General features: G+C 40.4%; 3 protein-coding genes across 3 annotated transcripts; 1 reads left to right on the top strand and 2 right to left on the bottom strand.

The window, feature by feature from the left end:
* Nucleotides 1-13,091: 13,091 nt before the first annotated feature.
* On the bottom strand, nucleotides 13,092-18,975 carry LOC147332874 (uncharacterized). Its single transcript, XM_086290725.1, has 5 exons — nucleotides 18,746-18,975; nucleotides 17,168-18,670; nucleotides 15,076-15,287; nucleotides 13,386-13,554; nucleotides 13,092-13,302 (listed from the first exon to the last, which is right to left on the bottom strand). The coding sequence occupies exons 2-5, from the start codon at nucleotides 17,622-17,624 to the stop codon at nucleotides 13,241-13,243; spliced, it is 900 nt and encodes a 299-aa protein (XP_086146851.1). The 5' UTR covers nucleotides 17,625-18,670; nucleotides 18,746-18,975; the 3' UTR covers nucleotides 13,092-13,240.
* Nucleotides 18,976-47,659: 28,684 nt separating this feature from the next.
* Nucleotides 47,660-65,789, bottom strand: usp31 (ubiquitin specific peptidase 31). Its single transcript, XM_086289656.1, has 16 exons — nucleotides 64,644-65,789; nucleotides 63,860-63,994; nucleotides 63,402-63,496; nucleotides 63,219-63,311; nucleotides 61,638-61,773; nucleotides 61,173-61,320; nucleotides 60,884-61,064; nucleotides 60,551-60,662; nucleotides 59,947-60,041; nucleotides 58,882-58,959; nucleotides 57,505-57,634; nucleotides 57,143-57,262; nucleotides 56,719-56,944; nucleotides 55,961-56,119; nucleotides 55,681-55,833; nucleotides 47,660-54,225 (listed from the first exon to the last, which is right to left on the bottom strand). Exons 1-16 carry the CDS (start codon nucleotides 65,166-65,168, stop codon nucleotides 52,739-52,741), a joined length of 3,873 nt encoding a protein of 1,290 aa, XP_086145782.1. The 5' UTR covers nucleotides 65,169-65,789; the 3' UTR covers nucleotides 47,660-52,738.
* A 6,364-nt stretch (nucleotides 65,790-72,153) lies between these two features.
* On the top strand, nucleotides 72,154-124,173 carry baiap3 (BAI1 associated protein 3). Its single transcript, XM_086289655.1, has 34 exons — nucleotides 72,154-72,300; nucleotides 82,950-83,095; nucleotides 95,412-95,499; nucleotides 97,142-97,225; nucleotides 97,418-97,525; nucleotides 98,042-98,101; nucleotides 101,128-101,194; nucleotides 101,456-101,669; nucleotides 101,937-101,981; nucleotides 104,352-104,429; nucleotides 105,049-105,154; nucleotides 106,881-106,988; nucleotides 107,076-107,168; nucleotides 107,470-107,573; nucleotides 107,663-107,780; nucleotides 107,960-108,084; nucleotides 108,872-108,962; nucleotides 110,619-110,675; nucleotides 110,781-110,878; nucleotides 111,043-111,094; nucleotides 111,222-111,373; nucleotides 111,470-111,593; nucleotides 112,425-112,565; nucleotides 112,711-112,806; nucleotides 113,071-113,286; nucleotides 113,418-113,486; nucleotides 113,572-113,651; nucleotides 116,579-116,687; nucleotides 117,130-117,201; nucleotides 118,229-118,312; nucleotides 118,524-118,644; nucleotides 118,717-118,840; nucleotides 118,925-119,130; nucleotides 119,382-124,173. The coding sequence occupies exons 2-34, from the start codon at nucleotides 82,959-82,961 to the stop codon at nucleotides 119,483-119,485; spliced, it is 3,531 nt and encodes a 1,176-aa protein (XP_086145781.1). The 5' UTR covers nucleotides 72,154-72,300; nucleotides 82,950-82,958; the 3' UTR covers nucleotides 119,486-124,173.
* Nucleotides 124,174-125,064: the final 891 nt, after the last annotated feature.

The following is a 125,064-nucleotide window of genomic DNA, read 5'->3' as shown; positions in this document are numbered from 1 at the left end:
TGTATATGGAAGTCCCGCAGGATCTTAGATCGATCATTCTCAACCACCCTATGAGGCGTCTCCGGCACAGATGTTCCTGTACACTATGCCGGCCACTTAGTTATGCCGTTCCACTGGTGGGACTTCTGGATGTCAGCCTCTTCCTCTATCTGCCGGTGGTACATACCATGCAAGGGCCACATTAACCACATAAATTTCACTCTGAAGCCAATCAGAGTGGTCATTAATGATTTCCACTGATGACTCCAAAATTCTCAGAAAAAAAGGAGAAAATGAATGAAAACAAAAGTCAATCTTCAAAAGTACTGATGAGCTTAAAGAGTCTGACTGTAGAGTCTGAGATAGCTCTTGGGTTTGTTTGTTTTTTTGCAGTTTCTCTAAGTACTGCACACTCTGGGCCTGGGCTGAATTTGGTGGGATGTCCACTCCTAGGGGCAAGATTAGGGCATTGTGTTATCACACAGCTGTATGTAATCAGAAAATATCTGAATCTAAAACTTTACAAATAAAAATTACACACACTTTTCATGACATCAGCTAAACTTAATAGAAACTACAAATGAAAATGCCTCACAGTGTCATTTTCAGTGATGTTTCACAGTAATGACACGGGATAGCTTCATCTTGAAAGTGTGGATCATATTAGAATATTCTATATTAGAATATAGAATATAGAATATATATATATATATATATACAAGGAAAACATCCTGGCTGAACCAATTTGCTGTACTAATTTTCAAACTAGTTCTTGCATATTTAGCATATGAAAAGCAGTAAATTCTTCTATAGGTGTTTCACTTTCATTGTTTAATCTCCTGATACAGGGCTTTAAATTCAGGAGTTCTATCTAGTCACACTTAGACTAATGTGCAAATGTGACAATGTGACCTTCCATATTAAGGAAATTAGATATTCACTTGCATTCCGACTGTGCTCCACCAGTACATGTCCGTCGGCCAACGGCAGTATTTAAACTGTCATTTGTGATATTCCCCATTAATTTTTGATTAACCTGCCAATGCTGTCTTCAGCTGCCTGCTACTTAGTGAGCCATCAGCAGACACACCAGTTTAGCAACAAGCTCAACTTTATCTCTGCTCAGTTAATTATAACTTTTCCCCAAGAATGCTTAGAGCTTGATGACATGGCGCTGAGGAAAAGCTCCCACATCATTGCCACCATATGATACCCAATGAATACTCTCATGTGTTATCAGTCCTAAATATGACTTTTTTCCCCGTGTGACTTCTATTAAAAGATAATAAACTTTTTTGGAAATATTCATGCTTCCTTAACCAAATGCAACAAATTGCACTGGGCCACATAGCTTTTCCACATTTATATTTTTGTTGTTGTTGCTTCTTTTTTTTCTTTTTTTTAAGACAACCTACGCCTTCAATGTCACAGATGTAGCTGCGGCGATCAAAGCACACAGTTCATTGATGTATATATTGTATTAACTCCTCATTATGAAGAAACAAAGGTTCACAAGCTGTCTGACTAACCTTTCTAACCTTCAAAGTAAATACCAAAGAAGCTCTTGTAAATGTCATGAACTTTGAAAGACTCCCAGGTAAAATACACCTCTGCTACTCATCAGAAATGTCTGGCCGTACACACTGAAATCCATTACCATGGAGTCCATTTATTTTCCTTTTTATTAAATAAAAATAAATAACGAAGCAGAATTCAAATATGTCTTTTACAGTCACCTCTTGTGGACTCTAAAGCTGCAGAGTGCTTTTGAAACTGCCATTATAAAAGTCTATTGAGCTTGTATTTCAACCTCGAAACTTCTCACACACTTCACAATCATCTGTGCGTGTGTGCCACTGTATTTTAGGTAAGACATCTAAAGAAAAACAGCTATTTATATTCTCTAGCTCATATACCCTGTCTAAAAATAAATAAATAAATAACAATAAAATGATTAAAAAATGTTAGAATATTTGTAGACTTGTTCTCTCTAGTGTGCCTTGTTTTATATTCAATTTCTTGACATTTCCACATGCAGTGGAAACTGATCTCCACCTTGTTTCTTGGTGGAATGTATAATTTCTCCCAAAAAGTCTTTTTTTTCATTTGGGGTATAGTGTGACAGTATTTATATGGATACATCTCCTTGTCCCCTTTAATGAGCCAAAGCCATGGAGGATAATGAGGATGTCCCTTTTCTCGATGGACAATGAGAAGAGCAGACTTTCTTTTAGATGATTTGAAACTTGGCAGCCAGAAACCCCTCTAGATGAAATCTCATTAAATACTAAAATGGCATACGCGGTAACCTCTACCTGCATCGATGCGCTGTTTGAATATGTCATCATTCCCCAAGGTATTTCCTAGAATATGTTCTATCACTGTGCATCTTCAAGTACTTCAAGCTTTTCCTCTAAATTAAAGGATGTACAAAACTGATTTATTTCCACTGCAGATGCATGTTAGGATTTTCTGAGGACGTTTCAAATGTCTCTGCAATTTCACCATGGTTGATGCGACTGACAAATTTTTGTGCCGCACTAATGAAATTCTTCCCATTAAGAGCACTACACATTCTTGGGAGAAAGAGGAGTAACATAGCCACACACGCACAACTGCTATATGTACATGCACACACCACTAACCAATGTAAAAACCTTTCCCCTCACCTCATTTCCTCTGGTCTGTTGAACATGTGCTGCTTGCCTTACCTTCAGAAAGGTCAAGTGCAGAACTGGTCTCCAGGCACACACTCAACTAATTAAGCAGTAGTGGTGGAAGATGCGTACCAGCTCCTAGGAGACCGCTGCAGTCGGTAGCCACCCTCGAGGCTACCGAATATATTGTTTCAAATGCAAGCACAGAAGGGATTTGCATTACACTGCTCTTGTGAAATATGAAAGACCACTACTATTATATATCAGGACAGAAATCAACTTTATGGTAACATTGAGAAAAAACCCAAAAACCAATGTCTGAATCACTCAGCTATTCCCATTTTTTAATGCAAATCATTAAAACATTACTTATTATTAAATACCATAAAACAAATGCAAGTATATATATATATATTATCTTAATTGTGATAGTATGAGAATGTAAATGCAAAATGCTTATTTGATTAAAAGATTTGGTCATTTATTTTTATCCATCAATGGCTTTATCATTGAAAGGAAATGTTCCTTAAAAAGAAAGAGAAAAAAACAAACAACCAAAAAGAAACTACCTCTACTGCATTCCAGCCAACAGCATTGCAGAAGTGTTCTTCTGGATGATATTTTTACTGGAAAAATAAGACAAAAATGCATATAGGTACTAGTTCAGTGCTGAATTTACATTCACCAGCTACTTTATCAGGAATGCCTGTGCTTCCAGGTAATAATCACACACATTTACAGTTTGCTAGGTTATTAGTATGTTATTAAATAGAAACAGGCAGGTCTGCATTTTGCTGGTCTGTTTCCTGCTTATTACACAGAAACTACCACAGTTAATTGAGTGGCAATAACTTCGAAATTACCACATTATTACAATATTGTTTCGGCCTTGTTACCCTACTATTACCACTTTATTACCGAGCTGTATTTCCACATTATAACCCCCAGTTCTTGGGCCCTCATTATCCAATTACATAAAATCAACTGTAACCACTGTTACCATGATATTACTTGGTTACTACTTTGATAAATGCATGGTAACAATTTAGAATATACCACATTATCAAATTGTGTTTCTTCCTTGTTAATCTACTATTACCACTTTATTACTGTGCTGTGATAGAAAGTGCTACCCAAATATCTAATAAGCCAATCACATGGCAGCAACTCAATACATCTAGAAATGCACATTTTTGAACCTTGAAGGAGATGGGATACAGTACCATACAACCACACCAGGTGTCAATCTCTGAGTTTGTGTCAGCTGGAGGAGACAAAGATAGAATCCTTGGTATCAATACTGTTAAAAATCGTAATTTGATCTTAATTCAAAATGGGGGAAATTCAAAATCTCTAAAGCATATTTGCCAAATACATTGAACCCCTCCCTTACAGAGATCTGGTAAACGGTCTTTTAGCAACAATCTGTACTTTAAGTCAGTATATAATGCAATATTTAAAATTTGCAAATAATCTGCTCAAAACTAAACTGCCATTTGTATTTATTTTTTAATTTTTTTGATAAAAACATTGAGAGAACACATGACAAACTGTTACAGAGGCGGCAGCTTTGGAAGACGAGCAACTATTCAGGGTTGTCAGAGGAATATGCTCTGCCCGCTGCTCTCCATTTAAAAGTGGGATCACAGACAAAGTCAGTTCAGTGTACAGGACTGTGCCCAAGGGACCTCCCAAAGGAGAAGCAGAGGTACGCAATGATAACAGACTGACTCTCCAGGATCCCTGATAAATGTAGTCTGGAACTAGTTAATTAAGACCTTTTTCAGCTATGTGAATGTGCCTGGCAGCATGTTCAAGATTGCTTAGCAAAAAAAAAGGAGCTCAGCCAAATGACCACCACTGACCCAAACTTCCACTACTCTTCTTCTTCTTACTAAATCCCAGAGCCCATCAGCCTCAGTTACAAGAAGCTCATAGTTTCGGAAAACTTTTTTAGACTGAGCAGGTGGTGAAAATGAATAAAATATCATTTTAAAAAAAACATAAACTTAACTCCCAGTAAAAAAAAAAAAAAAGAACATCTGAACTAGTAATCTCAATACTGTTACTGCTGGCCAATAATTTCTCACATACACCTAGTACAATAAATAATGACTGTGTGTAATATGCCATGTGCTTTGTGTTCATCAGAGATTGTATTCAAGTAATTTTAAGACATGCTAAAGACCAGATGATTTTTATTATGTCCTAATATATAATGTATGAATTGCATGATCATTTATATAGTGCCTTTTCTTTTTTCATACTTTTGGAATATGATAAAAGCATACCAAGCATAAACTTATGACCATCTGCGATAATATTGCGTTGGTTTTGCTGCCAAACACGCCTGACCAGTGGAGGCATGGACTCCACTAGACCCCTGAAGGTGTGTTGTGATATTTGGAACCAAGATGTTAGCAGTAGATTCTTTCAGTCCTGTAAGTTGTGAGGTTGGGTCTCCATGGGTCTCAGACTTGTTTGACCAGCATATCCCTTTAGATGCTCAATCAGACTGAGATCTTGGAAATTTGGAGGTCAAGTCAACACCTCAAACGTGTTGTTGTGCACCTCAAACCATTCCTGGATCACTTTAGCTTTGTGGCAGGGTACATTATCCTGCTGAAAGAGGTCACAGCCATTCCATGAAAGAGTCCACGTGGTCTGGTTTAGGTAGGTAGTACTTGCCAAAGACATGAAAAAAAAACCATGATTAATCAGACCAGGCAACCTTCTTCCATTGCTCCATAGTCCTGTTCTGATGCTCACTGTTGGAGCTTTAGGTGCTGGACAGGGGTGAGCATGGGTACCATAACTGGTCTGTGGCTGTGTAGCCCCATGCACAACAAACTGCTCTGGACTGTGCATTCAAATAATGTTCTCTGATAACCAGCATTAAATGTTTCTGCAATTTGAGCCACAGAAGCTCATCTGTTGGATCAGACCACAGGGGCCAGTCTGCAATCTCCATATGCATCAGTGAGCCTTGGCCACCCATGAGTCTGTTGCTGGACCACCGTTGTTCCATCCTTGTTAAATTTGTTTAAATCCTCATGCATGCCCATTTTTCCTGCTTCTAAAACAACAACTTTGAGGACAGCATTTTTACTTGCTCCTTTACATATCTCACCCACTATCAGGTGATCTATCAAACGCTCCCAACCACTTCTGCTCCCACTATGAGTACAATGCTTGCACAACTGTACACTATTTAAACTCTTAGTCTCTATACTACAATTACAAATTATAAGAATTATACTTGTGTTTGACTTGCGCCAACTGCATCCATGCGGATGCAGTTGGCGCACTTGCGACTCTTCCTGACACCTTGTGGTCAGCAGGGCCTACGGATGTGGGCCAGGCGACGTGTTCGCCCGTTTTATTCCAGCTGAAGTCTGAAACGCCAATTTGGAAACCACAGTATAGGCAAAAGAGAGAAGCTGAGGAGGGAATTGCAGAAACCATTGAGGGGCTATTGAAAGTAGGGGTGCTTGAGCCCTCTCAATCCTACTGGAATACTCCTATTTTGCCAGTAGAGAAGCATGGGACAGGAAAGTACAGAATGGCACATGACTTAAGAGCCATCAATGCCATTTTACGTACTGACACGGTGCCAGTCCCAAATCCATACACAGCATTGATGGCATTAACACCAGACCAGAAGTGGTTTACATGTATTGATCTAGCGAATGCATTTTTCTGTCTCCCATTGCATGAGTCTCTGAGGGACATTTTTTCATTCACATATGGGGGACAACAGTACAGATACACAAGGTTGCCACAAGGGTTTGCACTTTCCCCTGGCATTTTCAACCAAGTGTTGAAAGAAGCTTTATCGCCATGCCATCTCCCAGAGGGGTGTTCACTAGTGCAATATGTTGATGATTTGCTCATTGCAGCTCCGTCTGCTTCGGCATGCACGGCAGCTTCACTTACCATACTGAAGAGACTCGCTGAGTGCGGTTTCAAGGTCAGTAAAGAAAAGTTGCAGTTGGTCCGACCAGAAGTAACATTTCTGGGCCGTGTCATTGCTCACAAATCAGTGGGTCTGCTAAATACTCATCGTGATCAGATTTTGACACATCCAAGACCGCGTACGGTTAAGGAGTTGCTCTCATTCTTGGGGTTAACAGGATACAGCCGGCACTTCATTCCAAATTATGCAGGCAAAACAGCCCTGTTGAGGGATTTGGTAAAAACGGCAGGTGTCAGAAATCTTAAGGCTGAACTGCCATGGACATCGGCCACTGAGTCGGCGTTTATTGCATTAAAACAGGACTTATCCAGATCGGCTGATCTTGCTATCCCTAATTATGAACAACCCTTCTATCTTGATGTTTCTGAAACACACGGGATAGCTAATGGGGTGTTGTTTCAGAAAAAAGGGGGAGGAAGAGATGTACTTATGTACGTCAGCATCAGGCTGAATCCATTAGAGACAAGGCACCCAAGATGCACTCAGCATGCCATTGGGGTGTCAAAAATTATACAAAAGACAGCACATATAGTGAGGGACCATCCGTTGAAGGTGCTGACCACCCACAGTGTGGTGGCATATGTTAACTCACAAGCCTTCACCATGACACCTCTTACACAACAGAGAGTGTGTAAAGTTTTAGACGCTCCTAACTTGACCTTCACACATGAAGGAATTAACATGGCAGATTTAATGGAATCAGGAGGAGAACCTCATGACTGCGCAAAGAGAGCTGAAGTGGACGAGAAGATAAGAGAAGACTTGAAAGCAGAACCTCTGACAGGAGCTGAAGATTGGTTCACGGATGGATGCTGCTACAGGGATGACGAAGGATTAAAAGCAGGCTACGCGGTAGTTTGCAGAAAAGGGGCTGCATTTGAAGTGAAGGAGGCTGGAAGACTTGAAGGGCAGCAGTCAGCCCAAAGAGCAGAAGTAATTGCTCTAAGTCGAGCTTTGAGACTTGCAAAAGGAAAAAGAGTCAACATTTACACGGACTCAGCTTATGCCTTTGGAGCGGCTCATGTGGAGCTGGCCCAATGGAGAAGAGCAGGATTCAGGACAGCAGATAACGCATCAATCTGCCACAAAAAGGAAATGGAGGAACTTGAGCAGGCCTTGGGAGATCCAGAGGAGGTGAGCATCATAAAATGCAAAGGCCACTCCTCAGGGACCGGCCTGATGGCCAGAGGAAATCAGGAAGCCGATCGAGCTGCAAAAGAGGCAGCGGGTTATAAAGCATCACGACAGATGGTACAAATAACGGTGGAAGAAGAATTAGGAGTTAACATGCTAGAGGAAGCCAGGAAGGCCCAAGGGGAGGCCGCCCCAGAAGAGAAGGGGATCTGGAAGAGTCGAGGAGCCTGGGAAGAAGGAGGTCTCTGGCGAGGACCTGACGGTCGACCAGTGTTGACAGCCAACTTGGCAAAACAGAAGATTGCCGAAGCGCACGGCCTTGGACATGTAGGTGTCGCCCAGATGGGGAGACATCTGTGCCATTGGTGGCATCCCTTTTTGAAGGATATGATCAAGGAGAAGGCTAGGACGTGTCTGATCTGTGGGAGGCACAATCCGAAGCCAGTGATTAAACCAGAGGCAGGTAAGTTCCCCATTCCAGAAAGACCAGGTGAAGAGATTGTCATTGACTTCACTGACATGATTGATCCAGGCCCAGGAGGAGTTCGATATCTACTGGTAAGCGTAGATGGTTTGACGGGCTGGCCTGAGGCATGGCCTACCAAGAGGGAGGATGCAAAAAGTGTGATTAAGTGTTTAATCAATCATTACATCCCCCGGCATGGTTTCCCTAAGCGGATTAGGCCCGACAATGGGACTCATTTCAAAAACAAAGATTTGGCAGAGGTAGAACAGAAGCTGGGGTTGCAACATAGATTTGGCACGGTATATCACCCCCAGTCGCAGGGAAAGGTAGAAAGAATGAATCTAAACCTGAAGAATAAAATTGCTAAAATTTCTGCTCACACGGGGCTAAATTGGGTAGCGGCCCTGCCAATTGCATTGATGATAATAAGATGTTGTGTTAATCAATCCACAGGTTTCACACCATATGAGCTGTTGACAGGACGACAGTTTCCAGGTCCTTGGACAACAGTTCCGGCGGAAGAAAGTGTAAAAAGTAACAGAAAACATATTGAATGTTGGAAAGAATTAAAAGCTCTTGTGTCTAGTTTCACACAACAGGTTGGAGAAGGGGTGAAAGCGGAGGACAGGTCCATCCCCGATGCCAAGGCGGTGTGGCTGAAGGTCATTAAGCGAAAGTGGAGAGACCCGAGGTGGACCGGACCCTTCGAAGTAACTGCCCGAACCACCAGTGCTGTCCGTCTGAAGGGGAAAGGGGAGACCTGGTTCCATTGGTCTCAGTGTGCAGTCGCGGACGAGAGCTTGCTGGAGCTAGCCTCCACCCCATCGACGCAGGGGGGAACATAGAGGCAGAATAATCCTCTCTCCCCCTGTGCCACGGTCCTCCTCAGTAGTCTAACCTGAGTGAGGCGAAGAAAGAAGAGGAGCGTCACGCGCCAAGGAGGAATCCATTCCAGGCTCTTAAATAGGCTAGGGCTCTAGTCTAAAGTATTTGATAGTTTAAAGGAATCGTAATAGTTTTGTATGTTACTCGCATATTTTTATACTCATAACTTTATACTCTTCTTTTTGTAACTTTATCTTTTTAGTATAGAGTAAAAGTAAACGAGCCTGGGAACAGTCATCATGAAATTGTGGGAAAATTGGAGAATAACGGGGGTGTTGGGGTTAATAAGTGTTATAACGTGTTTCTTTGTTTTTTGGCAGACAGGTGAATTGCCCAGACACAGAGGTCTATCCGCTCCAGAGCCCGAACCGATCAAATCGTCGAAAAAAGTCAAGCGTGCGGTTGGTTCAGGTGGGGATGATGGGTGTCTCAAAGCCAGTGGCGGAGTCGAGTTTGGGTATGTTAATGGATCCACGACAGCGTTCACATTCGATTTGTGTGAGGTAATTAAATGCTCGGGTGACGGGAATAGCTGGAGAACATATAATGTGTGGGTTTGTTATCATCCAATGATGTGTTACCCTAAGTCGGTGTGGGGCCCATCATGGGATAGTGACATCTACACCTATGTAACGGATCAGTGGTGTTCTTGGCAGGATGTGGTCGCGTGGACAGGGGTAGGATGGCAGCCAACAGTGCCACCGGCCCTTGAAGGAATAGCTATTCAGAGAGATTATTCTGTTACAAATAACCCTATTACTCTTTCCCTAGGACCATGGAGTGAACTCCCTGAACCTGGGTTTGATGGAGGTGCGTTTTATTTAGTAGTAGGGGTAGATAAAGTAGGGACAGATCCATTCGGGTTAATTCGGGTGAATTTATTTAATCCCAGGTCTAAACCGCTGGGAAATGACTCAGCACTGAATCTCACGGTGCAAATGGATCCCTTAGAGACAGTTACTTACAAGGATTCAGAAGAGAAATGGTTTGTTGCCACTGATTATACTAGGTTAAAACCTCAGGAGTTGATAGAGCGTGCCACAGGTTTTGGAGATAGGAATCTTTGGTTAGATTGGGTGGCTCAAAATGCTAAGGAGCAGGAAGTGGTTGATTGTGTTGCTTGTGCTACCGCTCGACCTCATTTGTTTACTGAACCCGCTCCTCTGTATCCAGAGGATGAGTGGGGATATAATTGCATGCTGAGATTAACTAGAGAGGCGGTGGACACAGGTAACTGCACCACTTTGTCAGGTTTATATCCGCCAATTGATAAACGTACACAACCAGGTTCATTCACACCAAAACGAGATAATTATACATGTTTTGAGTTCTCTACAGACAGAGTGAGATTTAGGCTAGGAAGGATCGATCCAAGCTGGTGTCAGAGGACAATCACAGGTAGGACTACCAATGATGTAAGTGACCCAAGCACAATTATAGGCACCTGGGCGAGAGGTGGGCTATATTATTATTGTGGGGAGTATACCCTTTTGGTGCAGGTTCCCTTGGGGAGTGTGGGAACGTGTGCTCTGGTGCGCCTAGCTGCACCTTTGATGCTCATAGGCAGTAGGCTAGAGACAGTTCCACAGCAAGGCGCGGATGTGTCTACAGCCAGACGGAGGAGAGCCACAGGGGGTATCCACAGGTATGATCCAAGACGGGACTCGCCAACCTGGATAGACTCAATAGGAGTTCCCAGAGGAGTTCCAGATGAGTATAAGTTAGTTGATCAGATAGCGGCCGGGTTTGAAAGTGTGTTTTTGTGGGTGACTCCAAATAAAAACGTTGATCGCATTAATTATGTTCATTATAATGTGTTGAGACTCTCTAATCTCACCAGGGACGCGGTGGAAGGTCTTGCAGAACAATTAGGTCCGACGTCGTTAATGGGAATCCAAAATCGAATGGCGCTGGACATGTTATTGGCTGAGAAGGGAGGCGTCTGTGCGATGTTTGGGGATTTATGTTGCACCTTTATTCCCAACAATACAGCTCCGGACGGAACGGTCACGCGGGCGCTGGAGAATTTGAAAGCGTTATCTAGAACCATGCATGAGCAATCAGGCGTGAACTCGAGGCTGGGAGACTGGTTCACATCTGTTTTTGGGCAATATAAGGGATTGTTTATGTCTGCCATGTTTTCTCTTTTAGTTTTTCTAGGTTTATTGCTGATCGGGTGTTGTCTCATTCCTCTGGTGAGGCAGGTGTTGGGTAATCTGGTGAGCAGGGCCATAGCTTCTGGTTCAGCTGGGTCAGCTGGTCCGGAACATATGATGCCGTTGCGAGAAGCCGCTTGGACGGAGGAGTGACACAATATCTCTAAATGTTGGCCTTTTTTCTAAAGGCCAAAGAGGAGGAGTGTGATCAGGAGATATTTTATTTTGTATTCTCATAATCAGTTATCATTGATTAATCATTTACCATTGTTGAATCTGTTGACAGAATAATCTTTTAATTACATCTGTGTTACTCTGAGCAAATATTAATGCACACTGACTGTTTATTGAGGTTCTGTATCATTCTTGTTATCTGCTTAAGTTGTTGCACTTTAGTGCAGTCACACCGTTCAGACCCACCAGTCCTGTTGGGCCCAGGCCCGCCTGCGTTTAGTTCTGCACGTACGCCGGCCTGTAACCACATGCACGCACTTATGTAACACACGCACGTTCACCTACACACTTAGTAATAATAGGAGGGTCGTCTGAGGACAGTTTCTCTGATAGATACACTTTCACAAAATGCACAATGTAATACACACTTGTTTTTCTCTTAAGAGTAGCAGTTGATGTCTATATAAGGGAAAACTCTTTGATAGGCGGGGAATTGTTATCATTTGTGATCATTTCCAGTAAAGATCCAACTGTGATGTCATAATGGCAATATAAGGAGACGGGATGGTCCAGTTGACGAAGGATTGGATTGCAAATTGTCTTTCCCACACTGACTGCGCAAAGTGTGTAATAAAGGTCACTATTTTTTGACACCTACTTCAGCCTGGGCTTGCTTTCTTCTCTTCCCTAAATCGAACGAACCATAACACTGCATATTTGTGCTGCTTGTTCAGACATAATTATTAATGTAAGGTTGAGATTTATGAAGGCATCTCTAATGAAATGGAACTATAAAGCTGCCATGATTGTTTTCAGGGTATGAGCAAAATGCCATCAGTGTCATAAACATGGATGAGGACGTGCTCTGTTGATATAATGCCTCATTGACCCTTAATGTGTAGGCATTTTAGGGGGGGGAATGGGGAATCATTTTTGAATATAACTCTCTGTAATTGTGGAACTAATGGCCTTACTTTGGAGAACAGGAGACAATAATCAGAGCAAATGCAAAGCCACTGAGATTGCCTCTGTCTGCCTGGGATGAATTCTAGAGAGAAATTAGCTTAGATTGTAGCAAAGGTTTTTGCAATCACACTGGCTCTGCTTTAGCGTAATGTGACTTATTAAAGCATTTCCATTGTGTCATTACTTTCATGCTTTCAGAGAAAATGGGCTCATTCAGTCAGTTTCAGTCCAACTCCTTCTCTTATCTTTTACCGTCTCGCCTTTCAGCAACCCTCAACCCCCAACCCACATATTAAATATTTTAAGATATTTGCTGCTCACTCCAACCAGCTCTCTGCCCCGATTACTCTTCCTCATAGCCTTTGATTGTTTGACTGCGCAGTATATTTCTTTATGCAAAGGAGAATGGGCATCAATGTTTTTCACTGGTTTTAAGATTTTTTATTTTTTTAAGAGAGAGAGGCATCTATCTGGATTTCAAACTATTCTGCTTTTTATGTAGTTCAGTGTAAGGACATAAATGTGTGTGAATGTGTGTGTGAATGGGTGGATGACTGGATATGTAAAGCGCTTTGGGGTCCTTAGGGACTAGTAAAGCGCTATATAAATACAGGCCATTTACCATTTACCATAAATGTAGATGCTGAGACAAAGAGGAAATGTCAGGCGCAGTGGCCCGTGGACATGGGATGGACTCAAGCGCAGATTCAAAACCGGAGGCCAGGGGTGAGGTGTAACGAAAAGAGACTTTATTTTTACAATGCTCAGAGGCTAACAGAAAGTGCAGACTAGAATCAATGAACATAAACTAGATGTCTGAGGCGAGAGAAAAATACTGTGGTGAAAACTAGATGGCAGGGATAACTGGGTGCAGGTACTGGGCAGGGAAAACTGTGGCGGGCCCGGGCACTGAAACAGAGGACAGAGCAGTCAGGGGAATCCCACAGAGGGTTGCGAGTGAATCTAAAAAATAGTACACTGAGCTGTCTTACAAGCTTGCAGGTGGGGGTTGCGTGGAGGGGGGAGGCAGGAGAGGTCCAGGTGGGTGCTGCATGCAAGGCAGGGAGGCAGGCAGGAGAAAATGGCAGCTCCAAAACGGAGAGGGATTACCGGTGGCAGCAAACTGGTATCCAGGAGAGCTTGGTAGGTGGTTTTCAGAGGCTGACGAAAAAAACAGAGATACGGTTAATACACACGATTAGTCACCAAGGAACGGACGTGAGGCCGAGAACTGACTAAAGTTGGCAGATAATCTGGCGAAGACCAGTTGAGTGCGCCGGTCATAAATACTGCTGGTCCGATTGCCATCAGGTGAGGAACAACAAAGACTCCACCCAGTGGGGAGGAGCTGATGCTGTGGAAAACCACCCAGACCACGACACCACCCCCCCATCAAGGGTCGACCCCCGGCGACCGAGCCACCCGCGGCCCGCGTCGAGCCCCGTAAAAAGCAGAAAGCAAAGCAGGATCCAAAATCAAGGAACGAGACACCCAGGACCGCTCCTCAGGCCCATAACCCTCCCAGTCCACCAAGAACTGCTGGACCCGTCCCCGCCGACGGACGTCCAGAATGCGCCGGACCGCGAAGGCAGGATGCCCATCCACGAGCCGGGCGGGAGGAGGGGGAGCGGAAGGAGGGCACAACGGACTCACGACCACCGGCTTGACCTGGGAGACGTGGAAGGTCGGGTGAATGCGCAGCGAGGAAGGCAGCTTCAACCGCAGCGCAGAAGGGCTGAGGACCCGCTCCACCTCGAAGGGTCCAATGAAACGCGGGGCCAGCTTACGGGATGCCACCTTGAGGGGAACGTCCTTAGCAGACAACCACACTTTCTGCCCAGGGGAGTAGGCAGGGGCTGCCCTGCGGCGACGGTCCGCGTACAGGCACTGGCGAGCAACGGACCGGCACAACGACCGACGGGTCAACCTCCACGCCCGCTGACAACGTCGGAGATGGTGTTGGACCGAGGGAACCTCGAGGTCGGCCTCCTGGTCGGGGAAGAGAGGCGGCTGGTAACCTATGGAGGCCTCGAAAGGCGAGAGGCCAGTAGCAGAAGACGTAAGCGAATTGTGAGCGTATTCCGCCCACGGCAGCAACGAGGACCATGAGGCGGGGTTGGAGGCAGCGACACAACGGAGGGTGGCCTCCAGTTCCTGGTTGAGCCGTTCGGCCTGCCCATTCGTCTGTGGATGAAATCCTGAGCTCAAGCAGGGTTTAGCCCCGAGAGCGGTGCAGAACGACCTCCACACTCGCGAAATGAACTGAGGGCCCCTATCTGACACGATCTTGCAAGGTATGCCGTGGAGTCTGAAGACCTGCTCAGTCATAATCTTGGCTGTCTCCGTTGCAGTGGGGAGTTTGTTTAGGGCAATGAAGTGTGCAGCTTTGGAGAATCTATCCACCACAGTGAGAATCGTGGTTTTACCTGAGGAGACGGGAAGGCCAGTGACAAAATCCAACGCAATGTGAGACCAGGGGCGATGAGGTATAGTGAGGGGTCGTAAAAGTCCAGCTGGGCGTAGTGAGCTCGATTTGTTACGTGCGCAGACAGGACAGGCAGCTACATATTCTTTGACGTCTTTATCAATAGTCTCCCACCAGAAATACCTTTTAAGGAGTGAGCCTGTTCTCCCCCCACCCGGATGGCAAGAAAATTTGCCCTTGTGGACCCAATCGATCACCTTAGGGCGAGCCACGGTGGGGACATAGCGTCGGTTCGGAGGGCCCGTGCCGGGGTCTGGCTCAGTCTCCAGCGCACGGCGGATGTCCTCCTCCACGTCCCAGGCGACAGAACCGATCCTGACTCCTGCCGGCAAGATGGTGGGTGCATCAGACGGGTCACACACAGGGTCGAACTGGCGGGACAGAGCATCCGGCTTGGTGTTGCGGGTGCCTGGTCGGTAAGAGATGGAAAAGTTAAATCGAGTAAAGAATAGGGACCATCGAGCTTGGCGCGAGTTGAGCCTTTTGGCTGTGCGTAAATAGGTTAAGTTCTTATGGTCAGTCCAAATAGTGAATGGATGCTCTGCTCCCTCAAGTAAATGCCGCCATTCCTCCAGCGCTAGCTTTACAGCAAGCAACTCCCTGTCTCCAACGTCATAATTCCTCTCCGCAGGTGAGAGGCGGCGGGAGAAAAAGGCGCAGGGCTGAAGCTTAGCAGATGAACCTGAACGCTGGGACAACACCGCCCCAACCCCAACGCCTGACGCGTCTACTTCCACGACAAAAGGTTTACTATGATCGGGATGGATTAAGACCGGCGCAGAGGTAAACAGTTCTTTCAACCGGGAGAAGGCGGCGTCGGCCTCTGGACTCCAATGGTAAGGAAGCTTAGAGGAAGTTAGACGAGTTAGGGGAGCGGCTACTTGACTGTAATTCCTGATGAAGCGGCGGTAGAAGTTCGCGAAGCCCAAAAACCCTTGTAAGTGTTTTCGTGAGGTAGGTAGTGGCCACTCCGCTACTGCCTTCACTTTAGCCGGATCTGTCTTCACCTGCCCCCCTGCAAGAATGTAACCCAGGAATGACACAGATGGTGCATGGAATTCGCATTTCTCGGCTTTGACATATAATTTGTTCTCCAACAACCGCTGGAGTACGGCCCGGACATGGATTCTGTGTTCCTTGAGGTCCTTGGAAAAAATCAGGATGTCATCGAGGTAAACGAAGACAAAACGATCCAGAAAATCCCTAAGGACATCATTCACTAGGGTTTGGAAAACTGCAGGTGCATTAGTGAGGCCAAATGGCATGACTAAATACTCGAAATGTCCTAAGTGTGTGTTAAACGCAGTCTTCCACTCATCCCCCTCCCTGATTCTGACTAGGTGATATGCGTTCCTGAGATCCAGTTTGGTAAAAATGGTGGCCCCATGGAGGGGCTCAAAAGCGGAGCTGATGAGTGGTAATGGGTATTTGTTTTTAACTGTGATGTCATTAAGGGGCCGAAAGTCGATGCATGGACGGAGTGTGCCATCCTTCTTACCCATGAAGAAGAAGCCAGCACCCACGGGGGAAGTCGATGGTCTGATGAGTCCAGCCGCCAGTGAGTCTCCGATGTATTTTTCCATGGCAGCCCGTTCAGGGCGTGACAAGTTGTAGAGACGGCTGGAAGGTAACGTGGAGCCGGAAAACAAGGTAATGGCACAATCGTAAGGGCGATGGGGTGGTAGGGACAGTGCCTTATCTTTGTTAAAAACTTCTGATATGTCATGGTATTCGGGGGGAACCGCAGAGAGGTCAGGGGTGCAGTTCTCCTTGCTAGAGGGCTCAGTGGCCCCAGGTGGGGCAGCTGAGACGAGACAGTTGGCATGACAATATGGGCTCCAACTCACGACCCTCTGTCCCACCCAATCCAGGTGAGGATTATGATGTCTTAGCCATGGGAAACCTAAAATTATGGGCGTGTCAGGGGATTGTGAGGTGTAAAAGATCAGTGTTTCTCTGTGGTTGCCGGAAGTGATCAAGGTAACCGGTGCAGTGCGATGAGTAATGTAAGAAAAGACCTGATCGTTTAATGCCCTAACTGGAATAGACGGAGTTAACTCAAAAAGAGGGATCTGAAGCTGTTCAGCAAATCCCCTGTCGATCAAACTCTGCTCGGCCCCTGAATCAACCAGCGCTGATGAGACGTGGGCTCCCTGACCGAGTAAGAGTGTCACAGAAAGCAAAAATCGGGGCTTGGCGTTAACCCTGGTACCGCCCACCCATATCCCCGGACCTACCGGCGAGCGGTCTCTTTTCCCTTCTTAGGGCAGGAAGAAATCAAATGCTCACCGGAGCCACAATAAAAGCAAGAACGTGAACGGCGGCGCCTCTCTCTCTCCTCCACCGTCAGCTGGTAACGCCCGATCTGCATGGGTTCCGGTTCCGGTTCACCACCCCCGGTGCCAGCAATGGGAGTGGACGGCTGAACCGGAAGCGGTGGCGGGGGAGAAACGACCGGAGATGACCGCCGCAAGGACCGACGGGAACTGTAGTCCCTCTCCCACTCTCTCTCCCGCAACCTGCTGTCAATGCGAAGTGTGAGGGAAACCAACTCCTCAAAAGTAGCGGGCTCATCCCGGGAGGCCAGGTGGTCCTTCATCTCATCGTTGAGAGAGTGCAAATACACCCCATGCAGAGCCCGATCAGACCAGCCCGCCTCGGCGGCGGCGATGCGGAAATCGATTAGGAAGTCCGCAATGCTCCCCGTCCCTGGCGAAGATGCAACAGCCTCCGCGCCGAACTGCATTCAGAGGTCGGGTGAGCGAAAGTTTTCTTAAACTCTCTCAAAAAGTCATCATAATGACAAGTCGGTAACGGATGTCTAGCTAGATAAGCCTCTGCCCATGTAAGGGCGCGATCGCGCAGTTTCCCGACTAAATAAGAAATCCGCACAGTATCAGAAACAAACGAGCGGGGTGAGCGACCGAACGCTAGCTCGCACTGAAGGAGGAAACCGCTGCATCCCCCCCGGCCGCCAGAAAAGGGTTCCGGCTCCGGGGAGGCGGCATCGCGGAACATCGGCGTCTGCAGAGGCTCAGAATCCGCAGCGGGCTGAGGCGGCGGCGGCGCGGGTACCGGTGCCGACGTACTGGGAATGGGTTCGGGTTCAGGGGCAGTGGCTGACTGAAGGTTCTGAACCGCGGATTGCATCTTCTCTTGCTCGTCAGTGAGTGAGTTAACCTTCGCCAGGAGAAACTGGAGCGCGTCCTCGTGAGTACCAAGAATGGCGCCCTGTTTCGAGACGGCAGTCCGGATTTGATCCGCTGAGTCCATATACTGGCCAGATTATACTGTCAGGCGCAGTGGCCCGTGGACATGGGATGGACTCAAGCGCAGATTCAAAACCGGAGGCCAGGGGTGAGGTGTAACGAAAAGAGACTTTATTTTTACAATGCTCAGAGGCTAACAGAAAGTGCAGACTAGAATCAATGAACATAAACTAGATGTCTGAGGCGAGAGAAAAATACTGTGGTGAAAACTAGATGGCAGGGATAACTGGGTGCAGGTACTGGGCAGGGAAAACTGTGGCGGGCCCGGGCACTGAAACAGAGGACAGAGCAGTCAGGGGAATCCCACAGAGGGTTGCGAGTGAATCTAAAAAATAGTACACTGAGCTGTCTTACAAGCTTGCAGGTGGGGGTTGCGTGGAGGGGGGAGGCAGGAGAGGTCCAGGTGGGTGCTGCATGCAAGGCAGGGAGGCAGGCAGGAGAAAATGGCAGCTCCAAAACGGAGAGGGATTACCGGTGGCAGCAAACTGGTATCCAGGAGAGCTTGGTAGGTGGTTTTCAGAGGCTGACGAAAAAAACAGAGATACGGTTAATACACACGATTAGTCACCAAGGAACGGACGTGAGGCCGAGAACTGACTAAAGTTGGCAGATAATCTGGCGAAGACCAGTTGAGTGCGCCGGTCATAAATACTGCTGGTCCGATTGCCATCAGGTGAGGAACAACAAAGACTCCACCCAGTGGGGAGGAGCTGATGCTGTGGAAAACCACCCAGACCACGACAGGAAAGGAATAATAAAAAAATACAAGTTTAAAGCAAATTGAAGATTTAAAAAAAAAGGATAAGACAGACTTAAAAACAACTAAATGGTGAGAGAGAGAAAAACAAACTAAGGACACAGAAGAAAATAAATGGGTAAATATACCAAGGTAATTAGGAGCAGGTTTAAATAATCAGGGTATCACAGAGGCAGGGACAGGTCAAAGATGCAAAGAAAAACTAAGATGTACCAAAAAACACTGAAGACAACTAACAGACAAACAGGGTTATTTAAAATAGATCTAGAGACATAATGAATTAAAACCGCGCACATACAATGGTCATGACAAACAAAGTATTACACTCTGTGTCACATATTTAGGGACAAATTAAGGATTGTCTGATTGACAAACAGAACTCACTGAGGTCTGCACTACTGCTGCTTTGAAATTGGAAATCCAGACTTCCAAGTCCCAATTTGGAGAAGTCGCACATCTCCAACATCACCATCCAAGATGGCCGCAGTGCATGTAAACAGTAGACAAGCTTGAGCCTTCAGTTTTCAGACTTTCTTCTGCCCTCCCTTACTAATGCTCCAATAGGCCTGCACAGCTGGGGGCTTCCCATGATGCACTGAGCAGTTCTTCTTCATTCACATCTTTTCACTCTCTGCTTTCACTTTGGTTATACATCACTTTGCATTTAATTATTAGTTGTTATTAATCTCTGCGTCTCGTCCACATTGTCTTTCCCCTCAACCCCACCTGGTCGCAGCAGATGCCTCCCCTCCCCTGATCCTGGTTGTGCGGTTTCTTGCTGAGGTTCCTTCCTGTTAAAAGGGAGTTTTTCCTTCCCATCGTCGCCAAGCTCTTGCTTGGAGGGGTTAGTCTGATTGTTGTGGTTTTTTCTGTGTTATTGTAGGATCGTTATTTACAATTTAAAACACCTTAAGGTGATTGTCGCTGTGATTTGGTGCTATGTAAATGAAACTAATTTGAATTGAACTGAACTGAAAAAAGTCCAAAGTTCCAAGAAGGCTCTATACAGCATCTGTTAAAAAAAAAGAAGAGGCATTGTATTTCTAGTGACGCATGAATGGCTTCACCTTGCTAGGGAGCAAAACAAATCTGTATTTTTTCTTTTCTTTGCTATTCTTCTCAAAAGTGAACAATTTGGGAGTGACGTTACTCGCAGCTCCTACATCCGACTTCTGAGGTAAAAGAAACACAGCATTATAAACAGGATTTGAGAAAACGTAAGGTTACAAAGGTGTTTCACTTCTTACTGAGGTAAGAAGTGGTAACTTGCACAGCAGACCTACTCAGGAGCAGGTAATACTGTAGATAAGAGATCAAGGGGTATGAAATCACCACCTACAGAGCAATCAGTTCTCTGGAAAATAGTGTCCGTTCCTGGAAAAGCCGCTGGATGTCAGTGAGCAGGCAGTAAGTGAGTGTATACATTTGAAAGATATTCTACAGTTTTTGTCTTTCTCTGTTGAGCCTCAATCAACAAACAGAACTTTTAAGCAGCAACATTATTCATGCTTTTTTCCTGTTTAAAGCAATATTGTTCTATAAACCTTAATACAGTGACATCATCCTAAAACAAGGCACCCACATCTTTTAATTGCTGCCATTTTTATGTTTTCTTGGGTTGCAGATGAAAGAAAAAGGCCAAAACAGTTTACAGAAACTAATGAACATATTTAATTAATTTAATAGAATAGCAATTGTAATTATATTTCAGATATTACAGGTATGTTAAACTTGATTCATGGTATAAGCCCAGAAACATTACTCAGTGACAATAGCTAAAATTATTGTTTTTACACTTGGGTTACATAGAGAAAATGTGCTAATAGCAGGGCTAACGAGGAGCTGCAAGCCAGACATTTATTAATATTATTCATATTTTTATTATGAATTTGTAAAATACAGATATGAAAGAAGTATTGATCTTTTCATCAGAAATTTCTAACATTAAGCACACAACCTCAAAGATGACAAACTTGGCACAAACAGAAAGCTACAGCCATCCAAAGTAAGTTTATATCAATAGCAACTTTCAAACATTATGACTGCTTTGAACAACAGCTCACTAAGACACAAAAATACATCAAAGAAATGGTCACAGAGACCATTTAAAAAATATATAATTGATTTTAAGTGTAGTACGTAGATAAGGGCTAAAAAATAAAGAAAAGGAGAATTAAAATTAATTAAGCTATGGCACACAGAGACTTTTTCAATTAGAAGTGGTTGAAGTTATAGCGAGATGAGACTTTCTTCAGCTCATCATAGACAGATAACCTGAAGATTTAAGTATTTTGATCATTAAACAAGTCTGGTGCTTCTAAAGACTGAATATGATTAATGTGGATGTTTATGGTTTTATTAATTCATGCATCTAGGATTTTCTGCAATCCATTGCTTATTCCAGCACAGTTATTGATTTTATAGAAAGCATTTAAACTTTGGCAATATCCCCACGCTGAGAAAAATTTAGAACAGACCCAAAGAAGACACGGGTAGTGTGTGTTAATGCATGCCTCATTTTGGCATTTTTTTCAACACTACGTGCTAAGAGCTTAAAATGATATGTTAATGCACACTTAAAACAACAATCTTCTCTGCAAATGAGAGAAAATCACCCATTTAATGTCAGATTTCATCAGTTCTCCTCGTGTGGAAGTACAGTTATTTAAGTCTGAATGATTTCAAACACACCCTCGAAATCTTGAGAGAGAAGGTAAAGACATAACAAGGCTCATCTGTTCTCTCTGCCTGTGAAATGGGTGCAGCTTAATGGCTTGTAGCTGGCAGAGGCGCTTTACAGCTATATGCAAGCAACAAAGAATCAATGTGAAATGCATGACAAGTTACTCTACATGGGTTCGAAATGTATGAGGATTAATGTTTGCTGACATAACTGGGACTTTCAGTGAGCTCCACTGCAATTGTCAGCCTTTGTATTATAGTATCAAAGTTGTGTAAGACGATTCAGTTGAATAAAACATTGGTTGTACACAAAAAGACAGAAAAGCGTGGCAAGAATCTCCTCTATTAATGGCTGTACTATTTGGATAGTAACAGAAGGTGATGAAACAACTCTGAGATGAGAGTTCAATTTGTAATCATGAGTTTCAGGACCTTTTTCGACTCCCCAGCATGTAAATATTTAACAGAAAACAGAGCTTGTACTGAAGAGTTTTGTACTGGATTTTCTCTGAGACTGAAGCAGAGAATTTATTTATTTTATCATGTTTGCTCTGCAGTTGCTCTTATATAAATATTGTGTTATCTGTAAGTGTTGAGGAGTGACTTACCACAAAGTGTCAAGAACAAGTAAGTGCAGTTCTATTTGCTGCAGATTTTTTTTCTCTTTCTAGAAGTCGTGTTGGTGCTTTAACACAGCCAGAAATCAATGCTTGACTTTGAAGTGAATGTCTGTTTCTTTAAAACACGCCAACGCTTCCAAACGTCTTCAAGGAGCTCATGCTGAAGGTTTCCGAATGCATTTTTCTTTCTCTCAAAATGAATGACATGTGTGCTTCACTCAGCAGCAAGAACTGAAATAAATAAAAAAAATGATGACATATCAAAATTCAAGGACTATTCAAGTCTTAATACCAAAGTATGATTCCAGTAGTTAAAGCTAGAGTCAACTATGCTCCAAAAACTTTTTGATACAGTTTTTTCCCCACCTTAATAGAATTCATGGTTTTCACGTCACAGAAAGTTTCCAAAAAAGAGATAATTTGAGGGTGAGTTTCATGTTACTGACTAAATTTGAGCTATTTCTTTTTCTTGTTAGAGGATCATTTTACTGTATAATTCTGGCAGAATTAAAACTGAATAAAAAACACTGAATAAAGAAATTATATAACAGTTAGTGAACTTTGTAGTGCTATTTAATAATGAATTTGGTCATTAAAACTAATTTGTTATTTCTTATCATTTTTATGTCAACATCAAAAAAGTACTTCAATATGTTATGCACATCATGTTTGCAACAATACTTTCCCACTTAACTAACAGAACAGTGTGCATGTAGAGGGTACAGTTTCCGCTGAAGTTCATCATGGTGCACTTACAGAACTTAGAGAAGTAGAACTGGCAAGCATAAACTCAACTCTGTTTTATCACTAAGACAACTCAATGTTTTTTCCTCAAGCTAAAAACACATTAGAGCAAATAAAGGGGTATGATGTGGTTGAGGAGATATGATTCATGGGGCCAAGCAATCGCAGTGTGTCCTAATTGCTTGTTAAATGTTCTGAAAATGGATAGTGGCCTTTCAAAAACTCCAGAACTCTGTCATGCTTTCTTGCACTGAGGAGAGTTGAGCCTCTTTGCCAAATACTCCCAAGACAAAACGATATGTCAGAACCGTGGCCCCACATGGTCCATCATGTAAAGGTCACACATATTGCTGCACAGAGAGTCTGATGCGCATCCAAAGAGAGAGGCCATGTTAAGTCGACAGGAGATGCATTTCAACACAGAGCTGCAGTTTGGTACCGATTATCGCAAAATACTACGAATATTTCACGCTGTAATGCACTGTCCCGTCCAGCTTTTAAAGTGACTGCTGCTGCATTTTCCCCATTTAGTGACCGTGAGCTGGCTTGTCATTTTTCAGCACACCAAGTTTGATTTCAGTATAATGAGGTGCTATGAACTGAAATGCTGACATTGCACTGTTGACACATAATATGAAAAAGGGACACCAGACAAATCTTATGAAGCCTAGAAGGCACTATTTGATAAACAAACAAGAAAACTATTTTTTGCACAGTTTTTTTTAAACTATCCATCCATTCGCTTCCGCTTATCCTTTTCAGGGTCGCAGGGGGCACTGGAGCCTATCCCAGCTGTCATGGGGCGAGAGGCGGGGTACACCCTGGACAGGTCGCCAGTCTGTCGCAGGGCCAACACACAGGGACAGACAACCATTTGCACTCACATTCATTCGCACATTCACACCTAGTGACAATTTGGATTATCCAATTAACCTATCCCCACAAGCTGCATGTCTTTGGACGGTGGGAGGAAGCCGGAGTACCCGGAGGGAGAACATGCAAACATGGGGAGAACATGCAAACTCCACACAGAAAGACCCCGGCCTGATGGTGGAATTGAACTCAGGACCTTCTTGCTGTGCGGCAACAGTGCTAACCACTGTGCCACCGTGCTGCCTTTTTTTAAACTAATTTTTTTTTTAAAAACTAACTAATCAGCTCCAAGTTTGGATTCGTGATGCTTTCTACAGTTTAGGATTAGGGTTAGAGCTTTTCTTTTTGATAAAGCTTATAGTTAAAACTGGATCGGGTGACCCTGAACCATCCCTCAGTTATACTGCAGTAGGCTTAGGCTGCTGAGGGACTTCCCATGATTCACTCATCTCTTTATACAGTTTTGTGTTGTTTGTTTCTTTGTTTTTGTTTAAAATAAAGCCACATATTACAGTGCATTACATTACAGACATCACTATTATATTTAAGCAGTAAGTGTTCAACTTTGGCTGTAGCTCCCATAGTTCTCTCTCTGTTCCCTTTTCTTTCACCTCACCCCCAACCCATCACAGCAGATGCTTACCCCTCCCTGAGCCTGGTTCTGCCAGAGGTTTCTTGCTATTAAAGGGAGTTTTTTCTTTCCCAGGTGCTTGCTTACAGGCAGTCATCTGATTGTTGGGGTTTCTTTCTAATGTAGGGTAACATTATGATCATCTGCCTAATATTCTTCTGCTGCCAAAATAACTCTGACTGGCTTGAGGCATGGACTGAAGGTGCCCTGGGGTATCTGGCACCAAGATGGATCCTTTAAATCCTGTGAGATGCAAGGTGAGGCCTCCATGGATTTAACCTGTTTGTCCAGTAATGAATAAAAAGCACACTGTAAAAACAACCCGAATAGTTTAAACTAGTTTAAAATCCACTATCAATATGTGCAGCAATAAATGTGATATGTATCCAAAAATTTATGCACCTAACTGTATATATTATGCTGCATAACATGCTGCATTAGACTGATCAAGATAGTGTTTCTACTATGCCATCCTTGTATTATTCAGAATAGATAAGTGTGTGATAATGTACTGCAGAGGTTACGAAATGCCACTGAATCAGCAATGTTTGAAATCAGGAGCCTTCAGCCGTGCTGCCTTAAACTTCAAAGGGAATCAGCTCAGCACTGTAGTTTTTGATCATTGGAGACAATTGATCTTTAGTGTTAAAAGAATATTTATGCTTCAGGCTTCCCTCAGAAATTTTTCAGACAACCTGCCATGAAGCGTGTGATTGTAATATCAATGTCAAGAAAAATTCAAATCATTTCCTGATAGTACAGTAGTGTATATGTTCTGGGATTTTTCTGTTTTCCTGCAATTACTTAGAAATTTCATGTTCAGCAGCAGTCAGTTCCAGACAGTCTGAGGATTAAATCAGTTGGATGGATGCTTAGAGACGCTCATAGACACAGTTAGCGCTAAAAATGCAGTAAAGGTGATTGTTCTACACTACACTGTTAAGTGTAGGTTTGCATCTGTGGCAATTGCACTCATGCACTTAAAATACTTCTTTTTTCTTTTGTTTAATATATTTTTATGCTCTTTTGATCCAACCATTTTCTTCTGCTTATCCAGTGCATGATAGCGGTTGTGTCAGAGCCTATCTTAGTGTTCACAAGCAGGTCACAAAGCTAACATAGAGAGACAGACAATCATGCACACTCACCTATGGCCAATTTAGAATCACCAGTTAGCCTAACATGCATGTGATGTCTTTTCTCTTGCTGCTTGATCTAATATGTGCTTTGAGTGCTTAAGTAAAGTAGAACAGTGCTATGCAAGAACCAATCTATTTACCATTTGCCCGTCTACTGCAAACAAGAAGGGGCTCAGAACCAATCCCTGATGAAATCACACCCCCACTTTGAGTCCACCTGTTAGTCCTACTGCACATCCCACCACTGTCCACATATCATGCACCAGCCTCACATACATGTAGAACCACAGTCAGTACCCTGCCATATGCTTTCTCTAAATCCACAAAAACACTCCGACCTGCTCTGTACCTCTCCATCAACACGCTTAAAGCAAATACAACATCTCTAGTGCTCTTTCTCAGCATGAAGCCATACTGCAGCTTATTCTCACCTCTTTTTCAGCCTACCTTCAGCATCTGTTCCCATAGCTTCATGGTATGGCTCATCAACCTTATCCCTCTGTAGTTACTACAACTGTGCACATCACCTTTGTTCACGGAAATCAGTACAAGTACATCTATTCATTCCTCACACATCCTCTCTCTCCAAGACTGTGTTGAGCAATCTGGTTAAAACATCAACGGCATTTTCCCAAGACATCTCCATCCCTCCACAGGTTTGTCACCTGGACCAGCTGCCTTTCCACTCCTCATCCTCTTCATAGTTGCGTTTACATCCTCCTTACTAATCCTCTGCACTTTCATATTCACTATCTGTCCTCCTTTATCTCATTCAGAGCACTCCTTCCACCGTCTTTTCACTTGTTAGTACATTTTCACATCTATCTTTCATTCTTTAATCACCCTAACCTGCTGTGGGGCCTTTCCAGCTCAATCTCTTTACCTAGCCAACTGATATAAGTCATTTTCTTGTTTCTTAGTGTCCAGCCACCTCACTATATGTCTTTTCCTTTGCATTTGCCAGAATGGCAGTCAGTAGTTTGTAAAATCGCTGTTGGATTTAGGCCAGGTGAGCGTGTGGGCCAGTTAATACTATCAATTCCCTCATCCTCCAGGAACTGCCTGCATACTCTCACCACATGAGGCTGAGCATTGTTATGCAGCAGGAGAAACCCAGGACCCACTGGACCAGCGCAGGGCTTGACAATGGGTCCAAGGATTTCATCCCAAAACCTAATGGGAGTCAGGCCAGTTACCTAGCCTGTAGAGTTTTGTGTGTCCCTCCACTGATATTCCCTGACCCACCGTTAAACCAGTCATGCAAAATAATGTTAAAGGCAACATAATGTTCTCAATGTTCTCAGACCCTTTCACATCTGTCACAGGGTGAACCCTTGAAAAACAACGAGTGTTAGTAGTGAACCTGCTATTTCTGGTGTTCTGTGGCAAATGTCAGTCAGGCTCCATGGTGTCGGGCAGTGCACACAGACGCCACTAAGGAATGCCGTACCTTCAGGCCACCCTTATCAAATTTGGTTCTAATTGCTTAGTCAGAGACATTCACACCACTGTCTTGCTGGGGTTATTTTGTAAGCATCTGGCAGTGCTCATCCTATTCCTCCTTGGAAAAAGGAGCAGTTACCGGTCCCGCTGCTGGGTTAAAGACCTTTTAAATCCTTGTCCAGGTCTCCTAGAGTAGCTGCCTGTCTCTTGGAAATTTCTTTATGCTCTTGATGTTGGGTGATGCAGCAAATTTTCTGGCAATGGCACATATAGATGTGCCGTCCTTGAAGAGTTTAGGATGCTGCTGTAAAACAGTGACAAATGGCAAATCATGGCTGTAGTGATAAAAATATGTCTATAGGAGATATGATGATTGAAGCCTAGTGTTTAATAACCAATAGATTAGTACAGCTACATTGTATTCAGTAGCGGTTTTTGATACGGGGCGGCATCGTGGTGGGGGGCGGCATCACGGGCATCGGCAAAAATAAATAAATAAATAAATAAAAATTGCTCGTACTCATGCTGCCCCAACATCATGCCAGCGCATATTGGGAATGGTACAGGCACAGATCGGTTTTCTATCGCCCATTTGCTGGGAGTAAGGGCGCCCTCCGTTTGCAAGGTGCGCCTGCTGCTTGCGGCACAGGGAGGAGAGGGCGGGGCGGCGGGGGAGTCTCTGGCTGGCTGGAGCAGCATCTAATAACCAACTCGCAAAATAAAACAAGATCAAAACAAACCAACAAACACGAAAACACCAGACATTATGATACAGACTTATAATTTGCACCGATGTTTTTTCGCAATTCTATAAAGTGAGCGCGAGAGCCCTCGGTGCGCCTGCTCGCTGCTGAAGTCAAAGTAAACTTTATTGTCATCTCCGCTACATACAGTCAAGTATATAGAGAGACGAGACGACGAGGCTCCAGTTACAGCAGTGCAAGAAAACAAACAATAAATATAAGAAGAGTAAGAAAATAAATATAGACTTTAGGACTCGGGGTAAAGGGATCAATAACAATTTAAAATTTATAACTTACAGTTTGATGATTTAAAGTCTCACACACAACCCGTCAAAAAAAGGGGGGGCGGCTGCTTCCAAATAGAGAACATTTGATTCATAATATTGTCAATCCAATCCCATTATGTATTCATGATTTGAATCCTGGGTTGTGCGAAATCCCAGAAATAAACCCTAGACAAAGCAAATCTGTGAACTAAGGTGTAGGTCTATTAGGTTTTGTTGTGGTGATTCTCGGGTTGGGGGATTTGTGTTCATACTGGAGTGCAAAATTAAAACCAAAGAAAGATGGACAAGAAAAGTTCAAAGCCATCAGGTGCTCACTTTAGAAAAAAGAGAAAAGAAGAGAAGGAGGAACGAGCAAAAGACACATTGTGTTACAGATTTTAATATTAATTAGTCATTGTCAATTGTTGATTTGTCCTGTTCTCATTGTATGACAAATTATGATGGCTGTTTGGTAACTGTCTGCATACTCTCTCTCTCTTCATATGTGTGTGTTTATGTTTCTCTGGTGAAATTCAGTATGGTCCCGACAACAGTTTTATGTTAATGTACAATCCTTTATATGTTTTATGTGTGTGTGTGTGTGTGGGGGGGGGGGGGTTCGCCCAGGGCACCAAACAAGCTCGGACCGCCACTGATTGTAATGTATCAAACTGTTCATTTATATGTTCATTTATGTATTCATCTAAGAGCACCAGTTTACTGATATAGTATAAATCTCATTCACCAGTGTTTCAGACTGGGATGACCACAAACCCTTAAAGTCACACAGGTTCAACTTGGCAGCGAGATGGATTTTTTTCTGGAGCCTCAGGAAACCTGGCTGTTGTGCAAGAGCCTCGAGAAACATATCCGAAAAACAAACAAGCACTGGCATACTCCCTGGCAGTTTTATCATCAGTATTTAACATGTTCAGAAAATGGGACAGCCTGGAGTAATTGTGCATGCACTCCAAAGTCTTTACACCAAACCAACACTCCATTTGGTGTGAATGAAAAAGTCTCAAGTTGAATGAGAGTTTGAGCCAAACACTCTGGGTCCAAAGACACTGCCTTATAATTTAGCTTAATGAAGAAGAAGAAAAACATGCAAAAATGCATAACTAGGATTTTGGTCAAATAAGCTTTCTTAATGCACAAGTATAGAAATAAAGAGTCTGGTCTTGGTTAAACAAATATCTGGTAGGTGCAGATACACTGAAAGTGATCCTGAATATTTATGGCACACAAACTGTCCTAAAGGAACAATCACAAGCCTCTGCTGTAAGATTCAGATTGCAGCTCTGTAACTGCACACCAGCCACACACAAGCTGCTCATTTGCACTGGCTTCACACTTCTGATTGCACAAGTGGTGCGACTTGCAGCGCGCATGATGAATTTATCTGTTAGGTGTGTGTTTGGTAGATTTTTTTTTTTTCATTTTTTCAAACTGTATATCTTCACCTAAATCAGATGTTGAGAGGACAGAGAGTGCTGCAAGGGTGTGAATGAAGCACACGGGTCACTTTGTTTTGCACTGAGTGGCCCCACTGAGGTCAGGGATCAAAAAAGAGGCCTTGATACTGACAATTCCTCATGCTAGGCTTCCTGGCCCTATGCTAATTTACATACTAGGAATGGTTGGCTGACATTCTAACAAGTTTCCAAGCTGCAATCCGGAGAGCTTGTGTTTTTTCTCTGATTAAACATGAACGTGTATGTTATTGAATGGAAATCCATAAAACATATATTGTTTATTCTTCAGTGTAAATAGAAAGAGACTGTCATGTATAGAAATTCAGCATAAGAGGTCAGTTTCAGTGCAAAGAGATTAATATAGGCTTGTTTTAGCCACTGAAGGAGAAATCTGCTGATGCTAGTTGTAATAAATATTTCTTCTGTGTAACTATAATCCCTACTTTCAAACTACATTAATCATTATTTGAATTTATGATTTCTGGAGGCTAATGGTAATGATTGAGTTTAATTGACCAGCAAAATTAGCAACAGTGAAGCATCTCTGCTTTCATCTTCTTTTTATTCAAGTAATATTTTAAACTCCTCAGTTAGCCTCCCACTCATTCAGGTTTTTTTCCGAATTAGTACCTAGTAAATGGGCCATAAAAACTCCTTTATGTTCATTAGTGGAGATATTTTTCACCTTACAGATATAAGCTGGGGGGAAATGCTAAAGAAGCATCTTTTTTGAGTAACAACTCCATGCGATATTTTATTTTTATTTACATTTCAACACCTCTAAAGTACAAACTCCACACGGAAAGGCCACAGCCAGGTGGTGAAGTCAAACTCAGGACCTTCTTGCTGTGAGGCAAGCGTGCTTACCACCACACCACTGTGCTGCCCTCTACATGTATAGTCATGTTAAAAAGAACATTTTCCAGGCTCTATGCAGTCCTGTGAAAAAGTAGATCCTTACTGTTTACATAGAAATTAAGAGGCATAACACAATATTAAAACCTTCCAAGGAATGGACATTCCGGCAAATTTACCCCAAGATCAGACTAGAGAACGGGCAGGGAATTTCCAAAAACCCCAAGAACTACATCTCCAAATTTATAGAGCTCAGTAGTCAAGACTACATGTTTGAGTTCATGGTTGTACAATTTGAAAAACAGTGAATAAATATGACTTTGGAAGAGTTTTCAAGAGAAAGCGCCATCTCGCTAAAATTCAGTTCAATTTTATTTTATTTATGCAACGACAAATCACATCAACAGTTGCCTAAGGGGGCTTTATATTGTAAGGTAGACCCGACAATTATACATACAGAGAAAACCCAGCAATCATATGACCCCATATTAGCAAGCACTTTGGTGACAGTGGGAAGGAAAAACTCCCTTTTAACAATAAACCTCCAGCAGAACCAAGCTCAGGGAGGGGCGGCCATCTGTCGCGACCAGTTGGGGAGAGAGGAGGAAGACAAGACAGAAGACATGCTGTGGAAGAGAGACAGATATTAATAACAAGCAATGATTCAATGCAGAGAAATTTATTAACACACAGTGAGTGAGAAAGGTCCCTGAAGAAGAAATACTCAGTGCATCATGGGAATCCCCCAGCACCCCACACCTATTGCAGCATAATTAAGGGAGGATTCAGGGTCACCTGATCCAGACCTAATTATCTGTTTTAGCAAAAAGAGAAGTTAAGCCTAAAAAGTAGAGAGAGCGTCTGTGTCTGAATCCAAACTGGAAGCTTATTACACAGAAGATGGGCCTGAAAACTGAAGGCTCTGCCTCCCATTCTACTTTTATGTACTCTAGGAACAACAAGTAAGCCTGCAGCGCGAGAGCATAGTGGGGTGATGGGTTACAGCATAGCTTAGGTTTGCAAAGTTCTGAACATCTGAACAAACCACAAGACTTGTAGAACAATGGCCTTTGGACATATGAGACCAAAGTAGTGATGTTTGGCCATAGTGCACACCATCATATATACAGAAAACCAAACACAGCATATCAGCGCAAGCAACCCAAACCAGCTGTTCAGCAGAGCGGTGAAGGGGTGATGATTTGAGCAAGTTATGCAGCCACAGTACCTGAAATGAAACACCGGTGTAAAAAAGAGTGGCTCAAATTCCTGCATCGAATCCTATGAAAACCTTTCGTTTTTCGTATCAGCATAAATGAATCCATTTGAGTTGTTCCTTTAGTGTTTCTTGGTCATTGAAACTTTGAAATGACCAGAAGAAAAGTATTTTACTACATAATCTTTGACGCAAAAAATACTGAGAAGTAGGAAAGTTATGCCTGCACACAACAAATATAGCATTACTGCAGTTCTGATTATGAACGCAGTGTTTTCTTTTGGTATCTACAGCAAATTATTTGGAGGTTAACTTACATGGGTGCAGGCAGTAACAATAACACTTCATTATGTAGAAAGACCACGAGATATTTATTCTGTGTTATTTTTTGGCAAATCCCTGACAGGCACCATAGATTACCCCTTGCTGTCATGTCTCTTTTAGGGATACAGATGATTTGAAAACACTCTTTTCATCCATGGGATGTCTCGCTCTAGTGTTGCGTTAAAGAACAGCAAAAGTCTGGTAAATAACATGTCCAAGTGACACATTGTTCGTTGGCAGGAAGTGGAGTGAAGGCGGACAGGTCAGTGCCCTCAAAAACACTCAAGCGTATCCTGGCCTCAGCTCTGCCAGAGAGAAACTGAAAACAAACAAGAAAGGGCAAAACTGAGCCAAACAAGAAGTCTTATATATAAAGTATATTAGGTAGACTTATGTTGCCTTGTTATTGATTTTTCATATAGAGTTCATGTCTTATAAAATGATGAGTGCGGGGTATTGTACAGAAGATTCTTTTGAACTGATATGCCCGAGAGGAGAAGAATCGTGTCTTATATAATTTATCAGAAGTAAAACCCAACTTGTTTGATGTTCAGAAAGGCCTGCAGACAGACATTACACATTCTTGTAAAACACCAACTAATTGCTGAGGGTTCACAGGACTGGATAAAGTGTGCTAATTACTGTCAACTGTGATTGATAGATTGACGATCATTATCTTTAATGACTGTCATTTTCACTAAGGGCATCGGGTTATAGATAACATATTATCCACCTGCACAATAAAAAAGTGGCATTTTGACACAACTTGACCCAAATCATTGGAGTGCTTTGTCATTTGGCTTTCAAGTCCAATGCAATGAACAAAAATAATTTATGAAAACAAAAAAAAAGCAAAGAAACACTGAGACTGATTAAATATGACCCCCCCCCCCCCCCTAAAAAAAATAAAAAATAAAAATAAAAATAAAAAAACAAAAAAACAAAGAAAATACATGATGCATGAGGATCAGTGTGGATTCAGGGTTGGGAGATGCGCATGAGATTGGACGTAGTGGGTGAGCGCTGTGTGGTGCAGGAAAACAAAATCAAAAGAAGGATTACAGGATCCCTGCCCTGCCCACCAGGCACCTGAGACGTGGGCAGACAAAGAAAAGAACTGACAGCAAAGTCCAAGGGTCATCACAGTTTAACACGCGTCTGCTGCTGCTGCAGTGTACTCTTATAACAAGGTCAAAGACATATTTCAAACAATGACCTGATTTTTAAGTATCAGTTGGCTGCAAAATAGCTCTCATTATAAAGCGAACTCGCTTCACTTTAGAAAATTTACAGGAGCTCTAAGATTTTTTTCGTATTCATTATTGATTGTGATGATGTCCATCACTTTAATAAACCCACAGCCGTGTGAAATCGCATTTGTGTCTGCTCTTGCCTCATTCCAACTAGTCAGAAGGCAAATTATTGACACTAAATAAATAAATAAATAAATACATAGATACATTAAAAGAAAAAGAAAAAAAATCAAACCGCTTCTCCTGAACCAACACAGTCACAGGAGAGAAGCTTCTCCACTTTGAAATGATAAAAATACTCCTGGACTTCTGTTTGCAGATTGGAGAGAAGATCGATAACAATCAAGGCACTGATTAGAAGAAAAGAGCCTATCTTGTTTGGATTGCTCTACATCAGATTTTTGAAAGTATTCAGGCCTGTATGTTACCAGTGTCTAGACAAATAAAACCAGACATGTTGACTTTCTGTAGTGATAAGTAAAATAAAGTCTCTCTGCTTTTCCCATTATAGATAACAAAGGTTTTCACAATTTTAATCTTATAAAGGAAAACGCTGTCTTCATGTTTCCATTTGATAGCGATCTTTCATATTTTGCACTCTATAAATCTGTCATAGAGAGTATATGAGTAAAGCTATAGGTATCGCACACACTTACATGGCTTCTATAATGCACCAGACTGTAAGGATAAGCTCAACCATAGCTGCTGAGTGAGCAACAGTCTCAGTGATCCAGAGTGACTTTAAAGATGGCAGATCAGCCGAGAACTGCAGATGAGAGATGAAAGGGGGAGGGAGAATCAGAAAAGGAGGACTGGAGGAGAAACGGGAAGAGATAGAGTGGGGTGAGGAGTTAATATCTCCCAAACGACATATCCTGCATATCATCCAAGTGAAATAACAGCAAGTCCATCAATGCAAATATGCACAATTACAGCTACTTGATATTTTAGACACGTCACGGGGATTTTGAGCTTGAACCTCAGACTGTGGTTGGAATCTCAGTATAACCAGCTGCAGTCTTGCAAAAGGATCAGCCCAATAATCTTTGTAGTATTAAACAACACATTCATTAGTCTGCATTGTGAGGGAGGATGTGGCCTTACTGAGCAACTGATTCCCACTTTAAACACATACAAGTCCTTAAAAACGTCACAGAGAATTCTGGGTACTGTCCTGATCTGCATCTCTTAAGCTAATCGTCATATAGATACCTAATGGTAAATCCTACAGTACGTTGTGTCCTTTAACAGATTTAAATAAATAAACTGTTGCAATTAAACCCCTATACACAGCAGTGTGTCCTCTGAGCTCTGAGGTTTCACCTGTCAGTTGAGGTTATCTACATTTTGAAGATGGAGCTCATGTCCAGTTTCATTTGTGGGGTTATTACAAAACTGGAGCTGGCTCTGGGTGATTTTTCAGATGAAACACACAGAATGTTAACACTATTTTTAAACATTTGACATTTGAGTAACTTCCCTGAAGCCCCAAGTCGTATTTCATCTTTGTTAAGTTATGTGCAAACATAAATTAGATACTGCATTAGCATGTGCAGAACACATTAAACACCATGTCCTTTTCCATCTCAGTCCTTGGCTTATATTTCAAGTAAATATGGAGATGGGCGGTCACATATTTACAGTGTGACTCAGTATTCATTGCTTTAATTAGAAAATAACATCTGAAAAATTTAAAAATAACCAATAATTTTCTTTTCTAGTGAAAGCAAAAGTAATTATAGACACACACATTACAGCACATTTCTCCATTCAGCCATGTTTAAGTGTATCTGGGCATTGTCGTTACATACGATCATCACAGTATACCCATTTGTTGACTCTGCTGTTTTAGAAATCATAAAGAAGTAGCATTCAGTGCTAATACAAATGTATTTCTCTGTTTGAGGAAATGATATAATAAGACAATTGATGTATAACAAAGTATTAGCAATTTGATTTGATTTGATTTGATTGGAGCTGTGGAGTTAGATATCCTATCAAAATCAGCCACATGTATGTGTTGTCTCATTATAACCCAAACAGAGACGCTAAATCATTCCTGCAGCCTCTTAAGTTTTCCTGAAAACAACCACTTGTGTTCTTGAGACACAAGGTTCAACCTGACAGCAGACCAAACTCTGAACCTTTCATATAGCACCCTGTCCTGCCAATTCCTGTCCCTATATTAAGATTAATTACACAAGCGGCCAGTATGCTGAAATGGGAAATTATATGCCCCCAGGAACGGGGCCGTTAGATGCTCTGTCTCAGTTAGTAGAACAGCTTTTAGATTGCTCTTGCATATTCTTATGCTGAGCAAAGCAGGCATGGGATTGGCTGTCCTGGTCTATTCTATGGGTTTGATAATACCTGGCAGAGGCAGCTTGGGATATGATGACACTGATTAAAGAAACTTTTGCTCCATGCCAGGTGGGGGCTGGAGTCCCTTTGTTTTTCTAATCAGTTGTTAATCACAGTGAAACAATGCGGCTCTGTGTGTTCTGATCAGATTGTTGGTACAAATTTTTCCATTCAAACAGAATTTATAAATGTGTCCGGTAGCATTTTGAACCGTATTGTGGGAATGTCTTACCTGGAGGCAAAGAGGAAGTAGAAATAAATTAGGAACACAACTATTTAAAGTTAATACAGCACACCTGTTAGCATACGGTTACTCAAAAATTCAACATTTCCATGTTAAATTCCATTATCCATTCACGATTCATTTTTATAGCAAGCTGCCAAATGTAAGACCAAATCTGTAAAATGTGTCACTATGTTTACTGGTAAGCTAAATTTTTCAGTTATTTAATTTTGTTTTATTTTTGAAAAGCGCTGTCTGCTAAATTACTATGAAAAAGGTGAGAGTGAAACATGACAGTCAAACATGACAGTGAGGGCTAGACTGCTAAACAATCAGCTGGGAAGTGTGTACTGATTTGACTTTGGAATTGTAATAAAGTAGCAAATTGATGTTCATTAGCACCTGAAACCATTTAAATTATTTTGCTATTAATTAATTCAGGTTTTGTCAAGGATGTTTTTCTATATATTAGCACAGCTTCCCTAAAGAAAAAAGATTTCATGACATGTCACTTTCATGTTTGTTGTTTTGGTGTTTTTACTTTGAGATGTTGTAAATCTTGCATCACATTGCACAAGACCTGCTGCCCATTTTTTGAGTGCTTCAAAGTTCCAGTTATTATCTTTTAGCTGATGTTTTATTCAAACTAACACAAGTGGAATGACCGTCTTTCTACAAAACTGCTTTATGTTAAAAACTTTGCCTCATTGTTACTGCATATTTAGCTCAAAATTTGATGCACTGTGCCTCTGAAACTAGGATTATATGCGTAACATTTCTGTGTTTTTCTGAGTCAAAGCTGCACGCAGACAGTAGACTGATGACTATCACAGACTTTTCTTTGCAATCATTGCAGAAACAGCATCAAAGGCCCTTCATGTATTAGAGGAAAAGCTTTGACCAACTTGGACCAGCTCAACCACCCAATCCCCCACTGTGAACATTACCAAGGGAAAATTCATGCCGAGAGAACTGTAGGGGAGCAGAGGAAAGTGTAGCACCTGGCATGTTATGCAATGCAACCTCCTCATTGTTCATTGTGCAGCTCTGTGTGCTGTGATTTGCAGTCTGTGACACATTATGTCCATTATGTCCTGGACTGTGTTCGATCCTCTCACCAAGGATGGAAGCTGAGCTGGGCAGCTGGTGGCTGCTTCTAAACGATTTCACACATGACAGACTCTGTCAAAAATTTGAATAAATTCAGTTCTGAAGAACGACTTTGAAGAGAACGCTAATGACTAATGCAATGCTTTCAAGGCAAAAGGACAAAAGGGAATCCAAAATCTAAACACAACAGGCCCCAAAAGAGTGCACCTCTACTATTTTGTATCAGTTCATAAAACGAATATTTCAAGCTGCAGAGATGGTGTGTATGACACAGCACGCATGTGCTCAGTTTGTTCCCAATGTAAAGTTTTGGATTATCAAGGATGAAGGTCCAGAGTAGGGGTGGGTACTGTAAAATTATATCATGATATTTCAAGAAAACTTGCGATAGCAGTATTTCTGATGATACAGAAAAACTACTGAATGTTTTATCAATGCTTGCGGCTTGCAGGTAGCAGCATTCATACAGTAAGTGTAAGAAATGAAGAGCATTTCCCATTTTTCTTTTCCAGTGAGCTACTGTCATTGATGATACACTACCTAATTTGAAGTGTGAATCTATTGAAAAAGGTGCTAGCAGCAGCAACATTATAGTGCGATAGTAGTGACACAACATAAGTCAAATGTAAGCACAAAAGTAGCCTAGGTAGTGTTTTCTTTTGAAGTTCTAAGTAACAGTATAAAACAACTCAGTCACACTTTAGTTTAACATTAACTGAAGTAACTTAACCTTGTAACTCTTCTTCACATATTATTGTCACATAATATTGGGATATTGTATCTAGGGCCGAACTTTTTTAACCAGTTGCTTAAAGACCTGCTTTCCCATCTTTTTGTTCTTTGTGTCATATAGAGAGCAACTAGCAGGTACTCCACTGGGTAGTACTGGGTGGTGCAATTTATTTACATTTACATTGCACATCACCAGCTACTAGCATTCACTCCTTCATAACCTGGTAATACTAGACCAGTGGTGGTCAAGTGCTAAAACACATTTGCTGTTTCCAACTTGAACAGTTCCACAGTTTTCTTGCATATTTTGCAAAAGTACTGTGTTTTGCTGACGGTTGCTAAAGTAGCGCCCTTGTTCAGTAATAATTATGGTGGCTGAACACGTCTCTTGCTCGACATGCCTGGGCTTATTTCTGGTGCACTAGAGAACATAAACACATGATTATGTTATAGATGCTATTGTGATTATATTTTTTTTTATCACTTATATATCTTTTTTTACCATGTTTGGTTGTTAGTGCATGGGTTTACACAAAGTGTAAAAAAAAAATAGAGCTATTAGCTATTTGCCAATATTTGGATGAACATTCATTAATGGGCAACAAATAAATTTAAAGAGTAAAGAAGAGAGAGCTGTAAGGTCATATTACCTTAGTAAAGACCCATAAACTACACAATTTTAGGGAAATCTTTGTATGTTTCATGTATATGAAAGAAAAAATTATTTTAAATCACCAAATACAAAAACATAAATGTCCTCATATTTGATCACTGGTTTTTTCACTATATATTTTCCACTGTGCACAATATTGTAAATTAACTTTTACAAAAGCTTTTTTTAGTCACTGAAATATTAGACTGTGTGCACAACTTGTGCACCACTGTGTGGCCCATCACCTACAATGTTATACAAAAGGTATTCATTCAAAACTGAGATCAATACTGAGATTCATGACAGACACAACAGCCAGCGCAGACAGTCGGGGGCTTTGGAGGTACGCAGCAATAGCCAACTGTGTTTTTATCTCATTTCTGTGTTTTACTTTCTACATTTTTCTATACGTGTCTTCTGGCTTCCACTTCTTTATATGTATACATTTTCTTTGTTGTGACGATAGTTGTCTGGAAAACTGAGTTACCCATGTAAGCACTAAAGAGAGAAAAAATAAAAGGGGAATGGGGGGAAAAAGTAAGATTTGAACAGTGGTTTTTGAAGCTGGCAAAAAGTCTCTGCTGAGGACAAGAAGAGAATACTAAGGAGAATTGCTGGAGCAAGCAGTAAGGCAGTGAACAATAAGTATCCATCTATCCGTCCATTTTGCTCCACTTATTCAGCTAAGGGTTGTGGTTGGGTTGGAGCCTGTCCCAGCTGTTATAGAGCAGGAGGCAAAGTATGCACAATATCACTGATATATTCTGCAAATTAAGATTAGCAAACAACTGTCCTGTGTAAAAAGTGCAATAAATAAAAGAAAATACTGTTTTTAGTAAAATGTGGGTAACTGTAATTGTAGGGGCTAAGCCTACGCTTGAAGCCACTGAGGTGTTCATTGACGGGGGTGACGCGATGCCACTGGTATGCTTGAAATTATTAAACTTGATACAGTCCAATAACCCCAGCCTTACTCATCTTGTCCTTCCACGATTTAACATAGCAGCGCAGTGGTCACAAACTGTTTACCTCCTTCCAATCAACAACACACCTGCCGCTAATTACGCGTGTCTACCTTAAATACATTCAACACATCAAAAAGTGACTTCTAGCTGCATACATAGGGTATCAACCCAAAAATAGCTCCTACAGTAATAAGGAAATGCTAACACTGAATGGTGGCTGGAAGAGCATTCAAAACAGGCTTCAAGGGAAAGCTTGTGAAGATGAGAACAAGCACTTGAATAGTATAAGCTATAAAATTTCATACATATCATTTAATTGAAACCTGGCATTGATCACTTAGTAACCAGAACCAAAGCTGTGACTTAAGACATGAAGGTGGATGTCTTCTTCATTGGGCACTGGCACCTCCTTATGTTGTTCAGCTGACACACATTTGTTACCCATTTGAGAGTTACAGAACAATATTTGTGTCCTTCATAATCAATAGTATTTGGCAGGCAATGTTAATGTGGCAAATCTCACCAATACTGATGAGTCACAGTAATCAACAATGTAACCCAACTCCAACTCATTCCTCTGGCTTAAATAGCAGAGGCTGGGAAGAATTAAGAATAATGGCTTCACGTTAGCACCAGATAGAAGTATCAGTCATGTGAGGATAAATGATGCAGTCAAGGGAAAGTGAAAGTCTTCTGCTTCTTTGTAAGACCTGATAACTCTTTCCAAACATATCTCGTCCTTCACCGAGATGTCAGTGCGAACCCGATTCAGAGACAAAAGAATGCAATGATTAAATTCCTGCCTTCAGCCACGGGGAAACTCGACGCTCGAGAGGATAACGCAAGCCAAGGTCACCGCATTCACATTCCAAAACATGGTTTCTTAGGTCTGTTTGCTTGTTGTTGTTTCCTCTGAGCCCACAGAGAGGAAAGAATACCAGAGACAAATCAGTGGAAGAACTATCAACATGGTGGACTGTAATCTATTACAGTGACGTTCCCAAGGATCAAAAGCAATGAGCTGCTGACTGTTTAATAAACTGCAAGCTTACACTGCAGTATGGTCTTAACTATGATTCATTACTGTCACTGCATCTTCTATGAAAATAAAAGAGGCGCCTGAGGAGGCTGCTGGATTCCAGCCACACTAAATTGCTGTAAATTGCCTCTGCATTACATGTAAAGACTTTTTGTGGAGTTCATTTTTGCTCTGTTTTCTTTCCCGTTCCCTTTATTTTACCACCAATTAAAAATGCATGAAAGTAGGAGTTTTAAGATCCTCGTGAGTTGCCAGGGGGTTTTCAAGTTTACACACTCAAGGCACAGTTTGATGTTTTATTCATTAACGTGTTTCCTCACGTCATAATTATAGAGGTAGACTTAAGGAGCTTGCCTCAAAGTCAATGCTGACATTTCAGGGAGCAAACTGCAGTGACTCTTCTCCAGCACTTATGAGCTTCATCTGATCTTTTACATCAACAGCTAAATGAACTCATTCTGGCTGGAGACGATAAGAATATATTGAGTATATAAATCTGGAGAAAAAAGATCCCTTTTTATGGGAAAATTGAAAAAAATAGTCAAATCTGAAATTCTGTTTCATGCTATCCACTGAGAATCTGAAATTGTTGGTATCTATGTCTCAAGAATGTGCTGTTCTTGTGAGGCTGCAGCAAGTATTGCTTATTTGCATTTTAAATAACAAAATTTTAAAAAAAACAACAACAACAAAGGTAGTGCTTATCACCGAAGAAAGCCTGTTTGGGAACCCAGCCAGAAACTGGTGGGAAGTGAAGGAGAACGCTTGAAACACAGCATACACACATCAGCAGGAGCATGGGCTCTGGTTTAAGGTGCTGCTCTGGCTAAAGCCAACACTTGGCTGACTCATTACAGCACCATGAGTACACTCATTAGTCGGTTTCTGTGGGTGCTGAAAACAGCTTAAAAGTGCCTTAAATGGTCACCAAAATTTACTGTGTACTAAAGCACTCGAATTATTCTTCAGAGTATAGGGCAATCTATAATTCATTCAGCTGGGTTCATTGTTATTCTCACTGGTGAAAAGGAGACTCTGGGGAATGTGATAGGGTCTCTTCTTACTATTAATTAGCAGAGCAGAGAGATTGGCTTTTTTTTCACTTCTCATGAACATGACACAAGGCCGTTACTGAGTGCAGAATTTGATTCATTGCCATATAGCAGCGGTACAATTTGTAGTTCACTTTTCTTTGTAAAAGCTATCTTTTAAGCTATCTCTCAGCAAGGAAATATGAATAACAGTAAAAAAAATAAATTAATTAAAAAAGGCCAATCAAGTCCTTCTGGATTTGTCCACTGCCTCAGCGTTCATGGTTGAGCTTAATTGAGGGGTTTCAAAGACATATGGGAACCTCAGAACCGAATAAATAAGCTCAACTCAGTACAAGGGAAGCACTTTGTTGCTGTATTCATCCACATTAAACCAACAGAATTCACCAGAGATTGTTTTGAATAGTAAAGCAGTTTTAAATGTATCTTTGTGTCAACCAAAGCGCTCTTCTCAAATGCTACAAAAGTAGAACTACAGGAGTAGGGATATATCCCCTTCAGACACTATTAGGTTTATCATTCATTCAACTTCAAAGCACAAGGTTATGTTTATTACGTAAATGTGTCAGTGAAGATGGAGTATTTGCATCGGGGGCATAAAGAAATGAAGATCATTTCCTCTTTTAAAGCTGCATTAGAAAAGGACTCTATTTTCTTTATACTCAGAAACTATTTGCTCGGGCTTTTACTGCTTTCCTGCTTTGGTGAGCAATCAACAGCATTTGCGCTTCTGACGATTATGATCAAATTTTCATTTCTGTTTTTAGAATGCATCAACTGCAGGATATAATAACAAAAGCACTTATTTAGATCTTAGTGCCTCTACAGGCTCGACTGTCATCCACTGTCAGCTCCTGCAGATTTTCTGTATAGTAGGGGGTGAAAGAAAACAGGAAAAAAAACACAAATGACAAAGTGTTAACTTTAGAGATTTGACAGGCAATAAAAAATCCCAGGCCATGCTTAACAAAAATATTAGGCCATTTCCCTAAGCCCAGGGATGTATTAGTGAAGTTGGAGGATATTCATTCATGAATAAATAATGGTGAAACAGCTTATAGGGACATCTGGCTTTATATCCGTATAGCTGCTGTGCTCGTAAAACCATGTATCATGATAAAGAGGATTCATAGCACCGAGCCGCATTAAAATATTGTTCCTTCAAGCCTTTTCTTCCTGTAGAAAAACATAACATTAAGAGTCATGTTATATTTCTTGTCCAAATCCAGCAATGTGATGGTTCACAGCAAAAACAGATATAATACTGACAGAACATATATTAGGTCAGGCTGCAAAGTTTATGCTGGATCTAGTCTAAGATATACAATTTACACTTGACCATGCATGACCTTTACAGTTTTTACTCTGCTGCCTTGATTATTTACTGTCCAAAGGGCGATCACATAAATATGTGTAGAGATTTCTAGACAGTGACACAGTGTTCCTTTGTGTTAAACGAAACATGATAAATACAAGTTCAGGCTTTTTGCTGTAATTTAAAGCATTGAACAGAATAACTGCATTAACTTTTGAGGAACTGCATTTGTTTGTGTACACAATCCATCTTTTTATCCTTCAAACTTCATCATTTTTGTGATGCTTTTACTGCGCCTATCTTAATAATGATAATAATGGATTGGATTTATATAGCGCTTTTCAAGGCACCCAAAGCGCTTTACAATGCCACTATTCATTCACTCTCACATTCACACACTGGTGGAGGTAAGCTACAGTTGTAGCCACAGCTGCCCTGGGGCAGACTGACACAAGCGAGGCTGCCATATCGCGCCATCGGCCCCTCTGGCCAACACCAGTAGGCGGTAGAGTAAAGTGTCTTGCCCAAGGACACAGCGACCAGGACAGAGAGCCCAGGGATCGAACCGGCGACCTTCCGGTTACAGATACGCTTCAGTTGATTGTTCTTGGGTCTTTATCCTCTAGTTTTATCTTCAGCAAATTAAATGCATGCTCAATGAGGTTGAGATCCGGTGTTTGACCCATTGCATAATATTCCACTATCTGACCTTCAAAAACTCCTGGCAGCTTTTGCCGTATGTTTTGGGTCACTGTATCTGTGCTGCGAAGTGCTGCGAAGTGCTGCACAATCAACTTTATCCCATATGCCTGAATATGAGCAGAACACATTGCTCTACACACTTCAGAATTCATCAGAATTCATCCAACTTCCACATCATCAGTAAACACCAGTGTAATGAGCTCCCAGTATTTGCTATCACAAGGTCATTTCTCTATGGTCAACTTGCATAAGGACATCCTCTGCCAGCTGGAAAGTGCTATTCAATTGGCTTGAGTTTTTCTTTACTATGGAAAGGATCCTGTGATCAACAACCACCGTTGTGCTCAGGGGACAATCAGGCTGTTTGATGTTGCCAAGTTGATTTTTTTTATCCCCCTGATTGTTTTAAAACTGTTTATCCAACCACCCCTAAAGTTTCTGCTCTCACAATGTTGGATTTGCTTTGTTGTTGCAGCTGGTGGTCTATTTCTTTTGCACTGATATCTTCTAATCTCGTAAAATAGGGAACTGCGAAAGTGAGAGTCTAGACTTCAACTGCATCTTGCTTTATTTATTTTTTTAAAGCTGTTGTGATGACTTACAGACGCAAAAATAATGAAATTTGTCTCATTGCTGAACTGCAATGAGACAAATTGCATTATCCATTATAAGATTTTTGTTTCCTGATTTGTTACAACTACAATGAGGGACACGGCTAAGGGTGTAATTTCCTTAGAATTAAAAGGAATTTAAATATATTTTATCCACACAAGATACAAGAAGACACAAATTATCCTGCAAGCAAGTAGTGAGTATCTTCCACGTATTCCCGCATAAAAATAAGCAATATTTCCACAACTTATTCTGTGAATGCACTGTACTTTCAGGGCCACGGGCTGTATTCTAGAGTAGCTTAACCTTCCAGTCTTATGTCGTAATTGCACAATATTTTAGTGCACATGATGGGTTTTTGACTCTTCAGCTGTACTCTTATAGTACATATAAATTGTGATAATGACCAATCTCCCTTTCCTACTTACAATAAAAAAAATAAACACCATCAAACATTGCAGGTTATAGGCCTATCTTATATACTTCTAAGACATTATGCACTACTTAAAATTACATATAGTTCAATTATTTCTTCTTTCATGTATAAACTTTAAGTGTTACCCCTTTATTTTAGTATATTTCAGATATAATAGATTCCGTTCTAGCGGAAATACACAATTAATTGTGGGCCTTATGAAAATGAGTTATTTCTGTGATATTTTTCATATTTAAAATGTATGTTTCTGTAAAGCGTTGAGAATTATTTTGTCCTCTTAGTGAAACGGTAGGGCAGCAATTGCATTAGCTACACTAACTGAATAAGTACTCATTTTCAAGAAAATGCTTACAACATTAATGTTCATTTTACATCATTATTCCAGAAATGTATGCAAATACATCTATGCAAAGGCAATATTCAAGTACCTGTCACCTGCTCAGTGCCAGGTTTGAGTTCTTTATGTTTTATCCCACACTGAAAGTAATACAGCCAAAATAGAAACTGGCCATCAAAGTCATAGTGAAAAGGCTCTCACTATAAATCTGCTGAGCTGTACAAAAGGTTATTGCACCTGTCTGATTCTGGTCATGCAACCAACATAAGAAGGGATTTTTAATACATACTGCAAGCTATGCTGCAAACTTTGAAGATTCCTAGTCCTGCCGATACATGGTCGCTGTATAGTAATTGTTTATTCAGTTATACTTTATGCTGCCATATACTGATGAATACTTCCATATATCGTCACAATAACAAGCTGCCGGCTGAAGTCAAAATCTTGTGTCAGAAAATGTTTCCTCTATGAGACGCACACAATATTATGTGAAAGGTCATCCACCTTTCCACAATGCATACCCTGAAGTGGAGAACCCAGCGATATCAACTTTTAAAATCACTTTTATAAGCATGTTGTTTTCATAAGAGAGGAAAAATCAGTGGAACACTGCAGCTGCACTGCGATTGGATGTGCATGTGTGTATGTATCTATATTAAAATCAACTCACCGTTCGGATGGCTCTGATCAACATCAGGAAGAGTGACGATTTCTCTCAGTGCTAATCTTGGGGTATTTGCTTTGTCTGAGAACACTAGATAAGAAAGGAAAGGAAATGACAGCAGGGAATAATAAAAAAAAAATTCAATAAGAGGACAAAGAACAAAAAAAGAGAAAAAAAAATAAAAGATTCCATTTTCTTTGAAATTTTACTCATCCCGAAGCACTGGTGGATCCCCAGGTGCTTAGATCTGAGTCTGCAGGTACTGAGTACCATTCAGCAGTCCTGATGACAGGAGGGATATGGCCTTCAGCCAAAAGACCACACACAGGCCCGCTCGCATATACACTCTTCACCACATCTGCAGTTTTTGCCCCACCTCCACTCTGCTCTGCTGGTGCCTTGGATCACTGCTCATGTTGTCCAACACTGTTCCGCCTGGGAAAGATCTCAACTATCAATCTCCAAGCTGTCAGCCACGCTGACCCATCAGACCCCAGACAAATCCTGCAATAGAAATCAAACAGCCTTTTTTCTCTGTACTGAAAGTCTGTTGCTGTTTTGTCCTGCTTTGAACATTACCCTGATTGAGTGGTCTTGGAAATAGAGGACTGATAAAAACTCAACCTTAAAAGCGACAACAGGAAACAGGAAAATAAGCAACTAATTGGCTGCTACAAGGAGAAACATCACCATGAATGCTTATACAAGGGCAGCAGGTTTTATATCCGATTTAATGCATTTTTTTTTAAATGAACAGAAAATGTCAAAATCTTACAGCGTTTATAAGTACAACTGCCAAAAAATGTCTTCTCTTTTACAAATCTCTAAAATTGACTTTTACTGAACTCAACACACCTACCTTTTTATTGAATAAAATGACTTACTGTCACTGTAACTGTTTGCAGCTGCCACTATTCTTCTTTTATACGCGAGACCTCAGTAACTGCGAGGCTAGACACTTTATAATCTGTTGTTACAGACAGGTTCATGTTGGTGACCTTTATCTGTGCCAGCACATGCATATTATGCTTAGGGTCTTGCACCTCTTTGCTCGTACCTCTCTGTCTCTGTCTTCCTCTGGTCCTTCCCTTGAATTCTAACCTCCTTTTCCTGCTTTCTAAAATCAATTATTATTGATTTTGCTGCACTCTCTGGGGTGGAGTCAAAAGAGGGGACAAAGAAGATAAAACCACAGGCGAATTGCTAAAGTAACTTCACTGTACCACAGGGGACTGGTATTATCGTGAGAGGAGACTCAGATGCTGCTCTGACTCCATTTAAAAGCACTGGAGAATAAGAGTAAATGGCATCCTTCGTTTACCAGGAAATTTCAAATGATGCATGAAGTGGATGTCAGCCAGCAGCTGACTGGCTGTCCTGTTTGATAGTGTAAGCTGACAAGTTGATAACAGTCAGACAGACAGTAAGAGATATTCAGATGCCTCAAAATTTAGGCAAACACCACTATGGCTTAACGGCTGCTTTACAATGACCCATGACAGAGAGCCAATAACGAGGCCTCTACATGTGGCACCTAAATGCTGATTGTTCTTATCTGGTAACGAAATGAAGAATCTGATTAAAAAAAAAAAAAAGAACATTTATCAAAGATCTTTACACAAAGTATTAATACGACCACTATGAAATATTTTATAGGAGAATAGAAACTATGCTAAACTAATAATAAATTCATGTTTTTTTAAGGGTTCTTTTAAAAAAAATAATCAGTTTATTTAAAACATAATTGTAAATTTGCAGTGTCTCAGAGCTGGAAGTTTGAAGTATTACTGGGAATACCTCATATTTTACCTCCTGCCTGAAAAAGATATGTTTTATCTAATTTGTTGCAAAGTATTGGCAGAAAATGATCTTCTTTTAACTTGTCTTGGGAACATGCTCTGCTATTCTGCTATGCAAGTTTTTTGTTTGTTTTTTAAATCCCTTTTCACTGACACAGAAGCCAAAAGGTGGATGGAAAAAAACAAAAATCTGACAAGTGATTACGTCTTTGAGTAAAAGCTAAGCTCAGACTTGCTCCCATCTGCACTTCCCACCCCCGGACCTCGATATTCTGGAACCAGTGAAAGCTTGAAATAATAACCCTGTCCAGAAATTTAGAGCCTCTTATGTATTTCAAAACCTCATTTTTTTAATGATGCATAAACCAAGAAAACACATGAGATGCATTAGGAGTCATGCTGTGGACAGATTTGTTAGAGAAACACTCCCCCTAGTGTAGGAATAGCTATACCTCAACATTACACAAAGTAAAAGCACAACAACCAAGACAGTTTCAATATTTTTAATCTTTTTCAATTTATACTTGCATGGATTAACCAACAAAGTATATACACATTCATTCTTTTGGAGGGAAAAAAAGTGCATATATGACTTTTTAAAAAACGACAAATACAAATAAATTAACAGACTGCTTGGACACAGTCTAATGAACTTGAAACTGGTTGTTTCAATTGTAAAAATATATATTAAAAAAAAGTGAAATAGCAGGCATATGCTGGAACAAATATTCTAATGTAAACTAAAATTAAAAAAAAAAAGAAAGAAAAATTGGTCTATTCAGACACTGCAGATGTCAATATAATAACCACATAGTTCAGCAGGGAGTACAGTAAAAGACTTTAGAATGAAAACAAATCTCCATGAATGCAGTGTACAAACGCATTACAATTTATACAGAAAGTAAAAGAAGAGGCATGCTTTCATTAAGCACTGTAGTGTTAAAATAGTTTAAAAGAAAATGAGACTTGTGACATTCATTCATCAAACCTCTCCTTAGATTCTCTGATCCAAAGATAGAAACTGTCCATTACAATTTTCTTTGCTTAAGGCTTCTGAAAAGTTTCAGCATCCTTTTTTTGTAGTGTTTCCGTTTGAAAATGCTCTCAAAAGCTTCTCAAATCCTAACCGGCTATTTCAGCTCATCCAGGTGTGTATTTGCAGTACCTCGCCATCTGCAGAACCTTAAGTCTGTACCTCAAATGTAGGATTATGGTAGTTTTGCTACGGCAACTTTGAATTGAACATCATGAATTTAACAGCAAAACAAAACGTCTATGTCGCAACAACAACTCTAAGCAGGATTCTCTAATCCTAATTAAGTTCTGCAGGGAAGCCTGAATGCATTTTACAACTAAAGTGATTAACGTTTAATACCCACTTCACCAGTCATTAGAAAGAAAAAAGAGAATAAATGGCACCGTTTTAAAACATTGGAAGTTACCGTTTGTTGATAAACAGTTTACAATAAGAAAAATAAAATAAAAAAACCCTCAAAAGTATTAAGATATTAATATTATAATGTCACTGATCATGTACTGTGTTATAAAACTATAAATTTACTATCTTTGTTTATTGCATTGAGCTACATGTATCTATTTTATATGACAGATATGACAGACAGACCACATCTTCAATGCAGCTGAGAACATGGAAACAGGGGTTCACAAACCGTTCACTGAGGTGAACCAAAGTTGGAATTCTTACGATATACGCGTACATAATGAGTCTATATAGTGATCAAAGAGAGATAATCGATTCCATAGTGTTGTCTCTGCTGGTGTACAACAGTAAATATTAAAGAAGACACACAATAAACAACCACTGTGGTAGGAGCACCCAGAGAGCACAGATAAGCAGAATTAAATAACAAAGTGAGAAAAAAACAAAACACTAATTGATATAATGCTATATGCAGTTAGGGAATTAATTAGATTTTCTTTCATATAGGCAACATTAAGTTTAATCCTTTAAAGCAATGATGAAGTATGCTAGATTTTACAGTTTCTAAATGACGTGCAAATTAAGCGATGAATATACCAGCCATGCTTTGCTTTCTACTTAACACAGCTGCAGAATTTTGCATAGTTAATAAATACATGCATTAGCGTTTTCATGCAATACTGCATTCCTTAATCATTCTCGATTTTGTACACTGACAACAAATTTACAAACAAAAATGAAAAATGCAGACACATAACTGGCGTGGAGATAAAGCTACGAGATGACCGATCCTGGAATTGATAACTAGGAATCTTATATTTTGTCCTTCAACCGTTAATAAATTCAGTGGCCCTCAAATGCGGCAGTTTGACACGTTTTTGTAAATCAAACTGAATCCATCTGATGAACACCAAACAACAAAGACATTGTTATGATTTCTTTTTTTTTTAGATTTTTGCAATCGTAGTGTTTTTATGGTTCATGTTTGGCAGCAGGGCTGTAACAGGTGCGCAATATGCTTCCAGCTTTCTTTCAAGAGTTTAGACTGCACACCGCCAATTTTAAGCTCAACAAACTGCTTGCCATTAGGACCTTTAACTGCAACTGCTAAATCAACAGCTCTCATCTAACCCTACGTTATCAAAACAAAGCCAATCTATAAAAATGAGTGAAAACATCCTGCAGTTTTTAGTGTCCAACATATACAGGAAAAAAGCCAAATAAAAGGTTTGGCGACATCCGCACCTCAAACCACAAACCGTATTTACACAGTGTGTTATAAACACTATACATTTTGACTTTATTACATTATGAGATTGTCTACTGCTTCGTGAGATGTTCTAATAAATTGTTTATGTAGCAAGAAAATTTATGGGCAAAAAACAAAAAAGCTTAATGCCAAGGCCCAGCTCTCTAAAATACACACTAACCACTACATTTCAATTACAGACTTCTAAACAGGCAAACAAGAAAGGGAAAGCTAAATGTACTTAAAATGATCCTGCTTTGATCCAAAGTGCCATTGTCAGCTTCCTGATAGATTACACATGTTAAGTAGAAAAGAGCAGCTACAAGAACACCACCATATTTAAACAGCTCTATGTAATCTCTGTGGTCTGTTGCAGCTTGAATGCCATAGTCAGTCCACGTACGGAGAAAAGTCCCAGGTCTGCAGCAGACACCTTTTTATGCAACCCCACACTAACACTAAAGATTAGCACGCCATGTTAAATCGCAGAAGTAGCGATAAAAACGTCCTGAGGATAAATAGGATGTTCATCACTGACTGAGACCTTCAAAAGCTTCCCTTAAATGTCAGGTTTGAGGCTACTTTAATAAGTGTCCCAGTTATAAACAAATTAATTATTACTGGAAGGTTAACAGGATGTTCGACCAGTTATTAAATGCAAGGAAAGGTTTAACAGGTGGCTTCAATAAAGACATGAAACGTCATCTAGTGTTGCTCGAGCACATCGTGTTGTCTAAACGTGACAATTCATCAAGCAAACCAGGTAGATTAAACGTTTCTGGGTATAATTTCAATTTTAACAACCTGTACAGACCATTGAAATAATACACCGAACTGTTTAAAAATGAGTGGCATCCAAAACCATCTGAGAACCCAATGTAAACCTGAAACCTCATATATGCTACAGAGAAATAGTGAGAAAGATACTGCAAAATACCAAACTCAAAATGTTTTATGCTAGAAGTAAAATCACTTAGTTGTGGTTTATAATAAAATAACTTTGAATCTTTTGAAACATACACTACAGTGGTGCCTAATGTATGAGTATTGCCTTATAAATGGGGCATTTCTATAGTGAACTAAAGCTGATTGTTCACAAAAAGGCCAGCAAGCATCATGACGGCAGCACTGATAATATTCTGCCACTGCTTTGAACTTTACTCCACAATGCATCTGTTATTTTCGCATACATGTCCATATTTGGACAACAACCACTCCATGACAATGTATGTGTAGATCTATAATCAACCAAATGGCTCATTATCAATATTCTGATTCAAGCTGATGAATAACAAAATGGAAAATATTCTCCAGTGAGGTACCGCGGGTTATGATAAACAATACCTTTTCTGAAGTTTGTGGTCACAGTTCTGAACGTCATCATTTGAAAGAATGCTCATTTAAGAAACAACAGCTAGTGGAGCAGTGGCATTTTAGAGCACCAGGTGAAATAAAGGGGTGATTTCTTAAAAAAAATGGCCCCTGAAACATCGAGATGAATGTACACTTTTATCATTTCAAGTCTAAGGCCTGTTGAATCTACTGTCTGATATGTCTCGAAACTACTAAATTAATAATTACGACACTGCTTCGTGTTTACAAAGTGCGAACAAAACATTCCTACTCAGTGATGCATACAGTAGAAGACTACTATGTTGCCAAAGGCAATTATTTGTTTACATGTACAGCATTGAAAGGCGCTTAAGATTATTTTCATCTTGCTCATGGAAGGAGAAAATAAAAAATGAGTTACATACCATATACTTTCTGTCAATATATGTACAGACACATATACATATATTTATATACCGTGACTGTAAAGGGTTTCATTCCAAAACACACTATCAATTTAATGCAAAAGTACTTCAATAAAATTTTGAAAAATAGATTTATATTTAAAAAGGTACTCGTAAAAAAAATAATAACGTTTTGAATTATTGGACAAATTGTAAACCAATTCTAATTTCTTGCCAACATTAGTTCTGGTTTTGTTCTTCCTGCTGCTCTGTATCAATGCTAGGAACTATCAAGTAGAGCCACATTATGAGATTACTTATTTTTTCTTAATGGAAAAATGGAGTAAGAATAATATTTGTAAGACCTTTATAGACTAAAGCAGTAGGTGCATGGAGAAACTTGCTTGAAGAACAGAGATTTAACCCATCAGTGGTAAAAACAATCAATGAAATGTACTATTAGCCAACTCTATTTCGGAATGAAACTCTTTTGTATTTGTGTGCATGTCTGAATAATTTTGTTTCAGTATTTGTCAGAGGCTATTTTTGATGTTAAAGTTTTGTACCCTTTGACAATGATTTGAAATGCTTACAGAACAGCAGCAGAATTCAAGCATCAGCAGCCAGCTAATCAATTCTAGAATAACTAGAAGACTTGGAACCTGTGTAACAGAAAACTACAACAAAACTACTACAATATCTGAATTACAAGTTACTGGTGCACAAGACATTGATAAGTATTTCGTAGAGACTCAAGTTCAAATGGATAAGCTGCTACATTTTAAATCAAGTTTTATTTCACGCTCGTGTCGTACAGGTCTTCCGTGCACAAAATCAAATATGCTGCTGCACCACCAAAGGTGGAAAAGGTATCAATATTTACTACTGGAAGAAGCTAAATTGGCAGCATACTACACAAGTGCTTGGCACTCAGGTAGGCGGATGATGATACAGTACTTTTAAATATCTTTAAACACTCAAAGCTGGCTGCCAATACTAAAATTGCAAACCCAACATGTGCATTTAAACCAAGAGTACAAAACCATAACATCAAAAATGTGTCTTAAATACATCTGGAGCTCGCTGAAACTTAGGCACAAAGATTAGCTGCATTATGCTTGTTCAATATACCGACTATAGATGTATCATTGAGGCCTCTGTGTTGTTCGTGCAGGAGATTGCATGCTCGATGACAGTTTTCGGGAAGATGTCATTCTTTCAAGGGGTTTCTTCCCATTAGGAGATTTGGAACTTACTTCAGAAGTGGAAGACTTGGACTTGCCTACATTTAAAAGAGAGCGACTCAGAGAGCTGGGGGGCTTGGAAGACTCCTTTGTCTCTGATTTTGTCTCACCTCCAGGAGTCTCTGCAGATTTCGGAGAAGACGCCGCGTCTCCTGGCTTTCCACCATTGCCACCGATCTCCTTGGCTTGTCCATTCTGCTTGCATGTCCTCTCCGAGGCTTTTTTGGTGAGCATGGTACTTTTTCCTAAATCAGCCGACCGGCGGCTTTCCCTTTGTCGGAGGGCACTCTTGAAGAAAGACAACCCTTTCTCCTCAGATTTGCTGCTGCGCTGCAGATCTCTGGTGGAAACGCTGGGTGAACGCAGGCTAGTGACAGAAGAACTGCTGCTGGAACTCCGCACAAATCTCCTCTCAGGACGGTTGCTTTCGCCGCTCTTTGAAAGTGAGCAGCGTGCTACCGAGCCGCATCTGAGGTTGTCAGCCAGAGGGCTAGTGTGCATAGAATCTCTACTGTAGCTCCTTTCTATAAGCCGCTTCCTGCTGTTTGTTGAGCTCTTCTCAGTGACAGTGGAATTCTTCTTTGAGGTTGGTGAAGGAGAAGCTGAGGACTGAGGCGTGGAACGGACGCATGGCTTATGTTGTGGCGTAGCCTCTGGAGGCTGATTTGACTCTTTCGTTTTGGAGGGAGTCCCACTAGGTGTCGAGGTGCTTTTCTTAGCATTTGCACTCTTCTCTTTAGTATTGCTCAGCTTTTTACCTTTCACTGGTGTACTGGAAGACGTCTCAGGTGCAGAGGTCTTGTGGGTCGAGCACAATCGTTTTTTGGAGCTTTTATCTTGCTCCACTTTGCTGACACTCTTTGTGGATCCTGTGCTTTCAGCCTTTAAGCCAAATCCTCCGATACTATTCTTACGTTTCTGTTCTTTGGAGGGAGTAGCTTGAGTGGGTAATATGTTTTGGTCTATAGCTGTGATCTGGTTGTTGTTTTCAGTTGGCTCATTTTTGGTGATCTTCTTTTCCACTGGAGTGGAAGCCCGACAGTACATGTCTAAGAACCTTTTATTGTTGTCCTGGTCGGGGAAACTGCTCTCCATCATAGACAACGGAGTCCTGTTGCCAAAGTATCGTTCGTGTTTACTGTAGCTGCCAAAACACGATGTGGAAACCTTGTCGTCACATGCCTCTCCTATCCTCTCTAAAGGAGGGGAACACCGAGAGTCAAGGGAGAACCGTGAGGGCGAGTTAGATCTCATGTGCAGCTTGGCAGAGAGAGACCAGGAAGGTTTTATCCCACTGTCACTGAAAGCTAAAGGACTGGCAATGGATGACCTGGATGACAAACTCTGCCGCTGAATACTCCTCACAAAGGGGCGGACAGAGAATCCTCCTAAAAAACAGGGAATTATTTAGTTTAAAACACACCAACATCTACACAATAATGAACAAGCATTATTATTTTTATATTAAGAATCAAATGAAATAGTTGTACTGTTTCACACTTTTGGGGGGGTAAATCCATCAGTGTATCTACATCAATAACAATACTGACACTGATATTTGATTATTTAAAAAATAGACATTTTGGCTGGTTTTCTTTTTTTGAGTCCTTATTAGATGATGTGACCGTGTTGTTTAAAAAAAATAATCTTGTTTTATTACCACAACAGATTATCTATTGCTCATTAACACTGACTCTACTGTGATCAGCTGGTTGTTTTGCAGCATTATAAACACATGTTACCAACAGGGAACTTGCAGAGTGCCATCTGATGGACAAACTATGTAATACTCTCTAGTTTTTAAATTTCCATTTATTAGCCATTATCAAAGCCAATATGGTAAATGGCCTGTATTTATATAGCGCTTTACTAGTCCCTAAGGACCCCAAAGCGCTTTACATATCCAGTCATCCACCCATTCACACACACATTCACACACTGGTGATGGCAAGCTACATTGTAGCCACAGCCACCCTGGGGCGCACTGACAGAGGCGAGGCTGCCGGACACTGGCGCCACCGGGCCCTCTGACCACCACCAGTAGGGAACGGGTGAAGTGTCTTGCCCAAGGACACAACGACCGAGACTATCCAAGCCGGGGCTCGAACCGGCAACCTTCCGATTACAAGGCGAACTCCCAACTCTTGAGCCACGATCGCCCCATAGCCACGATCGCCCCATAGCCACGATCGCCCCATAGCCAATATCAATAAAATTGCAAACAGCTATAACCCACTGGACCTTAAACATCACTCAGGCCATATTTCTACATTGCTACAAAGCTATGCTATATAATAAAGGACTTTATCACATTTACAGTGCCTGTAATGTTATTCTCGCTTAGTACAAGACCAAGGCCTACACGATGACTAGTAAAAACCATGTTAAATTATAAGTTAATAAAAAGGGAGCATCCAAGACAAGTCATGCATAGTTTTCTGAAATTTTACAACATGCAAGCCATATCTTGCAGACTGGCTAGTGAAGGTTTCCCACACCTCAGAGATCTGTGGGGACTTGTTCATTTCACTCCAATGCCATATTTGCCTTGTGACTTTAATTATTAGAGTTGGGATTGGTAAATTTAAGGTCTGAGTTTGTAATTCTTGACTGTAATGTTTAATCCCACTTTAGATATTGTCTTTAGAGGAAGCTTTAAAGTATCCCTATAAATGCGATGGACTTAAAAACCTTGAAACCAAACTCTGAACTTTGTGCATTTCTGAAACTATGACCTGCTCAGGAGGCAGTAGATGTGTGTATGATGAAAATCAATGAAAATGAACAATCAGGAACCTTTAAATAAAAATAAATAAATAAATGAAAGTTCAGCATTTTCTCACCGTCATCCTCACTACGTTCGACTGGAAACTCAACCGACTCAGCCAGTGAAGCCAGAGAAGTGCGTCTGGATGAGGCTCCAGAGGCCAAACTAGCAGGCCTGCTGCCAGGTAGCCTGTTGATCCAGTGATCACACAAGGATGAACTAGTAGAGCCTGATTAAAACACAAACATGGATACATTTTAAGCCTTAAATGTCACATAAAGCTTATTATGCCACTTTATGGTACGGTATACATTACATATGCTAGGTGGACAAATGGTGTATAAATAAATACTGACCAGCCACAGAGCTATTGGCAGACCAAGAGGGGATGACTGTTCTCCTCTGATAGAACAGTATATAGGCTGTTTGCTGGCACACGTCATCATCAGCTATTGCTGTAACTTCACTGTCATCAAAGCAGTACCACTGACCATCAATGGAGTTTTTGCAGTATGCTGTGAGCACAAAGTAAAGAATGAGTTAACATGGATGGCAAACACATTCAGCTGCTTGATATGCTCATTTCCAATACAACGTTTAATTTGCATCTTATCACAGTTAAAAGCAAATCAGTGATTCATTGTTTGACTTGATCTTTTTTACTCCTTCCCCTGATGTCCCACTCAGTTTTACCTCAGGCTGAAACAAGCCATTTTTTGGTTTTGTCCCTTTAAATGCCCGCTTGTCTGAAAGCCCACTTTCTCCTAATCCCAAAATACTGCTCAGCAAAAATGTTACCAAGCAGCTTGTAGTTTGACTCTACTGGGATATAACACTTGGAAATATAAGGAAATCATGTGCTTCGCTGACATTAGCTTGGCATGAAGCTTATATTCCAGTAGTCTGGAGGCTGACTCTGAGCTTTTGGCTTACAGGGATTACTTTTATATACTTTTACATCACTATTTGACAGCTTGCCCACATTTCATTTGACTTTCAAACACAGTAACATTGCACATATGAGAGAAAATAAGGACAGGCATTAAAAAAAGGTTTAATTTGCATTTCTGATCCATTTTAAAATAGGTCTGAAGCAAAGAACTGCTCGCATTACCAGTGTAGTGGCCTCCGTGCATGTTCCCGTGATGGTTGCAAACAGCATACAGGTCATACAGGTAGTCATCAGGATTCCTTCCCAGTCCATAGGACCGTCTCCACGGAGACCAATGGGAAGGTAAACTCCAGCTACTCTGGCTTCTCTTAACCACGTGAGGAGCCATGTCCATCCCCATCAACGGGAACCTCACCATGTTCTGCATCTTCACCCTCCGGTCCCCCTCCTGAAACAAAAATATAGAAGCATGTTGCAACAGAGTCTCGTTATCTGACCATCAGCTGTCCACCTAGACTAAAACTCTAACCTTTAAGTTCTGCAGATGTACAGTGTTAATTTTTAATATCTGCTGGTCAACATATAGGATTTAGCAAAAAACTTACTTACAAATTCTTACTGAAAATATCCAGATGAACTAAAATACCTGTCTGAACCTCTTGAGATGCAGTATGAGTACATCCGGGAGCGTCCACAGGCTGAGCTTAATCCGGCCCTGCTGCAGCTGCTTGCAGTGGGGACAGCGCCAGGCGTCGTCTGGGGCCAGCTAAAACACACAAGACCCAAGGAGTAGCTATGAAGAGAAAGCCCCAACCACAGAGCTTATATAATAGACCTCACACAGGATGAGGCCCCGAATTTCCCTCCAACTTCTCTCTTTTACTCCAGAGCAAAACACAGTAAAACCACTGTGAGCGCATGTGCCAAGGCCAGTTTACGATTTATTTATTCAACTTAAACTACTAACAGTGCCGTCTTGCACGCATGCATACATGCTCGTGTGTCTACCTGCTCTTCTTTAGTGTACAGCTGAAAGCACTGAGCAAGGGTGCAGGCCTGCGGCTGGTGATGTTGTTCTCTATGCAGATAGACACTCTCAGCATCCGGAATATACTCTTCCTCGGTGTGTCCAAACAGACTGTGGGAAACAGAAAAAGAAACACACCCTTCGTGTAACAGCGCAGTCAGGTGAGGATCACAGGATCTGAGATTGATAAAAGAAAAATAAACTGACCAGTATTTTATTGTAACTGAGACAGATGAAGTAATTGTTTACCATGTCATAAGAATGCTGTTTGTCCTTACATTAACGGTTCACACCCAGCAGTGCAACTAAAGGATTTAAGACTTTAAAGGGCTTCACAATCAGCACTTGTGCAGACATGCATTACACATGAACTCGACAGGATTTGTTCAAAGCCAACATCATCAACATCCAAGTACCAAAAAGGGGGAAAAAAAAGTTTGATTTGGCCAGCATGGGCGTTTGTGTTAACTGCTCGACATATTAGTCAGCTTAGTGAGAAAGAAGGAACTGCTTCAAATGCAGCGTGAATTTTTTGACATTTTACATAAGTTAGTTCTTGAAAAAAGAAATCCTGTCAAGCAAACGATATGTTAGGAGGTACGCACAGAAAAGGCCACGTCCTCTGAAACATCCTTAGTTAAGTTTGAGGTGTTGCTCAATTTGAACGTCTTTTCAGAAACACTCGGCAAAGCAATTACTGTCACCATCAATTTTACTGAAAATGCTGAGACACATTGAACTGCTAAACCACAGCCCTGACAGCTACAATAGAAGAGATGGGAGTGGGGAAGGTGGGGGGTTTTCTGTGTCTGTGGCACTACAGATTTTGCCCTTAAAGTCAAAAGGCAGTTACATTAAGTCAGGACCAGAAACGGGTCAAAATTCTGCAACTGCAGACATCAAAACACTTTGAAGTTCAGCCGCATTTGTCTGTAATGTTCCATCATTTCTATGGTGGCCTGAATGGAACTGCTTACGAAGCAAAACTAGGCTGTCTGTAGCAATCATAATCAATTACAGAGTCAATGTTATGTCAACAAAGTCAGTTATAACCAGTGGCTTTACCAATTTTCAGAACAGTTTTCAGCATTTCCCCATCTCAAAATGGGTCTTAAGCAGAATTGGTCTGCCTATAGTAAAGACCTCATTTCTTACTATTTGTCAAAGCTGGCTTTTATATTTGGGTAGATAGGTCATGGCTAACAAAAACTATACTTTTTTAATTTAACAATGATATTTGTTTAGCTCTGGTTAAAGGGCCCACAAATTCCAATTCAAACTTTTTATCCTTTGCAGAACAACTGTGCTGTAGACAAGTGAAACTGGACACATACACATCCGTATTTTTTTCCACTTACTAGTCCTTGGTCTCTTTGTCCCATTCAACCACAATTTTCACATGTGGTGGTCCCCCTTGTCCACAGGACTTGTATGCTCTGTAATGAGAAAAAATAATTTAGCAACAAAGTAAGATGAGTGAAAAAGGTTTTTTCCCCTCTTCCAAGCACTGTATGACAAGAGTTTCATTCACTTAAATGTAATTTAAAAACACCTTTATGTCAGACAGACATTTGAATACAGTATGAGAGTTAATAGTTTATACTGAGAACAGAGCTTTATTAAATGTTTCAGGACTGTAATCAATAAACAAAAGAAAGAATGCTAGTTATGATCGCCACTGATTAATCATGATCATAATAAAATCAAATATAATTGCACTTTGGTTTGTGCATCTGCAGTGTTGTGACTTGTTTTGTTATTCTGAAATCATTCAGTTTCTAAGTCAAACAGGCCAAACTGGTAATTTAACATTCAAATCCTGTTAGGGCATGTCCTCTGCTCAGGTCATAAGTGAAGTAGAACTGATGGGGCAAGTGTGGAGAGGTGAGATTAAAGCTGAAAATTGATGTAATTACAACTTCAAACTATTTACTCAAGCTCATGCCTGCCTTTACCTTTATGTTTATGCACCAGTATTTATTAGGATTTCAGATTTTCTCACTTTCACTGACGTGCTGTGACTGCTGCAAAACATTAAGGCATTTGGAGAGCCTGGCACCGGTAATACACCTTTTTTAAACTGCTGAGTTTGTTACTACATTACATGACTACGACATGTCAAACGGCTATACTTGTTTTGCAAGGCAAGGTTGCATTTTTATTTATTTTTTTAAGTTCAGTGATCCAATATAATTATGGCAATGTAAACAGGCTTTAGAGAGAAAAACAGTCATTTTATAGTCTGGGTTATTAGCCTTATAAGTTGCTTTTATGAGCTGTAACAAGAAGTCACAGTGTGAGTAAGCTGAAATTTACTAAAGAACGTTCTGAATAAACATATCCCGACTTAGTTAAATTTTAGGTCATACTTCTCATCTGAAATCAAGAAGTTATCAAATATAACAATGGCTATCTGAACGGACCTTTCCACAGTTGGATGACACAGTGGTCGCTCATCTTGGGGCAGGAGGTAGGTGATGCCAACAACGCCAACCACTCGAAGACTGAAAGGTCCAACCTGCACACAGAATGAAAATGAAATATAAACCCCCCAGTGTCATCCAACTACTTTAAACTCTTTTGTCTTAAAAATAGTTTTGATACCTATTAAAATTTCAACTTCACTTAAAAAATAAATTAAGACTATTGTCTTTCCAGCTGTACATCATCTGTCAGAAAGTGTCACTCGACATTTGTTTCTGTTTTATGAACTTTCATGTTAAGCTAGCAAAGATGTGACCCATCAGTGCAGGAGGTATCTAGACTGATGGGTCTAGATACCTTGTTGTTTAAAATAAAGCTTTCTTAATAATCTCCCCACAAGTGGTAGTCACTGCTTGTATAGTCGGTATAAACAGGAGAATGCTGGAGGAAGGTTTGTACTTACTTGTGATCAAACAGAGGGTACGATCACTATAAACCACCTCCAAATAAAACCTTTGACTTCAGCAGTTCAGGTAAATAAAGGCTGCAGGACTACTTAAGGAAATAAACTGAGTATAAGGCAGTGAGTGGTTGTCATCCTACCTGAATGTAGACCCCAGGCCTCAAAAGATGGCGCATTTTCTCAAGGATCTCTTTTTGCAGAGCATCCCAGGTCACAGTGCGCTCCAAGTACAGTACAAAAGGCAGGCCAAACCTAAAAATAAAAAAACAAAATGCACAAGTTCCATTAGCTGCTATCAGCTTCTCCATCAGGCCTTTTATTAGGTAAATGCCAGGGACAAATTGTGGGTTATGTCAATAACCCTTCTTTATCACTGACAGACCCACAAGAACAGGGCATGTATTACATAATCAGAAGAAGCAGAGTGGATGAGTAAGAAATGCAGAACATAAAATCATTCTGAGATGCAGTACCTCTTTCCTTGGTGGCCAGTACACGCTCTGTTACACACCAAAAGGATCATTTTTTCTGGTCCCAGGTTTTTATTGGGTGATGCAGTTACAGGTGTCACAGCGCCCTGCATAAAAGACGGAGTCCTGCTGATTTCTGTCCCATACTTCAAGTTGTTATGATTCAGATTTGCCAGAAGGCTTCCTGCGAAAGACAGAATGGCACGCGAGTCTTTTTGATTAAACGTGGAAAATGCAGAACACACCTTTTAAAAAAATAAAATAAAATAAAAATGTAAAACTACTGAGTAACCTCTTTTTGTGCGGATGTTTTCCAGCCTGAAGGTCTCGGGTGTCTCAAAGGCAAAGATGGAATCGCTCTCTTGTATGATGTCAAGATCGTCATCATCGTCACAAAACGAACGGTGAAAGCCGTCGTAGTACATTTCAGTCAAAACAAACTACAAGAGAAAAACAGCACATTTAAACCTTGTAGCAATTATTCTGTATCAAGTCCATATCAGTATTACAGCAATTCAGTAATCTTATTAGCAGCTGCATCCTGCTTTAGCTGTAATTTACATATGCTCTCAAGCCCTTTTTTGCTGCTGTAGTACTAAGAACAAATGTTAGAATTGCGTACTACCTCCCAAATATAACCTATAACAGCCAGGGGCTTGGAGCAAAACTCGCTTCCGTTTTAGAACTGGCTGTACCGACACTGTGCCCGTAATATAGTCTCACTGTGGCAGACCCTGATAAGTGACAGGAATAGCACCTGGTCCATTGGGATCTTAGTCTCGCGTGACACAGCATCTCTGAGGCGATACACGGTGCTGTTGAGCGGAACAGCAACTCCAATCCTCATACAGTGAGAGTACTTCCCCTGGTACACCACCGTCACATACAAGGGCCTAACAAAAAGAAACGGGAATGAGCAGCACAAATAAAACACACACACAAAAAATTCACACACCTATTTAATACTGGACAAAATGGGGAGGGTGTGGTGTTGCAGCTTGGCCTTTAAGTAAGCCGGAGCTGAACTGATATGACGGGAAAGGTGCCACACTAGACGCAGGCACTGTTGTGTAACACATCACACCTCTGATTCTGCATGCTACCTGAAAGTACATGCTAAGATAACATTACGCCAGGTTTGTTTAGTCCATGACGCTGTCTTTGTGTCCAAGTGCTATAAAGCCACTTTTTATCTTTATCGTACTGCAACCATAAAAATACTTTGATATGTAATCCAAATACTTTGAGCCTAAAAGCATTTGGACAGTTAGGCAATATTTGTTCTTTGCGAGTCCAGAACAATCAGTGTAAAGTATAATAATGGATATTACAATAAAGTAAATATTTGGATAGGATCATATCATAGAACAGAAATGTCTATGAGACTTCTAATAGCAGAGCCCTGGTGATGCCCAAGCTCCAGAGGTTAAAAAGTAACAGGATGGTGACACGCCAAAATCCTCATATTTCATAGTTTGTGGAACTCTGTTTGTCAGTGACCTTTAGACATCGCCATACAATTTGTAGCTTCCCTGGTGACATCTTCCTCTTTCTTTCACTTAGCTAGGGAATCATCTTTACTTTATCCAAACAGTAAAGCTTTGTTCAAAAACTCTGCGCTTCTTTTGTATGCTTTTGAAATTTCACTCTGGGTCTTTCAGTCTCTGAGGCTTACAGAGTGTTTGTTTTCTGTTATGAATCCTTTAAGGTTCTAGTCACATACTCTCAAATTCTCTTCTTCGTGGGAGGAGTCGTGCTTTTTGGCCTTCCAACTCATCTCCAAAGGGCTTTATTCCTTAAAATGTCAGACAACCTCGATACACATTCCAACTCTGTCACCTCTGAGCCATGTGAGCTCTTTTCTTTAGGGAAGAGATTACTTTTTAGCTAATGGAATTCATGTTAAGAGGGCCATATCAAATTCTTTCACTACTGATGTAAACTTAATCATGGCTTTAGACCTTCATGTAAAAATCTATTATTTTAATTGAAATAAAATGTGAATATCATGGCCTGAAGAACAATTTTTTTTTTAATTTATAAAATGAGATCTATGCTCTACAACACAACAACAACAAACAAATCTACTCCTGGACATTTAACACGCCCACTTTTGCAATCACATATACTGCATATTTTCACACACATTCTGTTTTACATCCAGTGAAAGGTATCATTCCTCTAAAGACCTTTAAACAAACATGCCTGCTTAAAGTGTAGAAATGCAAACAACCTGGTAGAGCAACAAACACATCAGAAACATGTAAGAACATGTCATCAAAGTGTTGTTAACTGATTACTCCCTGACCTATAGCACAGCTCAGATGGAGAAACTCACCGTGTGTGAGGCAGCGGGATTGGTAATGAGATACAGAGGAAGGGATCAAAGGTATTGCTCTGCTTTTGGCAATGAGGGCAGGTAAGAGAAGACCTGTTGGGAAAACATTAAAAATCTTAATGTGGTGCAGAGACTTCCCTGTCACATTGTCAGAGCAACAGAGCTTCTACATCTACGGCTTACCTGTACTGAGCCTGAAACAGTTCTTGTACAAACGACCCAGCAGAAAGGGGAGGAGATGGTCCCTCTATGCTTTGATCGTCTTCTTCAATAGGTGGCTGAACAAAAACAAACAGGTTTGTTTAGTCTGATTACTTCATCATAATAAATTCTGGTCTATCAGGGTTCACAAGCTGCTGTGGGAGCTACACAGTCTTGTTATTGAGTAGCTCTGGGGAAAAAAGAGAAAACAAAGCCTGGCAAGCCTAGATGAGCCAGACTGTGAATGCCGCTCATTTGGAAGCTGCACCAAGTGACCAAAACACCCCGAACACTGATGAGATATAAACTGAAACAAAATAGCCTTGGAATGAAAACTGATGAGTTGCAATGAGGAGAAAATATCCAGTTAATGATTCACAATTGTGGCTTGATTAGGGGGGGTTACGTACATTAGAACACCAAATATTTTCTGGATTCACCTTAATAGCAGGCCTGCTGTTGGGGTTGACGGTGTTGAGATCCTCATGTACTCTGTCCAGCAGCCACAGCAGAAACTCTTGGGCATCATGCTGAGCGTTTCCTTTAAACTGTGTGGCATTTTTTGACACAACATTCTGCAAGAAACAGCATGGTCCAAAAGTTACGATGCCTGCCACCGTTTATCCTGAAATCACTCTGAATATCTAGATCATTGAGTAAAGCTTTATTAACAACAGGTATAAGACTTGTGTGGTGTAGGTACGCATTGTTTTTACCATACACTGTTATAAAAATATAATCCTGGTCATCTTTACTTAAAGAGGGCTTGTTATGCTCAAGTCCAACTCAATACTTTTTTTATCCTATGCAAGTAGTTCTGCATCAGCAACGGTTCAAAATAATCTTTATTTATCTCAGATCCCTTATCACCACTCCTGCTCATCCACGGTCTAAAACGAGCCCATTCAACCTCCCTTTAAGCTATTTTATTAGAAGTGGTTGGTTGCATCAACAAACAAAAGCAGCCACTGCAATCACTGACATCATACAGAGACAAGAGTAGAAAAACATATCTCCATCCAAGCATCTAAAGCAGACAGAAGCTTAAGTTTGGCCCAAAGGAATTCCTTGTTTATACAGTGCACTGCCCTCATTCTTTGAAACTTTGGTCATGTTAAATATGACTGTATACACTACTGTAAGAGTATATATAAGACAGAAAACATGAAAAAGCATAATAGGTCCCCTATTTATCTCGCCTTGATTTATTGATGTCACTCTTACCTTGAAGTCCCTGCTATGCTGGGGGGTATACTCAAACGTCCATAAAGCCCGCACAAGTCCTGACAGCTGCTCCGTGACCTCTCCTTTGGCCAGAAGACCCTTCTTCTGCAAATGCACACCATTTGTCTTTGGTTGGTCCTCGTCCTCCTCCTCGCCTTTGTAGTGCTCCAAAACGAGGTACTCGGCAAAGAGTTCAGTGTTACTGAGGCACTGCAGAATTGCATTCATGAAGCAGGTGTTGCCGTGGTTTTTTAGACCGGACACCCCAGGAACCCTTTCCCTGGATAGGAAGCCCCCCAGGTCCCCATCTTCCATGGGTACATCTTTACTTCCAGATTTAAACGTGGAAAATCCTCCATCATCTTTGTCATCCTCGGTTTGCACTTCGGATCCAAAGTGTGACAGCGCTGTGAGTGTCCTCAGGAGTTTACTCATAAAACTGCCCACAGAGCGAACAGAGCCTCGCCTGAACAGCTTCTTGCTGAAGCTGGACTTCTTGTCCTTGGTTGCGGCTTTACAAGACATGATTTCCCCTCTCACAGACAGCTCACATGCAGACGGAAAACTCAGATGTGCTGCACGGAGTCCGAGTCATCTTGCTGGCTAACTGATGCTACATCTCAAAATATGTAGACAGCAGCAGTGGTTAACGTTAGAGCTGCAGGGAGTGTTAGGTGCGTTAGCGGGTAACATGTTCACTAAGTTGTGTCTTCCAAAAGCATGCAGCGGTCTTTATGTTGTCAAAAAACGTTAGCTAATCCTCCACAACAATACAAATGACCTAATGGCGGAAGAGATGCAGCACTGACATTGCTTAGGTTAGCTGTTTATGCCTGCAACTTGCTTCAAAGTTACCGTGTTGTTGCGATCTACTGCCCTGCAGCACCGAAGCGACAGCGGCTGTGCTGAAGTAAAAACAGCAGCGTTAGCTGAATTAGCTAACGGTTCAACAAGAGCAGCAGAAACCGCGGCAGTGCTTCCCGGCCCAGCCACCACGGTCCGATACGAGCAGACAGTCCGCCATGGTATGCAGGCAATTACACTCTAAGCAGAGTGTGTACGAAATCCAGTTAAACCTCACATCTTCTAGCACATTCAGAGGCACATTCGGGATAAGCTACCAAGTAGCTTGTCGTTTACTTCTTCTTTTTCTTCTTGTCCGAGTAGTCGGCAGATAACTCTGTTTAGAGCTAATATACCGCCACCTATTGGCTAGGAGTTGGATCAGCGGTTTAAGATTATATTCTTTTGTTAACTGGGAAAATGTACCTACCGTGGCTATCATTCAGTTATAATTAACTCTAAAGGTCTGATCAAAGGTTTAATTTTTAAGAGATATATTAGTTTCAGGAAGGAGATCTTAAGAATTCAGATTAGTGACAGTATTGGGCTGTACTCACCACAGGGGTGTAATACACGCAAAGGACTAACCATGCTGATACCAGTCATCGTCTGTCTCTTATATTGATCATTTATGATTCTGTTTACAGTCATTTGCTCCTCTGCGTCTGCCCTGTTGACACTGTTTTTGGTTGGGTTGTTTTTTTGTTTGTTTTTTGTTTTGTTTTTTGCATCTTTAGTGTCATTTTGTGTATCTTTGTGTTATACTTTCTTTTGTTTTGGGGGTTTTGTCTCTCATTTGGTGTTTTTATATCTCATTTTGTGCCACACTTTGGGCTTAGTGAATTTCTCTTGTAATCATTTTGCATCTCTTAATCTTTCTCAAATTGGTTAGATCACATCTTATTCTGGGATTTACAATTGTAGTCTGAAGTTCACACACATCATGGACATGAGTAATTTGGGGATTTTAATGATTTCTTTGAAGTGTTCTTTTTCCAGGGTATACATCTATTATGTACTTTACAAAAGCTTACAGGAGCTGGATTTTCTCTAATCCACAAAGAGTCAAAAGTAAACATACAGGCTCTAAATACATACACCAGCACTAATATTTGGTTAAATGTCCTCTGGCAAGTTCCTCAACCAGAAACTTTTGGTAGCTAATAACCAGTTTTCTGACATAATTCTAGTTGGATAAGTGACCACTCTTCTTGGCAAAACTTAAGTTGGCTGGTTTCTTGGTATAGACCTGGCTTTTAAGCATTGTCCACAATTTACAACACAACTTAGTAGGGTTGAGACCAGGGCTTTGGGAAGGGTATTTCAGAATTGAGTGTTAAGTTGTTAAGATGTGTACACACTGGAAGCAATTGTCTCAACATGCATTACTTTCAGTTCACTATTGTGCCTGAAGGAGGTGCAACTAGCATTAAAAAAGAAAAAGGAGAGCCACAAGTGTGCCTATTTATCTGATTATCTGAGTAACTGAAGTACATATATTAGAAGGTGGTATGTGTATATCTACACGTGTGTGAATTTTGTATGGCCATGCTAGCATATGGTTGTCCATATCTTTGTACATTTTTTCAAACAAAGAATCAAAATAATTAACGCAGGATATGTCTGATAAAATACATTGTCGTGACTGTGAGAGAAGATTGTATTTTATTTATCACTCCAAATGCAGCAATATCTTATTTAAAAGCTGCTTAGTCAGACTTTCTAATGTCCTTGTGTCCAAGTCAAATCTGATATCGGTTGTGTTCAGTCTGAAAAGGGTCATATGCATTTTACTCTTAGCTAGTTAGTAGCAGCTACATTGTCAAACTGACTGTTATTTGTGAAGTGTTTTTGTACATGTGTTTTTGTGGGTTATAATTTAACTCAGGCTGGATATTTTTGATGCTCTCAAAACAGTCAGGTAACATTGTTGCTACTAACCTTAACAGGGTGACACTTCCAGCCATCCTTTTAAAGATTACAGAGATTACAGGGCCAAATGTGAGCTTCTTTTTTTTTCAAATAAAGCATAAAGCATTGTGTAAAAAAGTCCGAGCCACCCCACCCTATTCATTCATTTATATTTTGCTAGAAAAAGGAGAACTAGGCTCAGTAATTTATTGAAAGATGGTTGTCGTACATAGAAATACAGTATATAGATGTAGTTTAAAAAAGAGTTTGTGCACTTCTAAAGTACTTTAAAGCCAATAATTTGTATGATCACTTTTATTCTCCAACACAGGCTAAATTTTCTTTAGAAGGTTTCTAGTAATTCTTTAAGTAGTCTTTAGGAAAACCTTTCCAGGCCTATTTTGATGCTGGCTGCCTTTTTTTTCTTCTGTTCTCTCTAAGCTGTTGCCAATCATTTACTTTCCAGATGGTGTGGCATCATAATTCCACCAATTTTGACAAGATCCCTAATACCACTGAGTTAAATGCAGCTCCAGACCACGATCTTCTCTGCTGTACCTGTCTCCTTGAAGCAAAAAGTTCCCATTCGCACTCATCACTTCATAAGAGCTGTTGCCACTCATTTCCTGTCCAGTTACTGAGTAATTTGGCACACATTTTCTCCCTGTTTTCTTTTCTTAAGAATGATTGCTCGACAGCCACCCCATGGACACCATTTCTGGTGAGGCTTTCGTGAATAGTACATGAGTCAAATGAAGGGACAGATGCATCTCTCAGGTCCTCTGTGTCACATCCTTCTTAAAAATGTGACTTTCAGATACTGTTCATCTGCTGCAGATAAAGGCTAAGACCTATTAAATTCTCATTCGTGATCGTGACGAACTCCAATTGGCAGTTTTCTCTGTGGCAGCATAAAAAGGCAGCATGGAAGTAAAAGTTTGGATGTGTCACCACTTTGCCCAGGTCTGGAAGAAGACACAAACTGTCACCCTTGGATAAAATTGCTAAGGATTTTCAGAAACAACCTAGAAACCACCAAAACTCAACCTTGCCAAGAACTGGACACTGCTAGAACACCAGCGTCCCATCTCCCACGTGAAGCCAGTTTTTTATCATCATAAACTGAGGGTGCAGACCAAGAAAAAAATCTTAAAATTCAGTTTCGCAGTTATCCACATGGAAAAGCCAAATGCACTTCGGAGAAATGTTTTATGGTCAGACAAACATTGAGCTATTTGACCACAATGACAAGAGGTATATATTTGGAGGAGTGCAGTTGAGGCTTTTAAACCTCCGATTTCAAGCATGTTTGCAGTGGCATCATGCTCTAGGGATGTTTTGCTGGTACTTTGCAAAGCCCTAACCTCACCTCTATTGAAAATTTGTTCAAAATTTATGCTTAGAAGACAGGTCCCTGCTAGGAAACCAACCAGTTTAGATGAACTCAATTCTGCCAAGAAGAGTGGTCATATATTCAGAAGCTTACTCCTGACTACCAAAAATGTCTGGTCAAGGTACAACTTTCTAAGGGACATTCAGCAAAAATATTAGTGGGGAGTAAGTATACATTTTAGCTTGTACGTAAAATTTTAACCCTCTGTGAATTAGAGAAAATAAAAGAATCCAACTTGTAATCCCAGTTATTGTTTTTTAAAATCAATAAAGCTGTACGTACCTACTGGATCTGGACACCCTTTATGCAATGTATAATGGATTTATCTGTACAGAGAACGATGTTACAACTAATATACATATGTGCTGAGAATATGACGCTGTTGGGTGGGTTGGGGATTTCAAGGTAACAGTTACAGGAAGTGTATTTTAACCACCTTATAATGGTTGAAAAAACTGACGTTGTTAGTGCAGTTCTCATCAAGAAAGTGCAAGGTCTCGTTCAATGGAAGGAAATGATTCAATGCACTAAATTCCAAGACTATATTGAATATATACTATAACTGCTCAATCATGTGGCATCTGTAGGACTTTAATCTCTTCAAGTGCTGGACTTTGAAAGTCACTTTTGCTTTTGTCTTCCTTTTGAAAAATCCTTCTCTTATTATTTGCCACCAATACTTCAAGCACTTGGAGCCAGCTGGGGAAGTTCGCTAATGATGTGTCCATGGAAACAAGGCACAGGGTCACATGTGTCTTATCACTCAAGACAGGAAAAGCCCTGTGCTTGATTTTTCTTAGATTTTAAAATGATGTCAAAATACATCAAAATCAAGGAACAGTCTACCTTTTTGGTTTTCCTCATTAGTAGATTTGATAAGGCTTTTGATATTATTCTTCCGACTCCAGCTTTGGAGTCCTTGTCAGTCTATTTTTGTATTACTCACAGGAGGCACTTGCAATCAGTCATGAAAAAAATACCTCTCATAAAAAAATAGAAAAGAAAAAAAATGAAGAAATAAATAAATAAATCAAATAAACAGGCTTTTAACATTGGCAATTATCCCATCACGACCCTCCCAGTGATCAAGTATCAATTAGGAAAGGCTTTGAGCAGAAAAACAGCAAAATATAAGATTAATTTTGAAGACTGAACTACAGCTCTTATGTTCTTGAATGCCAATGTGTTTACTCAAAATACAGCTGAAGTGCTCTGGTATTGTTTTGGTTTTAATTGGAATGTCAAGAGGCTCTAAAATAGATGTAAAAACTTTTTTTTGTTTACCGTGATTTGAAATAATATGCTAAATTATTTCCATAAAACATGTCTATGTTTTATGGGCTTTATAGGCTTTATAAACAAAGGTCACTCTTACTTAATTTAAAACCATTGTAACACAATAACTGCTCCAGGCTTTTATGTACATTATTGTCAGTAAACTGTGATAAATGAAATCCCCTAATAAGATAAGCTTTGACTTTGTTGACGCTGATGAATAGTATACATTAGTGAATTGCCAGTCCTACGCTACAAGATGATGCCTGCTTGCACCTTCTGCTATGATATCTATAATTAGAAAAAAGCAATGGTATGATTAATGTTCCTGAGCCAGTTTAAAGCACATGCACGTTCACTCATGTGTCGTGTGAGAAAATTTCTGACGTGTCATAAAAGAAATGACTCCCATATGCTGTGTTTTATCTATTTAACCCTCAGAGTAACATTATATTACTGCAATGAAAAACAGGCCCTGAACTTATTATCAAAGCAGGCGTATTGCCAAGATGTCTAATTTAGCTACATAAAGAAAAGGATTATTTCTATCATTTAAATACTAATCCCACATTTTTAAATTAAATGGGAAATGATTATTAATAATGGATTACCTACAGTGGCCATTATATCCAATTGTGTATTTGTAGTCTACTTGAATTTTTTTGGTTGCAGCATGTTTTCTTTTGTCCCTCTGTCCCACATTGCTCTGCCTGTGGAGAAATTTCATGTTCAACACATAATGTACATTCAGAACTAATACTCTGTATTAAAAAAAAAGAAAGAAAGAAAAGAAAGAAAGAAAGAAAAGAAAAGAAAAGGAAAAAGTGAAATATTGTCTTTTTGTATGAAAATGAGACCTCAGTTTGAGAAACCTCTAATGCCTTTTTGGTATTCTGCATAGGGCATACTCTACTTTTATTAAAGTCCCGTTTAGGTGCAACAACGCTGTCAGAGCACCGGAAGAGCTAATTAAGCAAAGCAAAGAAAAAAGTACATGAATCTCAATCTGACTGACAGCTGAACTTGCTCCCCTCTGCCGCTGAGAGGATTATTCTCGGCGACATCCCTCAGCAACAGTCAAATGATGCCTTCAGGTGAACAATGTAAACTTCCGAATTTCACTAAAGTAGCTTGGTTAGTAACAATCAGCATGAAACGGGCAGGGGACAAGACATACCTGTACTGTAAATCAGTGTTGGAAAGCGTTCATTTAAAGGACAGAAAGTAGACTAGTAATTTTACTGACTTAAGTGGAATATGACTAAAAAAGTGACTTGAATATTAATGATAAATGATCAGAGGGACAGCACAGGTTTGAGCTGAAATTAAAGTTGGAGACGCAAGGCTGAGATTGTTTGGACATGTGCGGGGGAAAGATAGTGGATATAAGGGGGAAGCATTTTGAAGATGGGGCTGGCAAGCAGGAGGAAAAGAGGAAGAAGTCAGAGGAAATTCATGAATATAGTGATGGAGGACGTTGGTGTGAAAGATAATAGAGGTGATGTGAAAGTAAGGAAGATTATACGCTGGGCCGAACCCTAAAGGCAGCAGCAGGAGGAGAAGTAGAAGTAGAAGAAGAAAAGGGTGCTCTTGTATTCTACCCAACTTGTCATCAGAAAACAAATTCTCTGCTAAACCTACCTCACCCCTCAAAAGTTAAAAAATAAAATAAATAAAATTACTAACATAAAAATATGTAGCCTACATTTTTTAAATTTATTTTTGATTTTCACTTTAAGTCGAGGTAGCAAATGTTGGCCATGTTACACGATAAATGATTCGACTGTTTCGTTTCTATTTCCTTTGCCTTATACTTTTTTCTCCTTATCGGTTAACCCGGCCAGCCATATTACTTACTCGTGTATAAACAGTAACAATCAATCTACGCAGTACACTTTGTTTAACGATCGGTTGTCCACAAAACGGTCAACGCTTAATAGCCATACATCCGACCGTATTCAAGGGCATTGAAGTATCGCGGCACTTCCTATGGCCATATTTGGAGTGAGCATCGGTGGAGCGTGAGCACAGGAAAGCATTTCGAAGGACTAAAATGAGCTTTTGTCTGTCGTCTGTCATAAGAAAAAAAATCCAAACGTTGTTTTCACATAAGTTGACTGCGCCGCGTTCACAGAGGGAAGCAGCGTCTTGCTGCAGTGAGCTTTGATTCACAGGAACTCTGACACGCAGCAACAAAAGAACATTTGACACTGAGAAAACTGTCAGGAGACACAGGTAAGGTGTTTTTTTTATTTTGAATCATTTAACACCTTACAAAAATCCCCCTTTTAAACTAATTAACCAAAGAAATTAGAAAAAAATGCGTCACACAGCTGCAGACTCATCGTCATTTATAAGGATGTTAAATTGGCACCTGTTGATCTGCATTTCCTCTAGTTGGAAATCATTTAAAATTAGTCTTTTTAAAGGATGATAAAGTTCTGTTGACGCACTGATGATATGAAAGTAGGCTCTACTGGAATAGCACATGAAGGACGACGTGAGGATTTATGCACTGGGCAGCATTTATGGCATTTCTCGAAAAAAGATCCTGCACAATCTCTCTGCCATATGGCCAAAAGTTGCCCCCACTGATAAACATACAGATCATAAACATGGTGCTGCAAGCTTGATCAGAAGCTCGAGGAAACACTGGTATACATTTAATAATAAATATTCATTTTAGTAGAATTATGTTGGCCTTAAACTCTCACAGGTAGATATGATTGTATGGTATCATCATTAGTATTATTACTACTATGTTTTATGCATGTGGTTTTTATAATTGAGCTGAGGATATAAAGCTGTTTACTCTTCAAATTTCTATAGATACAATGCCCCACACCCATAAAACACACACACACACACACTCAGGAAGATAAAGGTAAGTTGGATTTAAACCTTTTGATTTGTTTTTGTTTTTTTACTACTTAATCATGTCAGTTCTAAAGCTTATTGAGCTTATTTGTAATGCTTACTGAGCTTTATGTATAAATCAATGTTCTGTCATAGAGATGTATGTGAAGCGCACCCTCTCTCTTTCTCTCTCTCTCTCTCTCACACACACACACACAAACACCGACTTCTCTGCTTGAAGCGTCTTTTTCCCCAGTGAAAGCCGCAGCAATAGTGAGCTGGTAATTTACCTGAGCTATTTATATTGACAATAATTACATGTACAGCAGATTAAAAGGGTAATAAAAAGGATTATATCTCATTATTCACCATCTGTATAAAACTCGAAGCGCTGGTGGTGTATGAAACAAAACAAAACAAAAACAAACAAACATAGTGATTCTCAATTTTGCAGAAATCATCTCCAGTTCATAATTCCTTGCTCTCTGTGGCCTCCCTTCAGCTATCTCCTTATGAGCCTTGCTGGTGCAGGTCATAGCCCCACTTTAGAGTCATGAGTCCATTAGACATTAATTAATCGTTACCTCTTTTTATCATACAGGGCCTCAGTGGTTATTACTCACAAACCTGTCTATGTAAAAAGCAGCTTGCGCACACTCATAGAGGCATGACAAAAGGTTATGGTAATGCTGTACAAACAGAGTATTCAGATGTTTGGTAGTACGCCATTAATTACAGCCTTTGTGAAGTGTTGCATGTCTTCAGAGAATCGTATTGTAGCTCAGTGTCTTGTAGATGCAGATTGATGTTTTTGCGTAAACTATAGAGCATTATTGCCGCTGCATAATAAGTCAGTGGTTTCTATTTTTGAGAGTAGTGTTACTGCTGCTGAGCGCTTTCAGGGTGACAAAAGATGCATTGTGTGTAGTATAATAAGCAGGGATTTTCACTATTGTTTAAATTTTATATTTTGTGCGTGGCTGTCAGTGGTTTTTGCTGCCTTACTGTGCTGCAGATGCCCTTTACAAAAGCTCTCTGCCGTCAATTCCTGGGATTTTCTCTGGCAATCAATTTCCAAGCCGGAGTGCCTGTCATGTGCCTTGACAACACCGACTCTGTTAGCTCCTGGGAATAGACAGCTAAATGTTCAGTGTTTTTTAGGTGAATCATAGATTAGGTGTTATCTGCAGGTGCATACAGGACAGGTCACTACGATGTAATGTCTGCACTTTTTCCCATTGATCCCACTGAAAAGATATTACAGAGAGCTGGCAGTTTAATCCATTTAGCCTTTTGTGTCCCCAAGGGCCAGCCACATAATAACATTCCAGTGACGAGGCTCTTGGATTTGACTTAAAGGTGGTTTTTAACACGGGCAACTCTGCAGAATAATCTACTTAGAGTTATGATATGATCTGAATGTGTAAGCTGCCATGCTTAAATTAAGTTTTGAGGAATATGCAGGTCAAAATAAGCACGTCTTGTTTTATTCAATTACATAAACTGCCACAAAGGGATGGTTAATTGTTCCCTTTTATTTCAGCGACTCAAGGGGAATGTAATAGCATTTCAACTATGTTGATCGAGGTGTCTCTTTAGAGCTGTTGTTAATCAACTATTGCAGAACGCGCTACACTTTTTTGAGGTTATTGATTTTTTATTCTTTCGCTGTCTTTTGGACAGAATTGAAAATATCAAATGGGACCAAGTTAAAAGTATGAACTGTAGTTATTAGCTCATGAGTCACACTGAAATATTCTCAGGACTGAGCATTAGGTGAACTAATGACTGGCACTAAATAGGCAAATGTAATGTCAGTATCAGCTTTGTATTTTGCAGCATTAAAGTGAATGCATTATAAAACCCAGGGTCTTTTTTTCAGCCCTTGCAGAATTCCATTTACCTGTATTTACCGACTCCTTTCCGCTGCTGTTACCATAGAGACTAACCATCCCTATCAGCAAGTCGCCTTTGGCTGCCGGGCTCATTGGATCTCACAGGAAAGAGACACTGGTGAGCCAGTGTTTCCCTGGCTTGATTTCGGCACCAGTGTAGTGAGAAAGGCATTTGCTTGGCTTTGACAGTGTTTCCTTGGCAGCTGGCGCCACACCAATAGTGGCACGTCGACCCATTTTGTCACTATGGGTTGACAGCCGAGACAGAGTGAAATCAGCTGGGAGAAATCCACTCCCGTAATTGAAATGAGTTCACCTGGGAGACAGCTGCTCTGCGGCGCCTGCTACCTGTCAACAGTCCACGCTTGCCAGTCTGCATGTAGTAGATATAATATGATGCCTGAGCAAGTCTTCCACTGGTGGCGCCATAGTGTGGAAGTTGAAAGAGATGCCTCGGGTATTTCAGCTGTGTGGCCTTTGTAAGATGTCATCCACAGAGCATAACTCTGTTAAATAGATGCTCTGCAATAAAGCTGTGACAAGTGGCAAGTGCACATGAATCCAGCTGGAACATAACATTTATGTTACAATTAATGCTTTTTGAATTTTTTCTAGGCTTGAATTAATTTTTTTTATTTTTGTGATATTAACTGACTGACTAAAAAAACTTTTTTTTTTGCAATATCTGTTTTTTATACAAATCATATAAATATTTGCTTTACAAGTACAAAGTATCCCATACATACCCTCAGCATGAGCCTTTTCTTTTTCCACTGCACTGTGCTTTCTGTTCTGAATGCTTAAATCTCTGGATAACTGCAAAACTCGTCATTGTCACAGTTCCCTGTGACTTTCCTCTCACCTACAACTCACAATAAAGAACTGGAAGGACTTAACTGTTGTTTCCTGTCAAACACTGAAGAAGCAACATTTAAGCTCTTGAAAAAAGCACCCTGAAAATTAGGCCACGATTGCTTCCTTTATAAGCTACTTTTTGGCAGTCAACCAGGAAACCTAGTAAATTACAAGTGTATCATATGAATAGGAAGCAAACTAAAAATGCCTCATTTATAGCACCACTTGAATATAGTGTGGTCTTTGATTATCATGCAAAAAAAAAAGTCAATATAAGTCAAACAAATAAGTGTTAATAATTGCATTTGTAGGGGACTAGGAGTCTTAACCCTACTGATCAAACATATTTGAACATTGAGAATCTCAAAACATTTAGAAAAAAAAAAAAAAAAAAAAAAAGAGAATCTCAAAACCACGGGAAGTCATTCGATTACGAATAACTTTTCTTCTTCGACTGCTTCCTTTAGGGGTCATCGCAGTGGTTCCTCTTCCTCACCATATCCCTAGCATCACCATCTCTAAACCATATATCATAGCAGGTCTTACAGTTTACTCAAATATTGTAAAATATGAAAAAAATAATGGTGTTGTCGAGGCTGGCTGTGTGGCAGGCAGGAGTCGGATCAAAACACAGGACTCTAAAACAAGAGGTAAACTAAAACGCAGCTTTATTGCTGAACTTAAACTAACTACAAAATAATGCAGGTCAAAAACCAAGGAAACCAAAACAACAAGTCTGCTATGGGGATAAATGTCAAGGGAGGACACAACAAAGACAGAGGCAAACTGAGGGTATAAATAGACAAGAGGAGATTGGGGTAGAGTGGAAACATCTGAGAAAACACAGTTGAACTGAATCTAACTAATGAGACAAGGGGGTGCAAAAGTAGGAGGTAAAATAGGAGATAACAAACACTGGGATCAGGACTAAGACATACAAACTTGAATGAGAATTAAAAAGGGATCCCAAAGACAGCACACTGAGAAACCAGACCAACACAGGGACACGACAGAGGAGACAGAAAGGCACACAGACATACTGACAAGCCTAGGGCAGACTGGACAGGAAAGACAAGGATAGAAGGATAGAAAACAAAACTCAAAGAAAGACAAACACACAAACAAACAATATAATACTTCAAAGGACAAAATATAGAAGTTGAATGTTTCATTTCCCAAAAGAACAGAATCACAAGTCCACAACAAAAATTAGTTTTAATTAAGTGCTGGCTCGAAGTGCCCAGGACCAGGAAAGATTATGTGAGGATATTATAGTCAGGAGTTAAAATTACATTTTAAAAACATGCAATCTTTATTAGTCCTGTTGTAATTGCTGGCATGTCTATATGTACAATCACCACCACTGATTCAAAACAGCAAATTTACGCCTTATCGCTACCATTTTGGGAAACATCGAAAATTGCTAAGTGCGTCGAAGTAGAGGAAATTCCAAGAGTTTCCCTCTGTGGTGCACTGGAAACAAAACACTGATGTTATCTAGCAGAGAAGAAGTATCAACGCTTGAGTCTAACAAAGTAAAGTGTGAATTCTCCATGTGGACAACAGATGCCAGCCTCCAGGATCGATAGCATACTCTCCTTTGGCACAGTCAATGATGCAACTTCTACCCCGAGCTTCTGGCTTACTCCGAACCGGAAAGCCGACTGCATGCTGCTCTCTCTGTGCAGTTGGCCTGGTGCACCGACTGACAGTCACACACACAAATACAGTATGTTTCATTTTCTGGATTCATTTGGTGTAAGCAAATTCAATTCAACAGGCAACCTTCATCAGCACCATCCTAAAAAGACAAAAAAAATCAACATTGCCAGTAAAATGGGTGCCATCAGCTCAGAATCTCTTCCCACATACCCACCAAGCTAATTATCCTCTAACGTTGATATTGTGTCTTGTAAAAGTCAGAACAAACCCTTCCCCTGGCTCACTCTGTTTCTTTCTCGTCGATGCGCAGACACTGGCTGTCAAATATTGAAAAGGAGTCTGACTGTTTGAGGCTGTCTGACTGTCTTCTGAAACAACTTCTCCATCAATCAGACCCTCTCTCCGTTGTGTCCTTGTCATTTCTTTTTTTGAGTGTTCTGTCTCTTCTTCTTTCACTGTTTTTCGTGGCACAGACACTGTTGCAGTTGCACAAAAGCCACTCATTCATCCAAGTGGAGCTGCAATCTCAGTCCCTTTTATACAAATTTCACATCAAAATTTAAAAGCCATAAGCAGTGTCGATGGGAAGATGTGAAGGGGATTCTTGATACTCTCCTCATCAGTTACTAGACAGATACAAGCTGCGTGATTAATGAGGTTGCAATCATTGTAAAGCCTTTTGACATGAAGAGTGAAATGAAAAGTAAACACAACTATAAACTGTTTTGCTGCTGCGGTGATTACAAATGTAATGTTAGTGCTCAGAAATGTGGCAGCTAATAAGTGTGCTGTGTTCCTGTGAAAGTTTGGTAATCAACATCAGTTAAGGCTGAGCAAATAATATTCTGCTAAATCACAATTTTTCATATAATTCAAGTGAATGAATGACAGATAAGAACTGCAGAGGCCTGAAGGTATACCCCTGTGGCTGATCCAGGCACAAAAGAGGGAGGACAGGTGGTGATCAGGCAGGTAACTATTAATCACGTTTCCAGATGTCTACCTCTGAAAACCTCCTTATGACTTTTACATCCTCTAGATCAATCTTGCTGACCAAAGCTCATTTCCTGTCATGTGCTGTCTGAGGTAAACAGTTCAAAACATGGTTTGGGCTTTTAAGGAGAGGTCAAAGTGGAATGCTGCAAAGAAAAGGCGTGTGCTGAATTCATAACACAGTAAAAAAAAAAAAAGGTCTTAATATGGTCATTTAAGACTATTTTACTTTGTTGCTTGCCACTCTTAAAACTCCAGGAAAAACCAGTATGTTAACATCAGAGGTGAGACACACCAGCTACCACAAAATACAATGTGATCACAATATTTTGACATTTTTCAGTATGGTAAGTATTGCAATAACATATAGTGAGATTTGTAACCTTCTTCAACTGCAAATGATGTCCTCAAATTAAAAGTTTGTCAATATCTGTTTTATCAAAAAGATAAAGCTGTCTCATTTGATGACACTGTCAGCAAAACCTGCCATAAATGTTGAGTTGAGTGCCCTTAGGTTGTCCTCATTGATAAAGACTAATTCAGAATGACAGCAAAATGTTGGCAATCTGTCTGCATTTATAAATTAGATTGTGAGATATGCAAATAATTGCTATCTCTTTGAGGAGGATTGCTGTCGGTCCAAGCCTATTTAGTCACCACAAGTAGTGATCGGTACCAGGATGTAAAAAAAACCCCAAAACAATTCCATGTAATTACCATTTAGCCACCAATTTATTTATTTTTTAATTGTGACTGATGACTCCTGTCACTGAGCCATTATTAGGAGCTAGCTTTATCAAGCTAAGTGTGTCCGATGTTGGATTTATTTTGTTTGTTTGGTTGTCTTTTTGGGCCGAGTCAATTTGCTAACGTAATCTCACAATAGTGGTGTCTGAGATGAGGCTTCTTTTTCTTAGTATTTAAATTTATTTTATAAAATATAGATATTTAGTGTCCTTGTATGAAAAGAATATCACCATGCAAAATATCACAAAATGATGCTCTATTGATATTTTTCCGGTACCCCTATTATGGATCAGTAACAAATTGATATGATGTTATATTTTGCCTTTAGAAATTGGTCAGCAAGGTTGAAATTGGTTAGAGTGTGTGTGAAACTGAAGACTGGAAATGTGAAAAGAGTTAACCGTTCATCTGATATCACTCTACAAAACAAGACAGGAAATGAAATACAGCAGGATAATCATCGTCTCTTGATTGTATTTTTAAATAATCACTAGAGCCTAGAATCACAATTAAAAATAAAACATGTTTAATCATCCACACCCTAACTTTAATATTAAATTGCAAGCATTTGTAGATTAAGTCCTAATAAACAGCACGTGCTTCCGACATACATAATGAAGTTCTTTGCTTGACTAAGACAAAAAAAACTGAAGCTTAAAAAAATATTTTTGTGTGCCATAGTTTTGGAGCAAACTGTGGTTATAGGCTAACCACAGCTGATTTTTGATATTCTTGATATTTTAAGCTTTATATTGTGGTTCCTTCACATATTTGTGTTATTCCTTTACATGGTGAAAATGACAGCATGTGATATTTCCATCCAGAAGAATTTGTTTGATTGTTTGGCTCTGCACGGAGCTGTGACAGCATATGATATTGTTATTAGGACATATAATTTAGTTACACTTGAAAGTCACTATGAAGCCAAAATGAGAATTCACTTTATGGCAATTGGCTTTGAGAGAGAACTACTCAGTCTCAGAGAATCGCTTAGCAACACAGTGCCAATCTCTTTCAGGATGTTGCATAGGCTCAGATTTCTAAATTCATATTTCATACTCATGACAGCCCGAGGATAGCTTTCTTTATATATGCTCAGATGCCATTTTTGAATTTGTTAAAAAAAAAAAACTGTCATGTTATGAAATAACTATATAAGAAATTAACTATTGGACATAATCTTGTTTAATTAAATGTATTATATGCAAACAACTCTTAGTTATTGTTTGCAAAGATAACAGTCAACCTGGTTTCATCCTGTGTAGCTCAGCTGTCCACTCATTGAATGCTTCAGTAGTGTGTGTGGCATAGCTTGATGAATGGCTCCTTAGTTCAATAAGTCTAATTAATGCTGTTACAAGTGGGTCATTTACAAGTTAAAACATTCATCATCCAGAATAATTGAATGACCAAGGTCAGTTTGAGATCACTAAGTTCCTTTAGGGGATTTTGTTTTGTTTTTTACCCAGATGGAATTAATAAATAATTTTTTGTGATCCTGACTTTCTAGCCAAAAGACAGATGACAGGACTGATAGCACTTGTCCCAAAAATGAATATAAAACGACAGAAAGCAGCTGGTAGTCTTCTGAGCTCCAACCTACAGGGAATTGCCAATCTCTGATTTCTCAAAATCCACCTATCATTAGTCACCACATTCCGTAATATCTGTTTTGTGTAATGTACATAAAACAGAAGGTAAAGGCAGCCAGTACAGTTATCAGTCTGTGAGCTAAGCCAAGAAGAGCAGCTGAAGCTGCCAGCATCTTATTTACTAAGAGACGCAACACTTGCTATCAATCTTATTAATCAAATTTAAGCGACAAAACAATAACGTTAATTGCCAAGAAATGCAAAACAATCCTGTGTAAAAGTTGCAAAATCTCGAGATGTTAAAATTCCCATTCATCACACAATGCTGAATCCCCCAAAGTGCAGCTACATCATAGCTACATCAGCCACCCATTATTTGTCTATATTTTGCTAGGAAAATTGGGAATATAATCTTTATTTATTAAGAGATTTATTGACCAATAGTGTTCCATTGTGTGTTTTTCTTTCCGTTTACTGCACTGGCAGTATGTTTGGGATTATTGTTAAGCTGAAAAATGAATATGTTGCCAATCAAATCAGGAATTGTTGGGTGGATCATGCACATACTGCTTAACATTTGAACTAAAGAGTTCAAATTTGCACTCATCCCTCCATAAGATCTCATAAGTTCTTGTGTAATTTGGCATACCTCAGAACAAATTATACTTTTGCATTAGGCACCTAGTAATAACGTGCCTAAAGGAATTAAAAATCATTTTTTTAAGTTGTCTTATTTGTCTATTTTAAGTCAACATTAAGTGGCTTAAACAAACAAACAAACAAACAAAAACAAATCAATTCTTCGAAAATGGTCAGGTATGAGAACTTGAATAATTACGTTTACATTAATATTTACTGCTTTCATGTAAACTGGTTTTGATTATGCAAGATGTTTTCCCCAGTCACTGCAGGCAGGGTTAATACATGCTAGACAGATTAGCAGCAAATTAAAAGGAAGTGAATAACACTGATTATGTTGATACAATAGTAGTTGATAAGGAGTGGGATACATAAGTATTGTATGTAAGAGAAAGTCTGCCCAGGTCTATGTGTTATATATTTGTCAAAATCATAGCTCCATGAAAATTTATGTGTGCCTGCTGAATTATTGTGACAGCCTGTGCAGACACTGACTTCTAAAATGTATAACAGGAACAAATACTTGGTTAACGTGTGTATAGCTGTCGGTGTTAGTGTCTGCAAGCGAGTACAATCCTAGTCTAGAACAAAGTGAACAGTCAGTTTGTACTTGATGTACTGGAAGCAGGAAAAAATGTGGATGACTTAGCAAAGGAGCAAATTATAACAGCAAGCAGCAGGGTCAAAGCAGCCGGTTTTGTGATATGCAGTTGTTAGTACCTAATAAGTACCTACTAATTCCCAAGAAGGACAAATGTTAAGCCCATTATAGGTTTTGGGATGGCCATAGCTCACTGACGCCTGTGAAAAGCTAAGGCTGGCTCATATTGTAGTGTGAACATGGTGTGATGATCTGGCTAAAGTTCTGCTAAGAAATCCTTGTTCCTGGCATTCATGCAGATATTACACTGCCAACTACCACTTACCTAAAATGATTGTAAACCAGATACCAGATACCAGTAAAGTGGAAACTCAGTCCAGTCCACAGATCTCTACCTCTTACTCACGTCTGGTTTCCTGACACGCTAGAAGATCAAGCGAAGTCTGCGCCTCGAGGAATCTGAACTGTTTTAGCAGTACGATGTAGAATTGCATAAAATTACATCCGCACAAAGACCAGGTCTATAATTAAGACATTCATTTCCAAATTTAGTTTCTACGTAACTCATTATTTTTTTAACATATATTTTATGGTTCTTTTAATTATAAAACATCTTTTGTGACCATTACTTTTATGCAGCCTTGTTTTTCCACTCTCTCTTTTGTTTTGCATATTTTTTTACAAAGTGCAGTGGAAAAAATAGGGTTCAATTGGCTCTGAGCAGGCCAGACATAAAGGTGAAAGATAAATTGCATACCCTGAAGCATCGGTTAGGTGCAGACAGAAATAGAACACAGCTCCTGTTGAGGAAGAGAATAATTATGTTAAAGGTGAAAGAGGGTGATTATGCAGCTGATTAAACTAAAAGAAGCCTTCAGACCAAGTGTATTTCTAGAAACAAGTAGTTTTATGAATATTGTCTTGTACCTAAAATCAAATGTATTATGACAAACCTTCCCAGAGTTGAGCCTGCAAATTACTAACTCTCAGGGGTTGCAGCGAGTTGCAGAGTCTTAACATGTGCTTCCTGTCTCCACTCTGCAGTGAAACATCATGACTACGCTGCTGGACCTAAAAAGTAGTGTGCTGAGGCAGGTGCAGAGGAGCCAGTCGCTAAGGAGCCGAAGGGAACCTCCTCCTCCGACTGCCAGCAGCCCCCTCACACACTGTCCTGACCCCTTACCTCGCAGGTGAGTCAGCCGGATGCACATACATGTACAAATAGTACCACAAACAAATAAACAAACATTCAATCATATATGTTCACCGAGAATAAGATTTCCATACCCGCATTCCACGCCACCTCTGGGGAAAAGGACTTTTGTTAGGCAGAAAGATCGACCTGGAAAGGATGTGCAGCAAATTAGGGATATTAAAATGTACCAACGAGTGAAGAGAGTGTCAAGGTGGAGTACATTGAGAAGCTCGTGAATGATGAAAATGAAAAGATGGATGGATGGATGGATGGATGGATGGATGGATGGATGGATGGATGGATGGAGGAAGGTTAGTGAATCACGTGGTTAAAAAGATGGTTGGCCCAGGTAACACATCTGTGCAGGGATGGAGATGTCTAGGAGAGAGGGCAGTGAGCTTTTTATTCAGACTGTTTAACACAAAGTTGGAGAGTCAGAGGATGTTTGAGGAGTGGAGAAGAAGTGTACTGCTGTTGATTTTCAAGAACAAGGATGTGCAAAGGAATAAAATGGTTAAGTTGGTTAAATTTTGAGAATATGGGAAAGAGTTGTTAAAGATATGTTAGAAGAGTTCAGTGAGCAACAGTATGGCTTTATTCTGAGAAGGAGCACTACAAATGAAATATGTGCTTTGAGGGTGTTGATGGAAAAGTATAGAGGTCAGAAAGAGTTGCGCTGTTTCTTTGTGGATCTAGAGAAAACATATGATAGGATAACATGAGAACATCTGTGGTGTTCTATGAGGAAGTCAGGAGTGTAGAGAAGTATTCTGTGCAGGAGATGTTTGAGGACAGCAAGGCAGTGGAGAGGTGTGTGATAGGAGTGACAGATGGGTTCATCAGGCATCGCCTCGGAGCCCCTTTTTGTTTGCAATGGTAATGGATAGGCTGACAGTTGAGCTAAGTCTCTGTGGACTGTATATTCATAGACATTGTTGTGGTCTGTCTGAGGTGGAGGTATCCTCTAGAGAGAAGACAAATGAAAGTCAGGAGATGCAAGACAGAATACCTATGTAAATGAGAGGGAGACAGGTGTTACAAGAAGCTGCAAGGAGCAGAGGTAGTGAAGGTGGATGTGTTTAAATGCTTGGTGTCGACCATATAAAGCAACTGACATTGCACTAGAGAGGAGAAGGAGAATAGAGTGAAAATTTACAAGATAGTAATTAGAGACCTGCTGTGATGAATGATCCTGGAAGAGTTGAAGATGTTAAGGTTTTCAGTGAGAGCAACCAGAACAGTCAGGATTAGAAATTGGTATATCAGAACAGGTTGAGTGTTTTGGAGGCAAGGTTAGAGAGGCAAGGTTGAGATGGTTTGGAAACACTGAATATTGAATTGCCAGAGAGGAGGAAATGATGAAGACCACAGAGAAGATTCTAGGATTTGATGAAGAAAGGCATGCAGAGTTATCAATAACGTCTATCTAATTTTGGGTCATGTTATAGCAGCCTTCAAATCTAATTATGTGTAAAAACAAAATGTTGCTAGGCAACCAGGCGTGCAGCAGTAGTAGTTTTACATTAATTCCTTTGGGGTCAAAATGACGTACCCGGCAGTTTTGGGTAAAAGTGTTCATAATTTTTTTTTATTTTGATCCCACAACCGCTAACAAGATGAAAACGTGCTTATCAGGATAGAAATGTTATGTCATAGGACAGATCACTCCAAACAACTTTGCATTGATTTGTACGAACTTTTCATTCCAAGGGGGAAGTGGGCCTTGACCATCCTTATCACAGCCCCCTCCCCTCACTAGCAGCTGAACACTTCAGCAATCGTTGAGATTCATACCACTGAACTACACTTTATGAGGAATTTAAAAGTGAGTAAAGGTCCCATTTAAAAAAGAAATGTAGCATTGTAGTATTAAAAAGTTACTGAACTACCTGATCTTTTCTTTTAAAATGTGTGATATACTCCAGCCTCCGCGCAACCCAGAATTGGTTGCATGGTTATTTTACAGCTTCTGTTTTGTTTCTCACTATGGCAGAGAGCTTGACAAATAGTTTTCTCATTTACGTAACTGAAAAAAGTGCATCTTGATTTTATTTTGTCTTTTTTTCCCCCTGTGGTATTGAAAATGGTGTCAAGGATTTTCCTGGGTATCCGTGTCAAGTTTAAACCCTAGTCCCAAAAGGTTCATTCTGTTGATCCGGACGTAATGTTTACAGTAGCAGAAACATTTAAATCCTAGTATTGTGAAACCCTAGTCTCCTGTGGATACTCAAGAGTTACTCAGCGCACAAACATGACAGGTTTTGCAAAAGCCCTAAACACCATTACCATGAGGCAAAAATAAATCTCTGCCAGATGTAGAATCAGATATATAATGCTCATGATAATCTCCCTAATGATAAGCGGAAGTCTCAAAGCTCATTTAAGGAAAAAAAATAAATGTTTTTTCCACATTTTGGCACCTGCAGTGAAAGCACAAAAGACATAGTTCAGTTGCTTTAAACTAGACCTCTCCAAAATCACAAAACACATTTAATAGATGTTGAGTTTTCCCTCATTTAACAGTTTCCTATTACAAATTGAAACACCTGTAAACAACAACTTTTAAGTAAAACCTTTACTGCACTGAAGATCCATCCACAAAGACTGTAGAGTCAGGATTTGACAAAACTCCATCACGCTTTATATCCTACTGTTAAATAATTTGCTGTTTGTGACTAACTGCAGATACTTTAGTCTTCCTCAGCTTCATCGCAGTTCTTTCTAAGTAACTACAAAACTAGCAAGAAAACTGAGACCTTATATATTTCTCTTTTGAAGGCACTGTATTCTTGAGTGTATGAAAAACATTGCCTGGTTACTGTGGCTCTGTTACTGTCATGGATATGTCTGTATAGAGTTATGAGGATCATTAACGTAAAAGTGACACATTCACATGACAAAAGCGCCGTGATGGTGACAGTCTGATGAAGCCAGTAATGTTATAGATCCTATTTCTGAAATGAGATTATGGTAGATAGAAACCTTGTGACAGGCCAGTGAATATGCTAACCTCAGAGCTTTTTTATGCAGATAGCCAACAATAGAAAACTAAATGGATAAAACCTATCTGAATCTCTGAAAGGGCACATTAATCTAAATCCAGTATTTTAGTCACCCTTTAAGCCAGTATAGACAGTGGTTGCCCTGTATTGTTCATCTTCATGCCATACACACATACATATTTATCTATACTCTGCAGTATATCCACTAGATACCTTGTGATGTTTTCTATTTTTTTCTCTCTCTTATAATGCCATTTTTAATTAATTTCTTAAATGTGTTACCATTAGCTTATGCTAGTTATGTTAGTGGAGTTTAGTTTTTTCTTCGCAACAAGTGGAATAGGAAAAAAAAGAGTCATCTGATTTATTTCAGTCGTGTTTTGAAGCTTTATATAAAGCCAAAAGTAATCGTATGAACCTGAGGTTTCTATAGCAACCTAAACACAGGCTGCTGCCGTGATGTGAACTTATACTTGTAATAACAACCATTTCTATTTTTAACATTGAAGATAACCTCAATCGCTGCGTTGAACACTAATCGAATTTGAATTTGAAAGTGTGATGCTGAACATACAGATTATTTTTGACGCATTTTTCACATACATTTTAATTCATTGTATTTTTTAAGATAACTTAAAGAGGTTTATTTATTTATAATTTTAATATTTTTAAGCAAAATTAATATCACATAATAGAAGCTGATTTGTGCTCTTTATTAAAGACCTGATTTATTGTCTTCATTAAGCAGTGATTCGACCTGACAGTATCGCACCTTTCTCTCATTTCCCATGCCAGCTTCTTGGTGCTGCAGCTTCCCCACTGAGTCTCAGCTGTGTGCATACCCTGAGCCCTCATCATTAGAGTCAGGCTGTTGATCTTTGTTATCCATTCAGACGCCTGCTGACCTGGATGCACTTTCACTTTAATTGAGAATTTGCAAATGAGGCCGGGTGGATTTAGGCTGCTCCATCCACGGTTGTTGACCCAGTAGTACAGTCGGCTGTCAGAGCCGAGCCCTTTCCGAGCAGAGACCTGCACATCGGAGGTGAACTTTTTAATTCAGTAGAGCAAATTATGTTTTACCTCTATGTGAGCTGGTTTTTTTAACAATGTGGAAAAGCACAATACACTGTCAGCAATCAGCTCGACTGGCGGTACAGCATATAAACCCACCAGGGTTTATATTTAAATTTATATTTTGCTTTTTTGTTGTTGTTGTTGTTGCTTGATTACTTTGCTGTCCACTTCCACATCCGTCAAGAGAAGTAGTCTTCATATTTCACACTTGCCTTCACTGTGTTTTGAATCCCCAGCTTGCTTAATGGCTCTCACTTCTCAGTGTCACGGTATCGAGGCTCTCGTTTTTTAATAATGCAGAATAACACAGTCAATTGAGAGTGACATTAAACAGAAACCCCTAATGCAATAAAAGTCAACACCTGCTATTGCAAAGTCAGCCAAGACTAGTATATTTTTAATTTTTGCTTTACAAGTCCTTGAAACGAGCAGGACCTACCATGTTTTACTTTATTTTCCTGACTTCCTGGCTGTCTTCCCAAAACCTAGAAAATCTTAGTAAAACTTTATTTCTTTGTGTAGTAATTAAATTTTAAAAGAGCTCAGTAAAGTAGCTGAGAATCTCAGCCTTTAGCATGTCAGTCAAATAATAATACTGCACTTATTTGAGACTGCTTCCAGCATCACATGAGTAGTTGTTTTTGCATTCAAACAAGAATTTAGATCGTATTGTGAGAATAACCAACCAGGGATGGAAAGTAACAGAGTAGTTCTGTGCATGCACTATTAAAAGAGGCAGTTGTGCTTTCCACTCTGATTTGGATAAATATTGTAAAGTTGACTGTTTTACAAGCTCTGCAAAATGTAATATGGTCTCCTAAATAGGTTATTTAAACATAGGATATATATAAACATCCTAAAGTGTATTTGTTCCAAACAGCTCCACCTGTCAAGTATCAGAGGAGGATGAGCCAAAATGCAGACTCCTAGGCAGACTGAATAAAAAAAAGGAAAGCCCTTTATTTCAGCTGATACAAATCCAAAGAAAGAAAAACAGAATCCAAAACAGGCAGAAAACACATGGGGAGGAAAGCAGATGCTGTGAGGACAAAGGGTACACATACACACTGATGGTGAATTAGGAATTTAAACACAGTTGGGAAAAAATGAGACACAGGTGCACACAAAACAGGGAAACACACACAAGAATAAGCTTGGCACAGGGGAAAGACACAGGAGGATAGACAGAAAGGAAACACAGAGGATAGGATTGTAGGATTTTGTACTACACTGTACAAAAAAAAATCCTAAAAAAACCCCAGTAATATTCCAGCAGCTGGGGCGCCAAAATAATACCAGAAAATAACAGAAAATAACTTTCTCATGAAAATACGGTTATTTTCAGTAATGACAATACAGTTTGTTGCCCTAATTTTACATGGGATTTTGCCTTTTTCAAGTGCTTTAAACATTAAATTAGGAACATTTTAATGTGATTAAACAATGAAATTATCTATAAACAAGGTCAATGAATGCGGCAATATGAATAATAATACTTAATTGTACAGAAATATACAGTTAACAGTTGGTTTAAATAATAAAGGATTGCATTCATATAGCGCTTTTTGAGAACCTCAAAGCGCTTTACAATTCCACTTTATAATTCCCCTCTGGCCATCACCAGTAGGTGAAGTGTCTTGCCCAAGGACACAACGACCGAGCGTGTCCGAGCCGGGGCTCAAACCGACAACCGTCTGATTACAAGGCGAACTGCCAACTCTTGAGCCACGATCGGCCTAAATAGCAATAATACCGGTAATAATTATTATTTGATGTAAAAACAGTTTATAAGAATCACTTTATATATTTTTCCATAGCATTACATTTGAATTTAACAGTTCAATCTTTCAAATAACGGACAAATATTTGTGAAATTATGATACATTTTTGAATGTATTTTAACAATATAAATATGCATATGTACAGACAGATACATTTAAAAAACAAGAAAATTCTGTTTTATTACATTTACAGTGATTTTATGTTAATTTACATTTGAAATGTAAAATCACAGTCTATTTATGTGAATTTAATGATATTCTAGAAGAACAGTACAAAACTGTAAAATACACAGTAAAATACTTTTATATTACAATTTTTTTTTTACAGTGTATAAACAGTACTAAAATATAGCAAAAGCTGAATCTTCAAAATACTGGGGATAATTGAGAACAAAAAGCTACCAAACAAAACCCACAGACCATGACACCACACTGATCAGGATAAAATTTATATACGGTTCCCGTAGGGAATCCTTATATTACACAAGTTCCAAATAATGACCATATGTGGAAGTAGTCACAGTGAGACAAAATTTTAGGTTTCAGAAGTTAGGCTTTAAGCGTTTCTTTTAACTCTTTACACTATTGAGAGGCAATATTGTAATCATTTCAGATAGCTTAACCCACGTGTTTACATTTTTGTTTATGAGGGACAGCGATTCACAGGAAAAGTAGCTGATGGGTTGCTCCAACCTCCAGAATAATAATGATCAAGTTTCCTTGATTGGTTTCCTCAAAGTATGTTTTGCTGATCCTATTTTTGTCCTTCAGTCAAACAAATTTTTTAACTTTAAATCCTTCTCATCACATACAAGGTCTTCAATAATCAGCCTCATCTTATCTTAAAGACCTCATAGTACCATATCACCTCAATAAAACCCTATCCTCTCGGATTGCTGGCTTACATGTGGTTCCTGCGGTTTTTAAAGTAGAATCACTACTTTTTTATTTTTGCATTTTTCTAATGCCTTTCCTTTAACTGATATAAATATCAGAATGTATCTTATATCACAGTACATATTATAATTGTAATGAATGAACATGACATAGAGTGAAACATTGTTGCACAAGGATGTTTCATGAATTAAAATGAATTAAAATGTCAAATTTAATTAGCCGGTTTCTGGCATTTAGAGCATTCTGGATCAGATATTGGAACACTTTGAAAATTACTCAGTTTGTAGTTAAGCTTTAGTTTAGTTTAAAGTTCAGTTTTGGATTTGGTTTTTAGTTGTGGGAGTTGTGGAAATTATGAAAATCTAAAATACTACCAGACAGGCAACCTCTAATGCACATTTAGTTGTGTCAGTAAGCACAATGTTACAACGCTTGGTCAGCACTTGTAAGGATTGCATTGTAGTACGCTGGGACTCCATTTAACTTCATTTTTCAGTGGGCAGGATAGTTCCACAGAATTAAATAGCTAGACTTTGGCCAACTGTGAGTTTTATGAGATCATGGGTTTGTTGCAGATGTGAAAAGATTTCCTGGTTAATGTTGTATACCCTCACTGGCCACTTTATTTGGTAAAACTTGCTAATACTGGGCTGGTCTCCCTTTTACCCTCAAAACATCCTTAATTTTTGAAGATAAAAGGGGTGATCTGCTCTGATACTCATCAGACCGCATCATGTTTTTCCAAAGTTCTTTTGTCCACTTTTGAATGTCAGCCTCACCTTCTTGTTCCTAGCTGATAGGAGTGACACAGTGTGGTCTTCTGCCACTATAGCCCATCTGCTTCCAGATTCAACATTATGTTTGAGTTAATATTGGCTATCCAAAGCAGACTGGCCATTCTTCTCTGAACTCTGGCATCAACAAGGCATTTTCTCTTTCACTGCAGACCAGTAGATATTTTCCCTTTTGGAGACCATTCTCTGTAAATCCTAGAGATGGTGGTGTGGGAAAAAAACACTGACAAGCCTGTCTTCAACAACAATCTTGTCACATTCAAAGTCATTTATTAAATGACCTGTTATCCCAATGCTAATTTTGGGTTTGATCTTCAGTCGGTAGCCTTAACCATGTCTCCATGCCTAAATGCATTAAATTGCATTTTTTTTCCCTTAAAAATAACCAAATAACAACAGAGAAGACAAATCAAACACAAAAATAAACGTGTAAAAAAACAAAGTGGTCCCACACATTTTTACAACATTTGAAATGTTATAGTGATGCGCTATTCTTCATGGTAATGAGACATGCTGTGATGCATGGCCTGGGGACACTAGCACTAACAAGAAGACATGACGCAGAGCAGGACGTGGCAGAGATGCAGATGCTAAGATTATCATTTGGGTGACGAGAATGGATAGAATTATGAACAAGTATATCAGAGGGAAAGCTGAAGTTGAGACATTCAGAGACAAAAGTGACGATAAAATTCTGAGATGGTTTGGACATACAGTGGAAGCATAGTGGATATACTGGGCAAATGATGTTAAATATAGAGCTGCCAGACAGGAGAAAAGAGAAAGACCACCCTAGAAGATTTGTGGATGTAATGAAGCAAGACAAGCAGAGAGTTAGTGTGACAGAAGAGGATACTAAGACATAGTTAGATGAAGGCAAATGATCCGCTGTAATGACCCCTAAAGCGAGCCGTCAAAAGAAGAATAAGATTGTGCATGCTCAAAGAGCTCTGAGGGGGCACATCTTACTTAAAATTGTGAAAACAGTATGTGATAAGTGGGGAAAAAGTTGAAGGAAGGAATAGCCATTTACTCAAAGTATCCAGGAGAATTGTCTTTTACCTCAGCAATCCTTTAATTGTGTCTTTGTGTCAGATTTCTTGTTGACACTGCTTTTGTTTTCAGAAGGCATGCCAAACCTTTACTTTAAACCTGACAGTGGTCTGTTTTAAAATATGTCAGATCCACAGTCAGCCACTGACCCACGGAATGAGAAAGTAAAAACTGTGAAACGCAACTGGGAAGCAACCAAGAAGTCTTGAGTTGGAAATAATTTCACACCAGGCTACTTTTATGTCTGTCAGTACCACTGGCTGCATGAGCGACTGCAGATTCTTCCACGGTATTGAATGGAAAGATTCAATCAGAGCTTTTGTGATTTTATCTCCGCGCTGAAGCCTTCCACCTGTAATGTTTTGCTGCTTAATCAAATGTGTAATTAGAGTATAACAAACAGTCTTCTGTGTTGTTTTGAGGGGTTCCTTGTCATAGAGATCTCAGTTTATGATTGGAGCCACAGGCTTATATTATGGATTGACATCCATAAGGAATTAGATTAAAAATAAATAAATAAATAAAACAACATTTAACTTTACTAGAAGATGACGCAGATGACAGCGATGTCGGCAATATTAATTACTATGTATGCACTGCCATCATGTATTGGGGTTTGAAGTGAAGGGCTTCTGTCATCTTCGCACTCTCAGTCAGTTCAGGTTTATTCTGAGATATTCTTTTAGACAGAAGACATTCTTGTTTTTATTTGTTTTCCTTCTGATTTACTCTCCAGACAGGAAATCATAATTGAAGCATTTGAATGAATTCGGAAAATAAATTACAATAAAATGAGGTTTTAAAAAAAGGGACCTGTTTCCTAGCAACATCAAATCAGTTTGTTATTCTGGTAGCGTGCGTGTATGTGTGTGTGTGTGTGTGTGTGTGTGTGTGTGTGTGTGGATGAGAGATGGAGAGAACGATTTAACTTAATACATCTTTAATATATCTTTTTGATGTATCATGTTAAAATGGACTTGATTTGCATCATTTGTGCTGTACTGCTTCCCATGAACATGTTGTCCCAAGCCCCCAGAAAGAAAAAAAAGTATCCCAGACTGTTTGGACAAATCCTCAAGCTGACTGACAAAAGATGGGACAGATTTCTGGATACAAAAATACTCTCAATTCAACCCGGATGTGGAGAGAACCGAGTGTCTCTAAACACAAGTCTTAGTGTGGAATGAAGCTTATTTGTACTATTTGTGCAAATGAAAACTGAAGCTCCGTGAAACAAAGCTCCCAATCCCTTGTTAGTGGAACAGGCTTTGTCTTTGACAGACTCGGTTTGGGGGTTTCTTTCAAATGCTGTCTGAGGAGGTTTACTTACGAAAAACAGCTGTGGTTTTATTTTCTGTATAATGCAGGAGGGTGGTTGAAAAGTATAGCTATGGGTTTTATTCAGAACTGTTTTAATGTAGAGCAAATTCAGCAGCTGTCCTGGTTATCAGTTAATTGCTGGATTTTTTGTTGTTGTTGTTGTTGAAATGTCACTTAGACAAAAGAAGATACCATTTGTTTTGGGATTTTTGATGGGAATAGGCAAGAAATCCTGAAGCAAGTTTGAGTGTCGAATTTTTTATTGAGTAAACATTAAATAATGCTTAGCTAGTCTTACTGACTAATGGACATTCAACAAGTTCCAAACATATTCAAAAAGGTTGGGGTTTTTTAAAAGTTTTATTTTTATTTTGGGGATGTGTTGAGGGAAATTTGGGATTTAGTATCTGACCCAAAGAAACTTCAGATTAGATTAGTTGGGGATCAAATCACTAAGGCAAGATTCACAGAGGATTCAGGCTTTCCAGAATTTTGAGGTCAGGATATCTTTACTAGGGCAATTGTCATAGCAACTATAACCAGTCATCAAAAGACTAGCTAGCAGGGCTTTGACTAATGTTAGCATTAGCCAAGCTAGCTAATGCTTGTTACTAACTTTGTTTATATCCAACAGCTTGATTATTCACTGCAATGATCAATTACTCCTATAAAAAATAAACAGACGGGCCAATTCATGCTCTCAGGATATTTTCATAAAAAATTTAATTGACTAACAGCCATGCTGGCACTTCAGAAGTTGAATTTCTCTTGACTTTCGCCACGTGTAGCGTAAGAAAAGAGAATTCATTTCAGCAATGCATGACATCACCAACTCAAAGTGACAAGAAGTGAGAACACTGAAGCCTGAAATACAGCCATGTGAATCCTGCCATAATGACCAGTAAGGCTGCAATGGCTCAGTCACCTGAAATGAGTTGTCGACTTTTTATGGGTTGAAACTGCAATGAAGAAAATACTCTTTAGAAAATATTCATACATGATTTATTCCCTCCAAATATCTATAAGCTGTCACTTACCTACAAAAAAGATTTCTAACTCCATCAATTTTACAAACAGAGTCAGATGAAATGGCATCATGCCAATAAACTGCTTTGGTAAAATGGTTTCTTGGCTGTAGATTAAAAAAAAAAAAACCACTGAAGGCCTAACATTAGACACTGATATTGGGAGGACTGACCTCACTGTCAAGCTGTACACCTCACTTTTCTTTTTTTTCTTTTTTTTGGGGGGGTATACCAAAGGCATGACACTCAAAGATAAATCAAATACCATTGCAATGCAGTGTTTTTCTCTTTATCCCTGTTCACAATTATAAACCCATAAAAAAACACTATGTGGTATAGTTATAGCCATGCATGAGTGTTATGTTAAAATGAATGTTTTAGTGACTCTGATATGATTATAAAAGTTTACCCAAGGAAACTTTCACTTTTCCAGTTCAACTGGGCCTCACCCCAGTGGAAACTTCACCAACTCACCCAGCATGGCAGCAATTAGTATCCATTAAAAACCTCATGGGTTTACCATCTGCTGCCCCACCACTGTGATATTCAGTAAGTGCTGGGATGTGGGATGCTGGGATGCTAATAAAGGAGTGTGTCAGGGCCTCTGTGGACAGTTCTTTTAAAGTATGCCAGGATAAGAAAAGAGGTAGATGTGGTGGTAGGGTTAGGTGGTGGAGGTGAGAAGTTAAAGGCAGACGGCATGGCTGATCCTGATGGTTCCGCTACAGCTCACATAAGAGTGGCTGCCGGTGTCTGTGAATTCCATAAAGGCTGAGGGGAAGATTCCCCCTAGAGAGATTTGGACGATACTGGGAGAGATGGGGTGTAAGTGGTGGTGGTGGTGGTGGTGGTGGTGGGGATTCCCAAGGTGTTCAGCCAGCTCAGTGAATGTGCCCGAATCACCATGACAACTGGGGCTGGCGGGAGTCCGGGGATTCACTCACACCTGGAGGAAACAGAAACATCATTTGCATTTTGCACACAGCCCGGCTCATAGCAGATTAACATGGTTCATGCAGGGTGCAGACATGCTGACTTTTTCTTTTTTTAAGCTTGAGACAAGAGGGTGTTTGATAAGTAATAAAAAGCTGAACGGTAGGCGATGGAGTCCAGTAGTTCAACATTAAAAGAAAAAGATCCTCTTTATTGACAGATGCTTCTTCAAAGTGTCTGCAAACAGGATGCTGTGTGATCCCACAAATGTCACTGAATCCTGCTGTAATTACCATCCATAAATAATTTAGGTTGATCAGATTGTGTGGGTGTATAACAGAGTACAACATGCATTTCAACTCACTTTTTTATTTTCCCTCTCTATCTTTAGAGATAATCGATTTTCAATGTGTTCCGTCTACTTGGCAGGATTTCAGAGGAGAGCGTGGAGTTCTTTGAGCGTATGAATGCCATCCTGCAGAAACAGGAGAACATGATGCGGGCGGCCCAGGCGGAGGTAACCCCCACCTAACCTCCTCATTTCTGTCTGTTACAGGCTTGAAACATGTACAGCATGTGTAGCGAGTGTAGATCTCTGCGCTGTCTTTCAGCCCACCACCATGACCACTCTGACGTCTATGGACAGACGGACTAGGTCAAGCAGGGCGCTCAAAGGGCTGGAAACTCGGCTGTGACAAACTGCTGTCGAGGCTGTGTTCAGTTTCTCCTACTGCCAAAGCTAGACAGTGATGCTTTTTAAAAATTTGTAGCAAATGCTTGATGATTTCATTTCCAAATTGCTGTATCGCTGTCAGCAAAATAGCCAATAAGCCCAAAGCAAACTGCTGACTGTGATCAAAACAGAAGGTATATTCACTCAGCATGCCATTTATCATATTGTCTTCTGGAAACATGATTTTTTTTTGTTTGTTTGTTTTGTTTTTCCCCTACCCGTCGGTGGCTAAATTTACGCTTATTTATTTATTTTGTTTGTGTGTGCAAGATAGAAAGACAATTGAACTCTGAATTTCTATTCCACCAGAGGGATCAAGTTGAGTCAGATTCATTTGTATAGTGCTATTCAAACACAAGGTAAGTCAAAGGGCTTTACAGAGGGCTTTCCATGCAAATGAAATTGAGTGACATCCCATTCTTAATACATTGGGTCTAATCCGATTTCAGCCCATTCCTTTCCACAAGGTTTAGGAGTTTGTTTATAGAAGTTTTTGACCATTTTTCCAGGAGCTCAGAAGAGTTTGGACATTGATGTTGGCACTGATTTACGAGTTGTCCCTTGTAAACCTGTCCATAACTATTGACCATTTCTCCATTCTTGAACCAGTCGTCAGTGGAAGTTCAACTTGAGTTCCGTTTCAACTTTCGGTCTGGTTGTGATCATGTTGTCTTTCGGCACTTTTTGATGTTGTGCAGAATACATTGCTGAATCAATAACTACAACCTGACTGGCTCCTGAGGGTATGGGGACAAGACCATAATGTTTTTATGCCTTTATAAGGTTCTTTTCATAGCTGTCATTGGTCAACAACAAACAAATATTGTACAAATATTTGTTGGCCAATGACTTTGACCCATCATCAAGAGCACATTCTTTTAGGCACGGTTTTTATCCTTGTGTTCAGTGGCAGGTTTGCTGTAATGTTCTTTTTGGAGAACAAAGGCATTTGACTACCCTTCAGTTTTTATGATTTTTTGACACCACCAATTACCTGCAGATCCTGTTAAATTATTTCATTTTTTATTCTTTTTCGCAAAAGAGAGCAGCTCTTAGGATGAGTTGTGCATTCATGGAAAAACTTCAAATCATTTGAAATCTGTGACACAGTAGGAATTTTTTAATTAGATATGTGTCTTGAAGATAATTTCCATGAAATTTCCTCAGTTTTCAGTGAGACGTCTTAGATTGTAATTTTTGCTTTTGTGTTTTTAGTTCAAAAAGATTATTATTTTTATATTGTTGTATTGATGCTATTACCCAAATAAATGGGCGTTGTACTTCTCCTACCACTGGAAGATTTTTTTAGGTTGAAAAAAAAAAGAAAAAAAAAAGCCAAACATGTATCTTGTAAGTTCTTCCTCTCAACACAGCCTTTATCCAAGGCCAATTTTATTTTGGCTGAACTGGTTTTGTCCTCTCGCAGTGCCAAAGAGGGGCCTGCACAGTTCCACCACCCCAAGAGCATGTGGACCAGGCCTTTATCCCCGACAGAATCAGCAGGACAGAGGTGCGTGAGCTCAGCTTCTCTGTTTTCATCTTATTTCAGCAGGGATTAAATCTCAAAACTCACAATAACAACACAGTTGAGGCTTTTTATTCCTGCTTTTGATGTGCAGTGGAGCAGAAAGCATAAGGGCAAAAGAACACGAGCTTTTTATTTTTGAAAGGTTGTTATTAACTGGAGTGTGTTTTCATGTAGCTGGACCTGCTTTATGAGGAAGCTGTGTACACGGTGGTCAACAGGGTTGGAGTGCCCTCACCCGAACATGTGAAAAGTGACGATGAGCTATTTGCTTACCTGCTGAAGGTATCTATTTGTCTGTCTGTCCGTCCGTCCATCCGTCTTTTTCTCTGTCTCGTGGACACATGAGAAGAGCAGACTGTATTTCTTGAGCTTCATTAAATCTCTGTCAGTAACACTGATGGTAGCCTCAGAGAGAGCGTTATTTGTTGTGAGCGGGCTGTAAGAATCAGAGAAGATGCTCTTGGCTCAAAACTGATTAAACATCAAAGCCCAGTCACACTGTGTACTGATATTCAGCTGTTATATTACATTCATTCAGATGATGTCATGCTATGAATCGTAGTCTCCTTTTGTTTTTTTCTGAAGTGGGCATCTTTTTCTGGCTTTCTTGTTTTAACAGAAGGTTAGCTTCTGCCAGGGACTTTGACCGAATTATGTTTTTTTATATTTCTGAGATGGTTTGTTAGATTTAAGCAGTAACTCTGTTATCTATTTTGTAGGTTTTAATCTTGCTACCAAGAAACTCTAAGTCAGATATGGTTAAAAGGTCTTTTTTGACTGACACTCTCCTCCTTAAAGGTTTTTGATATGGGTGAGGAAGAACATGAAATCATTCTCCAAAAAGTTCAAGAATCCAAGGTGAGATTTGTTTGTGGTGTTCAAGCAAATTTTGTGTCTTCTGTTATAGGACAGGCAGAATTCAGCTGTAGTATTATGTGACTTCTATCAAATATTCTTTTTTCGGGTGAGCCTTTCACGATATCCCTAAGTTAAAGTGAAACATTGTAGAAAAAAAAAAAATCCTGAAAAAAGTCAGCCATGCCCCCGCAGGAGGTGCAGAATCAGAGCACAAAAACAAAAATGTGTCCAAAATGTGTGTTTGATGTGTCCATCAAAGGCACAGGAATGCAGGGAACAGTTCATAACCCCTCAAGGGGCCGACCCGGAGGGTGATGGTCCAGAAATCCATAGTTCGTTAGAGGCCGGCGGCACAGGAGTTCATGATCAAACGGTTCAGGGGGCCAGCCGTGCGGACGGCAGTGGCGGCGATGGAGCAGGTCTGGGGGCCGCCCACAATGGCCATGACGCCCAGCCAGAGGCCTGGAAAGTGGCCGGTGATGTCGAGGAGATGACCGTGGAAAAGCCAGCTGTGCTAGGCGTGGACGAGGTGGTGGCGTGGCAATAGCAGGACCAGACGAGGCAGGACCAGACGAGGCAGGACCAGACGAGGCAGGTCCAGCTGCGTGCAAAGGAGCAGATGGCGGCGCTGCAAGCCACAGGTGGTGGAGCAGGTGGTGGCTGAACGGACTCAGAGATGTCAGCAGACACGGAGAGATGCTGGGTGGGTGCTCCAGAACCCCCAGCTGACGTGGCACGAGGCTGGACAGACCCGAGCCCTCCAGCTGGAACATGCAGCGACGTGGGAGCCGCGGAGTGCTGAACAGACTGTTGAGCAGTTGGCTGTGCAGATGTTTGGGCTAATGAAAGGGGTATAGGTGACAAAACTGAAGCCTGACCTGGAGGCAAAACTGATGACGGAACAAATGACTGAGATAATAACTGAGCAACAGACTGAACTATGGAAAAAATGAGAGGTTGTAGTGACTGTGGTAGTGGTTGCTGACTTAACTCTGAGCCTCCAGAACACAAGGACAGGGGCTGGATAGGCTTGCCTGAGCCTCCAGCGGACACAGGAATGGGTGCAGGCACCTGCCAGACATGAGCCCACCCACCCGAGGAGTAGGTACGGGTGCAGAGGTAGGCTGTGTCCTGGCTGGCCTCACCCTGGGAGCCGGGACAGGTACCGGCGACAGCTGGGCAGCTGCTGTCCCCACCCGAGGAGCTGGTACAGGTGCAGGGACTGGCAAAGCCTCAGCCAGCCTGGAAACCAGAGCAGGGACCAGCTGGACCTCAGCCTCCCTCACCTGAGGGACTGGTACAAGTGCAGGGGAAAGTTGGGCCCGAGCTGCCCTGGGTGCAGGGACTGGAGCTCAGGAGCATTTTCACTGACAGTTTCTGTGTAAATGGGCTGGTGAGTAGCACCGTCCGGGGGTAAAGCCACTCTAACGGTGGACACAAAAGCATGGTGAGCTGGGTCAAGGTGAAATGGTTCTGAAACACAAAACTCAACTTGATTCAATGGTTCTGAGGCACTGAGTCCAAGCTAGCCAGTTTTAATAAGGCAGATGGTACTCTGTTGCTAGTCACATTTTCCAACTGAGGTACAGAAAAAAATACGGTGAGGTACTGGCGGAGCAACACTGGGAGTCTCAGACACAGAAGCAGGATTATCGAGGTTCAGAGGAGTCGGTTGAAAAACCAAAGTGTTCATAGAAGGAGCGTGATTAACCATGGATGAAATGGCAGTAAGTCTGGTACCAGAATGTGGAGAATGTGGCAAACAGTCATTTTCACTCACGAAAGTCATCTGCTCAGCTGCCGTGGAGCGACGGCGGCGTGAACACTGCCTTCTCCTGGAAGAGGGAGGAGACGGGTCGGCCCGCGAATCCTCCAGCGTTCTTGGCTGAAAATCCTCCAGCTCTTCACACAGGAGCGGCTGCTCAGGGTGGACGCGTACGATGGAAACAAGGAAGTCTTGAATGAGTGGGTGTAGTGCGCCAAATAGCCAGGGAAGTCCAGAAACCATTCTCTGTAACCGAATAGCTAGCTCCTCCTGGTATTCCTTAAAAGGCAGGGCAAACCACTCCTGACATAGAAACTCCACCACGTAAATCATGTCCTCCTGGAGCTCAGCGGAGGGATTGTGAGCTGCTGGGTCCATTGTCTGGTCGTAGTCTTCTGTCACAATACGGCTGTGTGCAGGCAAGAGAAGGACCCAAACGCAAACTCGCAGAGACAAAGGTAAACTCAAAAACACAGCTTTATTGCTGGTGTAGGGGGACACAAAAAAACAATACTAAACTAAAAAACCTAAAGCACAAGGAGCCACAGGGACCATCACACAGCTATGAGGGACTCTACAACACAACACTGACAAAGAGAAACACAGGGCTTAAATACACTGAGGGATAACGAGGGAATGAGAGACAGAAGGAGAGCACAGCTGGGAGCAGTCATGCTGGATGAGACAAGGGAAGAAAAACTAGAAACACTGACATGATACACGGACCTTCAAAGTAAAACAGGAAACACACTGACTGAACTCTAGACAACTTAACAGCAACTGGGGAGACGGAACATAGGAACCTGAAACATGGTACAAAAAGTCACAGTGGACATAACATGGAACGCAGGGAAGCCATATTACAAAACCTAAGAACTAAACCTATGATAACCATAACTGAAACCTAGGGAAATAAGAAACAGTACAACAAAGGACTCAAAACATGAACCATAATATAAAAAACACAAGAACTCAAAAAGCTGGGTCAGAAAGACCCAGAACCGTGACAGTAACAAGTAAAAGCTACAGCATGTTTTTTGGGGCTTTTTGGCTATTTACTTGACTGCCACTTTGCACTTTTTAATATCCACGTAAAGAACTTTGAAGTGTTTTGAAATAGAGGTTGCCTGAGTTTTACTGACTTTTTACTTGAAGTTTATCAGGAAATAGGAAGTTATTGTTTTTTAAAATTCATGCCCATCATCCTTGAAATATACTCAGATGTTTTAAACTAAACAGGCATGAAATTCTTTTTCCACAGAGAGCTAATTTTTCCTTGAGAGTTTCTGTTATGAAAGCAAAGAATCTAATGGCCAAGGATGCAAATGGTGAGATATTTCATTCATTACATGTTCTTTTTCTAATATTTAATTGAAATGCTTCATCCACTCACTGTGATTAATCACTTTACTTCTCTACTCTGACACTTTGTACAAAAAGAAGCCAATAAGCCTAAAGTGTAAGGATGAGTGCTGATGTTATAATCCAAGTAATCTGATATCATGTTTACTCTATGACCAATGAACTATGCTAATGAAACAGCAATAACAGTAACTATCCAACACTGTCTTCTGGTTGTCACCCTGCAGGCTACAGTGACCCGTACTGCATGCTGGGCATCCTCGTGGGCCAGAGCCCTCGGGAAACGGAGGAGAAGAAGGAGAGAAAGTTCAGCTTCAGGAAGAGGAAGGACAAGCTGGAGAAACGCTCCAGCACCAAGGAAGTGTTACCAGCCAGGTGTATTCAGGTGACTGAGGTCAAACCTGAGACTCTGAACCCAGTGTGGGACGAGCACTTCGTGTTGTGAGTATAAGACAAATTCTAACCTTTATCAGAGAGCTGCACACGCTGGTATGTGTGATATGCAGGAATCACGGTTTCATTAGTTTCACACTAACGCCCAAAGCTGCTAGTTATGTGACCAGTGCGCCACAATGTCATTTCTGTGAAAAGAGCCACTGAAGAATTGAGCCGATTATTGTCAGTGTTGCTGATGAAATTGAGCGCTTAAACGATGATGTTTCCGGGTCTTTAGTTTTTTATTGTTGCTTTGCTGTTGTTGTGTTCTAGTGAAATAGACGATGTCCACAATGACCTCTTACATCTGGACATATGGTAAGATAATTCAATTCAACTTTATTTCCTATTAATGCAGTGTGTGATCTGAGGAGACTGTGCATAGTAATGCCAAGCTCTTACAGCTACAAACATAACCTACAGTATATTTGATTTTGCTTTAATGCCAGATTACTACATTGCATTGCAGAAATTTAAAAGAAAACATATATGGAAGCAGAGAAACAAGAGGTGGTAAATAAATATATTAAGTATACAATAACTGATTACTTTATCAGTTAATAATTAGATCTATGCAAACTTTTGAAAAACATGACAAATTGAATTATTCTCAACTAATGTGTTTGATTTGATCAGTTAGCTGTCAAAATCTATTGATATACAATTGAGTTAATTCTTCTGCTCTTGCTCTTGACTAAGGCGGTCGCACTTTTCTCCTCTCCTCCTCCTCCTCTCCCTCAGCTTCCCTGCTTAGCCTCTTATGTCCTTGTCTAGTCTCGTGTTTTTTTGTATTACTTTTCCCTGGAACACTCTCTCTGTTCTCTAAAACCTAAAAGAGGAATTATGGATTGGATCAACTGGTCCCTAAATGCAATTGACACCCCTTTCTCAACGAGAAGTTTGGGCTTGGGTGAGCCTGAGTGCTGAAGATATCTACCTATTCGGAACCATGGTAACAGGGTTCTGGCGGATCGGAGCTGGCTTGGCCCTGACTTATCAAAGAATTAAGAAAGCGGAACCAGCTGTTCAAACCCCCACAAGGCTGCCCGCTGGGATTGGAACGATGGGAAGAGGCGTGAGTTTCTCAAAATGGGCTCATTGAGTGCAGCACGGATAAGATCTTGGAGAGGCTACGGCTGCTGTGAATACTCAGAATAAGATCTCTGACTGCAGACTGGATACATCTCAGAAGGGCTAGCTCGGAATAACATCTCTGGGCGCAAATTGGATGACATCTCGGGGAGGCACACTGCCGTGAGTTCTCAGAAATCTGCTCCTTGAGCACAAGAAATGACAACATCACAGAACGCAAGTATGGCGAAGCTCGCGGCTCTCCAACGGGAGATTGAGAGACCAGTGTTGGACTGTAGAACTGCTTTGAAATTCATATGAGCTGTTCGCACTAACATAAAAAGCACCATCACCTCATGCGGATACCCCTTTGGCGCCAGCTGCGTTCGCAGGGCTGGAGCCGAACAAAAACACCCTGATAACGACTGTGTTTAGTCTGTTCCTTCCCATTCCATGCAAGGCCACCTGGGTTGGCTGGAAGACTGTTTACTTAGCCTAGCAGGGCGAAGGACACTGTCTCAGCTGAACTCTGGACACGCACACACAAACATATACACTGATATGCACACACTCATCCCCCCTCCCTTTCCAAACGCCTTCGACGCTTATTCCCTTCCGATGCTGACGGTGGATCAAGGAGACCAGCGCACAGGCTGCAGGCCCGGATGTACTGTCTAAATCGGCGGTCTCTCACCCTTTACCCACCCCTGTTGCTTGTCATGTGTTTCTTTGGTGTATTAAGAGTTTTTTCATGTGCTATGTGCAGAGGTGTTTTTTTCTGTTCTCAAACTGATCTCCCTGTTGGAGCTCAGTCTGGAGTTATTTTTTTCTCCTTATCTTTCCTCATGTGGGGCATTTTCCATTGTTATACCTCTCTGACCTGTCTTCCCCATGTGATGTTTTGTGTAATGTATATATGGTCGGAGTGTAAGATGGCGCTGCCATTGAGTGCAATAGGTCGGCAGCCTTATGAAATTTCCCCTTGTGGGACTAATAAAGGTATATCAATTCAATTAAAATTAAATGTAAGGCAGCATACTCTTTCAGCTGAGAAACATAAATCATCACATTTTGGGTTTTTTGGAAAATTAACAGTCAAAAAAAGTTGATATTTTGTATTTGAGCAACAAAATCCTCTAAAATAGCTCATCACTGCAGCTCTAGAAAAGTCACAGAGCTCTATCTTTTTTATTACTTTGTCAAAAGCTTTACAATCTTCCCAGTTTAGTGCCTGGTTCTGCTCACTTTGTCAATTTTAGCAGATCAAAGTTTTACAAGCAAAAGAGAAAACGTCCAAAGTGAAGCGAAGCAATCATCCTTTCTAATTATTCAAAAATGTAACAATTTTATCCGCATCATTCAGTGTGAATATCATTACTATGCAAATCAAATAGCCTGTTAAAATGTGATGTTCTAAATTACAAAATGTCCCCATTATTCAGCTGTTACCGAAACATTTCCTGCCTCTTGTCATGGTAAAAGTTGCTTTTCTTAAACAACAATGGGCCTTGATTATAGATGACCTTCTCTTCTCAGTTTATTACAGCGTCTTACAGCCTCTCATGTTTTGCAGTAAGTGAGAGTGTAACAAGCTTTTATTCGTCTTCTTTCCTTCAGGGATCATGATGACGACGTATCTGTTGCTGAGGCCTGCAAAAAGCTCAATGAAGTCAGTGGACTTCGAGGAATGGGCAGGTAGAAAAAAGTACTGCATGCTAACTACAGTAATTCTGGATTTCCAGCGTAATTTTGTCAGAAATCCTTAAAACTTTCCTAATTTTGGAAACAATTAAACTTGTTAATTCGTGAGTCCAGTTGACATTGCAACAGTAAAAATATGAGTCATTAAATATGTAATTTCCATGTGAATTATTCCAGAAGTTCCAGCTGATGAGTATAGAGACCTGGTTTGTCTCCGCATGTTCAAAAAGCTGATAGCAGCCTACTTGTTAATTTTACGGGATCATTTGGTATTTGCCCTTTGAAAGACTGACATACAGAAAACCCTGGTGCCAATAAATCTGTGCACACAGAAAACATGAGGAGATCTGCCAGGTCACAGAGAGACTAATAAATAGCAGACATGTCTAATGAAAACCTGAGAATGCCAACCATAGCCAAGGGATTAAAGGATCCTCATCCCGTGGTGAAAAATCTGCAATTTTAATCCAACAAGAAAGTAACAAGTGGTCAGCTGGCATCAGTAAATAAATGCAGTATCTCTAATTGTGAGTCACACATAATGAAGGCATTAGCTAAATGCAGAAAAACTGAAAACTCACCATTTACTTTGTTCCTCGCATTTTCCGCTCAGGTATTTTAAGCAAATAGCAAAGTCGGTGCGTGCGAATGGATCTGCATCATCGGGCTCTGAGGAGAATGTAGATGACTTCCTCGGATGCATCAATATTCCTTTGAATGTGAGTGAACAAAGTGCAACTGTCTCCGCAGAGAAACCACACACAAGCTTTTCTTCTTTCAGCTGCTCCCTTTAGGGGTCACCACAGCGAACCATCTGCCTCCGTCTCACCCCAATCCTTAGCATCTTCTTCCATCACACTAACCCTCTGCATGTCTTCCTTCACTGAATCCCTGAATCTTCTCTGTCACAAATCTTCTTTATCCTCCTGCCCGGCAGCTCCATATTCAACATCCTTTGTACATGTCATCCTCCTCTGCACATGTCCAAACCATGTCAGCCTTGCCTCTCTACCTTTGTCTTCAAACTGCTGAACCTGAGATGTCACTCTGATATACTCATTTCTAATTTTGTCCTGTCACTTCTGGTCACTAACAGTCTTACCGTCTTTAACTCTGCTAGCTTCCGCTTGGCCTCTTTTGGGCTTTTTTTTGTTGATTGGTTGGTTATTGTTTATTTGTTTTTTTCCAGTGCCACCACATCCAAAGCAAACATCATAGCACGTCTCCCACCATCTTGTAAATCATCTCCTTCTCTTGCTGCTATCCTTCTGTCACGAACCACCTCTAATACCGTATTTCCCGGACTACAAAGCGCACCTAAATATTAGCCGCACAAGCTAAAATCAGGGGAAAATCCTGTTTTGTACATACATTAGCCGCACCTGACCAAAAGCCGCAGGTGTTTCAATGTTGACTTATCATATGTAAGAGAATATGCACAAAGGGAATTGTCAGGAAAGAGATGGCTGTTTGGAGACATCACTTTTATTAATATTTTGAAAAACAAGTTATGGGTACATATTTGCACATGTAGTACATAACAGTAGCCTACAGCACACCAGAAAAATAGATTCGGACTACCTTTTAGGCTCAGGTGCAGTGACACAGCTTTAACAAGAAGAAAAGTCAGTCATTCACCACCATCTTTCTCTTCTTCCTGCGCACTAAAACCACCAAAGTCCTCTTCTCCAGTGTCGGATACAAACAGGCTCAGGATGGCTTCGTCATCCACTCTTCTTCTCTCCTTCGTTGTCACTTTCAAAACCAAAGAAATCCTCATTGTCAGTGTCAGAGTCGAACACCCTCAGAAGGGCCGTGGCGGTGTCCTCCTCTCCATCATGCAGCAGTCCAGCCCTTCAAAATCCGTTGGTGATCGTGGATGTTTTCACACTTTTCCACGCTGTCAGAATCCACCGGTGGAGTTGGGCATAACTTGCTTTTTGGGCATAACTTGCAAGTTTATCGCCGCTCATCATCCACGACTCCCGCTGAACGCGTACCGCTACTTTGAAGTTTGTTTTTCGCGCTACTTCGTACGGCACTACGTTGCCTGGCGGACGGACATGTGACTAACATACCACTCTTGAACCCCGATCCTTCCGCCAGGCAACGTAGTGCCGTACAACAGCGGAACACACAAAACAAATCGTCTTACGATATGACAAAAATCACGGACAATCCATAGAAAAGCCGCACCTGACTAAAAGCCGCAGGGTTCAAAGCTTGTGCAAAAAGTAGCGGCTTATAGCCCGACATTTACGGTACTTCACCCGCTCCATGCTTCTTCCCTTCTCTTATGCTCAATCTGTGGCTTCAGATGGTTTAGCCCATTAATTCTACCCCTGCCCCTTGCATCTTCAAAATCTCACACAAACTCATATACATTAAAGGACATACTGTAAAAGTTTTGTCAGTATGTCAAGTCAAGCTGCTTTCCTTCTTCAGGAAATTCCCGTTATGGGCTACGACACCTGGTTCAAGCTTGAGCCACGCTCGAGTGCATCTAAAGTTCAGGGAGAATGTCACCTGATTCTGAAGCTCTTCACCAGCCAGGTATTAAAAGTACAACAGTTATTCATTATATAAAAATGTGTCTTCCTCTGTGTACGATAAGACTTCAAATGTTCATTTGACCTTCAGAGAGACACAGCTTTGTCTAAGAAGGAGACAAATGTCTCCATTCACAAGAAACTGCTGAGTCAGATTGTGGAGTACGAGCATGCTCATGTTAAGGTGAGTTTCCTTTAGATGGTTTTTTTTTCTACGCACACACTTTTATAACAGCTTCTATTGTTTTCTGTTTAACTATTTAGTCATATTTTTTATCATTAAATGTAAACTTATACAGATGGAAATAATCCTGCTGTCAGAGAGTGAAAGGCAGGGTACACCCTGCATAGGCTGCCAGTTTATCACATGGCTAAAATGATTGTATTTAGAAACAAAGCCTCAAAAGTGCACAAACTGTACAAAGAGTTTCTTCTTACATTGAAGTGTGGTTGAAATGACTGTAATCTTCCACATGTATTTCCAGCGAGAGCCGTACAACTGGAACGGGCAGGTTTCTCCTCCAGCATGGACTGTGCTAACTCACCATGCTGTGCAAACTGATCTCTCACCTCTGCAACAGGCTATTATGTGAGTATTAATGGAGGAATAAAATTGATCAAATGTTATATGAACGCTTTAGCATCAGGAGGAAGGTGCGTGTTTTATTTTTAATGCAGTCGCTGGCAGTGCTACAGCAGCCACCATCGGACCCAGAGGGTGTGCTACTCCCTGCTGCTGCGCCTCCTGAGGACTATCGATGCAGAGTGGGACCCTCCCGCTGTGCGGGGAGACCTAGTAGGTTCTACACCATTGCTCCCCCAACAGGGAAAAAAACAAAAACCTTTCATCATCTAGAAACAGTCACCTCATTAGCTCAGCTCCTCACTGACATTCATCAAGGTTTTTGGTTCAGCCAAAAATGTCTCACAGCCAGTGTACTAGAAGCTATAACTGAGGGCCCTTCCTGTGTCCAGGAGAGGCAGCTGTCAGACAGCTTCAGGCTGTACACAGAGCACTGCCTGTGCCTGATGAAGAACATGCGTCAGGTTTTCCCCTGCACCAGCGCTGCTGCCATTACACGCTACGAGCTCATGCTGAGGTAAAGGCACACCACCATCACATCACGCACTCGCCCGTGCTCTCATACCAACATGTTCAGCCATTCACCCCAACAAACACAGAGAGACTACAGAGAGTCACACTCTGTGGAGGAAGCAGTGTTGGGTTCCTTACTCACTAAACAATGTTTTAAATGTCATTGTTCATTACTCATGTCAAAAGAGCTATAACACCTTTTCCTCAAAGCCCAATTTGTTGTAAAAAAAAAAAAAAGACTAACACCTGACTAATGTACCAAGAGGGAAATTTTAACTAGAAGTCTTGGATAACTAGAAATGAGAAGCCATCGACAAGCAAAATCTGGATCAGCAAGAGAAGAATCGCCATCTTTTGGCTTTTGCTTGTACGTAGCAGTGACCAAAGGAAGAAAGTAAGAGCACAGAGATGAGGAGTCTGTATCTTATAAATTGCAGTAAAAGCAGCTAATTATTGAAGTTCATGTGCCTGGTTTGGACTAATTTAGAGGCGACTGGCTTTTTATAGAAGCTTTTACAGTAAGAAGTCTTGCTCTGCCCAGTTATCAGCACCTCAAGGGAACTCTTTTCTACACTCTGAAACACACACACACATAAAGTGACTCACTAACAGTTAAAGTTATCTTTCTCATTTTCTCCACAGATATGCAGAATCTTGCATACAATTAAAGTGCAATAGATATAGCTTTTATATTTTCTGAGGTGTAAAGAACATTATGTTACTGTATAACTGCTTTATGATATAATCGCACTCATACATTGTCGCTGGCTTTTTCTGTCTGTGACTGTCAGGGGGATTGGGTACATGCAAAACATGCGTGCCTTTAAGACTGTGTGTCCTCTTCGAAATGACCTGCATCTCGACATCACTACTGCTATTAAGGTAACAAGAAAACCTGTGTGGGTGACTCATGAAGTTTTTGACCAGCAGGATTTTTTTAATGTAGTACATAAATTAATTGTTGTCCTTCATGCATGTACTTATGAAACTTTATTAGGTACCAGGTGCTAGAACTGCCCTAAAAAAACCTTGCATGTAAAAAACCTCAGTGTCTACCTTGATGGTTCTTTTAAATTGAATAAGCAGGTGAGTGCAGTAGTCTAATCCTGCTTTTTTCAGTTAAGACAGCTAGTCAAGCTTCTCTACACTGGCTTCCTGTCTCCTACAGGATCCAATTTAAACTTTTACTTTTTGTTTTTAAGTCACTTAACGCTGGAGCCCCTTCTTACCTGTCTGAGCTCCTTTCTGTTTATGCTCCAGGAAAATCCATTAGGTCTAGCTCAAAATTAATGCTATGCATCCCACGGACTAATCTCAAATCTCGTAGCGATAGAGCCTTCTCTGTGGCAGGTCCCAGACTTTGGAATAGTCTTCCCCAAAATATTAGATCTGCACAAACACTTGATCAATTTAAATCACTACTAAAGACATATTTTTATGCCCTGGCTTTTAACACACTATGACCCAAGCATTTTGGTCTTATTTAATAATCTTAGTTATTGTTTTAATTCTTTTATTGTCCTATCATTGTTTTATATTGTTATTATTGTTTTACGTTGTTTCTTTTTTATGACGTTTTTATATTGTTAAGCACTTTGTGCAGCATCATCAATCTGGAAATGTGCTATATAAATAAATTTGACCTTGACCTTGACCTTAAATCTTCATAGTGTAGATTCAAGAAGGTGCTGGAAATGTTCCTCACAGATTTTGGTCTATATTGTCATGAAGGATCTGCTGGGTGTGGATACAGTTTGAACACAAACTCGTTTTCATGTTTAAAAAACTGTTTGAGATGATTTGAATTTTGTGACCTTGCCATGGAGGACATGGTCAGGTACGCTGTGACACTGAAATGATGCTCATTTGGTACTAAGGGCCCAAAGTGTCCCAAATAAAATATTCCCCACGTTGTTAAACCAAGAGCAGCAACTCAAACTATTAATACAAGGCTGGATGGATCAGTGCATTCATGTATTTAATGAGAAATCCTGACACTAGCATCGGAAAGAAAGTGAAATTCATCAGACCTGGCAATGTTTTTCCAATCTTCTATTGTCTGTTGACCTTGTGTAGATATTTTTCTTAGTTGACAGGAGTGGCACCCAGTGCCATTTTATCTTTTTCAGACCATTCTCTGTAAAACCTACAGATGGTTGTGTGGGAAAGTCCAGGCAGATCAGCAGTTTCTGAAATTCTGAAATAAACTGACAACCATACGTGAATATTTTGAGTTGCTGTCATAGCTGGTTAGCAGTTGAACAGATGTACCTAATAACCTAGTCATTTAGTGTACAGAGTGTAGTGATGTACTGCATATCTGTGGATGTCATTGTTGGTCTTAATGGAGCAAAGTACCAATAAAATATGGAAATATGGATATTAGTTTTAAATGAGGAAGTAAATGTGTTTAACACTTGAGCTTTTATTGATTCATAGAGTGTTTTTGATGAGAAATGATGAATGTAAGAAATACTTACTAGTCAATAAGAGCCCTTTACTTCAGCCCAGTTATTCTCCTTTTAATCTTTTGAACAGAAAGGAACTGCTGAGTGGTACGAGAGCTTAATCACTCGATATAAACCAGAGGAAGGAGTAAGCTTGTTTTGGTCCTAAATCATAGATATCCTAACATCTTTTACACAGTGTACCTTGAGTTTTTTCATCCAGGGTGATGTTCATTATATTCTGACAATGCAGACTCTGGAGGAACAGCTGAAGAAGCTGGTTCAGGTGATTGATGCTGCATGTGCAGATGTCCAGAGGGCCCAGAACATCTACAATAAACTTTTCTACAGGTGAACAGCAGTTTTCTGCAAGAAATCCGAGGGAGAAAAAAAAACAACCAATAAGTGTCATGCTATATTATTCAGTGGTGACACACTGATTTGTGTGCTTGGTTGTTGATGGGATTTTTATATTTTTCTTTGTTTGTTTGTTTGTTTGTTTGTTTTCTCCACAGTGCAGTGAAAGTAGATTTCTTCAGCATATCATACAGACTGTTGGAAAAGCAGGTATGTCACTGAAAATGATGCGACAGGTCACTGTAAACATGACATGACAAGTCTTTCTGAGTCATATGTTGTTGTTGCTGCTAACTTTTACACGGATGAAACACGCTGACTTCCTTTGACCTGACAGGTAGCTGATGATGTGAACGTGGCGATGGAGCGGGTGTGTGGGACTCTCGAGCAGGAGAGCTCCAGACTGTCTCAGACAATGGGAGAGACCATCTTCGAGCTCTTCGTGTCCTTGAAAATCCTCAAAGGCTTTCGAGAGTTTCTTCCTCTCAAGTTGGTTATCCTTTTGACTCCAACGTCTATTGATGTAACAATGTAAAAGGCTCTGACTGGAAGTCATGTCCTAATGAATGTATTTCTCTTTTACAGGGATGCTAAAATGTTGGCCTTGACAGGTTTCCATAACTGGTTCAAGTCCTCAATTCACAAGTGGCTGCAGATTGTTCACGACAGGTCCTGTGACAGGATTCGCAAGGCAGTGGAAACAGATAAGGTGAGAAATGGCATGAATAATAGAAGGAACATAATAGACTCTTTCTCAGAAAACAAGTCAACTTACAGAAGTACTGAACACGCAGGTGTGTAAAATATAGCTGTGTGCCACATAGAGTAGGTCTAAAGCTTTAGAACAAGCTAAAACTCATTAGGATTGTAGCTGTGAATAGCTGTAAAAGGCACCTTTAATGTGTTATCAATTAACACATTATCACAGCATCAATGTACAATTAACCTGTAATTAATTATATATATATATATTGTATCCTTATTGCTCAAAGGTGTTCCATTGTTACCAAAGGTGTAAAAAAATTATGAGACCCCCAGCTCTCTTGTTTTTCTATATTTTTTCCTAAGAATTAAAATATTTTGTACAATAATGATTTATTCACCATTATTAAACATGTACAGTATTCACTTTAAGGAGAAGCAGTAATCTGCTGATAAATTATTTGTCTGGCGCTATAAGCTAGCATTCATTAGCTGATCAGCCAGTCCCTCGATCAGTTGAGATGAGCTGTAATAGAAGTGATCCAATTAGAAGGAGCAGCATTGGAAGTGAGCTTTACAACTATATGACCTTAAAGGGGAAATTTTAAATCAGGTCTGTTTTTTATGAATGAACTGCCTATTTTTTAATCGCAGGTCATGTACCTCCTTGGAACTACATTAAAATGTTTTACCGTGTTAAGTTTAAAACAGTTATTCATTCCCTGCTTGCAAAATATGCTAAAATGTTACAGATTTTCATGCATGTAAAAAAAAAATGTAAATATTAGGAAATCCATGCTTTGTCTTTTTTAAGATTGATTTTATTTTTTGTGAGTAGCTTGGACCTTTGCAGCAAGCCAAGCACAGTTCCTCAGCAGTTGAAGTGACAGCTTGCTTCAGCCAGGTACGCGAGATCTGGGTCCAGCTGGCCTGGCCAGACTCTGCGGGGGCCTTCATCTTTGTCACACGTTTGACAGACGTGAGTGCCACTTATAGTGTTGCCACACTCACATACTCATATTCTGTGCACATAGAAACATGACACATACAGTTTATCAGTCAAAATCATAAAGGAAACTGAGGGAGCTGTGCCGTAATGACAAGACTGATTTTATCTACTGCAGAATTTCTGCAGTGAGGCCGTGTGCTACTCAGAGATGATAACGCACAAGATTGAGAGGAACCAGCTGGGCCGAGACCACAAGAGTTTCACAGTGCAGGTAACGCCTGTAGCAAGACAGAACCGGGGGTGGGCACAGAATTACGTCAACGATGTCAGCAAGCTCTCTGTCAACACAAAGGGCTCAGTGGGAGAGCAGATATGTTATACACACAAAAACAAAGCAGTTGCTTCTTGTCATCATCAATCATTTACACTCAAACTCAATCCCTCCACTTCTCTGTAGCCCTGCTTCTTTTCCTTCTTTTTTTCTCCATCTCTACCCTCTGTTTCTCCGCCTTTGCTCCTCCTCGCTTTCTGCTAGCTCTGCATCGCCCTGAACAACATAGAGCATGTGCGTGTTTTCCTGGGTCACCTGCCCCGGGACCTGGACTGGCAGGGTGTGGAGCGCGCCATGGAGGAATCATGCGGGGTGGAGGGGAAAGAGCAGGTTTACAAGGCTCTGAATGGACAGCTGTTCAACATGGACCTGGATCTGCAGAGAGAAGCTAAACGCCTCATCACACTGCTCACTGACAAGGTGAACACGAGGAGTATAATTTTCCTGTTTCTCACAAACCAGTTTGTAGAACTTTTTGAGCGTATCCGGACATCTATATACTTTGAAGTATGCACCTTCATGAACATCTGTGACTAAATATTCCTGTGCAGATGCTGCCTGAGCTGCGGAGGTACATCCAGCACATCAGCCTGTCTCCTGACTCGATCAACAATGATGATGTATGTAGCAATAGCCGCCTAGCCTTTTTTATCCTTATATTAGCGGTGTTTTGTGGTATTTATGTAATGTGTGACATTCTCCCAGGCTGTTTCCCCTCTCATGAAGTACTTACAAGACACTATGGTCATCCTGACAGAAAACCTTGTAAAAGAAAATCTAACCAGGTACTTTTTAATTCTCTTTTTACTATTAATATTAAGTTCTTATTCTTGCATTTCTTTCTAAAAAAAAAAAAACAGCACACAGACTTTTGTTGCCTTCAGCAAAACTTGCTTTTTGAGTCACTATGCAATGACATCACAAGATGCCAAAAAAGGCAGGGGGGAGGTAGACTTTAATGTGTTAATAACTGTTGTGAGTCACAATGTGCTAAAAGAAATAGACATTCAGTACAAAACCACTGAATCATGTCATACACAAGACAAAACATGAACATAACAAAGAACATGAGAAATCAGAATGGGCACATAGAGCTCATAGTTGAAGAGGCATACATGCAAATGTCTGTGAAGGTTCTCAGTCATCCAGGTCATCGTAGTCTAAGGAGCTTGGAAAGAAAAGCGTCTGGACTTCTTTAAGTTGCTTGAAGACGTTTCACCTCTCATTCAAGAAGCTTCTTCAGTTCTAGAGTCAAATGGTGGAGAGTCTCAGATTTAAGCTCTGTGTGAGTAACCCACCAAGAGGGACAATGGACCACCTAATGATCCTCTACCTAATCACATGAGCCAAGGTGTGGAAATGGGTGTAGGTCACAATCAGCCAAGGCTTCGGGTGAGCTCATTGTGAAACTTACATAGGGGATGGCAATGTTGTTGCGTTTGTCCTTCTTATCCTCCCTAGTTGGTGTCTGATGTGAGCGACCATCTTTGAACAGAGTCGGTGGTTTACGACACCAACTGTCTGCCAATCCAGTTTTGAGATCCCTTCTCAGACGCCTTAACGCCCTCTCACATGGGTCACCTGACCTCAGGAATTCACAGGGTGGGGCTAGGTTTCACAATGAGTTCACCCGAAACCTTGGCTGATTGTGACCTACACCTATTTCCACACCTTGGCTCACGTGATTAGGTAGAGGATCATTAGGGGGTTCATTGTCCCTCTTGGTGGGTTACTCCCACAAAGCTTAAATCTGGGACTCTCCACCATTTGACCCTAGAACTGAAGAAGCTTCTCGGATGAGAGGTGAAATGTCTTCAAGCAACTTAAAGAAGTCCAGACGCTTTTCTTTCCAAGCTCCTTAGGCATACATGCAAAACTAATCACAACATTAATTTGAGTGATAGTCAAAATACTGTGAAAATAAGTTTGACTGTAGCAGGAAAAGACTGTTCTGAGGCTTATTTCAAAGTATGGTATCTTTATACTAACTTAAGATGTGCATAACACTGATGCAAGCATCCAAGGATCTAGACTTTCTCGTAATGTTTCAAGGTGGTCTTGAGCAAAAGTTCTCCAGGCTTTCTGAAGCTTTGGATGATTTCTTTAACACTGACTGCTTTTTCACTAATTTTCCGTCCAGTGCTTGTATCTTTTCCAGGCTTTTTCAGAGGAATGTTTTTATTTGTTTTTTGGTTTATTTAAGCCACTTAACACAGATCTATGAATCATTCAAGCCTAAAAAGACATGTAACAGTGCATTTAGCAAATCACCACTTTCAAAAAAACAAAGGTCAAATTTAAAACTCTTACCCTTTTGTTTTTCAGTAGCCTGCAGAAAAAGCACATAATTGCCCCCATTTTTTAATCTACGGGAAATGATGACACAGATAACACAGTTTGACAGGCATAAAATAGCAAGATTTTATTTTTGCGCTTTAGGATTCACCTATTGCACTACAACAAGGTTATTCCCAAAGAGCTATTAGCCAAAAATTGACATCTTGACACAGGAAACTGGACTAGTGGAGGACAAAAAAAAGAAGTGGCAGGCCTGAAAAACTATCTACAGCAGATCAACAGTATCTCAAAGTCATGTCCTTAAGAAATAGCAAAAAAAGACCTGACGAAGGACCTGAGAGATGTATCTGCCCTCCAGTTGATCCAGCTACTGTTCACCAAAGCCTCAACAGAAATGGTGTCAGTGGAAGGGAATCAAGGAGGCTGAGGTGTGTGAAATTACACAAAACTGGACTAACCAATAAAATCTGGCAGAGGCTCTGTCATAAATTTCAGCCACATTTCAGTCAGTGTTGTTGTGAATCTTGTCAAAGTTGATGGGATTATGAACTCAGATCCATCATGCAATGCCCTCTGGAAAGCATCTGCCACGGCTTCATTTTTCATTATAACAACGATCCCAAACACACTGCAGTGAAAGATACCAGGATAGGGAAACCCACAATGGAACACTATTGGTTAAGAACTGGCATCCCCAAAGCCTGGACCTCAATATTATTAAAGGAGTTTGGGATCGTCTTGATAAAAACAAAAGAAAAGCCAGCCAGTTTCCAAAGAAGAACTTCTAATGTCCCTGAAGAAGCCTGGAGAACTGTTCCTTAGGACGACTTAGAGAAATTACAAGAAAGCTTGCCTAAAAGAGTTCAGGTCGTGTTTGAGAATAAAGGAGGCCATACAAAATATGAATTTTAGGCTTGTTAGAACTGTACAAACTGTATAAGGGTGGCTCAAGATTTTTGCACTGTACTATAAATATGATTTATATGAGTTCAGCCAGTATGCACCACACCAAATATCCCCTGGTTCCTTATGTTTCCCATGCACATGAAACACTGCATGATCAGCATATATTTGATTGTTAAAACCACAATGAATCCAAGCCAACCCAAAATAGATTTCTGGTTCACTCCAAACGCAGTTACACAACAAAATCCATTGTTTCCTTGTCTTAAAAAGAGATTTTCCCTATTCTGTTGCACTACATAAAATGTGTGACAGCTCAGCAAATAAGATTCTGCACTTGTGTATGAATGTAAGCGTTGCAATAATAATAATAGCCTTTAGCACTTACACTACTTACAAGTATTCATTATCGGCCTATTATCTGTGAAAACATAGTGAGAGTACATGGGGTGTAATTGGAAGAGCTGGTAAACACACATGTGTGGGTGTCTCATTGTCTGCTTCCTGGTAGAGTTCTCCAGAGCATGTGGGAGCTCCTCCTGCGGATGATCCTGGACACGGTCACTGAAAACAGGGGTGTCCAGGTGGAGTTTTACAACCGCTTCCAGTACACAGTAGAGGTCAGTGATTACTGCATCGCACAATAATCCTTTTAGTCTGTGTGCCCACTGAAAAGAATGGTCTGTTTTAAAAGACGTGTCTAATATGTTAAGATTATCATTGCCACTTGCATTCTTTAATTATCTCGGTATGCCCTTTGGCGTGCAATCATTAGCATATATCAGATATTCATGAAGACACTAGGTAATAGTTCAGTGCCAAAGTGAGCTCCCTTATGAATGACAATGTGGGAACTGTTGTATATTCTAATTCCAATTTAACCAGCTGGAAGAGGACGTGACATATTTGCATGAAAAGTCATGGCATGAATTCGGAGGCTGGCAGACAGATGCAATGTTTGCCAGAGGTTTCATGCTGTTTGTGTGAACAACAAGTCTATCAAAAATAGAGGGATAAATGTTATGAGCTCCCGAGTTTAATGCTTTTGTTCAATCGCTTTAGACTCTGTTGCAGTTCTTTCATGCTAGGGGAGAGGGTCTATTCCTGGAAGACATGAAGAGCGGAGACTACAAGGTAGGAACTCGTCCAATCTGTCAACCAGGAGCCGGCTGTATAAATAATGTACATCTTTTCCCAAACGTATACTGATTTTTATAAACAAAAAAGTGCATGAAAAATGTTGTGCACACTGCACATGATATGAAAAAGTTGAGATTTTAAAAAGTGCAACAAAACAGACAATTTTCACAAAACTTGCGTTTAATATTACACTTATTTTGGCAGGTGGTCCTTCTGTTTTACTAATGGTTCATGTTTGTCTTCCAGTCCTAAATCTGCCGTGATCTTTTACCCTGAACTTACAGAGTTGATGGCTTCAGTTACTTTTACTTTTACATTTTTGGCATTTTTCTTCTGTTCATGATTCCATAAGGAAGGAAATTTTCTACAGTGCTTAACCAAGTTATAAGACCAGCACCCAATGCCAGGTTTATTTATATATGCCACAGCTGCCCTTAATTGTCATTGTTGGTAATTGCCAAATAATAATAATAATAATATTTTTATGTTTCTGTTATGGTTAATTCACCAGTATGTGCAAGGTCTTTAATTAAAATAATATTTTTAATGCTAAAATGTTGCATAAAACTGCAGCCTTTCAGTTTTACATAAGGAAAAAACAGTAAAATACATTATTTATTTAAAAAAAAAATGTCATTAAAACACTTGATTAATTCCTAATTTTCCAGAGAAGTTTAGTTTGGGTATAAAAATCTAAATTCAGTTTGTTATTTGGCTAATAAGTGATATAGTTTTTAGTTTTAAAGTTTTCGAAAGATTTCTAAAATATTTTTGTTTTTATGACAGATGCTCTGTTAAATTGTTAAACTCTACAAGTTCCACTTTCTGTAAAGTCCAAAGATTTATAAAAGAAGCAAATTTCTGCACTTTTTCCATTACACACACTTTTAGTGGTGAACATCTACTAGTACATCTACTAGTCTGGCTCCTGGTATCTTGATAAATGGGTTTAAGGTCAGATTTATGTTGCGTTATCCATCATGCTATTGATCGCTTTGTGACAATCTCGATGCTGTTTTAGGTCTTGGATGAGGAGCTGAGGCTGAATAAATGTTCATCCTTTGAGCTGATTGAACAGTACTATCTGGAGAAGATTTCCCACCAGGTGCGTTTCAACCTACAAGACTGACAATCTCATTTTGTTCTCCTTTGAAGTGAAGAAGGAAGTATTGATTGGACAGCAGAGTGCTCTTTCTTCTGTTGTTATACCTCTGATTAAAAATCTGCCTTCTCGTCGGCCCTTTGAAGACACGACACAACCCGCGAAATGAGGATGGATGCATGCTTAATATTTCTGTCAATACTTAATGTTGCAGAAAACTCTCAAACATACACGTTACGGTCGGATCAGCGTGAAGTGCTACTATGATGCTCCAGAGCAGCGCCTGACAGTGGAGATCCTGCATGCTGCTGATATCATTGCACTGGATGCCAATGGTAAATATGTGAATTTATGAATTTAAATTTTTGTCTTAAATTAAATATTAAAGTTGAACACTACTTCCTCAGGTCTGAGTGATCCCTTCGTCATAGTGGAGTTATGTCCTCACCACCTGTTTCCTATGGCCAAGAGTCAACGCACGCAAGTGAAGCTTAAGACGCTGCACCCAGTGTTCGATGAGCTCTTTTACTTGTGAGTACTCTGCCCTTTTGTTAGGTCTCCCTGTTTATATGCACACACCCTGTGGCTGATTTGTTTGATTCCATTGTCTTCCAGCCACGTCAGTCCTGAACAGTACAGGCACAGGTTTGCCTGTTTGACCTTTACTGTGATGGACTACGATTGGCTGTCCACCAACGACTTCGCTGGAGAAGCCGTCGCTCCTCTCAGCGACTTCTGCTGGCCGGGGAGACCGAACGCCTCAGCGGCTGGCAAGAGCGTCCAGCCTGTCATTCTGCATCTGTCTCGCAGTAAACCCAGCGGTACATACGGCTCCGGGCTGTATCATTTATTTTGTTTTTTGTTTTTTTGTTTTTTGTTTTTTTTTTTTGGGGGGGGGGGGGGGTTATGCCGTCGTTTTGTTTACTCAAACATAATGTTTGCTTCTTGAAGACCAGGGGGTGTAAGTCTGGGTTTCCAATTACTTCTTCAATGCAGCATGAAAAGCCATTCAATCAAGAGATATTTGTGTCAGGTGTAGAAACTGCGCTCATCTGTTTTCTCTCGCCTCCAGAGAAGCCAATCATGGGGATGCTGGAAGCTCGCGTCGGGGACCGGGAGGCTCAGGAGTTTGTCCGCAGGCTGAAAGAGATTGAGAAGTCAATGGAGGAAGAGTAAAGCGTGACAGCGCTGCCTGTGTTGGTGTTTTCTGACCACGTCTTGCGACATGTGCTTTTGTACTGGTACAATGTTTACACTATTGAAATTATTTTTTCCCCTCCCTGATGTATTGTTTGTTCAGTAATTATACCAAAATGAAAAGAAAAGGAAGACAGTGAAGCATATTTCTGTTTTCTTACTGAATGAACGTCCTGTCACTGTGCAACTCGATGCTGTCTCAGTTAAACTATATTTTAGAATTCAGTGGATAGCTGATCCTAAATGTTACTAGTCTATATTTTTTGTAATGAGGTAATCGTTATCTTTGTTGTATACTCTTTGATATGATAGATTTAACATTTTAGAACTATTTTGTGGAAGTAGCTTACACATCCAATAGTATTTAGTCAAAGTCTATACCTCAGATATGCTCATTAGTTGAAGGGAAGTTTGACATTCTTCATGACTTTGTGGAGATAAATTGTGGGAAGGACTATTAAGAAAGTAAAACCGTGAACCCGCATTTAGTTTCCATTTCATAAGTTGAATTTTAAATAGAAATTTGTAGTAGAACTCATGAAAACATAATGCACAGCTTTGGGAAACTGCACCAGTCATTCACTCAGCAGCAGCAGGAGCAGCAGGAGGAGCAGCAGGAAGGCTTAACGTTCCCCTGAGGCACACGCCACAGCTCGGGTTCATTCAACTTTTCAGATTGTTCCTCACAAAGATTGTGATGGGTCAGTGAAGAGACCAAAGACAGTGCTACCTTAGTGCTGGAAAGCTCTATCATTTGAACTCCTTCCCGTATTTTGTGCGACACCACCTCCTCAACTGACAGATTAACTTTACAGACATAGCGCCAGAAACAAATGTATCCTCCGTGTGCAAAAGGTTGAAATGTTGCGTGTTTGTGCATTTCCTTAGTGGATGCTCATTAAAATATGGACAAACTTTCAGATAATGAGGGCATCATATGTGTAGCTAATCCCTAACACTCAATTTCAGACACTTTTTTCTGCTTTTCAATCTGACATGATGTCACTGAGAGGGATATCTATAATATGGTCATCTCAGCATAGAAGCTTTCCCCATCTGATGTACAAAGCTTTTGTTTCCAAGAGGCAGCCAATCAGTAGAAAGTTGGCAAAGTGAGAGGAGCTTAAAGAGCTTGTTCATCCAGAGATACTCTAGTAGAGTCCAAGAATAAAGATGCAGTTATGAAAGAGTATAAGAGGTTCCTGCTAAACAGACAGTTGGTTCATTTAGACAGCAGATATCCCAAGGAGGAAATAACTCCTAATAACATTTGTACTCCAGAAGTTCAGCGTTATTAAGAAGTCTGGTTTATGGTAGGGGGTGTTGTTACATTAATGCGTCACACACATGTCGACTTATTAGTCACTTATTATTACGATCTGATATCCAAGGCAGTGTGGTTGGGAGATGGAGAGTAGAGCTTATGAAAACAGCAGCACTGAACTCGCTGCACATTCAAAATTCTAATCTAGGAGCGAGCTATTGAAAAGCACAGTCAGGAGAGCAATGGTAAAAAGTGGTGTCCCTCTCTGTTACCTTAGTAATGCTTTTATCCACATCTTCTCAAGTGTGGAAAATCATGCAATCAAGCCCACTCACCACCAAAAGACTTTCACTGCATCTGCAAGGCCGCGGGGAATTGCAGAGTGGAATTGCAAAGAACAGTCGAAAGAGAGAGGCAGGACACCTTTTTAAAGTTTTCGTTATTAAACATGATAAATTAGTTGTTGTTTTTTTCAACTGAGTACATGTGAAATCCTTAATAACTATTACTCTTTGCTACATCAGATCTAGATCAATCTGATGGGTGGGGGAATATATCCCCTGACACTCTCAAAAAGTAATACACTTTGTGGCACAGTGTGTGGCCCTAAACCCCGATGAAAGAGGTTAAAAAATATTCATTAGGTGAAACAGTAGTGTTCAGAAAACCATCAAACATCAAAAGATCTCCATTGATCACATTTGAACTCATCGTAGTCCTTTTGCGAGGAAAAGAAATGAACATTATGTCGTGTTCTGAAGTTTAATCTCTTGAGGTCAAAAGGAAATAAGGTTAATGAACCTGCGCAGGGGCTTAATCATCCTTAAGGGGTAAAGAAAGCTCTCCTTACCAGCAGCTGCTCTCGTGTGGCTGACAGAAATAACACTAGCCAGTCTCTCAAAGCTGTGCCAGTAACTGAGAGGTTAGGATGTTAAGGTGAGGGTTAAACCACACCCAGAAATCCAGCCACTATTTATCTTGTTAACCACATGGGATTGTTGTTATATTTTTATGCAATTTAAAGATTAACAAACCATTTTATTTAAAAAAAAATATAATAATGGAGTATTCTCAATTTCACACTCATTTAATTCTAAAGGGCTCGTTTCCTAGGAAGGTTGAAATAAAAATTAGCCAATTATGCTTTTAAAAAGAGGCTTTTTAGTAAACCTCATATTTACTTTTAAAGGGGAGGTTGTGGATTAATGAGCTTAATTTCAGTCTTTAGTGTTAGAGGTCTGGTGACATTGAGAATAATATCAACAACTCAAGCCATCTTTCAGCAAACAAAATTTTAAAAAAGGAACAAAACATTGAAAACGAGCGGAGTACTTTGCAAAGAAATCAGCCGCCCCTCATTTATTTGACTTTTGCTAGGAAATTGAGAAATACATGCAGACATTTGTTGAAACATGTCTTATCACACCAGGAAATACAACATATTTTAGAAGTCAGTACTCGCTATGACCACCTTTATTCTTCGACACAAGCCAAATTCTCTTAAGCAGCTTTCTTGTTTTTTCTTTAAGTTGTCTGCTGGAATAGTTCTCCAGGTTTCTTGAAAATGTTAAGGTCTGACTCAACACTAATTCCACACCTTGAGATATGAACCTTTTTTTATGCTTGAATGAGTCAATTGATAGGTTCATAGGTCAGTGTTAAGTGGCTTAACAAACAAGCAGTCAATGTCAAAAGAAAAAATCAGAAAGAGCATCAGAAAGGCTGGAGAACTATTGCTCAAGACCACTTGAGTCTGCAAGGAAGGAAAATAAAAACAAATGAGGGGTGGCTCAAGAGTTCTGCCGAGTACTGTACCTTTAATTATTTTCATTGACAACCAGAACTTTTAAATTGGAGGTTTAATGCTATATTTTTCTAGGAAATTGCCCCTAATATCAAAAATGTAGCTCAAGTTTTACAGTTGTAATGCACTAGAAACTCTGAACAGTCATCTGCTGTTGTAACAAGCTACTTTCAGCTGCTCCCTTGGTACAAGGGGTCACCACAGCGGGTAGCTCTGCATGTTTGATCTGGCAGAGTGTTTCATGCCAGTTGCCCTTCCTGACGTGACCCCAAAGGGGATTTGAGACCTATGTTAAAAGCATTTAAAAAACAGGAATACATTCGGGTTATTGGAAAGTATTAAAATCGCAGTTCTAATTACGAATGGAACCTTTTTTAGACGAGACAGCGGGATCACAGAGTAGTAACAGAGGTGTAGTGAAGAAACACTGAAAAAACACTGTAGCAAGTACTTAGCACCAAAATCTTCACACCGACAGCATTTTGATAGTGATGTAACTTTACAGTAGCTGCTTGTGTAGTGCTTTGTCGTTAACCTGTGGAGTCGTGAGGATGAAGCACCCAAAAAACCATATCTATGCCTGGAGAGTGTGCTGCATTTACAGGCATTATTAAAGCGTTCGATAAGCCTGCCTTACAAACAGGAGCTGGGAATGCTTTCAGTCCATCTGAAGAGCACTTGGCTTTACATTTAGTTCTTAGGATATTTCAGGTAGAATAGTGTTGGCGTTGTTGCAGAAAAAAAAAATCACCCAGCATCTCCACTGTTAAGTCTGCAGGTTTTCATAGGCGTGATAAAAGGATGTAACTGTGATATTTGAGTGAGTACCAGTGTTGCGATTATATTTTCTCCGTATTATTTTAAAACCAGTTCTTCTGGGCCAGATGTTTACAAAGAAAAATGCAACCTCACTTTGAGCGTAAGCAACTATTTTAAAGTCAAATAAATGTTATAAGATAAGTCTTATATTGTAGGATCAACATGCAGGAGTAAGTTGCATATTTATAGTCAAATTAAAACTAACACTGATGATTTTAAATTTTAGAAAAAGAAACAAAAACCTTTTTTTCCAGAATGCAGTTGAAGAACGCAACTATATTTTCCAGTTATTAAAGATTTGTCTATACTCAGTCACAGTTTTGTAAATTTCCTAACGTTGCCCTTAGACAGGCAGATCCGGTCAGTATTATTATGGATTTGTTCTGCTGATTATTCAGAAGCAAATGAAACATTTTGGTCGTTAAATGTTCAGTTAAGTCAAAGTGTTAACATAGTGTTTGGTTCATTGAAAACGATGTAAAATGTTTAGTTCTGAATATACAGGAAGTGTGGCAAAGGAAATCAGACTGTGAATCAACACACCGTCATTATGACCTAGTGTCACGGCTTAACCAATAGTTTATTTAAACTATTATGTGATATGTTGCTGAGTTGAGCACTTTCTTTGGTCGTTTCGATTCAAAGGCACTGCTGGTGAAAAGTATCTGCAAGAGGCAAAACTCTTTCAATTTGTTATTGTGAAAGTGAATTATTTGTCCTTGAATTGTAAATGCCTGTGTTGCTGTTTATTGGATTATACCTTTGGGAAATGTCTACAAACCCAATAAAGATTGTATTTAACTTTAAACTCAGTGCCGTCACTTAGATAGCATTTGCTGCATCTGTGTCAGTGTGGAGGCATGCTATAGGCTCACACCTATTTGTTCACTCCGTCATCCCGACCATCAGCCCTCCTACCCCACCCCCACCCCAAGTTTTGTGTCCCTGGTTTTCGGATGACCTTTAATGTTTTACATCCCCTTGGCAGCGGTTACATGAAGATCAAATGCACCTTGTAACGCAGCAGCAGCCCTTCAGAAAAATCGCATACGACCACAAAAATCATATTCCACAGCCAGTGAAACATACCTCGACACAATCGCCTTGCTGTTCGCATTTCTCAAGGAGCTGCTGTGATAGTAGATTAGACAAGAATTTCTCACAGCTGGAGGACATGAATGTCTGCGAGTGCTTGTGCTCTACTGAACACTAGTCGATACGTTCTAAATTAGAAGCCTGGTGATGACTGAAGGGTATTGAATTGCATGCTGGCTCAGGTGTGGAGAGGAACTTGTCATCTAATGCAGACATTATGCCCTCTAGTCAGTGCCAGCGCTCACTACATCTGTCGGTGCATATGACAGCTCTCTGGTCTTTGTCTCCGTGCACCTGTGAGCCGACGTACAGATTATTAATGCTCTCGCTGGTTGACTGTCATCTATTCTGGATTCTAAAATACAAGCTATATTCAGTGTTTGCGCGATAACATGTATTTGTGTTAGAGAGGTGCTCAGTAGACAGAAATGGTCCCAAGGATTTCCAGTTCTAACCACTAGATGTAGTCGTAACTTTACAAATCCTCACTCAGCCTTATAGGGGTCGCCCTAGGCCTGATGTCACTTGATTGTTTACATTATTTTGTGATAGGAGCACAGAATAAGAAGTGACTAC

Source organism: Aulonocara sp. 'chitande type north' Nkhata Bay, linkage group LG4 (assembly GCF_057382095.1).
Source record: "Aulonocara sp. 'chitande type north' Nkhata Bay isolate Kocher_YH1m ecotype deep benthic linkage group LG4, A_spYH_male_GT1.1, whole genome shotgun sequence".
Classification (NCBI taxonomy): Eukaryota; Metazoa; Chordata; class Actinopteri; order Cichliformes; family Cichlidae; genus Aulonocara; species Aulonocara sp. 'chitande type north' Nkhata Bay.
Note: the sequence above shows the minus strand (reverse complement) of the source record. Positions and strands in the feature narration are given on the sequence as shown.

Coding starts and splice junctions, on each gene's coding strand:
- LOC147332874 (XM_086290725.1), bottom strand. CDS start 17,624: ATGCAGTTCGGCGCGGAGGCTGTTGCATCTTCGCCAGGGACGGGGAGC. Junction 15,288..17,167: donor TTGCTTTTATTGTGGCTCCG/GTGAGCATTTGA, acceptor CTTACCGACCAG/GCACCCGCAACACCAAGCCG. Junction 13,303..13,385: donor CAACCCCCACCTGCAAGCTT/GTAAGACAGCTC, acceptor CCTCTGTTTCAG/TGCCCGGGCCCGCCACAGTT.
- usp31 (XM_086289656.1), bottom strand. CDS start 65,168: ATGTCTTGTAAAGCCGCAACCAAGGACAAGAAGTCCAGCTTCAGCAAG. Junction 61,321..61,637: donor CTAAGATCCCAATGGACCAG/GTGCTATTCCTG, acceptor TTTCTCTTGTAG/TTTGTTTTGACTGAAATGTA. Junction 56,120..56,718: donor GCACGGAGGCCACTACACTG/GTAATGCGAGCA, acceptor TTGTGCTCACAG/CATACTGCAAAAACTCCATT.
- baiap3 (XM_086289655.1), top strand. CDS start 82,959: ATGACTACGCTGCTGGACCTAAAAAGTAGTGTGCTGAGGCAGGTGCAG. Junction 97,526..98,041: donor TATTTGCTTACCTGCTGAAG/GTATCTATTTGT, acceptor TCCTCCTTAAAG/GTTTTTGATATGGGTGAGGA. Junction 108,085..108,871: donor CGCTACGAGCTCATGCTGAG/GTAAAGGCACAC, acceptor TGTGACTGTCAG/GGGGATTGGGTACATGCAAA.